Consider the following 144179-nt stretch of genomic DNA (forward strand, 5'->3'; position numbering starts at 1 on the left):
CGCCCTCTGCTGGTGAGGACACCGGCTGATCTGATCGTACCAAGTGATACAGCTTTTATTTCAATTATGGAAGATGTGCCTAATGTATTATGCAGGATCCTTTCTATTCTCCGTCTCTAGCAGTAGAACCACACTTTCTAAAAGCCTTTGTCCTCTGATTCTATTCTTCCAGCACGATCACTGGTGGAGTAACAGAAAGGGTCCTGACCTTCTGGCCCTACATCATTTTGGGGTCTAATATTTAATCATGGAAAAACTATATTTGCAAAGTAATGCAAAAGAACCTTTCGTAGTACTGTGATCTGGGAAGGTGTTATCGATCATACGCTAGTTTTTGCGAGCTTATCGTTCTTCTATACTCATTGCCCCCTCTCTACCCATCTGTGGCCCTATGCTATTTTTTTAATTAAGTGGAACTTACTAATAGCGGATTTAGCATTGGTGCTTATTTCCTCCTGGGTGGTTCATAAAGCGGGACCGTCTTTGTTTTTGCTTCATGAATTTGTCGGTTGTGTTCTTCATGGGCGGATCCTGAAAGGAGACCAACGTACCTTGGCCCTTCGTTTCACTTGAGCATAATTTGGGTATTTAGGGTCAATATTCATTGTGATTTTACAGGTTGCAGGGAACAGAAGGAGACTTAATATCTAATTTGCACTTACACAGGTATAGAGCACTTTATGATGATCACGTGTCTGCGGTAACTCACCCGAAATGTGGTTGAAATCCTCCCGGCTTATTTCTAAATTAGCCCTCTACTACTTCTAGAAGTATATATGTCTGCTCGAAAAATATAAAGAATACTGGCTCTAGCAGTGCACCGATAACAGGGGGCTCCATGTAGATTTAATTATAATAATAATTAAAAAAGATTTGCTATTAATCACCCATGGAAGCATGAAGGTCTATGAGGAAAGCAATCACCATACTGGGGTTTGAGTGCAGGAGTTGGCACCCAAATATCACATGACCACCTAGAATGGCAACTTTTCCAGTTTGAAGACAAACTAAACCTAATGAAAAATAATAAACACTTTTCCAATGGCTAAACAATATATAAACATACAAAAAATATATATTTTACCATGACATTTATACACTGGCGATCCAATCACAATAGTCGAATTTCCTATAAATATTTTACAGTAAATAGATTAAAAATATATCACCAAAGTTTTTTGGAAAGCCCACAAGTGGCTTATGATAAAAAAAATAAAAAAATCTATCAATGATAACATTTTGATTTCTTTATAGTATTACCAAAAATCCTTAAAAGAACAATTACATGTGTTAATAAAAAAGTAAAGTAGAGCGCCAGACTCATCAATAACCAGAAGGCTCCGTTTTGGCCAAGTTTGGCAATTATCTTACAGCATATGTGTTTTTGTATCACAAAGAAGATACTTTGTACAAGAAGCGCTGTCTGTGAAGCTTGTGCCAAAACCCCCCAAAAAAACAAAAAAATGTAATATATAAATAAAATAACCCAAATCTCCAGAACAGGAGGGCAGTGTCTTTCCCCCACTGTTTTTAGATGGATTCTGGCTAAAGTGCAACTCCAGTTCCCAGCTTTCCAGAAGGCTCCATCCCAGGAAACCTCGCTTGCCATTTGGTTTGCTGATTTTAATCTCCCAGGACTTGCACGCCCGCCGTCGTTCTATGCTGAACTGGCACTTGCTTCTCCAAGTGAGCTATTAAGCTTGTAGGTCAATTGCAGCACTAACAACTCTTAGGAAGCTTTCAGCTGCGGTGTACGTTTGTCGGTAAAATGAAATATTAATTCTAAGTGTTACTTTTTTTTTGTGGCTAAGAGCTTTATTCTGCCATCATCAGTCTGCAGCAATCCGAGGGAATTTGGATTTTGTTACACTTTCATTCTGCGTTCAAACAGCGAGGTGGTTTTATTTAAGATACTATTCACAGTATTCTATATTACCCAATTAAAAAAAATGTTTCCGGAGAATTTTCTGAAAAGCTTCACCACCTGCCTACGAGCTTTTAAATTAGGGTATTATTTCCGCTAAGTGCAAAGTGCATAGAAATGCAAGAAGATCTTTTTTTTCATTTATTGGAAGATTTCCCTGCACTTGGTTCTCCCTGGTAACCAAAAATGACTAGTTTGGCATCTTCATTAACCCGATTCCAAACATGGGGTCTCCTCATCTGTTAACGGAACAGTTGTGTCCACTCCTGGACATTGGTTATGATTGCAGTCAACAAAGTCCAGTAGCCAAAGATTCCATATGTCGTAGCAGATGACTCTGAGCACATACTGTGATGGGACACTGATCATCAAATCACCCCCCCCCATCTTATTTATTTATTTATTTATTTACATAGGAAGATTGTGGTTTGCTGCTATAAATCTCAATGTCTATTGGATAATGTAACTGTACATTAAATGTATGTGTTGGATAATTTATGACTGTACAGCGATAAAAAAGTGCTTTCCACATTACACTCATGTTAATTTAAGAACTTAGAAACCAAGAAATTAAAATTGGGCAATTAACGCTATATTTCTATGCCACTATATACAGTATAACATATATATATATATATATTAATGCCACAAATACTGGGGCCAAAATTCTACATATGGAAAAAAGAATTTCCCTGATTTGAAGCTGGCCGCTGATTTATTTGTACCATTTGACACTATTATTGCCATTCCTTAAATTTACGCTTAAATAAAATAATGTTAGAAATAAAATGTTAAAACAGAAATGTGATTAAATCTTTGAGTTAAATGCAAACAGGATTAGTTATTCTTCAGCCTCGTAGTACAGCAGAAGGGCAAGCAGTCTCACGTCGTCCCAAAGGAAATCCGACGAGTAGCAGCAGCCGCCAAACCAAGGAGTTCACGTCCCCATCGGGGGAACAGTTCTCCCTTGGAAAGTCTCGGAAGCTTCGACTGCTCAATATTCATTAGCGCAACAAACAATGGCACTTGAAACAATAACCGATTATTCTTTCAAGCAAACAAATAAAATAAAATATATGTTCAGCTATATAGTTAATTTACACGCGTTAATTTTAATATGGAAATGATGTTGATCTTCTTTAAAATTACTAGACAGGTTTAATAATAATATAAGGTGAGGACATCCACTCTTCATCTATAGTCACAGATATAGTTCTGGGATCTGAATCTCCCTAAACTTAGTTTATTAATATACAGAAATTGACATTTGACTTCCCCTTTTGTAAAATGACGATATGATAAGAAGGTGAGTCAATCTACTGCTAACCATTTTAAGACTAGATCTTAGCAATTCTTTCTTTTTGTAATGGGTTCTTCTGAGTGTAATAAATCCCAGGGTTTCGGGTGTGTACTGGGGGCTACTCACACTAAGGGGCATGTTGGGGCTACTATCCCTACAAGAAAAGGGGTATATTGGTTTTATCCTTGCTACCTGGGGAATTTTATTATACATGGGGGGGCTGGTCCGAAGGCTTTTGGTGACCTAAGCAAAGCTTGGTGTCCGCTCCCCATGTACTTGTTTGCCAACATAAGAGAACATGGTGGCACTAGGCAGCTGCCTAACTGGGTTATATGGTATGAAGAGCTTGTTCTATGTAGGCCTCCTTTCATCCTAGTAATGGTCCCTGGAAGGTTGCACATTGAGGTTTATGCACTTATTTATTGAGTTATATAGCACCATCATATGCCACAGTGCTGTACAATTTAATGGCTCAGGGTTTTTTTTTAGGGTATATACCTGGAAATGTTGAGCATTTAGAAATAATCCAAGCTGTTGGAGTTTTTTTTCTAAAGAAAATATTAAGGGTTGAATACTGAAATATGAGGAGGTGTCTTATACGGGAATTTACACAAAAATGCTGATCTCCAAAACACCAAAATACACTCTAACTCACGCTCATCTCTGTGACTTCTGAAGCACCCCAACATTAATATTTCAAACTATGAATATTTAAAGATTTTAAGAGGAATAATAAAAAAAAGCACGTTAAAGAAAAGCTCATTAGTCACTGGAGAGAAAGTCAGTATCAGAGCAGATCCTGTTTTCATTACCACGCTATATTCCCTGGGCAGGTACCGCTGACTAATACCCCGGTCACCAAAACCTGCACATCAACGTGTGTTTACGTGTTAGCAGAACGCTCACTTCTGCGATAGGAATCACGTTAAACTCTTCAGTACTGATATTACTTTCAAAGTAATAATAATAATAATAATAATAAATATTGTTTAAAGTGGCAAGGCTAAAACTAAATTAATGAACTAGCTAAATGATTTATAAAAAAAAATTGTTCTGGGTAGGATGAAAGTAAATCTCAAATGTTTAGAGGAAAAAATTAAGGGATGTATATGAACAGCAAAACAAAAAGTACCATAAACGAGCAAATAAATGATACTATGAAACACATGAACATAATACCTTCAGTATTAAAAGTGTTGTTCTACTTAGAAGGAAAAAGAACAAAATATGTTCTCTCTAGTATGCCAAGAAAATAAACCTTAAGAGATCAAAACAGAGACTTTTCCTGATTTTCAGCGACATATCAATGAAATGTCCCCGGAACATTTTACATGGTTAAACAATTATTTCTGGGAAGATGGCATTTACCAGTGCTAGGAATTATGGTTCTAATACTGCATTTAGTTTTAAAAAAAAAAGTAGTTTAATTGGGGGTTCGTAGAACAGCCCCTTTATGTACCAAACAAAACACATATTATATATATACAGGGTGCAGGCAGGGTCAGATTCCTAAATGGCACACCAGGTATGTACCTTTAGCCTCATCTATGACCCAAACATTATCACCCCTGTACCATCCATTTATGGCAATTGCATTTTTGTAAATAGGGCCCTGAGTAAATAAAAACTAAATATTTTTCTCTTTTTTCCTGCAGATTTTATAATAATTTAATAGCATTATTTCTCTCTAAGGACCTGTTTTCCGCTTGGTGTCCTGACCTCTCCCCGTTCGAGCTGCCCACAGCAGAAAAGATTCCCCCAGCAGGTGGGTTACAATGTGCTATGGCAAGTATTTTAGAAATGTTAACATGACATTACAAATGTTTTCTGCTCTGGTGGTTAATGTAAAGATTTTTGGGTGATAGGTGCACTTCAAAAAATGTCACTTCTCAGAGCATATAATTCTTGTAAACTTAGTATTACACGGTTACCAGAAACATTTACACTAACTTCCAGAGAATTCAGAAGGCTACTGAAATGGTGAAAGGTTTCCAGGATATAAATGATCAGCAAAGACTAAGAGATCTCAATATGTATGGTTTGGGGGAGAGAGGGAGAGGGAGAGGGAGAGAGAGAGAGGGGGAGAGAGAGGGAGAGAGAGAGAGAGAGAGAGAAAGGAGGGAGAGAGAGAAAGGAGGAAGAGAGAAAGGAGGGAGAGAGTGAGAAAGGAGGAAGAGAGAAAGGAGGGAGAGAGAGTGAGAAAGGAGGGAGAGAGGGAGAGAGAGTGAGAAAGGAGGGAGAGAGTGAGAAAGGAGGGAAAGGGTGAGAAAGGAGGGAGAGGGTGAGAAAGGAGGGAGAGAGAGAGAGAGAGAGAAAGGATGTGTTAGACATTTAAATACTTAAAGAGATTTAATTTACAGAAGGGAAGTTTATTTCAAAGGAGGATAAATGTTGGAAGAAGAGGATCAGAAGTTTAGAAGTAATGGAAGGAAGTTTTACTTTACTTTACTGAGTTGGTGGTAGATAAGTGGAACAGCCTCCCATAGGACGTGATATATGCTAATACAGTGAGGGTATTTAAACATGGGAAAGGCTCCTGCATCTAAGACAAGACCAAGGACTGATTAGGGCTGAATGGGTCTTATCTGCTGTCAAATTCTACGTTTCCATCTGAAAATCTTGATTAATGTCAGACCACATTTACAAATGAGGTGCTGATGGAGTCTTTGCATTACAATTCACAAAACACCTCAGTGATAGGAGTTGGAGTCCTAAAACAGCTGGCCCAGGCATCTACATCCATTATTGCAAGTTTATCACACAGGTGTCATCTTCTAACTGCTGGGGTCACTGAGCAATCCTTAATCTACCGGCACTTCCAACTGGCCTGTAACCATATTGGCGGGCGGCTCGGTTTAAATGGTTCACGCGGGTTTTAGATCCCAGACACGGCAGCTTCAGGAGCCGGTGGGGTCAGGAGTTTACTGGAAGAGACATCTAACAAAGTACAAAACTAGTTTGTTTAAGAAATAGTTTAGAGCGAACTGCCCAAATTGTGCACATTGTTCAAGTGACAAGAGTCACTCTAACAGCCATACGTGTTCACACCGATATAATCAATTCCATGTCAAACATTCAGAGGGACCTCAAGTTTAGCTTAAACATTAAAGAGCCAGCAAACTACATGCGCCGTCAGCGTCCATAATGAGCCTCCGGATCGGCATTGTCGGACATTGCTGGCAACTGTACCGTCAACGACCAGGTCCTTGAAGACTCTGCTGTTGGATTGTAAGAACTTCTGTAGAACTTATTGATTCTGTAGAGATTATTTATTTTTTATTTTAAAAGGCTTGCTTAATCAAGAAAAAATGACTGCCACTTTAATGTTTTAATTAAAAATAAATACTTGTGAGAAATTGAGAAGAGAGAAGAGATGGGAAGAGGGAAGAAAGAAGAGCGAAGAAAAAAAGAAAGAAAACAAAAGCGAAAAACCATAGGAACCATAGGGCTTAACACTTTGATTGTTGGGGAGTTGAATGCACTTTGCAGCACTGGCACTCAAACAGTTAAAGTACTGTGAACACTTTGGGTTGCCTCTCAATAGCAATATCTATATCTACCCCTTCACTGTTCATACATAACTTAGAAGAACCGGCTAATGTTACACCAGAAGCAAAGGGTATAGGTTAATACAAGTTTAAATTCTGACCTGTGACTTTTCTGACGCCTTCTGCCGCTCCAGAGTGACAGCTCCGCTCTACCATTCGTACTTCATCTCTAAATCACTGACTTGCTCTAATACATTCCAGCGAGTCAAAAAACACCTTCCACAATCGAGAACGTGTTACCAAAAAAAAATAACTAGTCAATAAAAAGTTGGTTGCCTACTCAGTGCCACGTGCCTTAAAAGAATGACAATACACCCCATCCTCGCGCTGGTAATCTGCTCGGCACCAGCCTGGCACATCAGGGGTTAATATTAAAACTAATCAGCAAACTCGCCGTTTTCAATCACTTTTGAATAACATACAGAGAACTGCATTGAAAAGCGGGCTTCGGGGGTTATGTATCAAAGGGCATTCTGGTGCAAAATTTTAAAAAAGCGGTCTTATCACATAGCAACTGTTGGAATGTTCCTCCTAATCAGAACGTTCCATTGGTTGCCACGGTGATAAGACCATTATTTTATTTTTTGTAATCAAAATGAGCACTTCATTATCTTTTATATATAATGTTTTTAAATGTATGTGGCTGCCCAGATACTGTTTGTATGAAGGGTACAGAGGAACCGAACTTATCAGCGATAATGTAAGTAATAATATATCTTCAATTGTTACAAGTTTTATTTTTTGTTATGCAGCTAAAACGCAAGAAATAGTACAAAATAATAGGATTTTTTAAGGAAAAGCATAAAGCGAGAAGCTCTGCTGCTGTTTTCATGCGTCATCGGGTAGGATTACACTGTATTGATCAAAAAAAGTATACGCCTTCAAACCATCGTATTCTCTAACACACTTCTGATGTGTTATATAAAAAGAAAAATGCTCAGTATTTTTGTGCTTGGATGGCGTTCTATGCAGATTAAAACAATACTAATAACGAAAAAATAATTATTTAATGATTAATGTAGCACCACCCTATTCCGCAGCGCTGTACAATGGTAGCACCGCAGAGCGTTGTTTAGAAGCGTCATTTGCGGAATTCATCATCCTCCTGTCGGTGCAAATAAAAAAAAGGCTCAAACATACAAACACGGGAGAGAAAAAAAAAAAAAAAGGATCTCTTCTGTGTATGTTTGAAACCAAACGTGAAAGTAGGTTGTTAAAACCCCTCGGGCTAACAGAGGGGACAGCAGAACGACGCGAGGCATTCCAAGGTTCGCTTCCCTGGCAAGCGAGGGGTTAAGTAACCTGAGCATCTGTTGTTATTCCAGAATAAATGTGCGTGTAGCTCCTAAGCCGGAGAGCACATGTTCTGCTGTCCTCCCATCTTTCCCAATTATCTATTAACATAGAGGGCAGCGCACACGCTCTCAGGGGCTCCTTAACAGGCTTCTAGGAGAGCCGAACAAGCGCACAGCGGGGCTCTGGGAACCGAGGGGGATACAGGGAGCCCGGCGCACATCCACCCCTCCCAGGAACACTTCACTGAGTGGCTTAGTGCTTTACAAAAAAATTAACTGTTTGATGCTGTTTTTGCAGGCGGGGAAGGGTAGCGCGGCATTAGATTGTAAGCCTGCGAGCAGAGCCCGGTTTCCGTAATGTATCGGTCCGTCTTCGTCTGTCAATTCTAGTTCTGTCAGACCCTTTGAAGGTATGGACTGTAAAAAGTGCTGCGTACATTGTTGGTGCTATATATATATAAAAAAAGAGATATTATTATTAAGATTGTTTATTATTATTGTTTATTATTATTATTATTAATAAGAATAAATAATAAACAATCTTAATAATAATACTAATAATACTACTCATAATGTTAATAATAATATTATTATTAATAAGAATAATAATAATAAGAATAAATACACAATGTTAATAATAATAATAAATATTATTATTATAATTATTAATAAAAGCACAGTTGCTGTATCCATTTTAACTTCATTGTGTCCAAGTGACCCATCTGCCTCATTAAGTTGAGGATTAAACAGGGTCATCCTACACACCCGGTCACAACCAAAATATAGGACAGGCTCCGGTTCTCGACATCATCGCCTAAAAACAAAAAGACCGCGGGAACGGAAAGCAGGCCCCCCTCCAGAGTGAGGAGTCAGACTAACGGAAGCACGTTACCGTTCTGCCCAGGCGAGCTTTAGACGATAACCAGGGGAGAACATGAAATCGTTTTTGTTTTGTTTTGGCATCGAGAAGACACCAAGAAAACCACAGCTCGGAAAGTCTTCACCGTAATCTTCATTTGATTAAAAACGTCGGGTGCGATTATTAGATCCCATTTTCACAGGTTTGATGAGCTGCAAAAAAAGACTTCTTTAGACAAAGCCACTGTTGTACACGAAAACACGAAAACGTGCGGCCCGGTTACGATTAGGATCATTCCAACGCAAATTATTATTTGTTCCGTTGGTGGATTTGGGTTCTACGACATAACAACTGCACCAACAATGGATGTCGCTGCTGGTGATTTGTCAATTTTATGAACTACTTGGCTTTAGTAGATAATGATTCTAGATAATGATTTTCCATAAATGTAATAGTCCAACCGATGCTGTTTAATGGGCTTTGTCATCCCCTGGCACTTGGGGGGCCAGAAATAAATTGGGCCAGATCCTTCTTGGATCCTACGTTCATAGAATCGTACCCGTAGCTAATATTCTGGACCAGGAGTGGCGTCACCAGATGTTAAATCATGAATCGATACTAGTAGTGATACAAAGAGATACAGGTGAATAAATGTTTGTCTCAAGCGATGCGAGTAAATGCAGGAATTAGCACATTTATCTTCTCCATTGATTACATTTAAACACCGGCCTGATTCAGAACTACGGACGGGATAATCCCGCTTTTTGGCTTGTTGCGATAACACAGCTTCACCATCTGCCATTGTTTATCATTTTTTTCCCCATAAACGGGAAAACAAGCCTATTAAATTGTTCTATTTAGATTCACTCTCTCGGGCAGGCGTAAGCGATCTTATGATGGCAGATTCCGAGCGCCATAACAAGACCGGAAGCTAACAGGATCTCCTCTGAGGTCACTGTAATGCACCTGCATAGTAGGCAGAGGACAGAATGTATCGGTGGGTGAAGGAGGTTGGTGAGGCCATGGTGTTGGGACAGTTACCAAGAGCGAACGCAGTTGGGTTTATTACAGAGGGATCGGGATCACTCTATGGTTGGTACTGGAATGAGATTTGAGAGAATAACGTCTTTGAACGGGTACGGATAGGTTTGGATATTATCAACTGAGTGTTGGCAAAGACATATTATAACCTGTTATTACCCCGTGTACAGAGACTACAATATAAACAGAATGGGAATTACTCTTGAAGAACGCCATAAAAGAGGCGCCATAGTCCTCTTGGAAAGGTTATTTCCCTCAAACATGAATATCTCCGATCCCGCTTATCCGATTTGGGCGTCCGTGTTGGGCAACAAATCAGAGTAATACAATCTCACAGCACTAAAATGAAAATGGTCCTTTTTTTGGTCCTCCAAAAGAACCCATAACATTTCTGTGAAACCTGCAGGTTCTGAAGTTATCGGCAATCTCACCTGGAATCCAAAATCCATTAGTTTACTTCAGTACTAAAGTTTAACTATAAATGCCACCATCTTGGCTTCTGTTACACATATACACACGCAACACACTATCGTTCAAAAGTTTGAGGTCATTTACCTGTTTTTATATAAAGCAAGGATATTTCTCACTGTAATATAATTACAAAAGGGTTTTTAAAGGTCCACTTGGATCAGTGAACACAAGGTGCCTTTGGAACACAGGAGTGATGGGAGTGATAAAGGAGTAATGGGAGTGATAAAGGGACTCTGTACGCCTATGAAGAGATTCCATTAAAATTCAGCCATTCCCAACTACAATAGTCATTTAGTACATTAACCCTGTTTTCTCTGGATTTCTGATCCATTTGATGTTATTTTAATGGACAAAATGTACTTTAAAAAACGAGGACATTTCTAATCGATCCCAAACTTTGAAACGATAGCCTGTGTGTAAATATATATATATATATATATATATATATATATATATAGGGTTAATAACCTAGGAGATAGGAAGACGGTGGTTCATGTACCGTGGTGTAGAAACGTTAAGCTTAACCATACACTTCAGCACAATTGACAGCCGTAGCTAAGTAAAGCACTCTAATGGAAGTTGCGGGGTTATCTGGGTCAGAACTAAAAAGCTCCACTAACGGGACAAGAAGCAGCAAAAAACACTTTCTATGTCTTCTGCAATAATACGCAGCCCAGAACGAGAGCAACAGAGTCCGAGGCGGTCGACAGAGAGATTGCCGCTTAATATGTCAAAAATACATGATGGTGTAAACAGGCGAGCGCGGTATATGTGCTTTAACACGCAATCATAGCTTTGTCTGCAGACACGTACTTTATTCCCGGGGGGGGGGGGGATATGCTATCAAGGAGAACAAGCAGACAGCAGACTGTCTAGCGGTAACGGGATTAAACATTTCAAAAGAGCGGACGTTTTAAGGAAACCTACATGTGTCTTTGTGGAATCCGTGAAGATGAATCATAATCAATAAAAGGGACTAGGGGTCACTTAATCAATTCGAAGTAGAATTCGGTGTGCCGGAATGCTGGCCAAATCAGAATCATATGCCTTTTAATTAAATACAAAGCCCATATAACGGCCACACCATCGTCTGTTATTCAGGAAAGGCCAATCGGGACGGGTGTTTATGATATGGATGTGATCTTACTGGAGGCTTTGGGTATGGCGGCAGGTTACTGCGCATACACGGCAGCCTATTTATCTCTGGGTGTTTGGGGTGGGAAGAGTTTTTAGCTCCACCCAGTGTCTCCACAGCCCGCCCACTTTCCAAAATTTCCCCCTTCTGGTTATGGCTAGCCCTGTACCCTTCAGCCTTTCCCCCTCCCGGCTCTCATTTAGAGAGGGAAGATCCAGTCTAGAGCACTGCGCCAATTGATACCCTAAATACCCCGATCATATTTTCCAAAGGTACGCGGTGAAAAAAGTTTTACGACGTGGTGCGTGTACAGGTTTGAACCTAACACCGTATTCAATGAATTGACTTAAAAATGGGCTGAAATCAGAAATATTACGCAGTTTGCTGTGTATTGAGCCACACCACAATATCAGATCTGTTCAGCTCTTTGATGTGAGCAGCATGCAGCCCCCCAATCTGCTGAAAGCAAAAAGGCATCACTTTATTCTAAGTGTTAAGTATATCCAACAACAACTTTGGGGGAAAAACATCAATGCGCTGAATCAGCCTACAGTCAAGAATGAAAGCTGTCTGGAGAAGACAGCGGCTCAAACCGGCTAAACTCAGAAGAGCTGTCAATCAGAGGGTCCTAGATATAATGTAAATAAGTTTGACTTTACTGACACGGTGGTAGATAAGTGGAACAGCCTTCCAGCATAAGCGGAAGAGGTTATAAACATGCACGGGATAGGCATATGGCTATATTGAGACCAGACGACGGACCGAATAAGTGATTTGATCGGCTGTTTCTACGACCAGATTCGCTGCAGTTTAGGAAATTAAACATTTTACTCAGCTAGTTCATCTTAAGAGAAAACCCGAGAGAAGCTACAATAAAAATCTGTAAAAGAAGATATTGTAAGCAGATATCCCCGGTTTTCCCCTGCAATATAGGATAGGTGAGGGGCAGCGGCGGCACGCTGAAGATCTCACCTGGATGAGATGTGTTGGCACCGTGATGACACACGTTGACAGGGATGTCCGGAGAAGGCCTCGCAAGGCGTACAGAAACCGTGTCAGGCTGTGAAGGTTTCGGGGACACTCATTACAGCAAATGTCATCACCCCACAGCACAGAGCCCAGGGACTGGAGGCCGATGCGGAGGATGTTTTTCTGTCGTTTCTGGGGAAAAAAGAAAAAAAAAAAAAGAAAAAGGTGCTTTAAGATCCATCACGGTGATGTAAGAAGAGACATACGGTGCGTTCCATAAAGAAGAATACAATACAATAAATGAATTCTTTTTCCTGTTAAAAAAAAAAAAAGTCTGTACACCTATAGCTGGGGGCTTCAAATACTTAGGAGCCGTTAACGATCCATCACAAAGATTCTATTAGGGTGACAACCGAATGAACCTGATAACAGTTCTCTATGAAAACCAAGAGGTATAAAAATTAAGTCACCTACATTCAAGCAGGGACTTCCGCTGCGAGAAAACAATCAACTGGAATGTACAGATTTTGATAAACCAGAGTAGAACTTGAATTAGTGTGTAAGTATGTGACCTTGAGATTGCAGGGGGGAAAAGAAGCTGTGATCAAAGTCCTGAATTTTCAGGATTTAAGACAAATTTTGGCATGCCCTATTTTCCAAAACTCCCACAATAAATAAAAGAATATCTTAGAGATGCCCATAGACCCATAGATTGATAACTAAGTAGTTCTGTAAAGTGATTTTACCCAAAAAATAAAGCAGGGACTTGGCACAAAGGCAGCAAATACCCCCTGCAAAAGGTATTTAAAACACAAATCTCAGGTATAGAAATCAGGGATCCCGTCAAACTGAAAAGCCACATATTGCTAAGTCCGCCACCGTCAAAGTACCCCAACCCAATCACAATACATCGCTTTCCAACCCACCGAGACTCTCCTACAATGCTTACCCCTCTCTGGACACCATTAATGAGGGTCTCAATGGGTTAAAAGCAATGCCGTCCCATGCAGCCTAACTTACCTACAGACTAGACACTTCATGTCTGCAAGGATCTGCCACAGGGGCAAAAAAAAAAAAGTCCTGAAAGTGTTGACTTTCGCAGTCCTGAGTCACGGTGGGGAAAAGGAATGTAAGATTTCAGAATTCCCCAAAGCTGACTGTTTAATCAAAAAAAAAAAAGGTGAAAAGTTTGTCTTTACAGAACATGAGCCATTAACTGACAGGTGTGGGATTACTCTCGTCTGAGGGATGACGGACAGAAACTGATCGTATCGCACCTTTCACTGGGTGTCCTGGTGTCACATAGCCAAGAGATTGTGCCAAAGGGCCTACAGTGATGAGCGTTAGGATGCAACATCCCATTGACCCAACGGTGACAATGTAAGCTAATCCGTGGCCCTAAGCAAGAGCGCACTCATCTCCATAAACAAGAACGGCATACTTCTCCGGGTCAAAAGGTTGACGAAAATGCAATATTTAATTATGCAGCGTCTCTGCCTTCACTCCACGCCTGCCCTACCTTATTTCACATGCAAGTCAATCTCCTGTGGCTAATGCCGGTCTGTCTGTGTAGTTTTTGTTACGCAGCAAGAAGTTATATATGTCCAGCCATGACAGACGTGCTTTAACTCTCATGATGTGTATAGCATACCATGCTACGCGACGCGAGAGAAGGGTACAGGCGATCTGGATGGGGAAGACCATCGGCTCCGCTGAGTTCCAACCCAGTCAAGTGGATACAGACTAATGTATAGATGTGTGATTTCAGCTCAAAGGGAATAGTGGTTCCTATATGTTTACGTGTAGCAGGCTAATGGCCTTTTGTGATATATTTGATGGATCCTATCTCCCTAGTTTGCCATAGTGCTTTACTAGAGTTTTCCAGTCCTCTAGAACAGACATGGTTACTTCTTGGATTTACGGAGAACTCAGCGATCACAGGCTACGTGTAGATTCTAGATATGATCCATATTCGTCTGCGCCAAAAACGAAAAAAAAAAAAAAGGTTTTAAACCCACTTCTTTGGGACATCACCATCCATGCCCATCGCCTCTGCGTGTGATGCCACCAGTGTATGCCATTCCCTCCCGATACATTTGTTTGCAGTTTTGCTGGTCCAATGTAGAGCTTCAGACATACACAACCATTCATTCATTTTACTTCACTGAGAAGTGGGGTAGATAAGTGGTAGAGGCTAATACAGCGAGGGGATTTAAACATCCATGGGGCAGGCATATGGCTCCTGAATCTAAGACAAGACCAGGACCGATTAGGGTCTCTACATCAGGAAAAACAGGCAGACCCAGATGGGACGTACGTTCGTATAGAGTAAAAACGGAATTTTGTAGCCCACTGTTCTGTTCAAACGGGGGAACAGAGTTTTATGCTCTTTTTTATTAGATTTTTTAGGATTTTTTTTTTGGGGGGGGTTGCTTGCACCTGAGGCTCATTAAGGATCTTTGCAAAAATCAGACAGTTCTGCTGAGCTGTGGGATGAGGAAGCCCCTGCACGGAGGTTGTAAAATAATAAATGGAAAGAAATGGAAAGGGTGCAGATGGAAAGGGAGGTCCTGGGAGACGAAAAGAAGCCAGGAAAAAAGCAAGCAACCTGAGTCGTCAGAGAGAGCTCTGTGTGAGTCTGGCATCGGTCGGAGACAGAGGCAGAGCGGGGAGAGCTGGGTGTCCGCTCTTGAAATCACTGTTTGGAGACTGTGTAGAAACACCAGAATCAGCCAGAAAAAGGGATGGATAGATCCTGTCCCGTCTCCTTTTTTCTCCTGGTCTTCTAACTAATAGAACATTTTCTTTTCTCTACCTCTCTGCTTGACTCCGTATAGTCCCCATACCCTCCAGAATAAAAAATAAGAACTCCTCACCTATAGATCACTTGGGGACATTGTGCCCCGTGCCTTTCCTTCACTCTTCCCACAACTTATGCCTCCATTCAACCGTTATCACCTCTTTTACCCCCCCCCCTTTCACACAGCCATCTCTACATCACCCTTTAATGAAGTGGAGAAGGGCAAATGGTGATCCAATGTCAAGGTGTTCATCTGTATGCCTCCATCAACCAGCCCCAGGCACTGCAAATGTTTTTCTGGGATTGTAAAATCTGGGGTTTCCTACATTATCTGCGAGAGGGGGCATTAATAGCGGAGGTTTTATTCACTAAAATAACATTTCACCTCTAACTAATGCATTACGAAGGGAAGTCGATTGTGTAATATGTAATATTTCTTTAATGTAATCCTCTAGATTTCATTAAGACAGCTTGGCCCTTCCTGCAGAAGAAAGTTACCTAGGGGCTGGTGAGCCACTACTGGCTTAGTAGATAAACCCCAGAGAGCAGAACTTGGTAACCTGTAGTCTTGCAGTTGCTGATGGCTCCCATCATTCTTAGCCAGCAGAAGGCTGGAGGGGCTGTGCACTGCCTAACGGTGTTCTCTTTGGTGTACATAAAAGTCATATTTTTGGTTACACAGCAGCATGCAGATCTACCCGGCAGGAGGACTAATTCAGAACGTTCTCGACTTTTGACTTGTGAGTTTTGTCACATTTGACCCACACATTGGAATTAACAGAAACGCCATGACGCTTCCGCCTTACACTGGCCTCATCTGAAGACCCTCACGAGACCAAAGTCCCCCCTTACTGGATTCGCATTGTCTAGGAAAGGCTGGCTCTATGCTGGCATCATTCGATCCGGTTTATCAGTGAACCTGCCAGCCATCGTGAGGTGCGCACCTTGGAGAAGCCGCACCGGACGATGGGCGCACCCGGCCAGCTGTATTCGCCGGCGCAAGACAAGCTGTCATCACGCTGGAAAGCAGCTATACTGTGGCGAGTGTTATGACATGCCTGTTACTATAGTTACCGCAGCACGCGGGGAGAGCATCCTGTCAGGGACCAATTTACTTCTCCGGAGGGGCACCGCCGCCAAAGGAAAGGCATGATCTGCCTGCGAGTCTCTGCAGACTGAAACCCGATTAGAGAAGTAAATGAGCACACCGACATCCCACAAAGCTCGTGGTACGGGGAAAAACAGGCTTCATTAACTATTAAACTACTGACATGACAAAAAGATCCATGACCCAGATTCCACGCATCCTTTCGGACCATTTAACACTTTCAGCGTCAACGTCACACCAATTTCAGTGCACAGCGACACGTTCCTCTCTGGCACTGATGAGGTTAAAGACCTGCGCGTTCCCTTCCGGGACATCGAGAGCGGGCCACCTACAGCCCACCGCGCGGACTCCCATTCTCAGCGGGGATCTGGGGAGACATGGATGGGAAAGATGGCTGTTTTGAGCCAAGGTTGCTATCTTCTCCAGAGATAGTAAACCGCACGAGGCAAAATGTGTCTTAGTTGCCCATCTTGTCCTGAATGGGTTAAAAAGAGTAGGCAAATCTATCTGCCCTCTGAAGGGCCTGACATTGCTAGCTCGCCCCGCACAGGGACCTGGGAAGTAAGAGGTCCAGCTACCGATCCTTTCATTTATTTATTCATAACATCTAGAGAAGCAAACGGCGAGCTAGACCCATAATTCGGCTCCGTCTCCTAACCGCATTCTCTCTAACCAAACAGTCCGGCAGGTAAAGGGTCGGACGCGGCGCGGGCGAAGCACCCGAAGGTATCGGATTAATGCCAACTGCTACTCGCTGGAAATAAAAAACGCAAATCGTGCAAATCACAGCGGCTACGGAAGATTCGATGTGCGGCCTCTTCCATGTGGCTCTGAAAGCAGCTTTTCTGCTCTCCGCAGACGCCATGTGCAGCTAATCAGCCATTAGCAGAAATATTGAGGATAAGCATATTTACGAGTACGGCTGAGTGCGTTCGCTCGGTCTCGTCGCACCCACCGAGTACGTATTAACATTTGAACTTCCCCCAAATCCCTCCCCGCGTGTTTATTTCGCCGGGGTTACAGAACAGCTTGTTCGCTGCTCGTTTCTGGCTGCACCCCAGACGGAGCTCCCAACAAAACGGGTTCCTTGACTGTACCTGGGGACTGGATCCATCGTAGCCTCCCTCGTGAATCACCTGCTGGATAGACTTGAGAAGCTGGAGGTAGTCACAGGTCATCGCATGATCTGAGCTGGAAGAGAAGGCATTTAGTATCATTACAGTGCTCTAAGATACACGTATGAACATATTCCCGTGCACACGTACATACACACACACTCTCCAGGTTCTGATGGCTGCCACTGCGAGTGAACCCCGATAACACTTATTCAGCCCGTCCAGTCGGCTTCGCCCTGCTTTAGAGACTCAAACCTTAATCAGTCGTTGGTCTCATGTACAAGTCTCCCACACTTCTGCTGGAAGGCTGTTCCCTTTATCTACCACCCTTTCAGTAAAGTAAAACTTCCTTCCATTTCTTCTAAGCCTCTGATGACCTCCTGTTCTAACATTTCTTCTCCTTTGCCATAAACTTCCCTCCTGTACTTTGTGAGACCACTTTAAGTATTTTTTTTTTTTTTTTAATCGCTGAATATTTATTGAGATCAGACATAAAAGAGAACACAGATAGCATCCGCGTAATATGAGGAAAACAGAAAAAAAGAAAAATAACAAATGCGCATTACAGTCGGACATCACAGTAAATATACCCCCGTACAGTGTGTAAAGACAAAAGCCGTAATCAACACATCGGTATAATGTACATACAATATGCCATACAGATCTCAGTATTTTTTTTTATTTTTTTTTTTAAACCAGGAAGGGGGAGGGATGGGGAAAGAGAAGAGGAAAAAAAAGGGGGGGGGACAAGAAATAGAAAGAAGTAGAAAGAAGCAGGAGGGAGAGAAGAAGCCGAAAGTCAATCAGGTTGCTAGAGTCGCCTTCCGATACCAAATGGTCCGCAAATCTTTCAGGATAAAACCGCTAGGCATAGGACAGAATGTAGCAGTATAGTACTCGTCCCAGGCAGCACAGGTATCATGGAAAATATGTGGAGTATTAGAGGCTGAATGCGCCATCTGTTCGTAAGTATGGGTTGTGGTAAGCGCATAAAAGACGTCTTGAATCGTGGGAGGGAGTGGGTCTTTCCACTTGCGCGCAATGCAAACCTTGGCTGCGATCAAGACATGTCCCAGCAGCTTCCTTAGTGGGGAGGCTAGTGATTGAGGAAACATATCTAACAAAGCTATTTCCACTTCAGCTACGATAGGAATATGCAGCAATTCCACTATGAGATGGAAAACTGCTGTCCAATAGGGTTTGAGCTTCGGGCAGCCCCACCATACGTGAAGCATGGTACCCACTTCCCCACACTATCTCCAACACAGGTAGGAGGAGAAGGGGAACATTTTAGCGAATCTGGAGGGAACATAATACCACCGAAAGAGAACCTTCCGGTTGGTTTCGAAGCGAGTAACGTTTTTAGAGACCCCTTGAAACGAGGAGAGGGCATGATACCAAGTTTGAACGTCATATTCCTTACCAAGTTCCCGTTCCCATTGTAACATAAATGGAAGTTTGTCATCAGACCCATGACCCAACAGAGCCGCATAGCAGACCGAGATAGCTCCTGGAACACAAGGAGCAGTCAGGCAGAGCCGGACGATCGGGGTAGTAGGGCAGGAGGAAGGAAGGTCCTTCAGAGGGCGCGAAAGGGCGTGACGAATTTGGAGATATTTAAAGAAATCTTGACTAGGCAGGGAGAAAGTACGCTGCAGTTCTTGAAAAGAACGTAGGGACCACAGGAGAGTAATTGGGAAACAGAGGTAATACCACTATGTATCCAATTATCTAAATGGACATGAGGGATGAGAGGTTTCAGAGAGATAATGGGGCGTGCTCAATGAGATGGGTAGGAAACCGCAACGTGGATTTATGTTTGTCCCACAAAGCCAACGAGAGTGATGTCGTGGGCAGTACGTTTGGTAGGGGAGGTCTACAAGTCTTAGGAAGCCACAGAAGATCTCCTAACGTAAATGGAGAGGTAAACAAGGATTCATGGGTCTGAAAAGAGAAGAAGGGTCTGGGCAAAGTTAGAAGCTAGATAGTAAAGTTTGAGATTTGGAATACCCAAACCTCCAAGTAGTTTAGAGCGTTGCAAAACACGGTATGGAAGGCGGGGCCTTTTGTGGAGCCAAAAAAATGTAAACACTCTGGTTTGCATCTTGCGAAAAAATCCAGAAGGCAAAGCTATGGGCAGAGTCCGATAAAGATATAGCAATTTAGGGAGCGAATTCATTTTGAAGGAAACAATACGGCCAAGCCAAGAAATCTCCATTTTTGACCATCTGTTCAAGTCGTCGCAGATTTTATTCCAGGGTGGTAGGAAGTTGGACTTAAATAAGGAACCAGCCGATTTACTAATGCGGACCCCCAAATACGTAATAAAGTCTGTACGCCAGGAATAGTGAACGTTACCGGACAGGGCATCGATCACGGAGGTCTCGTAGCCCATGTTAAGAGCCTGTGTTTTGTGCCAGTTGACTTTATAATACGAGAGATTGCCAAAGGAAGTCAATAGCGCATGTAAGTTCGGGAGAGAGATTGCCGGGTTAGTGAGTGTCAAGAGGACATCGTCCGCATACAGACAAATCTTAGAGTCAACTGCGCATATAGGAAAGCCCTTAATGTCCGGGTGATCTCTGATGGCGATCGCCAGGTACAGACTCGTGCTTGGGGCTGGTCGTAGAGGACAGCGACTGCGTCAACAAATTTGTCAGGTAAGCCAAAAGCCTTCAACGTAGAGAGTAGGTACCCCCAATGAAGGCGGTCGAATGCTTTCTCCGCATCCAAAGAAAGCATCACACATGGTTTATTATCTGACTTTGCAAGATGGGTTATATAAATGATGCGCTTCGACGGTTGACGACCCAGGATAAAACCCACTTGATCGTTTCGGATCAGAGCAGGAAGCATGGTGTTCAGATGATTAGCAAGTAATTTGGAGTAAAGTTTAATGTCTAAATTCAACAGGGATATAGGTCTATAATTTACACAATCCGAAGGGGATTTTCCAGGCTTAGGAACGGTGACTACCTAGGTCTCTGACATTTCCCCAGGGAGGGGGGTAGAGTCCAAAAAACCGGAAAAAAGATCACTTAAGCGGGGAGCTAAGATAGATTTAAATTTTTGATAATAAAGATTGGAAAAGCCGTCTGGACCCGGGGCTTTGTGAGATTTTAAGCTGGCAATAGTACGCTCTACTTCATCAGGCGATGGTGGTGCCACCAAAGCCTCCCATTGATCTACTGGAAGCCGAGGGATTGAAAAAAATTCAGCAATCTCCGCAGCACTTGGTTGCGGTAAATCCGTCTGTAGTCGGAGGTTATATAAAGAGGCATAATATTTTGCGAACGTGTCAGCGATCTCTTTCGGATTATACACCCTCACACCTTGAGGAGTCTGTAAGTAGTTGGTAGTACAAGAAGACGTCTGGAGTCGGAGCTTACGTGCCAACAAGGAATCAGCTCGATTCCCTTTCGCATAATACTGCAGATGAAGCCGACGCAACGCGAGTTCTGTGTAATGGAGCTGTAATTTGTGTAGTTCGGCTTTAATCTCTCGTATCTGATCCTGAGTATCTTTGGACCAAGAAGCTTTATTGGAAAGCTCCAAGGACACTAGGCGGTCAGTAAGCTCTGAAATCGGCGTAATCTCTGCTTCTTTTGGGCAGACGCAATTTTAATGAGATGACCCCTTATGACTGCTTTATGGGCAAGCCATAGGGTGGAGGGTGAAATCTCTGGAGTGGCATTGGTTTGAAAATACTCGGTGAGGGCGTCTGCAACGTCCACACAGACTTCCGTCTGTTGCAGGAGACTTTCGTTAACCGGGCTGACGGTGACGAGGTGGGACCATTGACCAGGGAAATCCACACAGGAGCGTGGTCCGACCACGATATATGTCCTATCTGTTTAAAGAATTGCAGGACCTCCCCATCTACAAGGAGCATGTCAATTCTAGAGTAGCTCGAATGAACTACTCATTCGAGTAGAAAGAAAAGGCCCTACCCAAAGGGTGTAATACTCGCCATGCATCAAAAAGGGAGCTACTGATGAAGTAAATCTTGGAACCTTTTCCCCTGGTCTGTCACCGTCTTCAAATATTTAGAAGACAATCATGCCGAGGAATCCAAGGAAGGAGTAGAAATAAGATTAAAATCCCCTCCAACAATCACTTTACCTTGTCACAGCCGGTGAAGTTTAGTGAATACATAGTCACAAAAAGCGGTCTGGCCGTTGTTAGGGGCATAAAGATTAAGGATAGTATAAGGCGTACCGTCAATGCAACCACGGACAATAAGGTAGCGGCCCTTCGGGTCACAGGTCTGAGACATCAACTGAAATTGAACTTGTCTACTAATAAATATAGCCACTCCCATAGTCTTGTTGGCGGCCCGTGCATGATATTCAAGGGGATAGTACTTGGACGCCAATAAACGTGCATGGGATTTAGCTAGGTGGGTTTCCTGAATCATCACTACCGTAGCCTTACGCGTTTTAAGCTCCTGAAATAGCATCCTACGTTTGTGTGGGGTATTTAATCCCCGAGCATTAACAGAGAGGAAGGTAATTTGCATCTTGGTAGAATAGCAGTAGCAACTGGACAGTGACCGTCTGACCGAATCGACCCAAGAGAGAGAGAGAATTAGAAAAAAGAAAAGAAGAAAGAAGAAGAGAAAAGAAGAGAAGAGAAGAGGAAAAAAAAAAAGGGGGGGGGCAAGAAGGGGGGAATAACAAGGGAATTAATGAGAGTTGCAAAAGCACTTCAAGAAACACACAATCTGTGCATAACACCAATGGTTATACAGAACGACGTGTTCAAGAAATAGATTGAACCGTATGGGGGGACAAAGAAACCATCAGTTGCTAGGACTTGCTGGGACACAGGCGAGACAAATATGGTGAAACTGAAAAATCCCCGGACACAGGGAAGATAGTGCAGTGAAATCAGTTAGAAACCCCGAGTAACAATAGCCACAAAAGCAAAAACAATGTAAACGCATTTATGAATCTCATATGAAGATGAGTAGGCACAAAACATAGCACTGAGGAAGAGCTTGCATATTAACAACACATAATCATGTAATGCAATCCCATAACATCAGAGTAGTTAGTTGCGTTTGACATGCACTTCCAATAAAAAGAAAAGTGAACGTGTGTATACAGTACACAATCGTCGCAGATATATACCTATCGTAGGACAAATAGTAAAGCCCACACGGTGCAGGCAGGGCAATATGTATGAGGGGGGGGTGGGGAATGTAAATAAAATATTGTGATAGCTGGGAATAGAACAGACAGTAGAATCAAATGCGTACATAGCGATATCCCAGTGCCCCACACAGAGTATATTAGATATAGGAAACCATCTGTAAATGTGAACGTGTGTATGCAGTGCATAATCGTCGCAGAGGTGAACCTTTTGTGGGACAAACACTAAGTATTTTAATGTCCCATTACTTCTCCCATGTCTCTTTTGCCTCCAAACCGTATATATAGAATTCCTAATCAGATTCCTGACACTTGGCAGCTCACAATGAACTCAGCCCTAGGCCTAGCAGGGCGTAAGCTCCCACCCGTCATAATTACACGGAAATCATAGAACCCGACGGCAAATAAGGACAAGTTCGGCCCACCAAGTCTGCTGCAAAAACCTTACTTGGTCCTTAGTCTCGCCTTAGATACAGGACGTCCTTCTGCCTAACCCATGCATGCTTTAATTCCCTCATTGTATTAACCTCTATCACTTCTGCTGGGAGGCCGTTCCACTTATCTACCACTTACATCTAAGGCTCTGACTCTCCCTTACATACATAAACGGCCACACATACACAATCACATTACAAATTAAGTAGTTAAAAAGCGTATACATATAGTTTGTGTATATTTTATACATCATTTATTGATTTATATAGCGCCATCATGGATAAATGGTTAAAATTTGTATATCTCTGACACGGAAATCTTTTTTTAAGGCCGTTTTTGGAATTTTGCAGAACAGGAGGTTGTAGGTTAAGGCATCAGCAACCAGGTAACGCTTAATTACAACGGGCCTGACGATGGAGTACGCTGCGAATCCGCCGTTTGCATTTAAATAGTAATCACAGATAATTAACACATCGTTAATGAGCTGCTACACCAAGTACACCTGATCATTATACCTCTGAGCCCACCGTGGGCCACCGCGGAGAGCTCAATCCAAATACACTGTGGAACACGGGGCTGCGTGTTTACCGGCCCGCTGACATATTCAAACGTGTATTTTGGGGCAATCGTTACACTAAAACACGGCGCAAGCAAACGCGAAGATATAAAAAACATTATACGGTAACATTCTATTTATTTATGGTTTTATATGGCGCCATCATACTCTGCAGTGCTGTATTAGCATAATAATAATAGAATATATCCTCGGATACATTGTATTTCTATTTATTATCGGAGGTGCGTGTATCTAGGTGGCTGCGGTAGTGGCGTGGTTGGTATATTTTTAGTTTCTTATAGAGAAAAGCCAATAGACAATTTTTTGGTTGAGTTAAAGGGCCAAAGAGAAATTTTTGGGAGCCTGGAATGAATAAGGATGAGTATAAGAGAGTTGGGTGCCTGGGGTATGATAAAGGGTTAACGACTAGCTGGCTCCTTGGATTTCAGCCCTGACTTTAACTCCTTTGCATCCCAACAGACACAGAACTTAATGTCATTGAGCGAGCGCCGCGTCTGCGCAGGCACCGCTATCGGCTGATTTCCGGGGCCGGGGGCCAGTGCAGACCCTGGGCACCGACTCAGATCAACTCTTCCTTAACCCTGCCATGAGCCACCCCATACATTAAATTTTATCCCGGGGAATAATTACCTGATCACATTATATTATTGCAATCAGTGCACTTTTTTTTGTCTATTTTGTGCTTTATTTATTTATTTTTAAATCTTCATTTTTTTAACAATGGGTCGAATATCTAAATATGGATCTGGGGGGAAAAATGGGTGCTTTAAATAATGAACAGGGCGCTTAATTGTTAAACATTAAGGATATGTTCTGTGGGGTTGTAAAAAAATAAATAAACTACTTTCAAAGAAAAATAATAGGAAAAAAAATAACATATAGCAACAATATTGGTTTCAATTAAAATCCTCCAAATCTATATATTTATATATATATATATATATATATATATATATATATATATATATATATATACACACACTATCTTTAATGATTTAAGTGACTTATAGAAAATATTGTGTTACATTAACATGATCTTAATGTGTTTAATGTTTACTTAAAAGTAAGTCCTAAACGCAACAGGACTTAAATAAACCGGAAACAAGCTAAGCGAGTGTGCCGGGATCGTTACTGTTTTGGGGCATAAAATGAAAATAAATAATACAATTTTTTAAAAAAAAAATAAGATAAAATATACGAGCCGTGCAGCGCTAACATAAACCGTGATCTATTTCGGAGAGATCCAGACCGCGTCTCGACCAACCTCTGCCCACTCTTTGGAGGCGTAGAAAAGCAAATAAAGGGCTTTGTGTGTTTTTCCCCCATTTGCAGTGGCTTGTTAAGGCCACTTTGTTACCAAACATCACCTTATTTTAACAATGGCTTTAAGCTAATTAACTTTTATCCTTTAAGGCCAGCATTCTAGTAACTGATAAAACAGGAGTTGGTAAGGGGGGTATCCCGGCTACAGGCGAGTCCCCGACTTCCTTATTGATACAGTTTCTAAGCATTCGCTAACGGCTAGTTTATCAAAGATACGGCAAACAGGCTTATTATCTGAAAGTAGACTCCATTAGGAAATATTGCTTAAGCCGCTTTCGACAAATGTATCAGGAAACCCGAGCACTAAAGAAATTATTAAGTACATATAGTGTGTTTATGACCTTTTTTTATTTTTTTTTTGGAGGAAGGGGGTTGGTTAAGAGTATTTACTCTTCGCAAAGAGGAGAGTACAGTCTGGATTAATTACTTCTCTAAAAACAGATGCAGCTTGATGGATTGTTGGCGTTTATCGTCAAGCCCTATGATGAGAGCTTATTATGACCTGCTTCCACCTTAACCCCTTGTGCACCACACGCATGGTGGGATGGGGTAAAAGGTGATTAAGTTGAGGTTGGCCATGGCCTGTCCATAGTAAGTATCAGAGATCCATGTAAACTGACTGCAGGTAAACACAAGAGAAGAAGCCCTCGCTTGATCATCTCTCTGGACTGGTGGAATCTTGATCCATCTCAGGCTGTGATATAATCTAGAGCTCTTCGAGACACAATACGGTTCTTAAAATACACTAATGTAAAGGTCACCTTGAGAAGCAATGTTCAGACTAACTAGGAGAAGCATAAAGTTGCTTAAAGATCTTCTGGCTTGCAACCACTTGTATTGTCTCCGGTGGCCTTCTGGAGGAGAAGGGACAGAGCAGTGTCTTCATTACCTCTTTTATTGCTGTTGGGTTTCTCAATGAGCTCATGATTAAGAGGAGCTTGTCATTATGTCACTATATGGTGGCGTGTCATAAGATCAGTTGTGCTAATTTTCGTAGGCACTTTTCAGATACCATCGCTTAAAAAATAAAATAAAAAGCAACGTGAATAAATGCTCGCCTTGGGGGCAAACAAATGCCACTATGAAAATCAGTTGGTCGGAAGAATTTTCCTCTTGTTAATTCCTCGGTTGAAGTTTACCTTGTCTTACCTGAAGCTTCTTTTGTGTTCAAAGTTCATAGGTCAAAAAGCAGCACCTATGCTATTAAACCCGTCACTTAAACATACTTGTTCCCTTACCTATGCACTGGGTTTAAATATCTGGGGCAAAGTGGGCAATCACTGGTGCAATCACCATAGCAACTAATCTTCCTGCCCTTGATTTGTGGAAAAGTAAAACAATAATAATAAAAATAATAATAATAAATAGAAAAAATTCAAAACAAGGACATTTGTTGCGGTTGTTTTTGCCCAGGTTATTTTCGTTACACGCGTGTCCTGTGTGTGACACATACATGATACATGCGAGGTTAGTTGTAGGCTTTTGCCAAAGGTAAAACAAACAACTTTCGAGCTAAGTGTGTGTCTTTTCCTTCTGTAAACGCAAACAGTGAGGGACGTCGTGTTTGGTGACACTAGAATCAGCAGAACACGGACAAAGGTCACAGCAATTTGGTTCAGACAGTCTGTTAGATCTATTCTAGTTGGCAAATAAAGCAATCTGCGCTCCGCTGGGAGAGGGAGAAGGTTTTAAAGGGTTTTATTTTAATAGTAAATAACATTAAGCCTGTTAACCGCACTCACGGCTAAACTTACTGTTCCTATCCCGGCGGGACCGCCACTTTATTTACATAAATCATAAACTGACATCCCCTCTATAAGCGCTAAGCAAGCACATGAGCTATTATCCCTCGGAACCGTAGGCTGATAGCCTAGCGTGATGGGTTCTAGCTCGCGTGTGTACAACTCTTCCCATCCGGAATAATTATTTTATTTATTTTTTACTACTACATTTTTTTATTTTATTTGCTTAAAACTAAAATGTATTTAGAAGAAAACATCAACATAACATTTATATGAAACTGAAAAATGTATATAACTGGTGTAAGACAGGAGAACATATCTTTTTAAAGTGGAGATGGGAAAGCCACATGATTGATAAGCGGCATTTGGCAAACACGTGTCTGGCATACACAGTACACAATCGCACACGCTATAACACGTGGACAACGTTCTGAGCTTGCAGAATGACTACGTGACCCAGCAGTTTGGGGCAATTAAGATTTATGGACAGTAGAAATGAGAAAGAGGGGTAAAACGAGGAGAAAAGGTAAACTGATCTTCCATGTGTAAAAAAAGCGGTCATTTTACACCGAAATTGGCTGGATGTTTATTGAGTGCAATGCGGTATTATATATGCTTTTATAAGCTCAGAGGTTTACATCTATTGAAGGGACCTCCGAGTTCCTCAAAGCATACCTGTGTCTCAATCTTCATTTATCAACGCTTCTAAAAGAGGTCCCAAAGGTCTTTATCTTAGATTATCTGTGATTAACGTGTTAATATCCATATTTTACAACTTGTAATTGCTCTGTCGGGTTTATATGCATAGATTTGTATCATTGGCTGTGAATTCAGTTACTTTTATAATTCCTTCTTTGTTCCGATGGATGGAAGATTTGATGCCCCTGAACGGTCATCTGTAAACTCGGTTCCATGATGTCCAACAACCATACATAAGAGAGTTTTAGTCCCCCCACCTGTACGACCCTACTTATGATAGAGCACATAATATGAAAAATGGATGTATAGAAGAAGATGTAAAGCTACAGCGCTATAGAATATGATGCCGCTACATAAAAACAATAAATAATAACAACATTGGTTTTTTGGACCGAATTTGTCTCTTCTTGGGATGACAGCGAAGAGACCTCTCCTACCTAATCCGAGCTGCCATAAATTCTGGAACACCTTTTATTTTTAAACATGTTCTGAGGCTCGGGATCATTCCCTGTATCAAAATAACACACATTTAACTATAAATATTTATTTTCATGGACACTTACCACATGCTCTCGTCCCCGTCCAAAGACGTTACATTTGGAAGGTAGAACGTGTGGGTTCTCACTGCTTTAAGCAATTCAGGAGGCATTGTATCTGAGACATCGTAATAGTGGCCAAATCTCGATGAGGATATGGGTAATGACTGAAAAAAGGACAAAAAAAAAAAGGGATCAATCCATGAAGAAAAAGAAAAGTGCAGTTATAATTCTATGAAGCTTGGGAATTTCATGCTAATTGGCCAAGAACATTCACCATGTCGGTACGGAATATTCTCTCTCGCCTTTATTAACGGGTTGCCATTTGATGTTTTGTTTACTGATAACGTACACAGCTTTAACATTGTTTCTTTCTTTGTTAACGGGACTTTGGGAACATGTAATTAAAACAAGCCTCTTGCCACAAAGCATCTCTTCTCCTTTCTAATCATCTCCGGAAATTGGGCTTACAGGTAAATCGAGGCCTTGCCTAAAACCCATGAACAGCTTTAGGCAAAACAAAGAGGTAGAAATATCAAAAACCTCATTGCAACACCAGAAGAAATACTTTGAGGTAGGATTAATAGTCTTTTGGAGACTTTTAAGGAGGTCAGGATTAGGACCTTTTAAATTCCCTGTATTTTCTCTGGTTACCACCAAATCTACTTCACACCCTGGACGTAGCCTTCAGGCACGCTACACATACGAGTATGGAGGTTCGTTTTCTTAAGAACATAGAACGGCAACAACGCTTAATTTCACACTTTCCTACTAACATATGAAACTGTTCAAAAGTTTGGGGTCACTTAGAAATGTCCTTGTTTTTGTAAGAAAAGCAAACTTTGTCCGTTAAAATGACATGAAATGGATCAGAAATACAGCGCAGACGGGGTTAATGTTGTAAATGGCTATTGTAGCTGGAAACTGATTTTTAATGGAATATCTTCATAGGCGTACAGAGGACCTTTATCACTCCCATCACTCCTGTGTCCCAACGGCCCGTTGTGTCCAAGTTTAGGTTTAGAAGGCTGACTGATCATTAGGAAACCCCTTTGCAGCTAAGTGACCCCAAAAGTTTGAACAGCAGTGTATATACTGAGTCTTTTATTCCATGCATACTAAGGCTTGGGTGTCATAGCAAAACTTTCAAGTGAGCACTTATTTGTTAATTCACACATTGTGTAACCCATATATTTGTTTAGACTATAATAAACTCTAGAATAAGTACTGCTTCTTTGAGCTATTTTGGTTAACTAAGATGAACGATAAATCAACCGGAAGTACTAGAAGAACTATTGTATTTTTCAAAAATATATCCACCAAAAAGACCAACTAATACCTAATTCATTAACTCAACCAAATAGAAAAGCTTCAACACCTTTATTGATTAAACACAATTTGATGGAAACCTCAGATGAAAATTCTTGAGTCCCAGATATTCGTACAGACCTAACATACTATATTTAAATATATTTAAATCAATTGTGGAACACAGTTTTAATGTCACATTTGAATTTCCGTATATTTAAGATACATCTATGTAAATTTTGAAATCAATATTAGGAAGTAAATAAATAACACCCTCTTCTATTTGCTGATTTCTACCAAAGATGTTACCAAGATGTAAAAGTAAGCGTCCAAAAGGGTTTTTAGGTAGTTGAGCGCATGATGGGAATAGAGAGAAAATGTAGTCAATATTGGTAATTTAATATTTTTATTTTTTTTTTTTAATTTTACATTTTTCCAATTTTTCTTTTTTTTCTTCTACAAAAAAAATGTTCAAAATGTTCTTGCCAGTAAAAAAAAATAAAAAAAAATTTAAAACCAATTTAAAAAGTGTCTGTTTTTGGTCTCTAATCTATCTTTTATCCGGATTACCGATCACAATGTTTTTATTGCAATCATTGGAAGAGATCATCTTTTTATTGTGTCAGTTCAAACCCCCCTTTATGTTTCATAAGAGCCTTGACAAACTGAACTTTGATCTGATGTCTTCATTGAGGAAAACTCCAGGGCTGCTTATTTCAGATGCTAATCCACAGCAAAGTCCAAGAGAAGTTAGTGAAGATACTAAAAAAAAGAAGAAAACAAGTATTTTTTTTCTTTCCTGGATCTTCTTTTTGGAATCCTGAGGCACATTGCAGGGTTTAATCCATGCTGCCCTATGGATTAAGGTAGGTGATAACTTCTTTTGATTAAAGAGAAAGACCAGGGTGCTTACAAACTGGGTGGAGACAAGGATTTAACCGGAATGAAAACCACCATGCAATAAAAGCATGGTCTATGTTAGATGTGTCTGAATAGACCCTCAATGTAGTCAATTCCCAGGCCTGGCAGGGAAGCCTGCTAAGACCTACCTGAATCAAATAAGCATTCATAATCTGTCTTAACAAGACCATCATGGAGAGAGAAAGACGCGACGATGGAGACTTAACTCTGGTCGGCCCTGGTCGTCTTCGAATTCCTACGAGCCAATGTGCAGAAATGCATCGAATTGGCAGCGCTTGTTGGATACCTTTCAATGCAAAGCCGCTGGTCTCAATGCCGGTTTAGATATGGGGCTATAGTGCTTTTTAAGCCATTCCCTAACAGATAAGGTCTCAGACAATCGAGTATTAACCTATTGAGAACCAAAAGGGATGGCAAAGTAGAAGTTTCTTTTCTTTTTTTCGTATGGACAGCTCAGCAGAAACTTTGTTATCTTGATTTACCCTCCATCTGGCATTCAATGCAATGGTTCCAACTGGCACAATTTTGACATTAGACAAGTTGATGGGTTTTCAATATTTACCTTCTGTGCCCTCATCAATCAATATCATAAAATGAAAAGACGCAAACTTTTCTATTTAGCCATTCCTGGGTCATTAGGAAGACTGAAATTGGCATGACAGCAATCAGAATGCTCACAAACTTATTTCTGTACAGAGCTGTATTGGTCTGTGCTTCACTAACGGGTCGAAGATAGCACTTTTTCTAGTTGTTCCAAATGAAAGGTTGTGAGAGAAGGGGTACACTGCTGTACTCCAACTCTCAGTACCTTCAATAGTACCTCATGACAGATCAAGAGGAAAAACGGGAATTGAGGACATGTAGCCTTTTCTTGGTCTATGTTACAGTCTCATACTGCAATCCAAAACACAACGCTTTGGAGTCTTCCATGAGGTTGGCTTGGAAATGATGAGAAATGTCCTTATTTTGCAGTCGAGAGTAATAGGGTCGGGTAGCCCAATAAAAACCAGAGGATTGCTTGTTAAAAGCCTTGTTTTCCTGCAGGCAATCAGAGTAGCGGCCCAGTGGGGTGTAATCAGCAATTACTAATTGGCTGCCATGAGCTAACAATACTTGCTTCGCAACATCACTTTAACACCAACAGCATTATTGGGACCCCTGTGAAGAAGTAACCAACACAATGCAGTCTACAATTGCATTTATAGGTAAATTAGCTACTCTAGACTTTCTGAACAAATTTCTTCAAGCAACTGGTAAAACACGAAGTTTTATCCCTTTAAAACTAGTAACAGACATTCTTACTCGCAGGATTTTAACGATTGGGGGGGTGTAGATTATATTATCGGTTGGTCCTTACTCTGTCATTAGATAGACAATCACACACTTAGGAAGTGACAGCGCTGATAAATCTGGATTGACCGGGTTTAGGAGCTGACTGCTGGACCTGAAGAAGGATTCCCGGTTCCTGGAGTGGTTGGTAGTGGTATGTAGGTCTGCTCACGCTATAACCTGTTCTGACCTTGTCCTACTAATGTCTACTCATTCTTATTCTGCTTTCCTCGGCACACAACTTAGAATAAAATATTTGCAGAAGGGGTAACACTCTGATCCATCAATACTACAAGGTAAGATGAATACAGCGTACAATGCCGACAGCAGCGCACGTACCTAGTCATGTCTGTATGGCAGCGACCATGCAAATGCCCCATGACCAGTCAACCTAAATCAATCCTTAAGGAAGGATATCTTGGTAATGATAGTCTTTGCCATTACCATTCCCCCACACCGAAGTATGACAAGGGGCAGTTTGTGTCGGTACAGTTTTAAGTAACCTTGCCCAGAACCAGTGTTGTATCCATGTGCTTCAGCGCTCTGGACGCATTACCTATTGCACAACTCAAATGACAGGTAACACAGCCTTTCAGCTCTATTCACTATTCATTATAATTAACTCATCATTTCTGTTTAAGGCGGTGAATGAAGATCTCCACCTGCTCTCTTGTAAACATGGTTAAGTTTGACGCTTAACCATGACAATAGCAAAAGCTTCCTTTTCCAGGGTACAGGGTGTGTTGAGGACAGTTCTGCCCCCAAGCTTGAAGCAAATGTTATTACACCTTCTGACAAATATTTCTTTTCTCTCTGACAGTCGGACCTGTCCTGAAAAAAGCTGCAGAAATCACAGCCACCCGTCACATTAGAGCGACTCAACAAGGACGTTTTCAGTAACAGATCTAGTTTCCTGAGGTTCTCTAACAAGAGCATCCCACTTTTCCACAAAGCAACGGCTATCCCCCGGTGCTATCACTATGGCAACATTAAGAACAATTAAGAAAACCAAGAATCTGGATGTTCAGTTCTATACCTCACCTACATCCTAGCTTCCATAAGAACAATTTATTCAGGGAGAAAGTCCCTATCCAGATGATCTCCAATTCTAATTCTTACGTATATATTAATCATCTTTTACTTCGAGTATATTCATAAAAGATCTTCTGCTAATGCTATACGTGGGAGTCTCTCATCTTGACGCTTCCAAGTCTTCCTGTAGTGTCTCTTTACTAAGATTTGTTATAATGGTTTTCTACATAATCTGTACAGCTAAAGAGTCTCTAGCAGGGAAGAGTCTCTAGCATGAAAGGCTCACCATATTTAATATAAAAACAATACAAGTACCGTCATATCCAAAATAAACTACAATAAATTATCAAAGAAAGCCTTGTTTTCCATGTGTTTCATGCATGTGATAGACAGTGTAGAGATAGCTCAGTATGGCTCACATTAATAAAAGTGATGGGATTAAACGATCGGCCTCGAGGCTGTTTGGGTTGGCATGCCAGCATATATATATACGCATCTTTTAATACCGACACATTTTCAGGTCTGCACAATCCCACTGAGAACCAAACATGCCAAACCTTGTCTTGGCCCTGCCCGATTCTAGGTGAACCTTCCTGTAATCAGAATACTCAGAAAGGAAAGGGTTTGGTGGAATGTGAAAGATATTACAGCACGATCTAAAGCTCCGATAAGATCACATATGGTGAAGGTGCGTGGTAAACAATGGGCAAATCACGTGGACCAAGCAGCTTCTAGTCTGTGGTCATCTTCTGGGCTTCTGGATTAACCGAAAAATACCTATCCCAAGAAGATGCGACACTACCAGTTGGAAAAAAAGTTGAGCTCTCTCGGTGATTAGCTTCTAGTGATAGGGATGCTGATACAATCTCAAGTATTCCGTTCCCTTATCATGCACACAGCTAAGCAAGTCAACAGCGTGCTTCAGTACTTTCACTAGAGGGATTTAATGAGTACGGCTCGCTCGACCTTTCAGACTCTCCCCGGAAGGCTGGGCGAACAAATATAGTCAGAATAAATGCAGATATTGGGTGGCTGTTTTAATTCTCTGCGGTAGGGATAAATCACTTATCTGAGGAGCTCTTGGCACTGATGGAATTAATAAAACGACTAGTGATTACTGCGGTGACATCATGGCAGTCTGCGCAACAATCCTACCCGAGGGGCTGTATCTGTTACGTGTAACACTGTCTGATAAGTAACATCTTCAAAGGTTGACAGTAGACATGTTTTAATTGTGAGCAGGTTGATGTAGGTAGAAAATCACCGTAGCAACAAATGGAATGGTAGTGTAAACTTGACCATTTTGTTTATTGCCATGGTGATAACACCGCTTTTCAACCCAACACCGAAATCACTTCTTATACATAAAAGTTAAGATAATATTTTCCATCTTAACTTCCTGAAAGACTGAAATTAGTACTTCTGCATTCGAATTAAAAGTTACCTAGTTAATGAGGTGAAAAAAAACCCACCTCCATGCCATCCACATCCATATTTGTATTGTTTGCAGTGACGTAACCATAATAAACATTTTCATTACGGATTCCCAAGCGTAAGAAAACCCCCTCAATGTCCCTTTGAACGTAATTCTCACCTCTACTTTCGGCAGGTTCTGGTAACGCCAGGCTATCTTCATCTCCCGAGTATCCTCTTCAGATACGGGGACCTTCTTTTCCTCTTTACGGTCATCTTGCTTTGGTATCTCATCTATTAGGGGTGCTGGGAGGTCCTGCGGTAACAGATATGATACGAAAACTCAGAGTTTTAGTAAAGTGCTCACATATAACCCACAAACAACAGAAGTACTGGGGAGATAAACTAGGATGGATTACGATTACGTTTGCTCTACATCATATATATAACTGATCTCAGGGAAATAATAACACACTACTACAGTTAAGTATAACAATTTACCTGATGACAACATAGTCTTACAACCTTAGAAACAAATGGAATGGTCCATTCAACAGGAATATTATTTTGGTTGTTATTGTGATAACACCATTTTTTACCCTTTGCACCAGGGCCACTTATTCTACCCCAAAAAACAGCTACGCTCAATGTCAAAGGTGAATAGTAACCCACTGTATCAGTTTGCAGGTATCTATTGCTGGAGAATACAAATGAAAACATACGGAATTATATGAATATGAACTGTACTTTCTGGAGAACGAGATACAGTCGTTTGCAGTCATAAGGGATCCATGATTGGTGTCTCCTCAAATTAGTTTCCTATGGTCCCTCATTATCTCTTCTGAACCTTAGGAACAGACGTGTCATCATATGATGTCACGTCTCAGTCCTCCACATCTCAAAGCCCAGTAGAGGTTTCAAAAGATTAAAGTACAGAAGACCCCCAGCTTGTTTACACTAGCAAATTTACAAAATTATTCTACATTTTAAAGACAGCTGCAGCGTGGGCTGACCTGAGAAGATGCCCCCTTCATCACCCTATTGATTGTTAGTATCATCACACACTGCCTGCCAGATGACATTGCCGGCTCAAACTATTGACAAAGGTATGGTGGCACCCAATGGAAACACCTAATCATGAGGGCTGTACAGATAAGAACGGTAAATCCAATCATTACACTACAGAAGGCTGGTGATAGTATCGCGTTATCTTCACACCTTGTAACGCGTTAGGAGGTATGGACACATGGGGGCGCTGGAGAGGAACTTTCATAGTTATGTGCAAACTCTGGTGCAAACTGGTAAACCGAGAAGTACAAGCTGGAGCAAGCTCAGACTTCTCCACCCATTAGTTATGGACTCAGCTCGACCACCTCTAGTAATCAGAAGGAACATTCTTTGTGTTGCTATGACAACTGCACCAGAATGTCTCTTGATACGTAACTCCCAACTGAAAAAAGAATTGCATTCTCTAGGAAGCAAATAATTCTTAGCAGATATGTAATTGAATTATTTCCTCTGAATTGTTTGGGAAACTTTAGCAGTTTCTATGGCAACAGACTATCCGTGTCTCCTTTTGCATCACATGACAATTGTGTGTTTCCCAGCAAAAAGAATGAATGGGGCAGATTTGTTTTTTTGCACAATTAAAGAATTCTATCTTTGGTCATTAACCAGTATTAGGAATTGTGCTTCTACCAATGAATTTACTCGATTATAAGACGAGGTTTTTTTCAGAGCAAATGCTCTGACCTCAATTAGGTCTGACTATGAGACGACTAAGATCCAGATCCGCCGCAGCTGCAGGGGACCTGGATCCTCCTGTCTGTCTCTCTCTCTCCCCCGCCCCACTTACTGGTACTTCTGAGTCCCCGGTGTGCAGCCGGGGCAGTGTGTAGCACCCGGAAGGAGGTGTGGCTAGCAGCGGGGGTTGTCTGCGTCCATCGCGCAGACCTTCCCCGACTGTCAGAGATCAGAGTTCCGAGCACCGGTGCTGGGAACTCTGATCTCTGACAGTCGAGGAAGGTCTGCGCGATGGACGCAGACAGCCCCTGCTGCTAGCCACGCCTCCTTCCGGGTGCAGCATAAGTGCGTGGGATCTACACGCTGCCCCAGCTACATGACAGGGAAGCCAGAAGCACCGGTAAGTTTGGAGGGAGGGAGGGAGATGGGGGAGTGTTAAATGGGGGGCATAAGGCATTTCTGAAGGCAGAGTGTTCTGTGAAATGCCTTTTAACCCCCTTAATGCCACTCTGCCTCCAGAAATGCCTGTTTAACCCTCTATACGCCACTCTGCCTCCTGAATGCCTTAAACCTCCCTAGATGCCACTCTTCCCCATAATATGCCTTTTAACCCCCTAAATGACAGAGTGGCATATAGGGGTATAAGGCATTTCTGGAGGCAGAGTGGCACATAGGTGGTCAAAAGGCATATCATGGGGCACAGTGGCATTTAGAGGGTTAAAAGGCATATCATGGGGCACAGTGGCATTTAGAGGGTTAAAAGGCATATCATGGGGCACAGTGGCATATAGGGGGTATAAGGCATTTCTGGGGCAGATGTGCATAACTGGGGGGCAGGTTGGAAAATAGAAGGAAATAAAACCAAAATATTTTTTTCAATCATAGCTTTTATTAAAAAAAATAGTTTAGATGAATTAACATTTACTGGTAAAACTTTCTTCCTATAGGGTCGTCTTATATTCAGGCTTTTTCTTTTTTTCTTAAATTAATATTCAGATTTGGGGGGTCGTCTTCTAATCGAGCAAATACGGTAGTTACAAAAAAAAGTTACAGTCAGCAAAGTAGGTGGAACGGCACCTTTAATGTGATTTAATCGGAATTAACGGGACTACGGATTTGTGTTTCCTCTAGCATACATAATACAGAGATACCGCAACCTGAAGATTATACACAAACACCGATATTACCCTAAAGAACACAAAACAAACCTAATAGTCTGCGTGTGAATTACAGCACGGCGAGAGCGCAGGAGATGCGGGTGAATGATAAGGGGAAATCCTTTGTATTTGTCTTTTATAATTAAATGCCTTGAAAGCCCTAAATAGTTATAAATGTCTCGTTTGAATACCCGGGCTCCTATTTGGATGAATGTATAACCATTTTCAAAACAGATGAGCAGAAATTTATGGTATTTAAGCTTTCAAAAATTACCCAAGCAGTAACAATCATAAAAGTGGCACCCAGGCAATAGAAAAATGCAGCTGAAAAAGATAGTATTAAGGAAATCTATTATTTTAAAGAGGGAGGAATCTTAATTATGGGGGTAGGATGTTGTTTTCCTTTCTTTAGAGAAAATAAATGCAGAAAAATAAGATTTTTTTTTTTTAGTTCAAATATGAAAATTTTGCAGTTCTGTATAGCGAATATAAGCGTGAAACGGTGAACGTGGATTAAAAACCCGTAGATAAAGTACCGCAAAGCCCATCAGAGCAGCCATTTTTCCTTCCGGTTTTATGGACCTTTAAGTTATTCCACCCCTTTGGTAGACACTATAACAGTAATACGAGAGAAGCTTTTTCTGAAGGATACATTAAAAACATTTCCAAAATTTGAGAAGAAAAACAACGTTTTCAAAATACAAGTGGATTGGATTTAAATTTTTTTTTTTTTTGTAAAGATTTCTAGGACAACCTATCAGTGCTGGGTTTCATGTCACATGACACTTTAGTGTGTCCCGCAAGAAATTAAAGAGGCAAAATCTGTAATATTCAATTTTTTAGGCTGTTTGTAAGGCTACATTTTGTTATGAATGTGTTACGATCAGGGGCGTAACTAGACGCCTCAGGGCCCGGGTGCGAGAATCTGTTAAGGGCCCCCCCACCCCCTCACCCCCCCCAAAAAACATGAGTTTTACCCAACAATTTTTTTTCAACTAATTCAACAAATTCAATTTACATATTGAATCATAATCAAAGAAAAAGGGGCGCATGTACAAAGGGCATAATCCAGGGGTGTCCAAGTTTTTTCTGCAGTGGGCCACTTCATCAGAATTGTATACGTGCGCGGGCCGCACTCATTTTTCACTGTGACAAAAAATATGGCCTTTAATAAAATATGCAGATTAAAATAAAGTAAAATGACACAAAACCTTTACTCTTCCTCTCACTGATTTCTGGGCCTTGAAAGTTTTGCGACTACAAATTCAGGATTCCCTAGATTTATTCTAGGGATGAACTAAAATGAAAATTCTGGACCAAAACATTCAGGGTTCACTTAGCCAAAACCGAAAATGACCCCCACCTTTAAAAATAATAATAAAAACTCACATATTTAATAAAAGTAGGTAACACACAATAGGACAAAATTAGCAATATGACTTGGCATGATAGGAGTGTGATTGCTGTTAGCCTAGGCAACCAGTAAATGCTGGTACCTAGGCATGATGGGACTGTGCTCGCTGTGATTGCTGTTAGCAATCACACTCCTATCATGCCAAGTCAGCCAGTACATGCTGGTACAGGGTGGCTGTAAGTGATGTGCAGACCCCATACTGCTGGCAGCATCACTACACGAGGGGGGCAGCTAGCTAGGTTTCAGCATGTACTAGCTGACTTGGCATGATAGGAGTGTGATTGCTAACAGTAGTCACAGTCCCATCATGCCTAGGTTCCAGCACTTACACATCCATCCAGTAAATGCTGGAACCTAGGCATGATGGGACTCTGATTGCTGTTGGCAATCACACTCCTATCATGCCAAGTCAGCCAATACACGCTGGTACAGGATGGCTGTAAGTGATGTGCAGACCCCATACTGCTGGCAGCATCAATACACAAGGGGGGCAGCTAGCCAGGTTTCAGCATGTACTGGCTGACTTGGCATGATAGGAGTGTGATTGCTAACAGCAATCACAGTCCCATCATGCCTAGGTTCCAGCACTTACACATCCATCCAGTAAATGCTGGAACCTAGGCATTATGGGACTGTGATTGCTGTTAGCAATCACACTCCTATCATGCCAAGTCAGCCAGTACATGCTGGTACAGGGTGGCTGTAAGTGCAGACCCCATACTGCTGGCAGCATCACTACACAAGGGGGGCAGCTGGCCAGGTTTCAGCATGTACTGGCTGACTTGGCATGATAGGAGTGTGATTGCTAACAGCAATCACAGTCCCATCATGCCTAGGTTCCAGCACTTACACATCCATGCTATCTCACACACACACACACACACACACACACACACACACACACATATAATCATTAATTCACAGATTCATTCCCTCAATCACACACACTCATTCAAACACCCTCCCCACCCCCTTACCTGTACTGCAGCTCCCTCGATGCCGCTCACAGACTTCAACAGGGGGCGCGGCCTCCCTCTGCCTTCTCTGCTAAAGCACAGAGGAAGTAGGAAGTCACGTGAACTCCGCTTCCTCCGTGCTGTCCAGAAGACCCTCCCACAAGTAAGTAGCAGGGCTTGAGGTGCGGCTCGTGTAAGATCGGTTGTCCTGGCTGCCGATCTTACGCGGGCCGCACCTCGAGGTCTCGCGGGCCGCATTTTGGACGCCCCTGCCTTATTTAAAAAAAAAAAAAAACAAAAACGTAAAAAAAAAAGATTTCGGGCGGCCCCTTGGCTTGGGCCCCCCTGCCGCCGGGCCCGGTCGCAGTCGCGACCCCTGCGACCCCGGTAGATCCGCCACTGGTTACGATCAGGAGGGTAGGTAGAACAGCTCGTTTAACTACAGGTATCTTTTTTTATTAAATTCTGCTGCTCCAATACCAGGTTTTAAAGAAAAAAAAAAACGCCAGCAAAGTTCTACGATAAAGAATAATGATAGTTATCTTCAAATTAAATGTGGTTTTTAAACACCTTATTAATGTAATTAAGTAATGTTTCAATTATTAGCTTTTTTTGTGATACAAAAGATATATCTCCATTTCCATAGCTCTATTTAATTCTAACCTTGTCTGGTAATTATTGTTCCTTCCCTTTTATGCGTTCGAGGAATGCGGCAATTAGTGTGAATCGGGCAAGAAAGAAGAAAGTCTGGTTCTACAGTTTACCTATACGTGGGCCAATTTCATTAAAAACAAAGACTATATTCTATCATGTGGTTTGCAAGGATTCATTTCATGGCACCTTGGCCGAGACCTAACCTTGAGTGCGCCGGCGTCTGGTATCCCCCCCCCCCAACCATCTTTCAGTCAGAACTAGAGAAAATTCCCACTTTCATAAGTTAGGAGAGACCAGCTGAACGTATGTATGAATAACGGTCACAATGTCCACTCGATGAAAAGCCAAGCAGGCACTAAACACAGATGGGTGGAAGGTTTCGTAAACCGGGCAGATTGGTTTCATGTTGAATCAGGTTTCTCTAGCCGAGTACCTATTATCATTAACGCCAAGTGATTGCTTATGATGTCATGATGTAGGTGACCTTTTAGGAAGGGTCTTGTGTCACACAAGACAAGATCTTCCAGCAAAGATGCAAGGAAATATTAGTATCAATAATAATAAATTAATAGAAGCATTTAAAGCTTTTATTAACAAGTGATTCCCTTACTTGATATATAATTTTTTTAATTATTAAAATCAATTTGATTATATATATATATATATATATATATATATATATATATATATAGGCTTTAAAGTTTTGTTTTCAACCCTTTGATTTGCCAAATTGGCTAACACTACTTGAATCATCTGCTGCGAGGAATGACTCCTGACGACGATATGGGTATAAAGCCTATTTTCCTTTAACGTAATTACACATTCCTAAAGATAAAACAAATTAATTTCCCAGGTGTGGGTTTCTTCATCAGCAAATAATCCATTGTCCTCCGACAACACCTGTACCGCATTGTTAGTGCATATCTGTTTATCTCTGTTACACAATGCAGGTGATCGGCGCTCACAGATGATCATTACGACTGATCCCAGCTAAGCACTTGTCTTAGTCCCAAAGCTGGTCACTGTTTGAAGTTCTTCTTGCGCTGCAATCAGGGGCACACCTGTTGCTGTCACCTCACGCCATACCATCCCCGCTTAAAGTCTTGTCATTTGCACATTCAGAGTCCCGGGAGGGGATTAACTATTTCACACCAGTCAACTTTAATGTTGCAAGCCAAGCGAAACACGCAGACTGTTCCCCGAACACAGGTACCTGTTTGGAAGGCTCTTATTCAATCAACAGATGCTCATTTCAATCTGTAAATGTGTGTTTTGATTTGACTACTCATCTGTAAGAGCAGAGTTTCCTACAAGCTTGTTTTACACTTTACCAATACCTGGAATCATGTAACTTATATTAACAATGCAGGAATAGAAACATTTCAGTCTTGTACTGAAATATTATTGGGGTTCAAAAGACTTCAGGAGCACCAAGTCTAATTACCCCCAAGAGCCAGGTAAGAACAGGTATGAAAACATTACTGCTGGTGACCGGCTATAAAATACTACATGGTTTTGCTTATCCATGTAAGTATGTTTCTATATACATACACACACATAAGCACATATGCCAGTCACTCAAACGCTATTCAGTGGTAGCTAAAGAGCTACCAGTTGTCCATGAGGTACCTGTTGGTGATCCCTGCTATAGCACCAGTTGGTGCTACCAAATTTTATTTTAACTGAATAATCATATTTGATGTTTATCTTCTACTCAACTACCCGATATCCAATATCTTACTAAATCCCACTGTATATGAATGAGAGGAACATGTCAATATGTTCTTTCTTTCTCAGAATCCACCCGCCCTACCATCAATACTACTGCCCGCTAGTATCCGTCTCACACCATTCTCCTTTCTATAATTCTTTGTGAATACCAGCATCAGACTCGTTGCCAACCGTTACCCGAGTGCCATTAACAAAACCCCCTAAAATAACACATCAGAAGAAAAGCATTAACAAGTGTTTCCTTACACAACCCTGTGGCCTACAAAGCTTCAAAGTCCCACTTCTAGTAGGACATTTGTCACTCTGTGCCTGCTTTGTGGACTTTTTTTGCTTCTTCCAGTTCCTCACCAACCTTCCCTGGCTAAACAAGTAGTTCTAGAACTCATCTGTTTCAGATTTAAAAAAAGTTAAAGTACAAACCCATCAGTATTAAGAGAGACTCAAGAATTATTTTACCTTGGTAGAGCCATGCTACTAGCATGAGCGCAATTACCCTCTGGATCAACACAGTAGGGACACAATATGTATATAGGTTGAACTTGATGGACTTTGGTCTTTTTTCAACCTTATGAACTATGTTACTATGTTACTCAATTAAATTATTGTCTAATTCGCCTCATCTTCTAAGTCCCCCAGAACCAATAAAGTTCCAACAAAGTGGAAGGGCAACGCAATGTAGAAGAATAATTATGCCAAGGTTTTGACAAATAATTAAGATGGCTGCTCTTATACACATGCACACACACAAGTACGAGCACACACATACACACACACACACACACATTTTTTATCTTTTTGTCTTATCTTTTTTAGATAAGACATATATATTAAACATACTAAATGAGAAGTAATATTTTATCTACAAGATCTTTTCGGTCATTCTATAGATTAAACACTTTACCTGTAGAATATACATCCCAAAGTTTACCATCTATCTCTTTAAAAAAAATAACTTTTTTTTAACAGAATAAAATGTTTGTTTAATACAAACAAGAAGCTGGTTATGCAAATGCATTAGCAAATTTCCTTCCAACGATGTTCCGGGAATGTCATAAGTGAAGTAAGAAGGATCCCGTAACCGGGTCCTTGTCGAATCTCCTTCCTTGGATAACTTTTCATTAAACTCACACATAATCCCAGTTAAGCAGAGATGAAGTTTCAGATATTAAAATCTACGCTTGATACTGTCTGCTTCAAAGAACATTTTTCTGCTTCAGAGCTTCCTAAAGTCCCAAACAGTTTCGGAACAGATTTCCAGCACACTCTGCCGTCCTTTGGTTTATCTAGAGGCTTAGAAATCTCTCAATAACTGACGAGAGCTCTTAATCCCCGGTGTAAGCCACCAAAGGAGCAGTGGCTAAAGGCTACGAAATCCTTGTCTAATTACAAATAAAAAGTGATGTAAGTATATACATGACTGATAGGTGAGACGTAAATGACAAATAACCTTCCGAAAGCCAGTGTCTTTAAATATATTCCCGTCAGACTACCTGTACATTGCGTGAATCAATACAAGTGCAAATGGAAATGTATTATATCTTTTATTATATTATTAGGAAAAAGTGGTGCATAAATAGGAGAAGAGACATTTAAAATGTACTTTTTATTTATTTTATTTTTTTTTTAAAGGTGGCAAAATTATTGTAAAAATGCTTGTAGAAATTGTGTATTATTATTGCTTGAAATGCATTGAAAACAGAGTGGGTTAAATTTCTTCATAAAACATCAATGACTTATAATAAAAGATAACGTGCTCGAGAAAACGTTGCGTTTTATGATTCTAAATATCCTTCCAAATGCTTTTAAATGACCAAATCCTTTGCGGAAATAACTCTTTAATCATGTAACATTATGTCGCATTCAGAATTTTGTAAAAGTGTAGACGAGTCTAGTCCTCAAAATTGTATTTTCATTTTTCATTACATGTTGGCGTGGATTTTGCCCGGAGGCTAATTGGTGGATGAATTCTTTAGTTATTAGAGTTACAAGACTCTATTAACTTCTCCCCCTGGCTGCCTCTGCTGTACCCAGGAGGCATTCGTACATATACTTCTTGCACACGCTATGTTGTGTTCCCACTGAAATCAGCAGCTACAGCCAATCGCATGTATGACAGCAAAACATCGGTGTTTAGATTGGACAGACGTGATTGGCTGCTGCTGCTCCTATTGACTAGGATGGGAGTTCTACTGAGCATGTGCAAGGAGTGTACTGGAACATGCTTCCTGCTTCCAGTAGAGGCAGCTGGGGGAGGAGCTAAATGAGAGAAGAAATTAATTCTCTATCTCCAATAACTAAAGAATGTCTGCACCGATTTGCATGCAATTAGGGCTGAAACAACGAATCGATAAAATCGATAATAATCGATAACGGAAATCGTTGTCGACGATTTCCGTTATCGATTAATCGAGTGATCGATTCGTTGTTGGCTCCTTTTACTTACCTCCGCGAGCGTTCCCTGCTTCCGCTACACGCTCTGCACTGCGTGACGGATGTGACGCGTTCCGGAGGTAAGTATTCTTTATGTCTGTGCGAATCGCTCTGTGCGAGTGGCTCCGTTCGCACAGAGCGATTCGCGGGGGTGGGGGTGGGGTTTCAGGGGATGCAGGGCAGAGTGGGGGTGGGGGTGCAGGGCAGAGTGGGGTTGGGGGTGGGGATGCAGGACAGGGTGTGAGTGTGGGGGCAGGGCAGGAGACTGGGTGCAGGGCAGAGTGGGGGTGGGGGTGCAGGGCAGAGTGGGAGACTGGGTGCAGGGCAGAGTGGGGGTGTGGATGCAGGGCAGGGTGGGAGTGTGGGTGCAGGGCAGAGTGGGTGCAGGGTGTGAGTGTGGGGGCAGGGTGTGAGTGTGGGGGCAGGGCAGAGTGTGGGGGCAGGGCAGAGTTGGAGACTGGGTGCAGGGGCACAGTGCAAAGTGCTGGGTGCAAAGTGCCAGGGCTGGGTGCAAAGTTCTGGGTGCAAAGTGCCAGGGCTGGGTGCAAAGTGCTGAGTGCAAAGTGCTGGGTGCAAAGTGCCAGGGCTGGGGCAAAGTGCTGAGTGCTGGGTGCAAAGTGCCAGGGCTGGGTGCAAAGTGCCAGGGGTGGGGCAAAGTGCTCAGTGCTGGGTGCAAAGTGCCAGGGCTGGGTGCAAAGTGCCGGGTGCAAAGTGCCGGGTGCAAAGTGCTGGGTGCAAAGTGCCAGGGCTGGGTGCAAAGTGCTGGGTGCAAAGTGCTGGGTGCAAAGTGCCAGGGCTGGGTGCAAAGTGCAAAGTGCTGGGTGCAAAGTACCAGGGCTGGGGCAAAGTTTCTTGAACAGTAATAGTCCACCTCTTTTCAGAATGTTTGGGGTTATTTTGTTTCATAAATATTGTGTTTGGGTTTTTGTACTTTGAAAATATTGTTTTTTTATTACATCATAACAAAATAAGAATGTTAATGTAAATTTTAAGTTGTTTTTTAACATCCAGTTCATTAAATTATTTTAAATAAACAAAAAAATTGCATATTGTTTTTTTTTATCCGATTAATCGATTAATCGAAAAAATAATCGGCCAACTAATCGATTATTAAAATAATCGTTAGTTGCAGCCCTACATGCAATAAAGTAGGGACGGCGCGTCGATACATCGGGAATAATGAGGAAACCTGATGGGCCGAATGATTCTTATCCGACGTCACATTCTACGTTTCCATGAGTGCTCCTTTAATTCGCATGTAATAAAAAGCAGGCTGTTGCCTAGAAGCTTCTTAAACGACTCAATATTTAGAGCAAAGAATAAAAGGACAAATCTGCTAAGGTTTAACGTTCTAAATTATTATTATCTAAGTGGAACAGCACCTTTAACATCTGTTTAACAAAAATGTAACTAACCAATTAGTTGTTTTCCAGGAAGGTCTCTAATGGATATTTGAAGGCCAGTCAATCGTCCCTGAGGACTGATATAACTGTAAGTAGACAGCGGGCCGTTGGCTTAATTACCCCTGTGGTGATGGAGGTGGCTTAAAGATACCACCAGATGCTTCGCTGACTCAGTTAAAGGTGCTGTTCCAGTTAGTCAAAAATGTAATAGGTTTTCTAGCTTATTTAGCAAAAAAAAAAAAGTACACCTTGGTTTTTTTCTCCCCCTAAAGGTTTCTTTAGTCACATAATGAACATATTGTACTAAAAGCATGACAATCCCTGAAAAATCTGAAGAAAGCAACATGAAGATGGCGAAATTATTTCAGGGAAGGGATTGCGGCATTTAACAGTACTAGCAATGATGCTTCTAACGGTGCATTAAGATCCCATCAGGTTTTATAAAGTCTTAGCGTGGCATTCGCTGTGACAGTGGCCACCAATGCATTGTGTCCCTGATGCAAAGTGCTTTAAGAAAACCAAGTAGAGCTGGGACATGGCATACCCATACCTAAAAACCCTCCGGAGTCTCCGGGTGAAGTGCTGCAACCCGGATCTCCGGCTCACTCTTCTCTTTCTCCGTGGGAGAGGATCAGTGCTTAGACATGCCCTCTGCCCGTCCAATCCCTCGACTCATTTCAAATCTATTTTGATACAAGCTGCATTCTCCTAATCCTAGCAGATTTTACACATTATTTGAACACCCCTTTTTTTGCTCTTACAGAAGTTCCTGTAAATCTCATCCATTGAAACATCAATGAAACACTTAATGGGGTGGTGAAGGAATGAGATTATGTCACACCTGGTGGATTACGGCACGTGCTCTTTACCTTGTAATCCCATCACAAACATTTTTTTCAGCATGACTTGTGTTTATCCAACAGCACAACTGGGGTTAAACCATTGTTTTACAACTAATGATATTGGGGTACAATGGGTCCGAATCACAATTTGCCTTTTCTAATGAAATTCATGTTGTTAGGACATGATGTCACACCCAACGTCTTCATTAACGCAACTAATCAGATTTACGCATTTGTGAATTACTGCAACATTCTATTTTAGTGCTATCTCGTCAGTCCCGAGAGTGTTAATCACATGCTAACTAAGGGAGAACATGTAGGTGAATACGGAACACCAACCGTTATTGTGAAGATATTGCTAGGCAAGGCCAGGTGGATCAAATTGACTTAACTGAGACGCTGAGAGCATATTGTAAGCGTGTAAGAGCTGTGCCATCCTCTACTTCTTTACCAGTATGTCTTATGTGTGTTTATGATATTGTTACTTTCACATTATGATGTCTGGATATTGTTAGTTTCAATGTTATCAACATGGTAACATAGTAATAAAGGCTAAAAAAATATACAAGTCCATCAAGCTCAACATTATTGTTTGTTCTTAACCCAGAGGGAGGCTTTGATGAGACTCCAAATGGTGCTTCAAAAGAGGGAAAAATGTCTTCAAGATCCCACAATGGAAACCCGAATGAACAAACAACAAAAGGACAATAAAGCAATAATGCGCACTTTATGGCAGTAATGGCCGAGTGTCCCCTTTAAGTTATCTTTTCTTTGCCCTTGCAAATGCATGGAGGGATTCAACGTTTGTCCTCTTTTCCTACCCTCAACTTCATTGGCTTGCAGGCGATGCATTGGGCTGAATATATGCATGCGCGTTTTACTCATCACCAGCCAGTTCCAAAGAGTAAAGCATTCTGTAAAAGCTCTATGTAATCTGGAGCTCTGTAATATGATATATATATATAAATATATATATATATCATATATATATATATATATAACAACAATAATAATATTCTGTCCATATATTCTTAATTCAATTTTACTTAATCCCAGTGTTTTGAAGAACTCTATCTGCATACCAGATTTACATTAAAGACCACATGCTAAATATTTATATTACAAATTTATAGGTGATCAATATTTATTATTTCAACAAATCCAAAAAATTATACTTTATAGGTAAAAAAGGGACACCCCTTGAATAAAATAAACACAAAGCAAGTATTTACCCATTTGAGATCAAGGCTTAGTAAATGTACCACTATGTGAGAATATCAGATATGGGGCATATCTAGGGAGATCTAGCGAAGGGTTAAACAGAATAATGACAGTACCCACAGGCTGAAACAAGAAACGTGTTTACCAATGTCTTGCCTTAGTGTAAATTCTAAACTTTCATGTCACTTTCTTGCAAAAGAAAGAAACATTAATTGCTCAAAGCATCACATGCCCTTTTGGCGTTCGAGAAGCAGAGACAGCAGGAAGAAAGGAAGGCAAAAAAAAAAGAAATTTAGTAACGAAAAGAAAAAAAAGTATTTTATAAAATTATATTTAATTTTCTTTTGTTAAATGTAAAGTTAGAGATAACGTAAATGAAGCCAATAATTTATATCATAATATACACATATATATATATATATATAAAACGAATTGTGTCTATAACAAGCCCTACATGCACATTGTTACGACAGATCTATCCAATTTAACCCTCTCAGTACAATTTCCCCTTCCTTCTCATTCACTCGATGTTTAAATATTCACAGTGGATGAGATGTTTGTCACACTTTAACATCAGTGCATTACCTTGATATAAAGTGACGTTAATGTTGTGACACCCCCTCCTGCACTATTCATATTAAGAAGCAGCTACAGTTTGACAGCGAAGACAGAGGATCTGTATAAGAGCACAAATACTGCATTCACCCTGTAGCCTCATTCAGTCTTGAAGAAGAAGAAGAAAAAAAAAGCGTGAAGCAATGCAGTTTTTCTTTTTTTTCCCCTTTCTAGAGTGGGTTTTCATTGTGTTTCATCGCTGATTTTCTGAGGACGCTTGGAGTACAAAAGGCATGAAGATGTTTTCAAAGGATGATGGATAAATTGCTGGGTGGTATATAATATACCCAACGTTGTTGATGGGGCTTTTTATCTTTTACTTGTCTCTTTTAGTTACACACATTTTTTAACATAATTATGGTCTGAAAGAATGCCTTTTCCCATTCCAAGTATCAGCAATATTTGTCTTGCTTATAGGTTTTAAGAGCCTCCCAATTATTTATCATAAAATTAAAAGGAGGACAATTATAGCGTTTCCCCGAAGATGTTCTTGACCACCATTGTTTTGGCCACTTGTATGTTCTCAGAGCTGATAGGCGTACATGATCTAAGTGGGACGCGTAATCTCACACAGCTGGACGAAATGACAGAAGGTTTCTCTGTTCTCTTCGCAGCTTCCATATTATCTTCGTTGGTTTCAGTAACGTAAAGATTTTCTAATAAATGTATTACGTCATACTTTATTATACAAATAAAAAGGAGAAGCCCAATGGAAACCAATTACTACAATTATCATTTAGTAGGGTATTATTACTAAAAACAGGTTCTAGAAATCCCAAAGCTTGTTTAAATTTAAAGTTTCTTAACCAGTTACAAGCTTTGGCAAGGGTATTATTGAGGCAGTATTGTGGTGGTGGCAGGATAACTAGGACTCATCGTAACTGAACTAAGACGATAATAGAATCAAAGCAATTGGAACCAAAAGATTAAACGTACCTTCAAGATATCGTTGGGATCGTCATCAGAAGACGCAACATATAATTCATGTCCATTAACCACGCCTTCAGCCAGAAAATACTTGAGGATGATGTTGGAGTAAGTGGAAAACGTGTCCTCTTCTGTAGAGATTAAGAAATGGGTGTCAGTAACACACTTCCACAAGTTAGGTATCAAACGAGGACACATTCACCGACTGTGGTGTTAACCCAAAATCACATAACTTAAAATAAGAAATTCCTGCTTCCTTCTGGGTTCAACCAGATTTCAGTGAATTTGTCCCAAACGGTCTTAGACTGCATCTTATTACTCACAAATGCTCATGGACACTTAATTAAAATTATGAATTCCTGGGTCAAGTGAAACCAGATAAGTAAATTTAAGACTTCTTCTACGAGTTTGTTTATAAAAATCTTCATTATTTATTTTCTACCACATTTCAGCAAATTTCTCCCGAATGGGCTTGGACCGGCTTATTAAGTTGGGATAAAATTTACTACACACAAAAGATTTACCTAAAAGTTATGAAATCTCGGGGGTACTCGGGTTACCTGAAACCAAACACATTTTACAGCGTCTCTTATAAAGTCTTTTGATACAATTCAATTACACAGAGAAACAAAGTAACCGGTAGAATTAGTCCATCTTTGCAGTGCAACGTTAACAAGCAATTTACAGACAATTTGTTTGCAAAGCAGCTGTCAACAACATTAATGTATGCTAAAAGTGTTGCCCGTATCTCTAAATGCAATTATATGTGTAAAATATAATAAACTATCTGTAGGGTAGAGGTGTTACTTGTAGCTTGAAGGTTAGCTTTACCTTGAAAAAAAAAATTTGTAGGTGGTTTTCATGTAATTTAAAGGATCGGAGCGGCAAAAACGTAGCAATATATATACACAAATCTCCATAAATATAATATTTAATTTTATTTGCATGAATAATTAAGACTCTGATCCCGGAAGGAAGGGCGGTATCAGCATATGGATACCTTTCCATGTTTTTATTAATGTAATCATGATTATAAAGGTTCATTTATCTTTTAGATTTAGTACTGGAATACGTAGGCTAACAGTAACAGTACTTATGAGTACCTCACCATCCCAAGCCCTTATACAAAGCCATGGTTCCTAATCTTTGTATTGGTGCCACTCGACTCGTGGTCCTACACAGATAATGTTGATGCATCACTTAACATTAGGGAGGATATATGTGTTAAGTCATCACAGTTTTTAGCATAATTATTTTTATTGATCAAAAGCTTGAGCTTTTTGGTTTTGAAATCAGTGTAATATTTTTGGAGATTTGGGGGTCAATGTTAATGGACTACTGTACCTCAGGAAAGCTAATTATTGTGGCAAACCATGATATTGGAATATCCTGCTTTCTAAAATGTATCATTTGGAAAAGTAATAGGTCCACTTTAAATGAAGATGGGTTGTATTTTTTATACTTGGTTTGGGTTTCTCTAAACAAGCTTGAAGATCCTTCCTTGACGAGTTAATTATTTCATTATCTAAATAGTGTGTGTTCATTACAGTAAACAACTGATTTATCCAAAGAAGTTTCAACAAAAGACTCTGAATATCCATTGAATACTGTAGGATGTAATTGGTTAATACCTACACAGTCCAATCCAGCTACAAAAGAACCCCTAAAAATGAGGACTCTACTACCTTTCCATTATAAAGGTATAAGGGGACAGCTGTTGCTGGCTTTAGCTGGTCTACTAGTGATAGTTGAAGGTATTTAACACACTGGTCTCATTAAGTCTGTAGCCACTTTTGAAGCACTGCTGGACATCTGTATAGGAAGAAGGATAAGAACTTCTATAGTGCGTGTAGAAGACGTCTTTGTACACGTAAACAGCTGGTCAATATGGCTGTGCTTACCCATCGAGGACAACCTTGCAAGACTATCCCTGTTGTTAACGTGCTACTGCTGTGACTACCCACTGCTACTCAAAAGCCTTTAATCCTACAAAGAGAAGCCCTGCTGTTTACTCTGCTGTGTTGATATGAACTGTTGTAACAGGGCTTGGACTTACATTTTATGTGGCCGCAATAAGCTGTTCTGTAGAAAAAGTTAAGCCCGGACTGTATCTAGACATAATTAGCTGTAACTAGCATCTGCCTCTACTTAGAACATGTCGGAATCTGGTGTACGACATCTCAATTATCCACAGAACCATTTTACAAAGGAGAACATCAATAAAACCATCACGAATGGGAACAACTAATTACGTCAACAAAACCATATGAAAGAAAGACCAATACATAACATTTATTTCAACAAAAACATGTCTGATATATTTTATTCTCGTTTAGCAGGCACTTGGTTCTTCCCTTGGTAGGCTCTCCAACCATGCTCCTAACCACCAACATCACCAGCTCCCTCCTCTCCACTGAAGTTAAGCTTTAAGGTAGAGCTGAACGAAGCAAGAATTCAGCGTACAGCCAGGAAATACAATTCGAAAAACACCCAAATCATAAATATTGGGGATTGCGTCACACTATGTTTCTATATATTGCTTAGCCCGCCGCTACGTCAAAGCACCCCACGTTTGGTGAATTCACAGCAGCCTTATTTATAGTGTCCTGAGAAGGCTCAAAATTGATTGAGTCTCGTTTGGGTTAAAATGTGGTGCAGTGCCACTGATTCAGCTCCTTGGTAAGCAATATAGCCATGAAAAATTAGATTTGCCAAACTTTGGGTACTTTGACGTAGCGGTGGGCTAAGCAATATATGGCCAAATAGTGTTTCGGAATCCCCAATATTTATGCCGCAGATAGGTGTTTTATTTTGAATGGTATTCACTGGGTGTACGCTGAATTCTTGCTTTGTTTTTGTACTTTTTGCACATTACTATTCTAGCAGGAACCCAGGAATCTGAAAGGGAGCTCCATATAAGCAGCAGTATTTAGGTTAGGACCCACCTACATTGGAGTACTTTGGCGTAGTGGTGGGCTTAGCATAATATGGCCATATAATGTGACTAAAACTCCAATTTTGTCATCTTAGAAAGGTGTTTTTAAGTAGTTTTAACTACAGTCATGAGAGTTTATAATCTATTTGATGTGTGTGTGCTGATTTAGAGATTGTGTATGATTTTGGTCTTCAGCAGCACCCCCTTATATTTAATGCTAGTTCAGGTGAGTGCTTTCTTTTTTGTATTTGTAAGCATTTAAGAATGACATAAAACTGTATCAAAGACCGTACATCCAATACGAGAAATATGCCAATTGAGCCACGAATAAATCCAGAGGATAGTCGGGTATTGTCATACCCCAGCAGTTTTACCTCTGCATAAGACGAGTCAGATAGTTGCCCGCACTGGAAACCTATGGGGTCCACTGCCTATTATTGCTGGGCTGGTGGTCAGCCTGTCCCCAGGTGAGGGCAGTAGTCAGTTGAAAACAAAAATGAACAGGAGTGGGGCTAACGTCGTGTGACCCTTTAAAACGGTCTGTCCGTTTTACTGCAAAGTATTACTCACCTCCTTGGCATGTGGAGCAAGAACGGGTCATAAAATTACCTGGTCCCCAAAGAACGATAATGGATACATCACTTTCAGAGCATGGATACGACACCCTATTAAGCGGCATCATGTTGTTACATTGTAGTATTCTCACTTAAGACTCTCAAGAGCAACTGCATTTTTTTCAATATCAACACTTCTGAAACCCTAATTACCACATTTTAGCAGCAGCTAACTTTATGCAAGGTGATTATCAGCCACAGAGCCAGGTTTTATCTCATCCTCGCTACCGAGGCTCCTTGGCAGGCGGTTTGACTTGTTTTCGTTGCTTGGAGCAAAAGAACCGAGTCGTTCAGCCATAAGGTAAGAGAGCGAAGTCAAATCAGGATCAGCAAGCATGGCTGCTAGTATCACAGCAAACTCACTAATTCACATTGTTATTTTTAGTATGTTTGAGTAAGCATGCATGTAACATTGTCACGTAAATCTATCACGGGAAGACAAACACATGTAGAAACCTTTGATACCTTTTACTGGACCAACTTGTACAGCATAAACTTTCAAAGCTTAGAGGTTAAAGGAGGGACATCTGATGTCTTAAGCGCTTATGTGATTATATTTTACTCTAAACACGGGTATCGCAAATTGTACTACAATAAGACAATAGAGCGTAAGCTTGCAAAGGGGGTCCTCTTTACCGAACATATCGGTTTGTCTTAGTCTGTCAATTCTAGTTTTGTCACATCCTTTGAGCATATCTATTGTAAGAAGCACTGTGCACATTGCTGGTGCTGTCTAAAAATAAAATACAAATAATATGCAATTGTTGTATTTTAGGAGCCTACAATATCTTATGAGCAAGCTTGAGTTGTGGCCAGAAATGGACGTATGAAGATCAATCTGAAATAGTGGGATAAAGAAGACTGCCTTAAATATTAGGAACCACCAGCCTTTCACCACCACCGAGTAGGCAAGAGTTTGTCTCTGCGATTACATAGGGTAGCCTACATATCAATACACATACAGCTGTCATGTATAGTTTTCCATCTGCGTCCTGAAAGCATATTGGGTGATTTTAATCAAAGTTACCCGTGTATATACAAGTCTCAGCGAGCGATAGATAATGAAATGTCAGAAAACGGACTGAACACCTTCTCCCAGCCTCCGCTCCTGTACTTGGAGGATTAGACGTGTCCCCCGAAAGCATTACAAACAATGCATCTTAGATTGTTAAAGTCAATGCATCTGCAGGAATCCCTCAGTTCTTCAATTTGTCACACGGAGAATAGCTTTTTATTGATTCATTTCTAGGTCAGTAAACTTTTCTTGTCTTCAAAAGATCTAAAGTGCAGACATATGGGGCCTCTCTGTTACCAGGCATTGTATCTCCGCTTCAATAGTGCGCTGCCATTCAAAGCAAGCGTAACGCGGGGATGATAATAAAACTATGATATTGAAGGGAGGGCAAGGAGAACTTGCGAGAAAGATCAGCATTAACCCGTTTGTTACAAGGCACAACCGCGCTGACAGAAAGAAAGGAATTGTGTTTTGTGCTATATTTGTTGCTAGACGAACGGATATACTCATCAAGGATTTGCCCAGGGCTGGTGTGGCCCAAGGGACTACCTAGAAAAAAGCCCAAGGGGACTAATACAAATGTTATGGGGGAGGTGCTCCAAAATCCTAGATGGTTTGGACCGCTAAAGGATCCCTGCGCTGGACTGGATCTCCTGGCCGCCTTATTAGCAGTAAATTAGACACGCACCCAAATCGCCAGTAAAGTTACAGCATCGCTCTGTATGGAGTACTCCAGAAATCTTTAACAGTAGCATAGTATGGGTATTTCAGAATACTATTCTCTGGGAGGATCTTCCCTAATCACATGCCTGCCATTCAGATCCATCAGACCCATTTCTGTATACAGATCTAAGGATAAAGAATTGAAGATCATTTGGACTCTGAAATTGCCCCTTAACCAGGGGCGGGCTGGGCCGGGGGGCAATTGCCCCCCAGGCCGCCCTGAATCTACATTAAACGGCCACGCGGCCGCCCATTTAAGTGGACGATTCGGCCACGCCAGGGCTGTCTTTAATGCCCGCAGCATCCGCGGTGACAGCTAGAAGAGCACGTTGGAGGACAGCAGCAGTTAAGGATGGCAGCAAAAACGTAAGTATTAAAAAAAATAAAAAAAATAGTTGGGGTAATAGGCGGAAGGGGAGTCATATTCAAATGGGGGCTGCATTGGGACAACAATTAAATGCAAGATGGGGGTGGCTAGGGGGTATAAGTACACAACAGGGTGGTTGGGGCACCACATACATCAATACATCAATGTCCTGGTGTCTGTGTGTTTGGCTGTCTGTGTGGCAGAGCCTGTCCTGGTGTGTGTGCGTGTGTGTGTGTGTGTGTGTGTGTGTGTGTTTGGGTGTCGGTGTGGCAGAGCCTGTCCTGGTGTGTGTTTGGGTGTTGATGTGGCAGAGCCTGTCCTGGTGTGTGTGTGTGTTTGGGTGTCGGTGTGGCAGAGCCTGTCCTGGTGTGTGTTTGGGTGTTGATGTGGCAGAGCCTGTCCTGGTGTGTGTTTGGGTGTTGATGTGGCAGAGCCTGTCCTGGTGTGTGGGTGTGTGTGTTTGGCTGTCTGTGTGGCAGGGCCTGTCATGGTGTGTGTGTGTTTGGGTATCAGTGTGGCAGAGCCTTTCCTGGTGGGTGAGTGTTTGGGTGTCGGTGTTATGCTATGTTTCCATACATTATTTATGTATACCTGCAAATACAGGCTTTGTATTTCTTATTCAGTTGATCTATACATTCACATGCTGTTTACATGTGTTGTTTATTTGATCTATACCTGAACTACAGGGAGTAAGTAAAACAGAGGTGTGGCTTAGTGAATGAGGGACAAAGGGACTCTGGGGATAATTACAGGCAGGGGCCCAAGGAAATGCCTAGGGTCCAATTTTTCCATATTTCAATTTTATTTTGTTACAAAGATTAGCTGTATTTTAATGTATTAAACATAATGTTTTTTACTCCCAGTCCCATCACATTACATCAATATGCGTTAGAAAATCAGGAAAAGATAGCATGGATGGTGTGCTGATTCGGTGGCGCAACGGGCCACTTGACTAGACTTGCCCCCCAGGCCTTAGGCTGCCAGCCCTCCCCTGCCCTTAACTTCATTTAATTGCAAAACACAAATAAGGCAGAGCACTGGATCTGTTCTGAAACTGTCAGAAAAAATTTCAACATATAATATATCCTGATTATTAACACAAGTCGCAAGTATATCATTATTCGTTTCTTCATCGGTCAACTTTAACCAAATAATGTCTAAAATAGTTAACAATAGTCCATTGCACAGCACTGCAGAATATGATAGTGTTGTACAAAATAATAAAATATAATAAAAACATAAAAATAATAATATTACTTTAATGATAACGGCTCTAAAAAGTCTGGTCCATGCCTGTCCTATGTATATGTTATGGTCTAGGATAAAACCATAGATAATCCAGCGTGTCCTGCGACAGGCAGCATATGTTTCTGCAGTTCTGTATTACATTAGAAATGATATAAAAACAAACTGTCCCAAATTATTTATGTCCCTCGGTTCCCAGCCTGTACTGCATCCAGAATCACCTTCTTAGTGGTGCCGCCTGCAGTGGTAGGACTGGCATTTAAGCCTCTTCTGCGCAGTTAATGCCCCTGGCTTTTAAAGCCAGACCACAAATCTCTATATTTAGCTTGCATTCGGGAACAGTGGGTTTTTTCCCCCCTCTTTCCCATTTCTCTGCCAACAGCTGTATTCATAATGGCATGTTACCTCTGGCTGGTACAACAGACAGACAGAGAACATCCCTACAGATCCACACTGACTAGATGATTATCTCGGACGCTGCACACGCCAAGCGAGTACCACCTAACTTAACAGTAAATTGTTCTACGAGACAACCATACCCCAACCCCAAGCTAACCCTTTCTACTGTATCCATCATTGCTTTTATTTTAAAAATCGCATTTTGCGTTACTTAAAACTCACACAATTTACAGTTGAAATGAGGACTTGGGATCAAGTGCTAAAAAAAAAAAATTCTACAAGAATAATATGTGAAAAACACATTCATAACACATTAGTTTCGGTTTTAAAAATGAAAAAACAATTTTCTGCCATTTTGTCTCAACGTCGTCTCTGGTTCAGTCACTTCCACACACCACACAAATTGGTGAACAAACTGGTGAACAGGTACACACGGTTTGCCTATCCCTTATTGTCTCAAGCATCCTAACATCAGAACCTTCTGTCCATCTTCTGTGGTCCTGTGGGAGGTTTTGCATGTAAGTATAAATACTATGTAGATATGTAAGTATGTAAATTGGGATTTTTTCCTTAAAAAGTTATATGTAGGCAGCAGAATAAAGTAGCCTAGGCTGACTAGGGGGACCCTCCTCCACTAAATCAGGTCCCCTGGTCCCCGGATGCACAGTAGGCCGGTCATAAAGCAGATCTCTGGAAAACCCATCATCTTTAAGAGACAGATTGCCAGGCTATGACATCATAACCCGGCGGGCGTGGAGAGCGTGGCTGGAGGTGCTGCCCTGGCTCAATTCTAGGGCAATGCTCAAGATAAGAACCATCACTAAGAGAAGGAATGTTATGGACGCTTCCAAGGAGAAATAATAACCAGGGCTAGAAAACTCAATGCAGTTACTGCCCTCAGTACGGGATGCCTGGCTTTTTTTAGATCTTGGAAGTAAATTGGTTATTTTTTTAACATTTTGTTTGCCCTTGAAACTTGAAAAAGTTACCCCAAAGGTACCCTGCCGTGTGTATCTAATGGAAATCCTCGGAGGGCGACATGCTGGAACATGCACAGAAGACCAGAATCAGGAAGCCTCTACTGGGAAAGTAACAAGATGTGTTTGTCAGTGAAACGTCACTTATTTAATTAAAAGGATCAGTGAATTAGTCTACTTTAGTGATATTTAAAAAAAAGGCAGGACTGCTCCTTTAATTATTAAAAAAAATGCTTAAGACACGCCAAGTATTTGGAATTCCGCAATGAGTTATTTCACACGTCCATGACCACAAGGCTTGGGGATGCATCCTGTGTGTCAGTTGCGTTTAACATGCACACGACAACACAATTTGGCAAACATATATGTTACTGAATTTGGCAACGGGCCATTTAGCAGGAAGGTGAATTTTGACAACTCTCTCTTTATATAATTACATTTGGCAAATCACTGTTTTGTAGCTCGGTGGAGATTACCCTTCTAAACTTATACAAGGTGATAAAGTCAATTACATTGACATGTGAAAAGAAACCCAAACAGTCAGGTTAAATTACATACCTAAAGGAGATCGTGTCTGCTAATTAAAATAGCTGCCGCCATTACGAGGATGGGCTTGCACAAGTACAGTCCTGTCTATAGAGAAAAAGGTGTCTGTGTGTGTGGATGTATGTGTGTATGCGTGTGTGTGAATGTGTGTGCGTGTGTGTGAATGTGTGTGCATGTGTGTGTATATGTGTGCATGTTGTGCGCATGTGTGTGTGAATGTGTGTATGTGTATGCATTTGTGTGTGTGTATGTGTGCATTTGTGTGTGTGTGTATGTATGTAAATGTGTGTGCGTGTGTGTGCGCATGTATGTGTGTGTGCGCGCGCATGTGTGTATTTGTGTGTGTGAAGGTGTGTGTATGTGTATGGTTGTGTGTGTAGATGTCTATGCCTACAGAGCCATTCTAGTGCAAAGTGCTAAAAGGAAAGCAATCTGAATATTCCAATGGTTGCTACGGCAACTGCACCATGATTGCCACATCTACAAGGGAAGAACCCTTTGGTGCATGTATATTATGCAAAAACCTTGTTCTTTGGCTCCACCTTTACATATAGTCCACGATACAGCGGTTTCTTTTACTTTAGAATAGTTCTAATACATTAATACCTAAGGAGTTCATCACATTACCTCCTTGAGTCCGACACAGGTTTAACCCCCCAAAAAACTACAGAAAATCAGGGAAAATTAAGCTGCGTTCTGAATGAAAGGCTGATAACAGAAGAATGAGAGCATCTTTTATGTGAATAATGCTAAACTGTTCTTTATGCTCTGCTGATTAATGTGAAATTAATTTTACACGATGGATCCGTTTTATAGTTGTGTCGGTCTGATCCTGCCTACGTAAAAATAGAATACTTTCATCCGAATCTGTTGAACGAGTTCAAATGCCCTTAACGAGGAGTGACCGAGGGCATGCGTTTCTTGCAAGGTGTACAGTGTTAAAAGCGGCTAAGTATATAAAACCGTACCGCGTGCACATAATAGACGTAGGTGCGCTCATTAAGGCACAAAACTACTGAACTGTGCTAATCTACTGCCGCGATAAACACGACATTTTGGATATGCGAGCCGGCAGTTGCCATAACAATGCCAATTACAGCCTTGTTTAAGTGTCTATATTCCAAATCCAAACATCAAAACAAAACCGCAATTTAAAAAATAAAAGCGTTCTGGATTGCGTTCAATAATCATGAACTAACCTCGCTGTATTATTGCAGCAGCAGAGAACGTGTACAATTTAAACAGAATTAAACTCAGAATCTGCTATTAAGTGGTTAAATTAACCAGGATAATGTGTGTCAAATAACAAAGATGAACATTTCATTTTCAAAAGGAGCTAATCTTAGTGTAATGCAATTTATTACGACTTAAGAGCAGAAGGAGAATCCTCCTCTTTGTAGCCTTGGACTCATCACATCGGAAGATTTTCCTAAGCGGTTTAAAACAGACAACACTGATCCCAAGGCATGCGCGGCTCATCAGGACTAATCTCAGGACTAAAAAAAAAAAAAAATCACAAATACCTATACTCATCATTAAACTGAGACAAGACAAGCATGAATTATTCCGCATTGACTGTTAATGAATGAATCCCCTCGATAATAGTGCCGACCTACCATGACTTGTACTTGTGGGCAGCCCATGGGCTTTGATATGCCAGCCCATGAAGATTAGGATATGCAAAGATATTTGTCAGGAACCAATTTTTCGCTGCCTGAACCATGGGTTTTTTATACCTGTGGTGTTTACATCTGCAACCACTAGTGGCCACTCTCCACCCTCTGGAGCACTCAGAACTCAGGTGTGCCTTGTTACCTGGGTTGAGCCCTAGTCTACATCCAGCTGGGCCTTGTTACCTGGATTGCCCTGCCTTTATGAACCTGCCCTGCCCTTCAGTCAGGGCCTTTGTATTGAAGTCTATGGACCTTCCTGCTGTGGCTCTGCACCTGTACTGTTCCTGGTTATTATTATTATTATTATCCTTTATTTATATAGCGCCAACAGTTTACGCAGCGCTTAATACAATACATAAATTCAAGGGATATGACAAGACAAGAATTGACAGACTAAGACAAACCGATACATTTGGTGGAGAGAGCCCTGCTCGCAAGCTTGGTTCCCTGCTTTGTGTCCTGATCAAGTGGACTCCCTGCTTTGTGTCCTTCCAAGTGGACTCCCTGCTTTGTGGACTCCCTGCTTTGTGTCCTTCCATGTGGACTCCCTGCTTTGTGTCCTTCCAAGTGGACTCCCTGCTTTGTGTCCTTCCAAACGGGCTGTGTGCCTTTCGTACCCTTCCAAGCGGGCTGTGTGCCTTTCGTACCCTTCCAAGCGGGCTCTCTGTCTGTCGTGCCCTTCCAAGCGGGCTCTCTGTCTGTTGTGCCCTTCCAAGCGGGCTCCCTGCCAAAAGACTTATTACCTGTATTTTATTTTGCCATACATCCGGTTACTTGCTTAGACTATATTACGCTTATTTGCTGGTCCTGTTATATACATGAAATACACTGCATTACCTGGATTTCTGTTTGTGGTGTCTTTGTTTGCATAATCATGCACCGTGGGTTACATACTGAATCCCAAGTATCCCCTGCGCATGGGCTCCTACCTGACCTGATCGCCCGAGTCCTGACAATATTTAAACTTTTACCCATGTGTATTTCTTTTGTTGAGTTTAATTTCCTTGTTGGATGTATCAGTGTCCCGAGTTAGTACTCCTTGCTTTTATTGCCTTAATCTTATCGACAGCCACCCTTCACAAAGCAGGTCTGTCCTTTTCCCAAAATAAGCATCACGCATGCTTTAGAAAACCCTCTTGTGTGTCTACCGTGGGAGGAGGTTTCTTCATTAACCTCCTGTTCTCATGATCTGCATGGGTTACCCATCCTTTATTACGCTTCTGACAAATGTTGTTTATTGGTTTAGGAAGCCTTTGTAAGGATGAGCCCAAGAAATTTTGGCGCTGCCACTAGATATCGGCTGTGATTGAAACAGTCCCCCTAACCACAATTGTATCGGTTGAATTATTTCAAGCTTCAACACATTGCATTTTAACTTTTTGTTAAAATGAAGAAATACTACGTTTCATGGACATCTACACTCATTGGCCACTTTATTAGGTACACCTTTCTAGTACCGGGTCGGACCCCCTTTTGCCTTCACAACTGCCTTCATTCTTCATGGCATACTTTCTACAAGGTGCTGGAAACATCGCTCAAAGATTTTGGTCCATATGGACATCATGGCATCAGATGCTGCACATTCATGATGCGAATCTCCCGTTGCACCGCATCCCAAAGGTGCTCTATTGGAGTGAGATCTGGTGACTGTGGAGGCCATTGGCGTTCAGTGAACTCATTGTCATGTTCATGAAACCAGCTTGAGATTATAAGAGCTTTGTGACATGGTGCATTATCCTGCTGGAAGTAGCCATCACAAGATGGGTACACTGTGGTCATAAAGGGATGGACATGGTCAGCAACAATACTCAGGTAGGCTATCACATTCAAATGATGCTCAATTGGTACCAAGGGGCACAAAGTGTGCCAAAAAAGTCCCCCATACCACTAGCACCAGCCTGAACTATTGATACAAGGCAGGATGGATCCATGCTTTCATGTTGTTTACACCAAAGCCTGACCCTGCCATCTGAATGTCGCAGCTGGAATTGAGATTTATCAGACCAGGCAACGTTCTTCCAGTCTTTCATTGTCCAATTTTGGTGAGATGGTGCAAATTGTAGCCTCAGTTTCCTGTTCTTAGCTGACAGGAGCGGCACCCGGTGGGGTCTTCTGCTACTGTAGCCCATCTGCTTCAAGGTTCCATACCTTGGTTGTAACAAGTGGTAATTTGAGTTATTCTTGCCGTTCTGTCATCTCGGCATTTCCGCCCACACAACTGCCACTCACTGGATATTTTCTCTTTTTCGGACTGTTTTCTGTAAAACCTTGAGATGGTTTGCGTTAAAATCCCAGTAGATCAGCAGTTTCTGAAATACTCAGACCAGCCCGTCTGGCACCAACCGCCATGCCACGTTCAAAGTCACTTAAATCCATTTTTCCCCATTCCGATGCTCTGGTTGAACAGCAAGTTGTCTTGACCACATCTACATGCCTGAATGCATTGAGTTGCTGCCATGTGATTGGCTGATAAGCTATTTGTGTTAACAAGCAATTGAACAGGTGTACCTAATAAAGTGGCCAGTGAGTGTATGTGTTTATGACATGTTGGAATCCATCACATGTTGGACAATGCCTTTCTACTTATTCTATCTGCTTGAGGAGCTCAAACGCTACAATCGGTGCGAGGGAGGTAAGCGCGACACCTTGATGGCGCAATGATTAGAATGGGTCACTTGCACCATAGATGATGTATGTCTCCTCACACCTATTCCAGTACAACAGAATGGTCTAATTGGAGGTGGTTCTCATCTTTAAATCTTGTTCCTCTTGCCTGAAATAGACACCTGGCTTTTTCCACTGATGCATGTAGGGTGGTTTGCCAGGTGCAGGAGCCAATCAAGGGCTTGTAGGTGTGTGCGTCTGAAATCTTAATTTATATGTAAAGGATGTACTTGGATATATAAAAAGACATTCGGGGTAGATAAGCATCTGTAATGGGGACTAAATCACATAACAATAAATTATCAATTGCTAACATGAATGTATAGATTTGTTTATAATACTAAATAAGATATTTTTTACTAGATAAAGTCTGTGATACCGCAGTCACAGCAGACGGGATGATAATCTAACCTCTGGAGAGAATCCACAGTGCAGGGGCTCGGAACTCATAACCTGAGGACCGAATTTAATGGAGAGCCAGATATTAAGGAATGAGAATACAGCTTAGTCAAACAACCCAGGTTCATACACAGAGTCATAGAAAAGCGGAGTCCAAATCAAGCCGAGGTCCAGGTCACAGGGAAGCCAGGGGTAAAAACACAGGGATACTCAGAATAAATCACACAAAGCACAGAGAGACTGCAAAGAGACTCTATAGCAGGAAAGGAATGTACCTATTAGCTGATTTAAATAGCCCTTGCTCAGAAAACCCCGTCCTCCAGGTGATTGGAGAGGCAGAGAAAAGGGAGGGGGTATATTTCTTTAATTGGTGGTCCACTGAACATGCTGGGTAGCCACGATGGATACGGCTGGGCTCCGGGAAGATGGCCATCCATATTTACAGCCAGGAGGTGCCGCATGTAGTCTCTCCGGTGTCCTCGGCATGGAAGGAAGCTTGTGAGTTCTGTTTGCTAAGCCTTGTTCAGAATTTAACTTTCTGAGCAACTTTATTATTGCATCAACTTCAAACATAATTTATGCAGAGGCATGCCTGAAGGCGTCAACGTCGAGATGGTATCTAGGCTTCGGTAAACAACAGCGTTAGCTTCTAGCCTATGAGGTTATTTTCGATTACCTTTAGCGTATCATAGTATTGCACGGTCCGAGAACAGCAGTGCATCTTCAGGCGTAAACGAGGTGCCAAAGATTTCCTCTACCAAACATCCATTAGAAATGGAATTCTCTGGGATTATCTAACTTTATTATCTAACTTTAATAGCCAAGGTGCAAGCTATTTGTTGGAAGTACCTCCAAGCTTTACTGCACTCCAAACTGTTCAACAGATGAAACCCGGTTCCATGTTAAATATTGCCATTACTTTAGCTTTAAAAAGTCAATGAGGTCTTCCATTTGAAAAGAAAAAAAAACCCGATAATATACTGCATTACCCACCTAGTTACCCTAGTCTATCTTACTATAGAGATTTTTGTGCTCTCGAACCTTTGCCAAAATGGGGGTGGGAATAACTTTTTTCTTAGTGAATAAATGATGGTATTTTAAAAGTATTTTTGTCAAACTGTGTTTTTTTGTGCGAAATCTCTAAGCTACCAGAGATGCTTAGCAGGATTATAGGATACTAATAGGTTTCAAATGGACATCTTCAATGCTAAGTTATAGAGAGTTCACTACATGCCTTAAGCCAATGGCCCGTGATGTTTGTCACTTAGATTCAACAAGAAACCATAAAACAAATGTCATTACACTTTAAAGCATTTTTGGGAAGATCATTTGCGCGCCTTTAATAATAAAGACACATTTCTCTCATTTGGTGATCGTTTTAGAAATGTCTTTTGTGCTAAATGTTTCGGAAGTAAAGTCACTTCGTGAAACCCTGTGACACGATACGGTAGGAATTTTAAACATATGAAAAAATAGTAAGAAATATATTTTTAAAAATTACATATAAAAAAAAATATTTCAAGAACTAGACTTTAATTGCTTAATTAAATAATGTACATATAAGAGGTGTATAAGTGGTATTTTTATTTAAATTCCATTTATATATATATTTTTTTTTCTTTAAATACATGATCCTCTTCTAAAGAATTATAGATATCGGGTTACAAGTGTGAAGTTAGCAAATTGACTGCAACATTAGCAAATGATGAGGAAAAAAAGAATTTATGAATGCAAATACATGTACGTATTCCGCATACGCTTTATTGGATCGACCAGACAAGTCATATCGATCGATTTAAAAGAAGAATTCATGCAGTAGTTACACTTGTCTGAAGCACTGAATGAGCTTTTTGCTTGATGGTCCTGCAGTGACATATAATGTCACGGAGCTCAATCTGACTTACAAAGTGGATATGTGCGCAAAACGCACCCTTACTCAGTCCCTAATGCCAAGATGCAACCGTCACAAGATTATACCGTTTTATCGCATATTAGGTAAGGACAATGTTCTCCCGTGTAAGGATGTCTACTTCCTATATCACTGCGCAGTTATCGTGGGCTCTAGACATAAGGTGTTTCTTGCTAGTTCTGTAAATATTCAAAGTAATTTCTGCTTTATATATATAAAAAAATATTCTTTATTATTAACAGCTTATGTGCCTGTTGTTGAAGCGAGGGGCACAGATGTTTTTTCATTGTCTGGCTTTTCACCTTTCTTCCTTGTCTCTAGCCCCTCCTTCCTTTTCTTTCTTCTTCTCCATCTCTTCTCTTCTCCGTCCTTTTTTCTTCCTCACTGCCACATCCTCTCTCTCCTCCTTCCCTTATGTTCTCAGCATCTTCTACTCTCTCTCTCTTTTGTCCTACTCTTATTCACTTCTATCCCTATCCTTTTCTTCTTCTTCCACGTTGCTCCTCTTTCTCTCATCTGCATTATCCAGTAACACTATCCACCTTTCACTCCACCAGTCATACTAGTCATGGACGGGGGGGACAGCAAAGGTCCAATTATGGTGTGTGTGTAATATACATATACAAGATTGATATTAAAGATCGGCACCAAAACACCGAACAAAGGTATGACTTATTGGACTCCTGTGATCGCGTCAGGGATCATTTTCCCTACAGTGTGGAAATTGGTCGCGTGTATATATATATATATATATATATATATATATATATATATATATATACACACACATTCATGTCTCTGGTACTGAAAAAGAGGTTGGTTTGGACTCTGTAGTGATTCTGTATAAAGATCAATCAAATCTTTGGGCTTGACCTGGGGAACAGAACAACCCCTCTTGCAATTAAACCAAACTGAGCGGATGACTAGCACTCAGAAAACACAGCTCAACTAAACATAATTCCTGCTTGCCACGAAGCCTTCCAAGGGGCCTTTAATGAAACTATGTAATGTTTAAATGATTTTTTTTTTAAATCTATCTAAACTTTCTGTTCTCATAATTGCCCTTTATGAAGATCGAGCTGATGAAAATTCCTCTTTAATTTTACATAACTGTTCAAAATGCAGCTCCAACAACCAGACATATGTCTTGGACAGTATTTTGGGCAAATTCAGTGCATGTGCTAAAAAGGGACCACATGAGTAGTCCTTGCTGTGATGTCACACATTTGTCTATTTATTGTGCCAGGCTTGAGTGTGACATAACATGTTGTTGGCTGTTCCTTTGACGGGACTGTTGGTTAGTATGGTCCATATCTACTAGTAATAACAATATCTTTAAAGAGGTCTTAAACAAATTGGAAGTACTGACCAATCAGAAGAAGTGTCCCAACTGCTAAACCACCACCTAGGGGGGGAAAAAAGGTAGAAAATTTTAAAATACATAAAGAAAGGAGACGATTTGTATTCTGCATCTGCAAAAGAAGCATTGGTAGCACTGACAGCTACACAAGCTGGTAACGATATAGACTAGACTCAAACCCAATGTCCATAGATAAACAATGCCTCTTGCCTTTAATTTTTTTGCCCTGTCTCGGGTCTCGTTGCCCACAGACTTGAGAAGGAGGTCCTGGTTCTAGCTTGGCTAGTGGGCTTATCACAAGAGAAGCCAATTATTATTTATATTATGTATCCAGCCATTGGCCGTTGGCTTCTAAACGCCAGCGATGCCCTGTCACGGCCGGTCCGGCACTGGCGGCAGACATGCTAGCGGACGCAGCGTCCCCATTAACGTACCTCCCGACACGTAAAAGGACAGAGAGGATCATCATCGCCTCCGGGGGGGATGTTAGAGATGCTGACAGCTATTTATTTTATACTTTATTTACACAATTCCATTTACAAACACATTTCCTGCTTTCTGTTAAGGAATTATTGTGACTTTGAGGGCTGTAGAACCTTGTGATACCCTCACTCCCAGCAAAGGTTTTGGCATCAGTGGAGGAAAAAGGGGTAAAAAGATATGGACAATAAGGATAGATGCTAACCGCACATTAACAAGCTGATGGGACAAAGGAGCAGAAAAGTTTGGATCCCAAACAGGGGCTGTCCCCACAGAAGAAGGGTACCCAGCAGGTATGTTTTTAGGATCACAGCATCATCGAGGACAGATGGCAGTAAGAAGATGCCGAGTTCAGTCAGCATTCACACACCTAAGACGTGATCCAGGGAGGGCACCCCAGAGGAAATCAGCAGCTGCCCATTTTGCACGGAAGGCCGACATCCTGGGATAGCCGGAAATTTCCCGCGGACTTTCCTCCGAAAACTTGTTTCAAGCCCAGCTGACAGATCGCTGCCACTCACGCCTCGTTTACCGGGCGCAGCCATCTTGCTTCACCCGTTCTAAGCGCAATGCATTGTGGGAGGCGAGGCGGTGACTGCTAACCAATCAGAACGCGCGAGAAGGCAATTGGGCCAATCAGGAATCGCTTTGCTCAAGGTCAGTGGCATGATCTACCCTTAGCAGCCCGGCGTCAAAACATTCGTGACATTTGTGAGGTGAGTGTTACACACGGAGTTTTATGCATTTCTATCGTGTTACAAATACATGGAGTCTGAGGAAATTATAGCTGCTAACATATCTATATGTAACAATATATATAAATAACAGTATGTAACAATATCTATAACAATATGTAATAATATATATAACAATATGTAACAATATATATATAAATAACAGTATGTAACAATATATATAACAATATGTAACAATAGATATATCTCAATTCAAAATATTTTCATGGCAGGGTTACATTTGGAGCATTTGGTTACATTATTATTTTTTCTTTATTATTAAGGGTAATGTTTAGTTTAATATGGTATAATATATTCGGAAATGTTAATACTCAATACAATGGACAGTATCATTGTGTGTGTATATAAAATAATAATAATATATCTATATATATATATATATATATATCATATATGTGTGAGTATATGGTATTGCGGGGCATATTGATTCATCTTTATGTCTGTTTTCTAGTGAGCTCATTACCTTTAAATCATGTTTTTTTCCCCCAGTGGTTGATACAGAAATAAATAGCCATACAATCCTCCCTATGATTTATGTCCGTAGGAAAAGCCCGTTTAATGGTTCTTTTTGCTGGGGAGTTGGACAGAGCGGCGCCGGGTTTTTCGCTCTGTATCTGTCCACCATGTGCAACGTGCGCGTTTACCAGCCACACTCTCCTCGCTGGCTAGGTGCATTTTAAAGAGGTGTTAGACTTTAAGGTCTATGGGACAGGGGCCCCCTTTCCTAATTAATTTATCTTTTAAATATATGGCACCAACAATATATGCAGAGCTTCTTACAGTCCGTTCATTCAAAATTAGAACTGACAGACTAAGGCGAACCGATAGATCAGGGAAAGAGAGCCCGCCACGTATAGCACAATCTACAGTATAGCACATCCCTTGCACAGTAGTACATTTCACCAGTGCGGGATACTCACAAGGGGGTCTAGTGACACCCCACATGTTTCTGAGCGCCATCATGCCCATGATTGGATTTTTTAAGCAAGTTCACTGAGCAACTCTGTCCAGCTCTGGTACAAACATACCTGCCAGGCATCCCTCTTTTGTATGGACAGTCCCTTATTGGGATTTAAATTAGTCTGCTCTTTTTTAATCACATTGGGGTTCCTTTTTTTTTTTTTTTTTTTTTTTTTTTAATTAGTGAAACTCTGCAGAATTGGGTTCAGGGCTACGGAATTTGATGGCGCTATATAAAACCATAAATAATAATAATATGTAGAGTGTTCTTGCCTTCTCCATTCCCCCATGTAGGAGTATTTTTACCTTTGGGACAGCGCCCCCGGTCGCCATCATATCAGAGCGCCGTACACAGCGCGCCTTTAATGAAGTCTATGGAGGCTGTGCTAGCGTAAATAGGTTGGTTAGTTTTGTAACCGGCCCGTTGTTCAGAGGGACACTGGAGGGCATGATCGCTTGAGAGGGCCATCTGCCCCCCGTTCTGTATGTGGAGGACTGCCGCTGCCTAAGACCTGGGCCTAGTTGGCGTAGGACGGGGTAGGTCGCGGTTGAAACCTCCTACGTGTTACGCACTTGGGCATCGCAGGAACAATTTTGGTGCAAAATGCTAAGTCAGCGGACACACTAGGCGGGTTTCTGCAATGATTGCTCTATAAACTACTGAACTTCTTTATGGCTGTAACTGTTTGCGTCCCACCTTATGCGCTAAATTTACTTAAGAAAAAAAAAAATCTCGTTCCTTTTAGCACGGTCAGGTGTTACCTAAATGTATTCTAGTTTCTCCATACCAGGTGTGAGAAATGTAATCTAACTCTGTGAATTAAGACAACTCAATGCTTACCTCATTTTATATATATTTTGTGTATTCCTGGGATTTTAATTTACAACAGTTTGTCTTGTGTGAGTTGCTGGGCCGATAATATAATCAAAAACAAACTCGTTGCAGGTTAAGTATGTTTGTTACAAGCTGCTGTTTGTTATTTTGGCAAAAAAACACAAAGTAAAAGGGAAATATATTTTCTACTTTGATACAAACCAGACGCACTAACGTGTATCTGTTCTGTGTTCCGCTGCGAGAACGACGCAAAAGCGACACGTCACCCGCATCTGAACATCACGTTCCATTCCTCTTTCTTCACCCCGGTCGCTTGTCCATTAGTCCGTAGGTAATCCTATGTTAATATGTTTCTCATTATCAAAGACCACTAGTTTATTATTAACTGACTTCACACAGACCCCCCCGAGCTGACTCCCCAATTATTTCGGGGGGATGCTGTCAGAACCTCTACAGCGGTCAAATTTCTCAGTGTTTTGGCCCAGTGGATTCAATTATTCCCACTCAAGGCCTTTTTGAGTCAATCGCCTTGGTGGGTTCTAAGATTTCTGCCAAATACGCCTGCTGAGATTGCGTACTTTTAACAGATAAAAATATAGCCATATTAATTTTGCTACTATTTTGGGCTGGTGGTGTCAGAAAAACTATGTTTTCATTCACGTCAATAGTTTTGAAACCTAATTTTCTTACAAACTAGTTTTCTCCTCTATTATCCCCCTAGAAAGTAATTGGTGCTGATTGTTGTGATTTAAAAAAAAAAAAAATTCTCCCTGTTTGAATTAAAAAATGAGGATTTTTATCCCCCAATGTAGCTTAAATTCCTTCATCAGACTGGCCCGCCTGCTGGTGTATATGCATTTTTAATCCTCCCCAATTCTAGTGCCAGCATTTCAGTCCGTTCCGTATAACAAGCAGGATTTGGACAGCTCTATCACAGTCGAGTAGTTTAAACAGCAGCGTTATTGGTACTAGACAGAGCTCCGTTCAAGGTGAGATATTATTAAACCCGAGAAGGTTTTTGCATACGCTCATCTGCGGTGTTATCGCACGGAATCATCACACCGCCTCTTTCTGCAGTTCCTTGAAAATCCCGATATGAAGAATTTACATAAAACACGACCTGGGATGACTATTTCTGCTGTATGTTTTTATAAAGCATACGACACATTTTAGGGATAAAATAACACGGTGTAGTGAATCTTAATCTGAAATGACATTGGGCTGCGAGAGCGAGACTGCTGAGCTTGCAGTATAAACACCCCTGTGATGGGTTTTCTACCGAAATCCTTTTTCCCCTTCTATTTAAAGGAACAATAATGGTAAAAATGTTTTTTTAAATTATTTTTAATACTTAATAATTTTCCCCAAGTGTCTGTTTTTCAACTCCCCCGCCTCAAAAAAAAAAAAATCTTGTATTTCTGTTTAGCTAATTTTGAAGAATCATGAATTTTAAAATTTCTGAAATATCAGAAAACATACAAAGAACATTTTATAGCGTCATTTATCCTAAGTTTAAGCTTGGTTATTAATTTTGTTTTGCGTAGGCTTCCTTTAGTAAGAATACTGGGAAGAAGGGCATTGCACTTTTTTATTTTTGGCTCATGGTAAGGCAGACTGTTCCGGTGACTGGTTTCATTTGTCGTAAAATCTCCCGACGGTTTTCTTTTTTTAAAGTATTATGTGTTATCATAAATGTAGTCCATCCCTTTCTTGGTTCCAGCGTATCTTTTGTAAACACAATTGGAAAACTGCCGGGTCATCAATGGCATTCATGTTCCTAATCTTCTTACTGGCGTCTGCCATTCTCCTCTCTCAAAGCCCCTTCCCTCATCAATTCTGGAATGCGGTGGCATTCGGTTCTGCCAATTAACCCATTCGCAGGCGGGCTTCTACAACGCTGCCTCTTTCAAACCCGTTGTCCTTTAACAGGTTAATAGTCTATAGTCAACAAATCAGATTAGCCGTGGCGTCACGTGACTTGCTAGGCCTGGCAGTCATATGACTTGGGCTTCCTGCTGTGGTCCATGCTGTGCATCGAAACAAGGTATTTGGGTCTTGAAGAGTTTGCAGCCGTAATTCCAGATTCATGCTGTTTCGTACTTACAAAGAAGATGACTTCATTTTCCTTTATACGCCTAAGAATAAGATGAGAATCCAGATCTTCTTATACCAGCGGGGATGGCTTTCATAATCTTGCAAGTAAAGAGGTAGAAGTTTGTAATTTTTTTTTTTTTTTTCGCCCTGGAGAGCGGAACCTCGGAAGCCGGTTCCTATTTTTCCATACGGTAAATATCTATGTTTTGCAGTATTAACAAAATAACAGTAATATACAGTTCTTCATGAGATTTTGGATTTATTTCAACAATACTCTCTAGTAGGCTGGCCTGTTCTGGGCCTAAAATGGAATTAATAAACCAGTTTTGCATTAGGAGGTATTTTCCGGAAGCGCTGTGTAGGCACCAGAAGCCTTGTGTGAATATCTGAGATGAAATGGTCTGCTTGATAATCACAGAATTCATATAAGCTCTTGGCAGATCCTTCAATGTCCCACATTTTTAGGGAAAAGGTGGATTTGTTGCAATTTCTGTGACAGTTCTTATCGCTGTAACTGAAACAGCTACAAAGTTAATCAGGTTGCTCAGACGATAAAGGATTGTACGTGCTAGATGTAATTGTGGCTACTTTTCAACATCACAATTCTCTTTAAAAGCCTGCAGGGTATTGAGTTGGCACTGTCCGCCATACTTTCCTTCTGCACAGCGCTTCCTTTAAAAAGTGGAGCACAGGGATGTGACATCATATCCCAAATAGACGGGTCAGAGGAGTGCTGAAGGTAAATACGCCACTGCTTACCATAACTATGATATATACTCCAGTACAAAATCCCAGCACTAGGCGATGACGCAGCGCTGAGACCAGTTTGTTGTTATTCGGTAGGCTAGATCAGGGCTCGACAAACCCTGACTCGAGACCAGGGCTTGCCTAGAAACCACTTCCTGGTGCCCAGGGTTTTGTAGGGCTGCCATCATGAATCCGGCACCCTATGCTTTCCTGTGGGGGTGTAGTGTAGCGGGTGTCATGAGGGGGATCGTGTAATACACGGCACTAGCCTTGTGGCGCCCCTACAGGAAAGCATAGGGTGCTGGGTTCACGGCAGAAGATAGGCAGTGGGGTGGCCGGTAGTGTATGTGGGTGGGTGTTGTGTAATGTGCAATTTTATATATGTATAGTGTTAGCGTGTGTGTTAATGAGTGCGGTGCTAGCGTGTATGGTGTTTGTGTTACAGTATGGCATTATCATAAGTTTATATGTCAGAATATAGTTTGTGTATTAGTGTATGGTTTTAGCATGTGTGTACATGAGCGTGGAATGTTAGTGTGTGTCTGTTACTGTATGGTGTTAGAGTGTGTAAATGTATGTTACTGTATGGCAAAGCTCAAGAAGCCCTGGGCACCAGGAAAATAAAAACATGATTGGCTGGCTCCTAAATTCTCTAGCACCTAGGTCTAAACCAAACTTGTGGACCTCTGGGCTAGAGATCAAGTTAAAAAGCAATAGTCCATGCATATGTATTTTTTTTTTATTTTTTTTATTTGTTTGAAGGATTTTGAGGAATTATAAAGTTGCCGAGTTAATTGATATGTGCAGAATGAGCGTAGCAGCAGAATGAGCGTAGCAGCATGTTGAGTTCACGACAGATCTTATCACTTTTATATTCTCTAAAAGATTAGTAGCACAAATGGAATAATCAACATATTTGGCTGTCATCTGCTGAGCAGAAAGGGGAGATCACAAGGTTTATGCTGTGGCGTTGGTCTTTTTTTGTTCCAGGCCCCCATCTGGGAAAGCCATCGTGTGTTCTCAGATGGAACTGTGGCTTGTTGTAATCTGCTTAGCTGCACCGCAGTTAAAATCTTTATTCCGTGTTTGTGTAATTTATAATTTTAATGAGGCCGGCGCTCTTGCGGGCTCTGAAATTTATTAAAACCTCTTCTGTGCGTATGCTTTTGTTCCTAGTTGATGGACTCGCCACGTTCAAAAGTGATGAATTTTATTTGTGGGCCTAACGACGACTGTATATCACCTTACTGCTCAATTGATATTTAGATGTATTTTTAATGACTAGGGCTCCCTTTTTTTCCCCCTGAATTGTAAGAAGATGTTGAAATGTCTCCAGAGTAAGAAATGTGAATTTATAACATCATTACGCTTTTTGTGTTTGATTCATTTTTATCCAATGTTAGCGTCTGTGTCAATAACAATATATTGTAGCGTCCTCTTCAACGTGTGTTGGATACTGGTAGAATTTCAAACACTTATTTTTTCTTTTGCTGGAAAGGAATGAATATATCTCCTGTACTGGAATAGTTAAAAGTACAGTACCAAGTAGCATAGGTGACCGAGACATCGAGGTTTAACAATTTCTTCTGAAGATGAATCAGTTCACTGTCTCTTCCACCTCTGTTTGAAAGTCTAATTTCTAGACGGAAAATGAAGGGCAATGTATCTCACGACCTCCAGTACTCTACATAGAAAACAAGAAGTAGGCGAATGAACTATGGGATAGCACCTTCTCAACAAAGTGGGATCACCAGACCATTTTGTATAGGTTTTTCCTTAAAGGAACAGGGACTTTTGTTTATATGAATGCTCCTTTATGGCATTTCTAACAATCGCCATAACAACCCCGCGCTCTGCGGAAGATTGCTTTAACTGCTCTTCATAGCCACTTGGCTCATTGCGTTTTGCCTGTTTGGCAGACATGGATGCCGCTGTGTCGAGGGAAATCGGACAGGACTCGCTGATCTCTGGCCTACAACCAACAAGGTGGACCAAAACCACCGTGAAACGAAATAGTTTACCCATCTAAAGACTTGGTCAGATGGTTAAAGGGCGTCAGTGGGGCAAACTATGTCCAGCTCACTAATGACTGTGGGGGAAAAAAGTGTGCATTTCTGCCCCTTTAACACAAATATCTTAACTATCCTAATGTGCTAAATGAGATAGGAGCTTTACTTCCATACTTAATAAAAATCTATGTATGTAAAATGTACTGGCCTGCATGGTTTGGTTGATTAAAGTACCCGCTGGTCTTAGAATAATTCATGGGGTAAATATTGCTTTTTTGTTTCCTTACGGAAACCTTACCCCAGAAACAAGTAATAACTCCGCAAAAAGAGTTTTTCTTGCTCATATTGGTTAACAAATATATATATATTACAGTTTTACATTCTCTTCAGATTTGTTATATTTATATTCTATTATTCTTTGGTTGAATGGACAGGCCCCTAAAATGTTTGTCGTTTAACGGCTAAACTGCTTTTGCCCAGTGACCCCCAACCACAGCATTTGCGACCAGTCTTCATATATTGGGACATACACAAACACTCGAAGGTAACTGGATCTCATTACGGTAACCGTTTCCGAGGACTCGCTTGGTTCCGTGGACTATTCAGCGTCTTTCCCACAGTGTCACCGAATGCTCCGTAAAGTCTAAATCCTCGCATTGATTCCTTAATTTTATTATGTTCCCCGTTGTAATCCGAGATCACAACAGACAATGTGCTATTTTCCCCCGGACTTAATTTCCTCCATCTCGTTTGGGCCACATTATGTGCAGGAAAGGAGTACAATTCTCAGGGGGGCCGTCGGTGATGGATGTAATAGGGGGGATTTATTAGGACTAATTTATGTGAATGTATTTTGTCGTAGCCAGAAAGGGCATGTAGTGTTTCATCTGCATCACATATTGTGTGTTGCAGGCAGTCTATAGAAGACAAGGCAATTGCATATGGATATTCTCTTGATATCATTCAGTTGCTGTGTAATCTTATTATGCAAAGTTCTAATCTTCACCTAGAGTGAATGCCTCTGGGTCAGAATATAGTCATATTACGGCTTTAGAGGTCATGTTTTGTGATCCTTGTCTTATTCCTCTAAGTAGATCTGGGATTTAAAGCGTATTCCCCAGACAGTCCGATAGACGGCAAAGCCTGCTGCCTGTTTTTTTTTTTTTTTTTGTTTTGTTTTTTTTGGAAGACGAGACCAATATGAGGTCCCTGGTAGGATTAAACTTGATTTGTAGCTGTTGGATTTCTTAACAGATGTATTATTGGACAGGGAATAGGGGGCCACCAGCGCGGTGAGATTGGAACACGATTGGCATTATCGGGAAGTCGTCTGGCTGCTAAAACAGCTGCATGTGGATTCGACTTCTTTCAGGTGAAGCTCCTTCCAGTCATTTGGAAAGGATAAGATGAAAAGAAACCTCGGCGATAATTTTGATGTCTGCAAGATTTAGTACCAGTGTAATGGGATTAGCGGTAACACCTTCGACGCGGGGAAAGCCACCTGGCGCTTTAACTGGCAGCAACCGAGAGCAAATCCGTTCCCGTCTCTTGGATGTCATTCATGGGGCTCGGAGCGATTGCTACCCTGCGTGCTGTGTTTAATTTCATAAGAACAAATCAGGTGACGGAGGCAGCGAACGTATTCACATCGCTATACGGTCAGCGTCTGGGCCAGCAGCGTGTAATAACGGCTCTGTTTCTGCATACTGCTACATACGTGTCCCAAATAGGCTTCGTCTTTTATCCGCCTGCGTTCTCCGGTCGCGGTGGGCATGAGGGGCGCTCGGCCGTCGGGCTTGTGCTGGTCAACGTTTCAGCTTTTATTTTAATCGGTGCTGAATATGTTTCACATTCTTCAAATCTACCCAAGACTTCATTGTAGCAGCTTTATCCCTACAGCATTATAGGGAACTTGGTGGGCCTAAAGATGAGCTGGCCAAGGGTTAAATATGTATATACATTTTTTTTATTATTTTTTATTTTAAAAATATAATTAAAACATTTATATCAATTACCAAAAAGCGGGTATATTGAGTGTTTTTGTTCTGCAGGGAATTGCATCATTTTGGTATTTTGTTAATTTAGACAGGATTACCTGGGTGTTTGAGAGCCGTAGTAATCGGATTGTCATGTTAATCTTTACCCAAACCCATTTTCTTGCTGGAGGGGCTTCCAGCAATCTGAACAATGTCTTGGTGGGATATTACTGGCAGAAAGGGGATTATTATTAAGTGTATTTTTTATTTTTTCCCCCACTTCCGGACTTCATTAGTACTAGATATTGCTCTTTAACTGCAGTTGAGAGCTTTAGTGAAACAGTCTGACGATTCCTTTTCAGGTAGCCCGTGCTATTGCCATTATGCGATTCGGAACATGTCCTGTATGTGTATCTATCTATTTAAAATACGTTCATACCTTTATTTTGTGATTCCTAATGTTTTTCCAATTTTCCCTATCCTTTTCACATTGCTATTAAATATAAATGTTAATTTTAATAGAACTATTTTTAATTTAAAGTATTAAGTAACCATTATAAAATAATTATGCGGGTATATCAAATGTAATCTTCCTCTGGAATTCAATTTATTCACATATTTATTTAAAACATATATTACAATAATATCAAGTTATTCATAAGTTTCTTCCATCCCATCCCGTTAGAGATCCATGCCCAGAGACCCCTATATATTTTATTTTCTTATAAGCATACTAAAAATTTTTTTTGATTTTTCTCCAGGGCTGCATCTTCTAAGTACAACGTAACCATGCTGAGAAGGGCAGTTGGAAAAACCTTGGGCTTCCTCGGGTACGCTGTTCAGTACGGCTGTATAGCTCATTGTACGTTCGAGTATATTGGAGAAATAGTAATAGTAAGTATCACACAGGCTAAACTTCTAGTATCTATTGACTATGCTCATTTAAAAACATTTAAATACTTAAATACAGCATTAGAAACAAATGTCCAAACCGCTCCTAGAAATAATTATTTAATTTGTGTAAAAATTGCCTTCATAATGTTTTCAGGGAAATGTTTCTTTGTTGTGATTAAACTTTCAAAGGAAAGAATAATTTTTATTTTTTTTTATAATTTTTTTTTTAGCACCAGTTTATTGGGGGTAATAAGGTATCGACACGTTTGATTTCACTGTTACATTCTTTTTTTTTTTTTTTGTCTTGTAGTGTTCTGGACCTTCAATGGAGCCAACTATAAAGAATTACGATGTTTTAGTATGTGATAACTTAAGTCGCCACTTATTTTCAATTAACAAGTAAGTAAGCACAAGTATAAATAGCTACATGAAAGAAACATTTCACGCCAGCTGTGTACCCCTTATATCAATTATCCAACACAAATAAAATAATGGGAATAATCATTTTACGTTGGTGAACATAAAATAGCATGTGCTCCACTTTATTACATCACATATTTTACCAAAAAGCAAAGAGCTGAATCAGTCTAATGTGATATTGCGGGCACAATTTTCAGTTTGCACAGCTCTGGAATACCTTTTTTGTTACATTTTAACTTTCAGTGCTTCTAGTGCAAGACATTAAAATGTAAGAAGAGTTAAAAAGGGTCTTCCGTTTCAGGGGGACGCCATGTTTATAGAGAGATATACTGTTACTTGGCCAATTCCCATTTCTCTAGCAGTTTCCTAATGACCACGGTGACATTACACCAATAGCCAGATACTGACCGGTGGATGTTTGCTGCCAACACGAGCCGCTACTAGACACAAAAGATGAATAACTCTATACCAAGGGGGATCCCTGGCTTCAGGCAGATGCCTCGATACGCTCTGCTGGATAAGATGCATAGCGGTGCCAGAGAAGTGTGCATCGATCTTCTAACCTACACAGCACTATTTGCTTTCCTCATCTATGTTTCTGAATCAGTGATATGTATGCCAAATGGGCGGCTTCAGAGCCTTCTACAACTCTATTAATCGTATTAAGAAATTACTTTTAATAGAGTAAAGGAAGCATAGTTTAAATGGACGTTTTAATGCACATAATAGCTGTGCGGTCACTTTGTTCGTGGTGTCCCTGTTATAAATGTATGAGGGGATGCAGAAGAATCCCCCCATACGCGTTTGCACCCTCTATCTATTTTCCATTTACAAGTTCTGATTGGCTGAACACATCTCCATGTGCTCGATGTACTTACCTCTAGACAGCTCCAGCACCGGCTTGGGGAACGCTTTACATAGGGGGCAGCACATGCGCTCAAAGCACTCCCATTGATTTCAATAGGAGCGCTTTCCTGCCACTGATTGGCTGCTTGAAACAGCCAATTAGTTTCAAGAACAAGAAGAGGACAACAGCAGCTGGAGTTTCTACCTAATGTAACTTTTGTTAAACAAGGATGTTAAACTTGGGCCCTTTAAGACTTTGTGTAACCAAATCATTGAGCGATTGGGGAATCTCCACGTTTTTAAAGCCCAATATTCAGCCCCCTTCTCTGGGCGACATTCTTATTGATGCTTGTGAAGCAGAACCGTTTCCTGGTACGTTTCTAATGAAGGTCTTCTTTACTTTCCCCCACCTCCCTTAATCTTCATCTGTCGGTGGCAGCTGTTACTCCGTCTCTGGCTAGTAATATGGGGAGGGTAGAGTCCCGGCAGAGCTGACATTGTTACCGTAGCCTTTCTCTCTCTCTCTTTCTCCCCGCTTCGCTGGCGCAGCGCTAGCTCTGGTCCAGGCTTTGGCATGTTATCAGAGTACCAGGTGCAGATCTCCCCTTTACGCGTGCTTTAAATTTATATTTGTTCATATATCTCTCCCCTTTAGAATTCTAGAATAACGGTCTGTACCTAATGGTTTTTGGATGATGTTATAATTCTTGTTTTTTGTTTTTTTTTTCCCTCCAATTACATAGGGGGGATGTTATAATTGCAAAAAGCCCAAACAAACCAAGTATTAACATCTGCAAGAGGGTAATTGGATTGGAAGGCGACAAAGTATGTACCAGCAGCCCGTCAGACCTCATCAAGAGACACACTTATGTAAGTACTACGCAATGTGCACCGGTCCATGTGCACTACACTTTGTTAATTTAATTCAGATTCCCGGCCCTCTGCCGCGGGAATATCCTTGCTCTCTGGGAATCGGATCTCGTCTGAGACATACAAGTTTTGAAGAAAGCATCGGAACGCTTTTTGTTTCTTCTGATAAAGAAAACATCGACGTATTAATAGATGACTTCTGCTTCTCTTTAGGAATCCCTTTTAAGATGCTGTACTATTTACCACCTAATGCACCAACCATTCCTAGAAATAATTATTTCATCATACATTGCCTCATTCGTAGTTTTGCCAGGAAGGATTGTCATGTGACTCAAAAGCAGGCGCTGTTATGTTTTTCAGTTACTATGTTAACCTATTATGTGAATAAACCTTCAGAGGAAAAAATAAAATTACACATCTGCTGCGGTTTATTTGCACAGTGTGAACACAGAGTGTGATTTAAAGCTTTGCTTAAGTGGAACAGCACCTTTAATTATGCTCTTATGTCTACAGTGCTTTGAAATATATATACTTGTATTGTTAGAACACATATATATTAATAATATAATATCATGTATCGTTATCATTAATAGTAGTAGTATTACTCTAAATGGGCATGATTTTCTAAACTAGAGGTTCATCTTGGGTCTTTGTGTAGGTTCCAAATCTGTTAACCATTTGCTGTAACTTGATGAGATCCCTCCGGTCTGCCGACAAACGTAATTCTGAAGATAAATAGGTCCCCTTTTCTAGTATTTAAATGTTGGAAACTGGCTTTCCTATTGCAATTGCTACTGAAGAATAGCCTAAAGGGGGAACTGTAAAAGCGTGCAAACCTCATTGTGTTGAACTGACAAAGTGGAACTAATGGATTTTGTTCATAACTACATTTGGGGACATTCATACAAGCCTTGGCAAGCATGCCTGAAAACGGAAATGTTATGCAGGCTTTTTAGCCACGAAGGATAGCGTTAAACGTACTCCAAATGACTTTTTATTACTTGCGTCCCGCACCTCTATAAACTTATGCTCGGCATGAGGATCACGTGGCTGCTCTGCCAGAAGAAGCCATTTGTATCGAACTTTCCCCATTGATTCTCAAAGGTGAAAAAACCCCAACTATCGTCGTGCTTTTAAGTCTTGTGACTTTGTAAATGACATGCTGTGAACCCAATCAAACTGGTACTATTCACTACAACTTAGTATCTGTCATCTGATACTGTCAACTCTTTGATCATATTTCATTTTAATCAAGAAAGGTAACACCTGCGGTTTATTCACAAAGGCGGCTTTTGCAAAACGAGCACCCGCAGGCGATGAAGCAATTACATTTGTTGCCTGTTCCAATGTGGTAAGCATTTAAATAGACCTCAGTAGAGATAGCTGAGAAGGAAAGATTTACTTCTATTATCTCGGCCTGAGATTTTGGGTTCTCGCATAAGCCTCTCGTTACCTGTTTCCCCTTCTCAAAAAAAAAAAAAAAAAAAGGAATAAAGAAACTTTCGCACATGATTTAAATGGAAGTGGTATCCAAATTTCAATCCAAAAGATACAAAGGTACTACTGCAAAGATAAGGAACGAAAGTTCTGTTGGTGGGAATTCTAGGACAGTTGGATAGAATATAGACGATCTCCTACTTATGGAAAAGAGCTATCGTGACTACATCAGTTGGTTCATTAAAGGGGTAGCAGAGGGTCCAGTTTCACAGGAATCGAAAGAGAGGAAAAGCGCTCAGGAAGTCCTCGCTGGGCTGTATTGCTGTAAATAATCGATCTCTCTCAAATATTTAGTGTGGTTGAGTCCCCCATTAACTCACCTGATACCTGCGTGCAAGCTCGACAGAGACCAGACTCTTCTTTTACAAGAGAAGACAATTAACATTACTATCCCACAAGTAGAGAAAGTGAGGTCCTGGCCATCTAGGCTCAACTTCCAGCCCTACTATATATATTGCAATCTTTAAAGGGTAAGGTTGTTGGCCTAAAAAAGCAATTGCACAGTTTTACATAAAAATATTTTATTTACACTTGTTTTTACAAGTTATTATTGCTTTTAGTCACATGAGATTTACATTTGACATTATGAATTCTATCTTTTTCAAGTTTGTCTTACTCTTCTTTGAAAGAAAACTTTACTGAAAACGATTACTATTTCGGTCTTTATCATTCGTACAGTAATATTTGTATGACATATTAATGTGTAAATGGGTTGCCTAGTTTAATTTGGACTTTACCTCCCATCGGCATTAACTTCAGGCTGCCGGTTCCGGGAGTTTAAGTCCAGTGATCGCTGGGTGATTGCAGGTTACCCTGCCCTGTCCTAAGGTCATACTCATTAGCACATATAGGGAGATCTCTCCTTCCTGATGGACACGATGGCAGTGTGTACATAGACTGAACTGTGATCTTAATTAGAACTTTGACAAGCCCACTCCGATAAAATGATGAGATTATGTGTAATTGGTGTCACAATCAATTACCATTTAGCTCATCAGGAGCCTACTAACAGGTCTGGCCTTGGTTACGGCCTCGGGATGTTGATGAGTGTCTGCCCTCTTCATGCTGTTACTGTGACAGGAGGGCTGAATTTCAGTCAACATCCTAATGACCTCTTTTGAAGTCTAATAAATTAACGACCCAACCATCCTACTCTAACCTCCTTATCGTTGTCCTGGTGTGTGTTCAGAACAAATAATAAAATGGATTAATTTATTTCTCGTTTGGTTATATATGTAATAGGGACAGGCTCAAATGCGCTCTTGGGGTAGTGACCTATTTTAAGGTGCAATATCCTAGAAACTTTTCTCATTGGCTAAAACAGTTTGCTTTCTTTCTCCAAATGTTTTTTTTCCCAATCAAAGTATTTTTTATTATTATTATTTTTTTATGTTTCTGTCGTGGATTTTGAGAAGTGGTTTTATCACCATTGACAACTAATTTAATTTACCCATGAGCGGGGTAGACTAGATTCTGTGCTTCAACAGCCATGGCCATTCATCCTCAGGCCGACTATCCTCACATCATCTTATATCGTACCGATCAGGGATAACATGTTTTTTTTTCCCCCTTTTCGTTATAGGTTCCAAAAGGCCACGTTTGGCTAGAAGGTGACAATTTAGAAAATTCCACAGATTCCAGAAGTTATGGACCCGTCCCATATGCTCTGATAAGGGGCCGGATTTGTCTTCGGGTAAATAGTCACTTTAACTGCTCGGCTGTGCATGTTCTTTTTTGTATAATATACTTTTAAAATGTCATTGGCTTGACTTTCCCTTCCCCTATTGCTTCTTTATATAATTTTTTTTTTAATAAGGAACCACAAAATCCTTTTTGGAAATTTTAAATATAAAATAACTTTTGTACAGATGGCCAAATTGAGTACCTGAGTTTCCAGTTAGTCCTCTGATAACATCCATTGCAGTATCTTTTGTTTAGAACCAGAAAAATTGACCACTTGCAGTTTTGTGCCAATAGGGAAGGGCTAGGTTAAAGCGCACTTGCTTTTGGGTATTGCTGTATTGGTCCTAGAGAAGATAGTCTAAAGACTATCCCTTATAGTAGACCAATGTTCATTGAGTAGGTTGTGGAGTCATAAAAGCATCAAAGACCTCAGAATTTCACCAAAACACCGGTAAGTGTCTCGTCCTCCGTTCACACCAGAGGTTCGCGGTCTGAACTTGGCCCATTAAGCCCGTTTCTCTGGGACACAGTTGGTGGAGCGGCTGCCCAGCAGTCCTGCCTGTCTGGAGAAGGTGGCCTGTGCTACTGAGCTTCCTTTAAGAGCCAGAGATTGATTAATTTTATGCGGCCCCTGTGCAGTGTGTTGGGATGAAAACAGACCCCCTCTGCTGACAGACAGGATTCAAGGGCATCGCATCCAGCTGCTGTGAGAGGTAATGAAGCCTGGAGGATAGGAAATGGATGTGATTGTAAGTATTGTGTGTAAGAGTATGGCTGCCCACCTTCAATTGTTGAGTAGTAAATGTCTGCCTGTATGTCTGTGATCGCTGTGAGTGAACAGTGCGTGTTTGTGAATCTTAGGCTAATAATGTATTTTTATGTATTTATTTTATGGCGTACTGAGTGCATTTACATATGTGTGGTACCTATAGGTTCAAGCTGGCCCTCTCCCAACTAAACCATGAACGCTTATTTTCGTCTCTGGTCTGTACATGCTGTTAAAATGAATATTGTCCCGCATTGTATGCATGGCCAGCCGCTACTGGGCCAGCAATGAGATGGAGCCCAACTCCTGGCTTTACTAAGCCCATCACAATGAGATGAGTGCTTCTCCTTAACCGTTTGTTGCTCCTCACATGCACTATTTCAAGGGCAAGTCTGGCACAGATCCATGATTCAAACCCAGGGTCTGCACCTATATGTGGGTGAGTTTACTTACCTCATACCTTCAAGCGTTACGGGCTACCAAATATCCAGATATACTGCCATGCCTTGCACCATCTTGTTAATATTATTCTACCCTTCAGGCTCCACCATGGTCATAGCACAAGACACTTTGCAAAGAGCCCCAATTAAACGGCATTCTGCGTATTTTCTGTTACAGATATGGCCTGTTCATTCATTCGGCGTGCTGGAGGACAGTCCCACGGGGCGCATCGTGCAAGATAACTGACGCTAACATTTCCGCGTTAGTATTTTAATGTCTTCTAAAGAAGATTCTAATTATTTATATCAATGACTTTTTAGATTTACAATAAATGTCTTTTTACTTTAGGTGTTGTATCATCCTGCTTTATTTTGGGGTATTTCAAGTAACACTCAAGCGCTGCTTTAAAGTAGCGGAATGTCTGGGTTCAGCTCACATACGTGTTATTGGCTCCCATTGTTCCCGTTGTGAATACTACAGAGCATGTGCTTAGAGAAAAAGCCCCAACACCCCAGCCCACAGAGAAGACGTTGACCTCCCTGACCTTTAGAAGACCAATATCGGTCTTGGCTGAAAGACTCACACAAGGACTACAAGTTAAAAAAACCAAAAACATGAAGTTATGTTTTATTTACATATTAATAATGTCCTCATCATCCTTTTAAGATTTCTGTAATCAATGAACACGAGTCACAATTAACCAAGATAGTTTGGTCCAGATCACTTTCACAGAGTATGTATCGGCCTCCGCATCGGCATGGGAAAGAATAATTCTCTTCATCTGGAAACAAACCAAACATTATTGTCTCGGATCTATGTGTGAGATTTAAAAGCAGAGCGTCAGAGAAGGTGGCAGACAGGAAACATCATTAGGGTTTTTAGGGAATCCTAAATATATATATTATATTATACTCCGATATAAGCCATCAACCATTTTGGTTTTGTCATTTCCACAATCATTTCCCACATTTTTATTTTTCACACAAATTCCTCCTCAATTCAACGGATCCTTCCGTACTGCACCTTTTACCATGACAAGACTGAACGCATCGATGGATCCAACAGCGCGAGGTGTGAAAATACAAGTGCAGGTGATAAAACACAATGCGGTAAATAAACATAAACACTGCTCTCTCCGGCCTTCAGCTATATCAAAAACATCGACTGCACTAGGGTGGTAAATGGGCACAGAAGCACAAGGAGAAATGTATAGAAATGAATGGGCACATATGGAACAGATGAAATGCACAAATTACCCCCCCAATCTGGAACTCGATCAGTGCAAAGAGCCAGATTCATGATTCAAATGAATACTTTGTTTTGAAGGTAGAAGCATCGATGGACATAAACCTGTATGGTTCTCTTGGTGGGTTAATATAAAATCCGATTACTGATGTGAACGGGGAGTCCGAGGTTCTGTTGCTTTTCGGTTCCCTAATGCGGTACTTTGAAAATAGACTCTACTTCTGCCACCTCACGTGACATCCAATTAAAATATAAGCATTGGTGGCATTAGTTAAGTAAATACTGAAAAATGGGAGATATGGGGCACATCTCACACCCATGTACACTTCTGGAAGAACATCTGGTTAGTCAATGTACAGTCTGACAGACTCACACACACATTGCACATCCATGCTTACATATATAAATACAAAAACATATACATACATCCCCCCTCCTGCCCGCTCCCGCTTACCTCTCACTGCTCCAGCAGCTCTCCCTCCGGCTACTCGCACACGGTGTGGGCAGCCTCGGTTTCACCGCAGGGTCACGCGACGTAACAATCCCGATACGCTCCCCGTGCCGGTTCAACACAGTTTAGAAAGTGCTCTTCCGACATGGATTGGTGCGGTCCCAGTCGGAAGGGCCCTTTCCAAGCAATTTTGAACTGGTATGAAAAGACAGAAAGAAGGGGTCGCACCGGGCCCCCTAGAGGCACGGGCCCCGTCACAGCCGTCACCCCTGCAGTTGTGCCAGTGGTAGAACCGTTGCGGGAATATACCAATGACGTGTTCACTGCCAAGCAATCCTCCTCATTTATCGCTTCAATGCAATTACTAGGAAGGGTCCGGGAGGCTCTCACAGAAACAGTAGACATGTCTAGCCAATTTATATAAATAACCTCTGACTCTTCTCCTCCATATGTTTAACCTACTGTCCTACTTGCAACCACCCAATAGATTGTACGCTGGCAAGAGTAGGACGCCCGTCTCCTTCCGTACCACTATGTGTTACCATGTTAAAGTTACTGTCAATTGTTTAATTGTCATGGTTACACAGCCTTTCTTTTCAGGTGTGTAAGAATTTGCATACATACCGATGCTCCATGACATCTCCTCCAGGTGAATCTGAGCGTCGACAGGCCACATCCGGGTTAGCTCGGATTCTAATAGAACCATACAAAAAAAAAAAGTAGAATTTCATATTTTATAAAAATAAAACTTTCAATATTTAAATTGTCGCTGAATTCTAACCATTAAGCGGTTTCTACGTCGTAAGACAGTTAAGAACACTTTCCTTTTTGCTTTCTTTTTTTTTTAGTTTATGCTTTGACAGGCCCAAACTATTCTTTAACGACACAATTACATTGCATCTAATTTTATTCCTTCAAACATATCTTTTTAACAGTAACTTTACATTCCCAGGGTTGAAATTAAGTTTTCACACTGGTGCACCATCTGCATCCAGTGAATGAATTCCTAATCTGAAGACAAAGTAAGATTGTGGGAGCACCAATTAAAGCAGCAGGACACATCATATAATGCCTTACCGAGCTCCAAAATTCCCATTCATGAATAAAACCCTTTTGTGTTTTGATTTAGGAAGTACATTTATTTTACCGAGTAAATCTGCTCACATTAAAAAACAGAATCTGTCGTATATATTTGTATTGAATATAAAAGGAGATGTATACTGCAGTATAAGCCTTGATCTACAGGGCTTCTAGTACATAGTGTACTGCTGTACAAGTGAGATGAGACCACATTCAAACAAAATACAAACAATATTAAAGTTTTAGCTATAAATAAGCAAGCTAAGGTTTTTCCAACATCTTGGGCATTGCCGACGGACTGGCCGAAGACACGATGTTGATAATTTTAATCAAAAGTTGACTACTTTTAAAGAACATACTATCAGCAAACATATTAAATATTGGAAAAAGGATTAGTGGAATGCTATAAAATAAAACCTGAAGATGACTATTGGTATGACGTGTAGCTGTATGCTTTGGTGGATGGTTTAATGGTCGTATCTAAAGGGTTCATTTGTTGGATCAGGTTAACCAACAGGCAGCTCACAATTTGGTTTAAAACAATCACTCTAAAGACCTCCAGCTTGCCAAATACCGTGGACGTCACATAAGTCAATGTTCATCAACAGCTGGAAGGTTACCTGTTGGTTTTTTCCACGCTAACCATGGTTGGAAAAAGTTGTTTAAAATGTTTTTTAACTTCTTGATCTGTCGGACACCCAGCAATTATAGCACAGTCACCATCGTGCCTTAGAAATTGTATTACTAGGCAGCGAGTCAAGTGAATTTTCCTACATAGTAGTACAAAACTGAACAGAGGGGGCAAACTCTATGAAATATCATATTCTATTAAGTAGGACAGTTGTGATCGTCAACAAATCTGCTTAAGTCATTTTAGGCCTATATGCACCAATTAGGACATAAATATTTAACTAAAAGCAGTTTTATTATAACATCAAAGTTTCAAAACAAAGACCCATACATGATCATTGTTTAGGAATTACAGATGGGCCATTTTATTGCTTTTAGCCATTACCCAGATTAGTGTCAGTCTAGTTAATTTAAATCTGATTTTTTTATGGAGTGCTTCCCAACACCTGCATCGGAGTCTGGCAGATGAGGTTCATCATACACAGGTGTGAGATAAAACAAGATATAAAAACCCAAGAGCATTCTCTAAACTATGAGCTTAACTATGAAGGGCAATTATGTGAAAAATTGGGGTTTAAATGGTTAAATTCACATACAGGATGCAGAAATAAGTAAACACGTAGACCTTAGTTTAAATGACCAGTGGGTATGGTGGGAAACTAACGTACTATGGTGGGTAGCTATGAATCTTTCCTTAAAGGGACACTCCGGCCATCATATGCACTTGATAGGCGAGTGGTCCCTTTACATTTTTATGCAAAAGCACGGGGGGGGGGGATTCCGCAGGAGATGCATTGGGGTCTGCGTGCATGCAGGGGTCTTTTTAGACTTACAGAGTACGTTAATATACATTCTTCTATAGTAAAGGTGTCGGGGCATTAAGACTGTCCCTTTCATTTGTGTTGAAGGGAAATTAAGGGAAATTGATATATTCTCGGTGGAATGTTATATTTTCATTTTCTGTACAATTCTGTGCGTTCAAAAATTATTCTCGAAACGATCCACGAATTTAGTGGCCGTAACAAGTCAAATATTGGGTGCTTCACTATGAATAATCACCACGGGCAAATGAAACACCTTATTTAACTGCCCTTAAGTACTGGTAAAAAATGTAATTAACACTTTAAAAAAAAAAGACCATTTTTTTTACCCATGCGATTCATTAATTAACAACATATTATGCTGCGTAGAATGGGTACATTATTTTATATCTTTTTTAATGCATTCTCACGTTTTACTGTAGGTCTAAACTATGGATCTCCAGGGAACTCGGTATCTTGTGCAAATCTGATTAATGTAATTAAGGCAGATCAGCGAGCTTAAAAAATGACAGGATCAATAAAGCCATTCTTAATAGATCTTAAACACCTACAGTACATTAAATATGTAGCGCATAGTTACAAAAAATGGAACTGGTTCTTACACCCCTTGTTATAGTAGCTCCTGAAGGACTGTAACATCTGACTAATTTCACAAATGAAAGGTGAAACATAATTATAAACCTTTCTTTAGAAAATCTAAAAAAAATATACATTTCATAGATAGAAAGTGCAAGATGATGAGGGGAGGGGGGTATTTTATTGTAACTCCTTGATGTATGATGGGGCTATTCAGTCCAAGGGAATTCCAAAGTTACGGACTGGACACCCTTGTTTATAAGATACCATGTGGGCACCTTGGATGAGAAACATTATTATTATCTATTTATAAAACGCCAACAATCTACGCAGCGTTTAATACAATCCATATATTCAAGGGGTCCGACAAGACGAGAATTAACAGACTAAGATAAACCGATACATTAGGTGGAGACAGCCCGGCTCGCAAGCTTACAGTCTTGAGGAACATCTTCTCTGATACAATTTCACATGAAACATTCTACAAATCAAACATTAACCGTGGGCTTTTTATTATTCCAGTATCTGATTATCCCATGCCTGCTATCACAGGCCAATATTACGAAGAGGAATATACTGTCACAACGGCAGCGCTTTGCCAACTGCCACCGAAAGCAAGGCTCTTCATTTACAGGTGTTTATTTAAAACTAGCTCAATGACACATGTGCGTTCCCCTTTGGCCTATTTGCAATTCCCTCTCTTGGATTACCCTTATACAAAGGCTTTTATCCAACATGATCAGGAACCAATTACTATCCTAGCTACCTGGCGTAAAGATCAAAACAGAAGCCAGTAGTCCTAGATACACAGTTTGCACTCATACACCAGGCAACATTTTACACGTAACCAAGTATGGCACCCCAGCGATCGGCATAGGCAGAGCCGGCCTTAGGTGTTCTGGCGCCCTGTGCGGACTACTCCTCTGGCGCCCCCCCATCCCAAAAAAAGAAAGGAATAAAAACTTGTAACAAAACCCCAATCACTATATACTACGCCAAACATTGATGTGGTCTAGGCCTACCACTTAATTGTCTGGCTTAGTAGTAGGGATGCACCGAAACGAATTCTGGACTGAAACCGAAAGTGCAGCATTTACCTGGCCAAAACCGAATATGACCCCCCCAACACCATAAAAAATCTAACACTTTTATTTAAAGTAACACACCAAAATAGGAGAAAACAATTAAATAATATTATATATATATATATATATATATATATATATATATATATATAAGTCCAAAAATAGTTACCGGCACTCCAGGGACTTTCCAAATAACCACACAAACAACTTCGGTTTTCAAGTCTATATATATCATATATATATATATATATGATTAACAGCAATCACATTCCCATCATGCCCAGGCATACCCAGATTCCAGGATTTACTCGCAGACTTGGCATGATAGGAGCATGATTGCCCTATCTACCCCTTCTCACTCTCTTCTGCCGTATCTACCCCTTCTCACTCCCTTCTCCCTATCTACCCCCTTTCCCCTGTCTCACTCCCTTCTCCCTATATACGCCCTCCTATCTACCCTTTCCCTCTTTGAAGTTCACTTACCTTTCAGGAGTCCTGCGGTGGGGGTGCAAGGCCTCTGCCTCCCAGCTCTGCCACTGTATGGAACAGTATAGAGTGATGGGAGTTATGATGTACTTTTAGAGCATAATTAGATCATGAAAAAGACATTGGAAATGGTACAGCATAACACCCATCACTCTCACACACTTACCAATCCACACATATACTAATCCACACGCATACCAATCCACACGCATACCAATCCACACACATACCAATCCAGACGTATACCAATCCACACATATATACCAATCCAGACGTATACCAATCCACACATATATACCAATCCAGACGTATACCAATCCACACATATATACCAATCCACACATATATACCAATCCACACTTACCAATCCACACACATACCAATCCAGACGTATACCAATCCACACGTATACACCAATCCACACGTATACACTAATCCACACATATATACACTAATCCACACACATACCAATCCACTCTCACTGAATGCTTTCCTACCTTTCCTCTTTTCTCCTTACAGCTCCTTTTCCTCCTCTTCGTTCTTCTTCTTCAGTTCTTCTGTCTTCTTCCGGGTCAGAGGGCACGGACAGCGGTGGGCGCGGCTTCAGTGTTGTGCGCCGGGATCTGACAACAAACCCCGGCGCACAGAAGCTGTTGCCGCGCGGATCACAAGGGAGCGGTATCGGAGGTCTTTAACAGACCTCCGGCTCCCTTGAGTGATGTTAAGCCGGGTTCAAGGGAGATCCTTGAACCGGCTTAAAATCACTCAAGGGAGCCGGAGGTCTGTTAAAGACCTCCGATACCGCTCCCTTGCGAGCCTGCTCCTCCAGTGGCGGACATTACTGTCCGTCTCTGGAGGGGTGCCGGGTGCCGCTCGCCCCCCCCCCCCGCCGCTAGGTACGCTACGGTGGCAGCGGCGCCCCCTGGAGTGTGGCGCCCTGTGCAGTCGCACAGGTCGCACACCCCAAAGGCCGGCCCTGGGCATAGGTCAGCAACGTCTCTAAACAAGTCACCCAATAGACCCAATATACTTATTGCCAAACATATGCTCTATATCCGAGAATGAGGAGACTAGCCCAAAGACTTTTAAAGAGGCATTTTCCCTGAAGTAACAGTAATTTAGGTTGAAAAAAGACAAGTCGACCAAAATTTTAATCCTCATGTTCATCTAGCAGAAGACAAAAAAAAAACACTGAAGCAATTTCCGGTTATGCCTTTAAAATTGGAAAACATTCTTTCTTGACTCCGAAATAGCTACTGAAACTAAACTGTTTCTTTTTCTTCAAAATTAGGGTAATTGGTCAATGCCACCTGGGGGTAATAATGTCTGCCAGTCACCTACACCTGCATTGAGAAACATCAAAATATCACATCAGATTCATTCAACTTTTTCCTATGAGTTGAACCATCTGATTTTAATTTCAGAAACAGTAACTTGTAATTAGAGACTCTTCATACTTTTATTCTCTGGTTTATTTTAGCTATACACGTATAAGGAATCATTTATTTATAACAATAGCTATGGCATTACTGCTACTGGTAATACGTAAAAGATGGCGCTAGCGATGGGGAAAATACAGTTCAGAAGGGATGTTGGACCCTGGTCCTTTTGGATGAGTCTTATGTCGAGTTTTTTGTTTAACACACAAGAAGTATGGGAATCAGAAATACAAAAAGTGCAATTAATGAATTAAATAATGCGCATACACTTTTTACTTGTCCACCCAGAAAAGTACCTTCTGTTTTCTGTAGCTGGGAAGAACCCGTTGGTGGTATACTAGTAACCTCTAACACCTAGAATTTTAGGGCTAGTGCCTTCTTACAAAAAAATATTGAAAGCACTGTAAGTCTACCTTATAAACCAAACAACCCAACCTACCAGCCCCGAGAGGAAAGAGTGAAAGGACCCTACTGCTTGAAAAATAGGATCAAATAAGAAGCTTGCAGGCTCTTTAAGCCCTACAGCTCAGAGAGATCTAAAGGGATTCTTTCAGGGTAATAAAATTAAATAACGATGAGTGTCCAGGCTCAATACGAGACAACACTCTATGGAACATCCACAGTCTAAATTTAACATTCTAAAAAGGGTGATGACATCAGAGTTATTTGCTAATAGCACTCTTCTGATTATTATTTGATTAGTTATTTTTTGTATTATTCATAAGGTTGTATCTCTTGCGTATCATGGTAAATTCAGCGGTCCATAAGGAAGTCCCTCTGATCCAGACCGTTACCTGGAGCTTCAACAGTGACACGCGTCAAATGCTTGTGGGGTAACCGAGTTTCTTTGGTTATTTTTGAGTATCTGTGCCTTCAATACAATGTCTACTTATCTAGCTCTGCTGACAAAGCGCGAGCGTCCCATAACGTTCGGCCAGTGTGTTAGGAGCGGGGGATCGACAAGGTAGGTATGAGTTAAGAAATCAAACAATGCAGCTGAGGCAGTTTGCTTTTAGCAGATGTACCGAAGACTGATGTGGCTGCGTATGAAAGATAAGCCAGAGTGTGTTACTGCAATGTTCCACTGAGTGTTTTCCCCATAGGCAATCCACTATTATTGACTACCCCTCCCATTAGCGAGGAGGGTGGGTGTACATTTATTAAAGGTTCTAATGGAAGGCTGAGGGACTCCTGCCCCCAAGCTGAAGCAGAAAGACAGGCTATCACATCATGTAACAGGAGCCCGTGTGTGACAGATCTGACCTACATTCCCCCTTTCTTGCTCACAACAGCCTGTCGCTGATTTAAGAAGCTATTCTCCCAGATACACGCGGCACGAAAATGTGTGCCAATGTGATCCGCGGATTTATATATATATATTTGGTATCAAACTCATTTTCCACTGCCCAACGTGCACATGCAATGTATGTTACACATGGAGCTTGATGGGGAACATCAGATACTATTCCACAGGGAACTAGACTACAGAATTTGTTTACTGTTTTATGTGGATTCCAGTAGAACCACAGAAATGCATATGCCTCTTCTGTTGAAACAGGTTCACCCCCCCCTTTTCAAATCGTGAACACATTGGAACCAAGGCAATCCAGCACATACACACATATTAATCAAAAGCACTGGATATGCCCACTTTTACCCATTATAGAAGAATCTATACGATCTATAAGGAGGTCAGGTATAAGGGCTAAGATGTCCACATTTGGTAATTCCCACACACGTGTATCTCCATAAACTTCTTAAAATATGATTTGGAACAAATCAGGGATACTTCAGTCGAACCTCACAAATGCTAGGAGGGTCATATCGCTGTAGTACGAAACAAGTTAACATGTAGAATCGTATGAAGAAGACAGCTATAACTGACCACAAACATTAACCTTAACAACAAACAGTCCTAAATCGAGCGTCTTCCATAATTCACGTTGCTAAGACACTCAAGCACACAATAGAAATGGCTGATAGGAATTCATGTATAGCCTGGAATGAAAGAGTCTTCCCGTGAAGACCTACCACGCAACAGCACGTCATATTCTTTTTTTGTTTCTTCATTCCCGAGGATTTTCCACGCCTGATTAATGTCGATGAATCTCTGGGCTCCATCCTCTACTTGTTTTCCTGTTGTGTTCCTGCTCTGTTTATCCGGGTGGTACTGCAGGAAGCAAAAGGACATTCAGAGAAAGAAATATATAATAGATACAAATACAATAACAACGCGGGCAAATAATAAAGTATCATTGTTACTTGACTTCATGGAGGTTGGTTGCTGCTGCATGGCCAGAAGATCCATGTCCTCCATGTCTCTAAATTAATCTAGGACACTCTCTTCATACATAGTAACAAATGATTGCTCCATCCACGTGTCCAAAATAAAAATAAAATCAAGTTTCACCTTAGTATTCTGCAGCAGATTCGGTTTCTAGAGCCATTTTACCAGCTGAGATTTTACAATAATAATAAATACGAATACGAATGAAAATTCCATGTGTGATCTTGGGATGTTCTTTCACATTTCTATGTGAAGGTAATTATTATAAACCTATGGCATAAAGTAGGCCGCAAAGGGTACTTTCCACGGGTCATGACCTTAGAGGAGATAACCTACAATGGCCAACCATCGACGCTGCAGTCAGAGGTTCAGTGAGTTGGTCAAAGCAATGGAAACAAATAGTGCTGGATAGTTTAGACGCGGGGTTAACCGGTTTTATCCACAACTGAACAGCAACCCAATGTTGGCTATACCCTTGATGCAGAGCATTTATAACGGGAAAGGAAAAAGTTGAGATACCCCAAAGTTTAGATACTAAGAAAACAAAAGCATGTGATTCCCCACAGAGAAGATGGAACTGGTTTATTCTTTGAGTATGTAGAACAGCGGCGCTTGTTTACAATAATCTGAGAACATAAATGAGTTACCAGTTTTTAAACGGCTCATTCATGTCCAGTTTTTTTTAATAAGTGGTCTGTACTAACGTCAAATGTCTAATCTGCACGGAACAAACCTCTCCCTTAGTTGTACATTACCACCTCTTTTTATCAATCAATCTTCTATCTTTAGAACGTTAGCAACATCATTAATAATTATTAAGTTATGTTAATTGAAGGTGCTGTTCCACGTGCTCTGCTGAAATTAACACTTTTATGACTAAATGTAGCATTGGAAACGTTCCTGATACAAAAAACAGGAGTTGATCGTTTTATTGCCATAGAAAGTAACACATAAAAAAGCTACTTAAAGGCTTTTGTGTGGTTTTCATGTGATCAAAACCTATATTTTTTTTTTTAATATAAAACATTCTTTGCCGACACACTCACAGTGAAAATAAAAGAAAATTATATTTTAACAATATTGGAAATCCCAATGGTCCATGGGAAAGAACTTGGCAGAAGAGGGCTCAATACCCCTGAGCAAATGCCCTCTTTAAACACCTTGTTAAACCGTTCAGGAACGCTACAGAAGGGAGCTGCTGATCAAATAATAGCCCCAGGGCTCCCCAAAACAGCCCTGCGTCTCTTCAGTATACATAAGCACTCCTAATTCATCACAACAGGTTTGAAGGACCCATGACTTGTTGCACTACAGGCACCCAACAGCACCAATATATCAAGAGACGCACTAGTCTGACTTAATGTTAGCATCTTACTGTTATGTAAAGAGGTTTTGTGGACGCGGCTAGCCCGGAGCTATGGGGTTTTCCTTTGTGGACGGCAAGGTTCATCAGCTCACTAATTGGGGAGCATGTTCTGTCAACGCTTTCATGCTTTTTGTATATTAATTGAGCTTTCTGCCTAGCTAACGGTACCAAAGCACTTACTCCCAATAGTACTACAAATGGGATACTGCGACTTAAAAAGAAAGGGAAAAAAAGCTCATTAATTAAAAAAGACCACGGTTAGAAAACAAGATACAAGCAAATTTACCAAAAATATGAATCTATATGTAGACAAAAAATACATATATATTTTTGTTGTTGAGAGGAAAAAAAATATTGTTGCTACAATCTATATTTTATCCAGATACCAGGGATGTGGATCTTATTCACAAACACAGAGGGTTAATGAGCCTGACAATGCGGAGAATTGCTTGTGTTAACAATACCCGATACACATACTTCCCGCGTATCTGAATTCAAGTAACAGAAATTAAATGTTAGGATTGAATATTTGTGCATTTAAAGGAAAATATTTTATTTAGTTTATCAGCTGCATCCATTTAAACATCTTTAATCAACAAGCAAATACATCCAATAGCAATATAATCTGGTTAGTTAGTAAAATGTATTGGTATACGTCATCATTCTAAAGAAAAGAGTCAACATTATTTATTTTGTAATATCTTAATATCTGGGTATTACATAACAATTAATCAGCTCCTTATGGATGCATAAAAAGAACGCAAGGGAAAGGTGACGGTCATAATAAATAACCCTCTAACTAGAACTAGGAATCAACCGTTTTCTTAGAAAGAAGTCAGCTCCATGTAATTGCATATAAACTACTCCAGTTAGGTGCCAGTAGAAGCACTTTTGAGGGTCACGGCTCTGTCATGTTTCTGGGGGTTTTCATACCCCCCCCCGATCCAAGCCGAGTTCCCAGTTATCCTACAATAGCGACGATGTGGATTTGCTGCGTCTACGCGTGGATAATACTGTCCCACTCGAAACTACGTAAAAAGTTTTCTTGAAGGAACGTTATTTCCATGTTGTGGTCATGATGTGTTCTTCCACCCAACTGCAATTCATCTGATGTGTGTGGCGAGTCCATTCAGTGGATCTCGTCAGTAAGAGATCCCGTCTCTCAGTTGACGTATCTGTGTTAATCGGTTACATGTGTAATTAAGCAGACACGTCTTCGTTTTATAGACACTGTATTCACCCCTCCACACAATAAGAGAAGTCTTGCTGCAACTTTAACTGTTCACGAAAGAACACAACGGAACGTTTGCTCAATGAAACTCCACATCTTCACTTTTCTCCCAACACTTAAAAGCACGTTAACTGGAGTTCAGCACCGGCTGCCACGATTCGTCTAGCACCAGCCTGCAAGCCAAAATACAATTAATGTACAAATTATTATATTGCCCCCTGTTTTCGCAGAAAAGAGAATGGTTGCGGCTTTCTAATTATCTTTTGTCTAATAGCGAAAGAAATTAACCCGGTGAGCGACAAGCGCAATTAACAGTACACTGTCACCTTCTCCAGAACCTTCGAGGTGGAATCCGCATTAACAAGTTAAAGAAGATGCTTAGCATTTGAGCCTCAGGCCAGTGGAAAGTCAACATAGATCAGGCGGTGCCTACAAACACCCAACACCGGATTGTTTTTTTTCTCACTGTATTGGAAATAATTGAGTCAGAGTCAAAGGAGACAAACAAATTCCTACGAACTATAAGCTCCCAGTGCAGATCAGGGAAGTAGGGAACGCCAAGGAATACGTGGGATAAATTATGGATGTGGCTCTGAGAGTGCTCCAACGTGTTTGTGTAACATAGCATGTTACTGCCGTGGCTTCAGAAGAAAATACAAACTTGCGGGGAGACGGCAAAGTACAACACGCTACTGCCACCTAATGCATGTCACAAGATAGCCCGGGATACATTCGGAAAGCCGTCCATGTATTGTGACCGTTCCGTGTCAGCGCTACTGACCAACGATTGACAAGCTCAATTAGTCAATTTTACAACAAAAAAACAAATCTGTCTAGTTTGGCTGTCAAAGGACTCAAAGTTGCCTCATATTGTTCTCCGGGGCCCTGGGACTTCCAAAGACCTGATTAATAACTTAGCCTTTTTGTTGCTTTTAAAAGGACACTGTGTGTGTAAACATTACAGCACATTATTCTCCTCATCTTTCTTATGACATGAATACAAATTGTAGCAAGTTAAAACAAAATATGTATGCAAGCGATTAAAAAAAAACACACATTTATTTAATCGATGTAGTCCTTACACAAAAGGCAGATGAGCGGATAACGACTTGTTAAAGGTGCTGTTCCACCAGCCGACTCGAAACATCATTCATTGCATTATTGTCCAAACCTTTTCCAGGGATATTTAATCATGTAAACGTTTCATTCACTTATTTTATACCAGTCATGTGACACAAAAGCAGGCACCGATAGGTTGATTTCATAAAACGGAAAAGGATTCCGTATTAATAAGAATAACAAAATGGCCAATCTTGTAAGCTTAATTTCCTCAATATACTAGAGAAGACGATCAAAGTTTTCAGGAATCTTTATTCTCAGTGCCAAAATAAACTGCATTGCCCCTAAATTCTACAAAACATTGTCTATTTCATCATTAATACACACATCAGATAAATGGAAATATGTGAAATAATATGTGAAAGAATACGAGGACAGAAAAATCAATTTGAGATGGAACCATGTAAAAAAAATGAAATAAGTAAATGTCAATAATTAGACAAACCACTGCTCCTATCCAGCATTCTATCACAAAGACGTCAGTTTCACATGAATATTTATATTCAGCACCCAATGATGCGATATAACTAGTTGTAATCACATGATGTGTTAATATCATACATGTGAACTTTCCAGGGTAGGCTACGCAGAAGCTCCTCCTCTTCTAGGGGAGTGGCTTTACATAGGGCTGGGCAAGCCGAAGCTGGGGTGGGCTTAGCCCCAGAGAGCCTTTAGTGGGAGGGGGCTGGGCGTGGCCACACACTGCTCACCTGTGATAGATACCAGACATGCTGTTATACATACGAGACGCAGGTATGCGTTTTATTTCCCATCCCCCAACATTCACATACTGAGTTTAGCCAAATGATGTTAATATTAAATTATCAATGCAATCATCAATAACATGTTCAAGAAATCTCTGTCTTCCGCTAAAGTCTAAACTCTTCATGATCAGTCAGGAATTCCCACGCTGCCGCTACATAGTACCAGCTTCACAAAGCTGCAACAGACCTTACGAGGTCAAAGATAGTTTCTGACACAGGCCAAGAAGCTGACCAAAGGAGCCAATCATTACCCAGAGGCGGCACGTATCAGCTCGGACTAGTAGGGAATTGCCCCCTTTTCTAAGACAACACCTAACACCTAGTATTTATATAGCGCCTTCCTCTCAGTGGGACTCGAAAACAGTTCAAAATGTCTATGTGAATGTTTAGGGGCCATACCATCATAACTATTCTCTGCCCCCAATGTGAATGTTTAGGGGCCATACCATCACAACTATTCTCTGCCCCCAATGTGAATGTTGAGGGGCCATACCATCATAACTATTCTCTGCCCCCAATGTGAATGTTTAGGGGCCATGCCATCATAATTATTCTCCTCCACCAATGTGAATGTTTAGGGGCCATACCATCATAACTATTCTCTGCCCCCAATGTGAATGTTTAGGGGCCATACCATCATAACTATTCTCTGCCCCCAATGTGAATGTTGAGGGGCCATACCATCATAACTATTCTCTGCCCCCAATGTGAATGTTTAGGGGCCATGCCATCATAATTATTCTCCTCCACCAATGTGAATGTTTAGGGGCCATGCCATCATAATTATTCCCTGCACCCAATGCCAATATATTTAGGGGCCATGCCATCATAACCATTGTCCATATAAAAGCATGTGGCGGTTTACATATATTCAGTAGGCATTTGGCACATTTCTAACACAAAAGCATGACTAATATTTTTGTCATAATTATGTCTCTGCATTTGCAAGAAAATAAGAATGTTAAAATATCAGCAAAAAAAAAAAAAAAAAAAAAAAAGGAAACAAAGGCATTTTTTTCCATATATTTTGAGGTCTCGTCCCTGTAAACAGCAATTTCCATATACACAACAGCTGCAAGCCAATTCCGAGTCTAATCGGCACTGACCCAAAAATTCAAGCAAATATAAAATGGGCGAACAAAAATTCATAGTGATGGCGTCGGACAATGGGATTGAATTAGTTTCATAGTTTTATTGTCTCAGCAACAATTGTCTGCGCATTCATTGCTACAATGATGTAAATTCATATCCTTTTTCTAACAACACAAGCGCTTCATTTCCATAGATACTTGGCCAAATGCCATCACCCCCCACCCCTATTTACATCTAATTTATATCTCCTCTTCTTAGCCTAAACAGAGTCTCACCGAAGACTGTTTACAGCACAGCTTCGTCAAAACTCGGGTCATTTCTAGGACTGATAACTTTCAGCAGCACGTTTTAAAGGGATTATTCACAACATAAAACCATCAGGTTAAACAGGGGTGATTGTGATTTTTGTTGGCCAGATGACCAACAATGATGATAGGGAATGGACTCTACCCAATCACACGGTGCTATTTTCATCCGTTAGGTAATTTAGCTGCAAAATGAATCATGCGCATTGTGTGTTAAGGAGAAATGGAGAAGTAATATTTATTATCATTCATTTACTTTGAGCGTTATAACAGAACTATAAGGAATACACATTTAGAAGCGTGAAACGTAGGAATTTGATTGGATGTCCTGACCATGGACGCTGTTGGTGGACATTGAGGATCAGGGATGAGAAACTCTTCTAAAGGATGGAGGCTGGAGCTTCTAAATCTTTTCTTGTTGGACCCATGGAGAGAAAGTGCCAGCTGTCTGCGCTTGGATGATCCAACGAGTGGCCACATGTCATTATCAGTGGGGTGATGCAATGAGGGACGTCAAGGTAAAGACACTTATATAATAAACTGTGTATTAAACACCAAAGTGTTACCCTCTCACTTTGTTATGGCGCGAAGGGTCTTAATAGTGGGGTGAAAAACTTGTTTAATTTTAATCACAAGTATTTTGGAGTGTCTGGCACGGTCTCGGAGTTGTGGATAACATGCCAACACCAATCAAATAAAATCTTGGAGGTGGAATTTGACAGGAATCAGGCGGTGGCTGGGTTCTCATCTAATTATCAGTGGGAGATAAAACATAAAACTTGATTTGCATACCCACATTCGGCATCCTGGAGTCAAGCCATTCTTCACTGATTTTCCACACATGTCAAATGTTAGAGAGGCATACAGTGTATCTGTTCAACTTTGCCAGAACACCATTGAAGAATTGATGGATTTACTGGTATGTCAGACAAGATCATTCCGCAGACCAGTAAGCGAGGCCTGTGCTGTTATAAAGAGGTTGCCATCATTAATGTTAAGTGTCGGTTTACATAGTCCGGATTAGAATTCCGAAAAGACTATAATTCAGACCTCATGGGGCCATGTGGCTTGTTCCATAAAAAGCCATGGAAGGCCTTGATATTAGAACAATATCTCTTATATTTAAGGGACTATGGATGCTCATTTTCAAGGAAGTCCCATCTCGCAAGCTAGTTAACCTTTTCAGGCCCAGAGAAGGTCATATTAATTCACAGACAATTTTAACGTGAACATATCTTCTTCAAAACAAACATCTCACATGTTAGAAAACAATATTTTTTCCAATATAAATCTGCATACTTGTGTTGGACTTCATTGTATTAATGACATGGATGTATAGCCCTCGCTCAGCTATAAAGAAATATAAGAAACTGAGAAATACACAAAATAAAGCGATAAGAGACATGTGACATGCTTGTAAGTATAATGCATGGGGAGAATAGAACTGAAAATAGAGTCAGATGTGTATTAGAGAAACCCTGCAAAGCATTCTAGGATTTTTTTAAAACATGGGATAAGGAAATACTAGGGACTCTCACACATGAAGTCCGTGAACAAAGGCTTAAAAACCATAATATTTTGTGGTCTAGTCACTTCAGAGGAAGTTTGCAGAACATCTTCATATTTCAACTCCCTGATATCACTATACATCAAGCCATACCCCAGTGTGGTTCTTCTACAAAAATGCAGCGTAATACATTGGTCTGGGGTCAACAAATCTGGTTTGGATCCAGGAGCCACCCAAAAGTTAGTTTTATTCTTGCCTAATTATGGTTTTATTGTCATATATTACCCAACCTGGTTTGTCGATCCTTGCGATACACTAACATATATATAACAAATATGTAACAGACACACGCTGACATCTGATGCTCAAAACACACACACACTGCCGCTCATGTACACATGCTGGAACCATATACTAACACACACTCTAACACTAAATGCTGGCATACTCATCCATGCTAATCCCATACTGTAACATAAACACCACTATACATGCTACCACCAGGCTCTTATACACAGGGACACACACACTGGCTAACACTATACATATAGAAAAATAGACATTCTAAAACCGAATGTGGCATTACAAACAGTACACATACTGACTCTGGCACTATACATATAGCACACACACATATACACTGATACTACAGTAAGCAAACAGAGATGGACACAGACTTACTCAAGCACTATATATACATATATACACACACATACACACTAACTCTGACACTGTAGTACACATACACATCTTCCCCTCTCACCTGCCACAACACTGCCCATCTTCTGCCACTGAGAGTTTGACACACAATGCTTTTCTGCGGGTGCCCAGAGAACTGATGTGAGGCACCCATCAGGGTCACGTGGCATGCATTTTGTCACCCAGGTGGGTGCCCACATGGCACTCACAACACCAGATTCATGATTGCAAAACACTGTGCACTAGGACATGGTTTCTTTTCGCAATTGCAACTAGCCACCCTGGGTTTGTCGAACTCTGGTATTGGTAATGTAGAAGATTTCTCTGATTGTTTTAGCTATACATTACACAGGGCCAGCTCAGCCCTTCCTGCAGAGGGCACCAATTATGTATAGTGATTACCAGGGAGCTGAAATGTTCAACTCTCCTGCATATTGATTCTTTTGCCCATTTGTATGTATTTTTTGCACTAGACAATGCTGTAACATCTATAAAACACTGAAGGTTAAGTCATACTCACTAATAAAGCAAGCTTCTGATACTTCTGTTTCAGCTCGGCCTGGCTGTCACTGCGATTAGCGCCAAGTACAGCATACCAGTCCGTGTGAAGAGATTTAGAAGCCATCATATATATTTTACATGTTGAGGAACCTACAAAAAGAATAATATTAAAACATATTTCATTATTTTTATTCACTAAACACCCTTGACTACTACCTAGCCCCACTGGGCTTGATGAAGACGATATAGAAAGGTGCATATTGATAACTGGCGCTGCTTGCAGACGGGATCTGGTGACAGGTGATCACTCACATCTCTTACAGCGAGCAACACAATTTTCCCCAAGCGCAATCTTAACTAGATCCCCACGTTACTTAGTCGATGCCCGTTCTTGGTGAGCAGCCCATCAGCTGTCAATCAGACAGCTACTGAAAACAAGATGTATCTCAGCAGTTGAACCTCATTTATTGAGAATTCCAAGGCAAGATAAAAGTAATTTTGGCTTCTAAAAGAAAATTAGTTATTTCAATAGTTTATGGGCCTTTAACAACACTACTCTGTTACTTCCCGACAGCTTTCTGATACCCGGGGTTTATTTATTGTTAGTGATCACGCCTGGTCCTTCCCGTGAAACCAGCAGAACGCTCTACACTCAGGAGAGACAATTGTTAGGCACAGATACAGGCATCAGCAAATAGCGCAGGAACCACGGCTCTTCTTTCGCTGTGTCCAAATTATTTTTGCTTAAATCTTCAAATATTTCTTACTGTATTTACAGGATTTAGAGAAATGAGAAGAACACTTCACAGCTGGATGGTGGACATTTGTATAGAACGTGCAAAAGGTGAAACCAAATGTCCGAAAAAGTAAGAAAAGAATAAAGTACTTTCCTTTCTTTTGGATCGGGTTTATAGCTGCAACCCTATTAACACTCTCCACCGAGTGTTGAAAAGGTATACCAAAATTGACTTCCGTCTAGGGGCGCTTGAAAACACACGATCGCAAATCTCTCAAAAATAAAAAATAAATAAAGAACAAAAAGAAAAAAGTAGTGTAATACAGTAAAAAAATGTTCCTGGAGTTTTTAACACAAGACTTCAATGGTTGCACTCACAATATTCATCAATCTTTAGCGAGTATATTTAACCACCCTTCAGTATGTATGTTGGTTCCTTGACCTCAGGTGCATGGAAGACAAGAAATATCCAAATAGGGTAATATCTTTAAAACCAGTGTTTACGCAATAAAGTAATGCACTCACATTTGGATGAAGAATATCAAGCGCATCGGATTAGTTGTCCTGAAGCGGTCTTGGTTTCCAAAACGAAGTTCCTGGTGTGGTCGTACTGGACCCCAGGGTCCAACGAAGATGTTTCTTTAATGTTCCAGTATAGATGTTTTTTTAAAAGTGCAAGTGCCCATGTAAATTGATTAAATTATATGAAATGTGATAAATGGTGTATGTTCAGTAATTGTAAATTGATCAGTATGAGAAACAGTGGATAAATGCAAGAAATAAAATAAATAATTTAATTTGGGGCTATGCCCTTACAATTCAATAATCGGCAAACTACACTATATAAGTGTTTAACAAAGTCTGTCCGAGATGAATTAAAAGAATAAAAAATGTTCAGATAAAAAGTCATAAAAAATATCGAGTAAAGTCCAAGGTAAACAGTCCTCTACGCGTTTCGCCGATCAAGGGCTTCCTCAGGAGGTATATATAGGAATATACCTCCTGAGGAAGCTCTTGATCGGCGAAACGCGTAGAGGACTGTTTACCTTGGACTTTACTCGATATTTTTTCAAAATAGTTTTAAAGATATTACCCTATTTGGATATTTCTTGTCTTCCATGCACCTGAGGTCAAGGAACCAACATACATACTGAAGGGTGGTTAAATATACGCGCTAAAGATTGATGAATATTGTGAGTGCAACCATTGAAGTCTTGTGTTAAAAATTCCAGGAACATTTTTTACTGTATTACACTATTTTTTTCTTTTTGTTTTTTATTTTTTATTTTTGAGAGATTTGCTTTTCAAGCGCCTCTAGACGGAAGTCAATTTTGGTGGACATTTGTAACTGAACTAATTTAAAAATAATAGATTTAACGCAAATTTCAGGCATCCTAATGATTGTTATTATTATTGCAAAAAGCTAAAAAATAATTAAAAAAAATAAACCGGTACTTTTTTTTTTAAGTTTTAAATTAATATTTTTATTTAGCTCAATTTCCAGGCCTGAATATCAGAAGAAAATATATGTTTTGTATACTGAATGATAAAGATGGCACGTGAAGTTAGGTAATCATTCAATACTGTTTTCCACTATGTTACTTTTAGAGCCCCGGCAGATTCCAATCACATTAAAACTGACAATATACATAATTAACAATAATATAAAAAACTGCCCTGACATACAGGAGAAGACTGCCCAGCTTTTGTGTGCCGACAATCTATCAAAATAATTTTAAACTGTCCAAAATGATTTTCCAAGTCATCGTGTATAATATATATATATATATACACACACACACACACACATACATACACACACACACACACAATTTAATAATTGCCTTATAATTAAATATCTAATAGCACATGACACAACAAAAACCATGTTTCAAGACCAGTATGGGCATGATGATGTCACCTAATCCCTGCGTGACATCATGAGTCTATATCCTCTAGATTTCCCAATGATGTATCAGTTCGTATCTGTAAGAAGTGCTGCAGAAATTGTTACTGCTATATATTATTTATTATCATCAATAATAATAAACAACATCCAGCATAGAGCAGTAGCAAAGTAACTATAGCATTAGACAAACACACACACATATATATATATATATATATATATATATATATATATACACACACAGATTTATTACAATAAACCTAGACATTTCAGGTAACTGTAATACCTACTTTATAAGAATGGCATGTTTCGTTATATAGCATTATTCCTCAGCTGAGGGGTTAAATACAGTATAGGCCCAGGTAGCAACAATAAATAACACACAGAGCAGGACCCAAGTCCGCTTCCTGTAATTAAACACACGGTCACATCGCTTAACCTAGAATAACCCCTCAACCCACAAAAACCCGTTCCCTACCAACCCACCGTACGGCACACACTACACTGGGACGTCCGCCTCATGAGCAGGCGCAAGAGAACCACACATCCCAGCATGCTCTGCGGATCAGCACTTGCTCAATTCGAACCATCCCAACTTTATTGACACTGCTTTTCACAATGTTGATAGGTTCGGCTTAGAGATGGACGCTGTCACCATGGAAACCAATAGATCCTGAGGCCCGAAAAGCCGGTACCGTCTTCTGAAAAGTGAGTTACTTTTATTCATTTATTGACGATAGTTTTATTAACGGTAAACGGAAGTAAAGTTTATTTAAACATGTAATGGAGAGCAAATAGCTGCCGTGGTAGAAATATTACATATAAATGTGTGCGTATTGAACGTCATTGTTCCTACTGTGTGAATTTTGCAAAGTGTTAGAATTATTTGCTATATGAAAATAATAGTGTAATTAGCATAGTACTCGTATGAGGCTTCATCATTCTATATACTGGGTGCCCCCCGTTCTGCATATTACAGGACATTGATTAAAAAATGGAATTGTAAGTAAAAAACAATTTGTTGTGCAGTTTTGACGTCATTATGGTCCAGTTTGAAGCCAGTTTGCATTAAAAATAAGTTTTTCTCTCTTGTTTCTCTGTGTTTTTTTTGCTTGTAATGGTTTTTGGACTAGTTGGAGAGGATTAGATAATTCCTGGTTACTCTCTGTATATACATAATTTAAATGTAATGTATATTAATGGACACACAGTACAGGAGCGGGGATTATTTCGGAGGATATAGGTTAGCGTACGAGTATCTAAAAGTAGAGGGTCAGTGTCTTAGATGTAACGTAAGGAAGTTTTACTTTACTATTGGGATACTAGTTTGAATTGGAATTTATGTTTGTACAACTATAAACCATGATGTACAATAATAATAATAATGTTACATATAATGGAAATTAGTTTCTGTGATTTCACAAAGACGGTTATTAAAGAGTCTCTTTAGATATGGATGGAATTATTATGATCCACGATCCAATAGAATCATTTTTCTTAACAACATATGTTAAATGCATTGAATGTATGGAAGCGCTGCATACAATATGTAAATAATAATAATAATAAAATAATAAAACTATACATCAGATGGAATGTTATTATGTGCATTGCATATAATCTCATCAGCTCCTATAGTCCTTAAGTGTTACTTATTATTGTTATTATTATTATTGTTATTATTACTCCTGACTCCCATAATTGTTTATGTAACTAAGGTATCAAGAAGAAGAGCAGTGTATTTTTATTTATTCATTTTTGCTTTTTGAGCCCATTTTGTGCTGTATCATAGCTTTTAGGGCTGCTTAGCACTGTGATACACTCTGGGGCCAGATGAGGGACTGTCCCTCCTAAAGAGGGACACTAGGAAGGAATTCTATAGTCCATAGTCTTATATTTTTGAATACTGTATATTGTTGCTATAAAGCTAATTATTGTGAAAATAAAGAGCTGAGTAGGAGTGACATTATGTAGTGTTTTGTTGGGTATATTTTCTATATTTATTTATGGAAAAGTGGTTCTTTTTTGAGGACTTGAATTCAGAAATGGTAATCTGTGAAGATGTGTTGTGCCAAAGCACTAATTTGGGTTTTTCGGAAATAATGTGATTTTTTAGTGACCCGTCGCTTGTAAGGATCTGCTGTGATTGGGTGATGCCTCTTCATGCCTTTTTCTTGTTCAGCCAATGCAGTTGGTACACAAATTGCCCGTCTACCTATTTAGCAACTCCATATATCCTTAATGGTATTATTATTATTATTATTTATTTATATGTTATGTTCTATATTAGAGGTTAAACAGTTAAAAAGAAAAAGGTTAGGAGGACCTTTCTCAAACAAGACCAAATCTGGAGGACTTTCAATAAGTGAAAGTATAAACGTTTTAGGCTGACCATCAACAGAACTGTATCTCAATGAGCATAGATTAAGTAAATGATATTACCAGACCTTCGCTATGGACTGTCTGAAGAGTAAGATGTCACCCGACAGCAGACTGACTCTAGAAAGATGAAGTAGTGGTAGGCAGGGCCGGAATGGGAATGAAAAGCAGCCCTGGAAATATTTAGTCACCAGCCCCATGTATTGTATCGCCTGGTTGAGCTCTTGTGCCCACACGCCTCGCCCCTTATACACGCCTATCTGAGCCACACTATTTACCATCCAAATACCTATAAATCATTCTTTTAAAAACTATATTAAATTGTTCCTTTACGATAACAGAATACCACATTATCATACCTGGGAACTCTGACCCGCAGATTGCCGGGTGAAGGACCGCTTCTCTGGGTCAAGACCCGAATCCTCTGGGTCGCGCGAGCCTTGTCTTGACGCACCCCGCTCCCTGCCCCCCGCCCATTTTTCCTTTAAATGGGGGTTTTCCCGCTGCCATCAGCGGGAACGCCCCGACGTCAGCGGGACCTCCCACTGACATCACAGGACTTCCCTCTGACGTCAGTGGGCAGTCCTGGCCGCGTCTCATAAGGGAAGGCTCCGGGTAGCCGGAGCCCAGAAGATCCCAGGTATCCACGAGCACCTGGGAATGGACAGAATCTTAACTCCTCGCCATCCGGATATTCTGGATAAAGAGGACATCAGAGCTCGGCAGATGTATGAGATAGAATCTTATGTAATGGTATTGGGAGTATATCAGTACATTAAAAAAGTCATGATACACCTGAAGCCACAATTTAGTACCACTCATCCTTTTTAATACAATATGCCGATTAAGATAGAGTAAATAACACACAACCTTTACTTTTTCTCTTATTTATTGGTTTACTAATCTACACAATCAAATCTAAACATTGCTGACATGTTTCTCTCCCGTAAGGAGATGGCCCAGATGTGGTGGATTCTTTGATTTCTGGAGTGCCCTAGAATTAATGGTTCTACTTGCGAGCTTTGGCAAGTTTTTTGGCTAGTTTTGGCCAGATTTTTTTAATGGCCTTCATCTTCTTCATCTTCCGAGATTTAGATGCAGGTTTAATTTCGTCGCTGATGTGTTCTAAGATCCACTCGAGGTAGAACTGGGTCGAGGTGTAAACTCCAGGGTTTTTCTTCTGGGCACAGCCGGAGCCCCGGCTGGTTACGCCGACCACCATGTAGAACTTGGTTTTGTGTCTTTTGCACATCAGAGGCCCTCCACTGTCACCCTGCGTGATTCAAAGAAAAGAAAACATTCCTTAACAAAGACTTTCAATAATTACCATTACTTCAACTGTTCCTCGGCACAGTTTTATAAAATAAGTACTGTCCAGGATGTTGAAAACATTAACAATGTATCGTTACTGAGTAAAAAGGAAATGCAGCAAAAGATCTGCTTACCTCGCAGGTATTGATACCTCCCTGTTCATGTCCTGCACAGAGGTTGTAGTCACCCAAAGATCCGTTATACCAGGTAGGGCTGTTGCAGCTTTTTACTGGAATCAGATTCACAGGAGCCTCCTGCAGCATGTCCGACGATTCAATGGCTGAAGAGAAGAAAAATTATTAAATGCAGGGCTAGACTACTGTAGTGGGTCCACTACAAACCTTAAAATGTTCCCCCTGCCCCGTCCCACTCCATGTGTCTCCTACCACTCTTATAATGGGGCCACCAAGCCTTAAAGCTTGCAGTTGAGCCAACCAAAGCCCACAGGACAATTCTGGGATACGGAGGAAGTCTATACATATGTACAAAATCTGCAGATAAAGTTGTACTTACTTATTTCTTCGCGGATGCCCCATCCTGCGATGAAGCAGTCGTCCATTTTACTCAGAATGGCTTTTTTGGGAGGGAGACACGCTGGCTGAGTGTATTCATCAAATACGATGGGCTTGTTCAGCTTAAGCAAGGCGATGTCATTGCTCTCCGTTTCAGGATCGTAGTTCTTATGCTGAATCTTTTCTATTATAGTCCGGATATGAGCATTTTTCCCCATCTGTGTTGGTTCGTTGGCGCCAAACACAAGTCTCCATGAAAGATATTCACTGAATAAATCAAAATAAATTTTATTAGCTATCTTACTTTCTCTGTCATTAATAAATACCATATTAACCAGAACACATAGAATGTAATTTTGTTGTTGTTATGTCATAAAGGAACGAGCCCCCATTAGCTCAATTAATGTTAAATGTTTGTATTAAAAGATCCCAATTAGTTGTAATATAAAATTACTTACTTGCTGCGATTCTTAAAGCAATGGGCAGCTGTCAGAACCCACAAAGGATTCAGGAGGACGCCTCCGCATAGATGGAAATACCCGATGACGGTGTTCTCCTGGATGCTCACTGTCCAGGGCCATTCACCGGGCTCCGCATCCTTTCCCCCAACCACGGGGGAGCCACGGAAATCCTCCTCTAGGGGTCTGTCTCCACAGACTGAAATAGAAATAAAAAGACATTGGAGAAACAGGAGGTTTTGGTTTAAATAAAAAAAACACAAACATAAAAGAAAGATATTCACAGAATAAAATAAATTTGAATTTTATTGGAATATGAATAATCCAGGATACACATTTTTATAAATAATTTAGCTTTTAAAACGATTTGAAAGTTGTAAACATTAACCTTATTTTAATTTGTAAGGGGAGTAAATAGTTACATTAATAGAATAAGCTGTAAAACTTTAAATATCCATCATTTATAATGTTAATGGTAACAATCTTTTCTCTATATCTTCCCTAAAGCAACTGTCAATTTTTTTAAAAAATAACTGCTAAACTCACCTCCATATTCAGAGCTTTCAGAAGCACTGAAAACAATCCAAATAATAAAACCGATCAGAAATAGCTTCATCCTCCTCTCTCCTTCACATTAGAAAGCTATCTGCTTGTGCAACGGAATGTGCAGCAGATGTTTACAGTAGGAGGTTATGACATCATGAAAGCACAATGAATTGAGGTCACAAAATAGTGAAAGTGTGAAACACAGGAAAATGCTGAGGCAGGGAAAAATAAATAAATATATAAATAAAAAAACAAATCATATATGCTCAAAATGTATGTACAAAACCATATTAATTCACTGTTTCTCCAGTGTATTTATTAAAAAAAGTATTAATGTGTTTATTTTATTTGAAAAGTGTTCATTAAAGTAAAACATTTAAACAAGAAAATGTAACTCGACTTGTCTTACATTATTTAACACAAAAGTAATTAATATAGAAAAATCCTGCTTTACCTTTCGAAGGACACCCAACACTGTTCATTTACCCTTTCATCTTGGTTAATAGCCTCTAGAGACTTGCTTTGCGCAGGACAGTCCTGATGTTGCCTCTCTTTGCCCCACCATGTTCTCCCTCTGTTCCCCTTTAGTGAGAGAGGTAAAGCTCACTGGGACATCTCGATTCAGGACTATAATCCCGCTGTCCTGTTTTTATTCTCCAGTGCCTGGGACACCGGAGAATGCATGCAACGCTTGCACAGAATTGTGCGCATGCACAGTAGCGATGCTAGTTTGAGTGACCCCAACCTCGGCCCCACCGGCGTCCCCTAAAAAGATTATTATTGTTGCCACCTTTGGAATAGTGCAATTATGACCTGTAATCAAAGTGTTAATTGACTCAGCTAACTTTTGTTTTCTACCAAGAAGTGCAGGAATCTGTAACGGGGAGATAAGGTGCCAGGATGGGAGTGAGAAGTGAGAAGGTGGACTCCTAACCAAGGGGGGTTATGTTTGCATGTATTAATTAAATGCAATATAAGAGATATTTCTTAAGATTTACCAGCTAAAAAAGTTGATTGCCAGGGAATTACAGTTACAACTCCATCTGGTGTGGAAATATATATATATATATCTATCTTAGGGTACTTTGACGTAGTGGCGAGCTAAGTAATGTATGCTCATAAAATGTGTTGAATCCCCTATATTTATACTTAACAAAGGTGCTTTTAAAAAGTATTTGCCTGGTGTCAGTTGATTTCTTGTTGTGCTGAATGTATATATTAATCATTTCTGCAGCACCCAGGAACTGTACTTTATATATACACACACACCAGTCAGCCATAACATCATGACCGCTGATAAGTAAGCTGATAAATAATCTTGTTATCATGGCAGCTGGTGGGATATATTAGGCAGCAAGTGAACATTTTCACTTTCTTCTTGCTCAAGTAGCTGGAAAAAAGTGCAAGGATCTGAGTGACTTTGACAAGAGCCAAATTGTGATGGCCAGACGACCGGGTCAGAGCATCTCCAAAACTGCAGCTTTTGTGGGGTGTTCCTGATCTGCAGGGGTCAATACCAAAAGTGGTCCAAGGAAGGAAAATGTGGTGAACCAGCGACAGGGTCATGGGTGGCCAAGGCTCATTCATGCACGTGGGGTGAGAAGGCTGGCCTGTGTGGTGAAATCCAACAGATGAGCTACTGTAGCGCAAATTGCTGAAAAAGTTACTGCTGTTCTGGTAGAAAGGTGTCAAAACGCACAGTGCATCGCAGTCTTATGTGTCTGGGGCTGCATAGTAATGGGCCCATGAGCGTAAGAACTGAACCACCGAGCAATGGAAGAAGGTGGCCTTGTCTATTACATCTCATGGATGACGTGTGTGCATCACTTACCTGGAGAACTTCTTGAAAACATTAACATTTCAAGTTTTAACATAATTGCAAAACGATTTGCCAATGATCAATCAGCCTTTTAAACGTAATCTTGGCCTCTGTACGCCTACTGTATGAAGATATTGAATTAAAAATCAGTAATTTCCAGCTACATTAGTAATTTACAACATTGACAACGTCTGTGCTGTATTTCTCACCCATTTTTTATTTTTTTAATGGACAAAATATGCTTTTCTTTCAAAACTCATAGGTTGGCAGAGACCCAGGCTATCAGCATCTCACCTAGAGACTCTCCATCAAACGTGCAGCGTTCCCAGGTAAAATAATGCTTATTCATATTGATGTTAAAAAATCTATAGAATTTGGTGGCTGATGTCTCTTTTGTTGCTGTTGATAGCCTTATGCATTATGCCGACCGCATACATTTCCTTTGCACAAACTAATGTGCTGCTTTCTGGTGATTGGTATTTGTCTTATATTAGACTTTAACCTATATTAAGCATTGTTTCTAGCATTTGGATTGTTTTTATTGGGCCAACACAATTTAAAGTTCAGATGAAAAAGAGACAGACAAATGTTGTGAAAGCTAGCATACTTGCCAAGTGTACCGATTGTGGTGGGTCAGTCCTGATTTTTGAGCCACTTTCCAGGCAGGAGTACCTGCATAAGTGTCTTTTGCGTCCTTTCACTGAGCTGCTAAGACTCAGTACAGTTTGTGGGAGGGCCGCCACCACTGAAGAGATCGAGGGCAACCCTCCGACAAGCTTCTCTCAGTCTCCACTGCTCAGTGAAGCTGCATGGGCACCTTCTTTCTCCTGGCCATCCTTTCCAGAGTGTTTCCTCAAAGGGGCGAAGCCTCGGTGAACAACATCTTTTGCCCTTTTGAGGAATTGCTTCATAAGGCCTTGGTCAGCAGAACTGGTATTAAGGAGAAAAGGACAGAAGAGAAAAGTCATAAAAGTGAAGACAAAAGAAGAAGAGGCAAGTGAAGATCATAGCTGCAGCCAAGAAGACAACAACTTGGAAGTAGTCGGCAGAGAAGGTATGGAGACATTGAGAGAAAAAGTATCTGAGAGAGAGTGTAAGAGCAGAAGTGAGCCAGAGAGCGTGAGAAAGCGTACGAGAGCATGATTAAGAGCATAAGTAAGAGTGTGACAGAGCATGAGTTAACTTACCGTATTGGCTCGATTATAGGCCACACCCGATTAAAGGCTGCACCCTAAAAGTATGGTGCTGGTTTAACCCCTTAATGACAATTGCCGGTCCTGGCACGGCACGGAATAGCATGTGCTTTACGACAATTGACGTGCCAGGACCGGCACGTCTTTAAACGGGTGCAGAAAGCGATCTACTATCGCTTTCTGCACCCAAAAAGCGTTGCTGAATGCCTCGACCTCGAGGCATTCAGCAACGCCGCGATCGGCACGAAGGGGCCATCTCTGGCCCCTCCACGGGGCGTCCACATCCGCCATACTTTGTATGGCGGCGGACGCCCGTTTTAAAAGCGTTTATCGTCGATCGCCTCCTAAACTTAAATGGTGTCGCTGGAATGCCTCGATCAGGAGGCATCCAGCGACACCAAACACTAACCTTTTGATGGGCTGTGACCGCTCCGGAGAGCGGTCACAGCCGCAGCTGCCGGCAATCTTCGCCATCAAGGAAGATGGCCGCCGTCCTGTAACAGGAACCACAAATTTTAAAAGTTCGCTAGATGGTCCAGACCATCTAGAGAACTTTGGCTCCACTTGCAGGTTGAATACAGGTACTGCATTCACCATGCAAGTCAATGGAGCCCAGCTTTCTAATCACAGTGTGATTAGTAAAAATAAATTAAAAAATAAAATAAAATTAATAATAATTAGAAAAAAATAGTAAAAAAACAGTAAAATGTAAAAATCATTTCCCACTGATGTCACTATCAGGGGAACCTCCAAGTTGAAAAAAAATGTTATTTTTTTTTAAAAAAAATAATAAAAAAAAAAAATATATATATATAAAAAATATATTTTTGTGAGCAAGTCCTAAAATTAGCATATTAGCTTAAAACAATTCTCGCATGGAAAGAGTTAAAATACTGGCATATTAAATGCCCGTGGGGTGTCTACTTTTAAAAAATGTATGATTTGATGGGGTAAATTGAATGGGCCAGGTTCAACAACGTCCCAATTAACACGGGGGGAAGGATGGCCACACATCTAATTTCCAATTAGAAAAATGCACACGTACCAAATGTGCCCTTTTAGTTCCCCCAAAAAATGACACACCCATGCATGTGGGGTATCACTGCACTCAGGAGATGTTGCTGAACACATTATGGGGTGTCGTGTGACAGCGGCATATACCAGGAGCTGTAAATTCATACATAAAGTAGGTGTGTGTGGGAAAAATACACACACAAAAATATTACTGCAAACTTTGAAAAAATGCTGGTGGTAAAATATGTGCATGCAAAGAGTTAAAATACCAGCATTTAAAATACCCTGTGGTGTCTAGTTTTGAAAAATATATGGTTTTGTTGGGCATACTGAAATGGCCTGGCTCAAAGATGTACCAAATAGGGCATGGGCAGTGGATCCCAAATGCCAAAGTTCAACATTGAAAAAAGCGCATGCCCCAAATGTGGCCCTTTTGCCCCAAAACAGCCAGGCAAAATCATTCATGTGAGGTATCGCTGTACTCAGGAGATGTTGCTGAACACATATTGGGGTGTTTTGTGATAGTGAGATATACGAGAACATTTAAATTCATACCTGAATTAAAATGTGTGTGGAAAACCAAATGCAAAAAAATGACTACCACAAAGTTTGACAAAGACTGGTGGTAGATATGGTGCATGGAAAGAGTTAAAATACTAGCATTTGAAATACCCTGGGGTGTCTAGTTTTCAAAAATATATGGGTTTATTGGGCACACTGAAATGGCCCGGCTCAAAGATGTACCAAATAGGGCATGGGCAGTGGATCCCCAAATGCCAAAGTTCAACATTGAAAAATGCGCATGCCCCAAATGTGGCCCTTTTGCCACCAAACAGCCAGGCAAAATCATTCATGTGGGGTATCGCTGTACTCAGGAGATGTTGCTGAACACATATTGGGGTGTTTTGTGATAGTGACATAAACTAGAACATTTTAATTCATACCTGAAGTAAAATGTGTATGACAAAACAAATGCAAAAAAATGACTACCATAAAGTTTGACAAAGACTGGTGGTAGATATGGTGCATGGAAAGAGTTAAAATACTAGCATTTGGAATACCCTGGGCTGTCTAGTTTTCAAAAATATATGACTTGATGGGGTAAATTGCATTGGCCGGGTTCAAAGATACCCGAAATGGCACATGGGGGGAAGAATTACCAGATTTGGAAAAAATGGCTTTGAAATAGCAAAACGCTACCTGTACTTATTGCCCCATAATGGGTAGAAAAAAGCAAAAAAACATAAAAACATTGGGTATTTCTAAACTCAGGACAAATAGTAGAATCTATTTAGCAGGTTTTTTCATTACCTTTTATAGATGAGTAAAAGATTTTTCAACTAAAAGTTAGAAACAGTCATTTTTTTCTAAATTTTTCACCATATTTTATAATTTTTTTAATAGTAAATAATATGATACAATCAAAACAATGTCATCTAAAGAAAGCCCTTCTTGTCCTGAAAAAAACAATATCTAATGTGTGTGGGTTCAGTAAACAGGAAAGAAGAAAATTACAGCTAAACACAAGCAGCGCAGAAATGTTAAAAAGGCCATTGTCACAAAGGGTACAAAAGTAAAATCAGCCTTTGTCTCGAAGGGGTTAAAGAACTTTCAATAAGTGAAAGTATAAACGTTTTAGGCTGACCATCAACAGAACTGTATCTCAATGAGCATAGATTAAGTAAATGATATTACCAGACCTTCGCTATGGACTGTCTGAAGAGTAAGATGTCACCCGACAGCAGACTGACTCTAGAAAGATGAAGTAGTGGTAGGCAGGGCCGGAATGGGAATGAAAAGCAGCCCTGGAAATATTTGGTCACCAGCCCCATGTATTGTATCGCCTGGTTGAGCTCTTGTGCCCACACGCCTCGCCCCTTATACACGCCTATCTGAGCCACACTATTTACCATCCAAATACCTATAAATCATTCTTTTAAAAACTATATTAAATTGTTCCTTTACGATAACAGAATACCACATTATCATACCTGGGAACTCTGACGCGCAGATTGCCGGGTGAAGGACCGCTTCTCTGGGTCAAGACCCGAATCCTCTGGGTCGCGCGAGCCTTGTCTTGACGCACCCCGCTCCCTGCCCCCCGCCCATTTTTCCTTTAAATGGGGGTTTTCCCGCTGCCATCAGCGGGAACGCCCCGACGTCAGCGGGACCTCCCACTGACATCACAGGACTTCCCTCTGACGTCAGTGGGCAGTCCTGGCCGCGTCTCATAAGGGAAGGCTCCGGGTAGCCGGAGCCCAGAAGATCCCAGGTATCCACGAGCACCTGGGAATGGACAGAATCTTAACTCCTCGCCATCCGGATATTCTGGATAAAGAGGACATCAGAGCTCGGCAGATGTATGAGATAGAATCTTATGTAATGGTATTGGGAGTATATCAGTACATTAAAAAAGTCATGATACACCTGAAGCCACAATTTAGTGCCACTCATCCTTTTTAATACAATATGCCGATTAAGATAGAGTAAATAACACACAACCTTTACTTTTTCTCTTATTTATTGGTTTACTAATCTACACAATCAAATCTAAACATTGCTGACATGTTTCTCTCCCGTAAGGAGATGGCCCAGATGTGGTGGATTCTTTGATTTCTGGAGTGCCCTAGAATTAATGGTTCTACTTGCGAGCTTTGGCAAGTTTTTTGGCTAGTTTTGGCCAGATTTTTTTAATGGCCTTCATCTTCTTCATCTTCCGAGATTTAGATGCAGGTTTAATTTCGTCGCTGATGTGTTCTAAGATCCACTCGAGGTAGAACTGGGTTGAGGTGTAAACTCCAGGGTTTTTCTTCTGGGCACAGCCGGAGCCCCGGCTGGTTACGCCGACCACCATGTAGAACTTGGTTTTGTGTCTTTTGCACATCAGAGGCCCTCCACTGTCACCCTGCGTGATTCAAAGAAAAGAAAACATTCCTTAATAAAGACTTTCAATAATTACCATTACTTCAGCTGTTCCTCGGCACAGTTTTATAAAATAAGTACTGTCCAGGATGTTGAAAACATTAACAATGTATCGTTACTGAGTAAAAAGGAAATGCAGCAAAAGATCTGCTTACCTCGCAGGTATTGATACCTCCCTGTTCATGTCCTGCACAGAGGTTGTAGTCACCCAAAGATCCGTTATACCAGGTAGGGCTGTTGCAGCTTTTTACTGGAATCAGATTCACAGGAGCCTCCTGCAGCATGTCCGACGATTCAATGGCTGAAGAGAAGAAAAATTATTAAATGCAGGTCCACTACAAACCTTAAAATGTTCCCCCTGCCCCGTCCCACTCCATGTGTCTCCTACCACTCTTACAATGGGGCCACCAAGCCTTAAAGCTTGCAGTTGAGCCAACCAAAGCCCACAGGACAATTCTGGGATACGGAGGAAGTCTATACATATGTACAAAATCTGCAGATAAAGTTGTACTTACTTATTTCTTCGCGGATGCCCCATCCTGCGATGAAGCAGTCGTCCATTTTACTTAGAATGGCTTTTTTGGGAGGGAGACACGCTGGCTGAGTGTATTCATCAAATACGATGGGCTTGTTCAGCTTAAGCAAGGCGATGTCATTGCTCTCCGTTTCAGGATCGTAGTTCTTATGCTGAATCTTTTCTATTATAGTCCGGATATGAGCATTTTTCCCCATCTGTGTTAGTTCGTTGGCGCCAAACACAAGTCTCCATGAAAGATATTCACTGAATAAATCAAAATACATTTTATTAGCTATCTTACTTTCTATGTCATTAATAAATACCATATTAACCAGAACACATAGAATGTAATTTTTTTGTTGTTATGTTATAAAGGAACGAGCCCCCATTAGCTCAATTAATGTTAAATGTTTGTATTAAAAGATCCCAATTAGTTGTAATATAAAATTACTTACTTGCTGCGATTCTTAAAGCAATGGGCAGCTGTCAGAACCCACAAAGGATTCAGGAGGACGCCTCCGCATAGATGGAAATACCCGATGACGGTGTTCTCCTGGATGCTCACTGTCCAGGGCCATTCACCGGGCTCCGCATCCTTTCCCCCAACCACGGGGGAGCCACGGAAATCCTCCTCTAGGGGTCTGTCTCTACAGACTGAAATAGAAATAAAAAGACATTGGAGAAACAGGAGGTTTTGGTTTAAATTAAAAAAACACAAACATAAAAAAAAGATATTCACAGAATAAAATAAGTTATAATTTTATTGGAATATGAATAATCCAGGATACACATTTTTATAAATAATTTAGCTTTTAAAACGATTTGAAAGTTGTAAACATTAACCTTATTTTAATTTGTAAGGGGAGTAAATAGTTACATTAATAGAATAAGCTGTAAAACTTTAAATATCCATCATTTATAATGTTAATGGTAACAATCTTTTCTCTATATCTTCCCTAAAGCAACTGTCAATTTTTTTTAAAAATAACTGCTAAACTCACCTCCATATTCAGAGCTTTCAGAAGCACTGAAAACAATCCAAATAATAAAACCGATCAGAAATAGTTTCATCCTCCTCTCTCCTTCACATTAGAAAGCTATCTGCTTGTTTGCATGTATTAATTAAATGCAATATAAGAGATATTTCTTAAGATTTACCAGCTAAAAAAGTTGATTGCCAGGGAATTACAGTTCCAACTCCATCTGGTGTGGAAATATATATATATATATCTACCTTAGGGTACTTTGACGTAGTGGCGAGCTAAGTAATGTATGGTCATAAAATGTGTTGAATCCCCTATATTTATACTTAAGAAAGGTGCTTTTAAAAAGTATTTGCCTCGTGTCAGTTGATTTCTTGTTGTGCTGAATGTATATATTAATCATTTCTGCAGCACCCAGGAACTGTACTTTATATATACACACACACCAATCAGCCATAACATCATGACCGCTGATAAGTAAGCTGATAAATAATCTTGTTATCATGGCAGCTGGTGGGATATATTAGGCAGCAAGTGAACATTTTCACTTTCTTCTTGCTCAAGTAGCTGGAAAAAAGTGCAAGGATCTGAGTGACTTTGACAAGAGCCAAATTGTGATGGCCAGACGACCGGGTCAGAGCATCTCCAAAACTGCAGCTTTTGTGGGGTGTTCCTGATCTGCAGGGGTCAATACCAAAAGTGGTCCAAGGAAGGAAAATGTGGTGAACCAGCGACAGGGTCATGGGTGGCCAAGGCTCATTCATGCACGTGGGGTGAGAAGGCTGGCCTGTGTGGTGAAATCCAACAGATGAGCTACTGTAGCGCAAATTGCTGAAAAAGTTACTGCTGTTCTGGTAGAAAGGTGTCAAAACGCACAGTGCATCGCAGTCTTATGTGTCTGGGGCTGCATAGTAATGGGCCCATGAGCGTAAGAACTGAACCACGGAGCAATGGAAGAAGGTGGCCTTGTCTATTACATCTCATGGATGACGTGTGTGCGTCACTTACCTGGAGAACTTCTTGAAAACATTAACATTTCAAGTTTTAACATAATTGCAAAACGATTTGCCAATGATCAATCAGGCTTTTAAAAGTTATCTTGGCCTCTGTACGCCTACTGTATGAAGATATTGAATTAAAAATCAGTAATTTCCAGCTACATTAGTAATTTACAACATTGACAACGTCTGTGCTGTATTTCTCACCCATTTTTTATTTTTTTAATGGACAAAATATGCTTTTCTTTCAAAACTCATAGGTTGGCAGAGACCCAGGCTATCAGCATCTCACCTAGAGACTCTCCATCAAACGTGCAGCGTTCCCAGGTAAAATAATGCTTATTCATATTGATGTTAAAAAATCTATAGAATTTGGTGGCTGATGTCTCTTTTGTTGCTGTTGATAGCCTTATGCATTATGCCGACCGCATACATTTCCTTTGCACAAACTAATGTGCTGCTTTCTGGTGATTGGTATTTGTCTTATATTAGACTTTAACCTATATTAAGCATTGTTTCTAGCATTTGGATTATTTTTATTGGGCCAACACAATTTAAAGTTCAGATGAAAAAGAGACAGACAAATGTTGTGAAAGCTAGCATACTTGCCAAGTGTACCGATTGTGGTGGGTCAGTCCTGATTTTTGAGCCACTTTCCAGGCAGGAGTACCTGCATAAGTGTCTTTTGCGTCCTTTCACTGAGCTGCTAAGACTCAGTACAGTTTGTGGGAGGGCCGCCACCACTGAAGAGATCGAGGGCAACCCTCCGACAAGCTTCTCTCAGTCTCCACTGCTCAGTGAAGCTGCATGGGCACCTTCTTTCTCCTGGCCATCCTTTCCAGAGTGTTTCCTCAAAGGGGCGAAGCCTCGGTGAACAACATCTTTTGCCCTTTTGAGGAATTGCTTCATAAGGCCTTGGTCAGCAGAACTGGTATTAAGAAGAAAAGGACAGAAGAAAAAAGTCATAAAAGTGAAGACAAAAGAAGAAGAGGCAAGTGAAGATCAAAGCTACAGCCAAGAAGACAACAACTTGGAAGTAGTCGGCAGAGAAGGTATGGAGACATTGAGAGAAAAAGTATCTGAGAGAGAGTGTAAGAGCAGAAGTGAGCCAGAGAGCGTGAGAAAGCGTACGAGAGCATGATTAAGAGCATAAGTAAGAGTGTGACAAAGCATGAGTTAACTTACCGTATTGGCTCGATTATAGGCCACACCCGATTAAAGGCTGCACCCTAAAAGTATGGTGCTGGTTTAAAGAACTTTCAATAAGTGAAAGTATAAACGTTTTAGGCTGACCATCAACAGAACTGTATCTCAATGAGCATAGATTAAGTAAATGATATTACCAGACCTTCGCTATGGACTGTCTGAAGAGTAAGATGTCACCCGACAGCAGACTGACTCTAGAAAGATGAAGTAGTGGTAGGCAGGGCCGGAATGGGAATGAAAAGCAGCCCTGGAAATATTTGGTCACCAGCCCCATGTATTGTATCGCCTGGTTGAGCTCTTGTGCCCACACGCCTCGCCCCTTATACACGCCTATCTGAGCCACACTATTTACCATCCAAATACCTATAAATCATTCTTTTAAAAACTATATTAAATTGTTCCTTTACGATAACAGAATACCACATTATCATACCTGGGAACTCTGACCCGCAGATTGCCGGGTGAAGGACCGCTTCTCTGGGTCAAGACCCGAATCCTCTGGGTCGCGCGAGCCTTGTCTTGACGCACCCCGCTCCCTGCCCCCCGCCCATTTTTCCTTTAAATGGGGGTTTTCCCGCTGCCATCAGCGGGAACGCCCCGACGTCAGCGGGACCTCCCACTGACATCACAGGACTTCCCTCTGACATCAGTGGGCAGTCCTGGCCGCGTCTCATAAGGGAAGGCTCCGGGTAGCCGGAGCCCAGAAGATCCCAGGTATCCACAAGCACCTGGGAATGGACAGAATCTTAACTCCTTGCCATCCGGATATTCTGGATAAAGAGGACATCAGAGCTCGGCAGATGTATGAGATAGAATCTTATGTAATGGTATTGGGAGTATATCAGTACATTAAAAAAGTCATGATACACCTGAAGCCACAATTTAGTGCCACTCATCCTTTTTAATACAATATGCCGATTAAGATAGAGTAAATAACACACAACCTTTACTTTTTCTCTTATTTATTGGTTTACTAATCTACACAATCAAATCTAAACATTGCTGACATGTTTCACTCCCGTACGGAGATGGCCCAGATGTGGTGGATTCTTTGATTTCTGGAGTGCCCTAGAATTAATGGTTCTACTTGCGAGCTTTGGCAAGTTTTTTGGCTAGTTTTGGCCAGATTTTTTTAATGGCCTTCATCTTCTTCATCTTCCGAGATTTAGATGCAGGTTTAATTTCGTCGCTGATGTGTTCTAAGATCCACTCGAGGTAGAACTGGGTCGAGGTGTAAACTCCAGGGTTTTTCTTCTGGGCACAGCCGGAGCCCCGGCTGGTTACGCCGACCACCATGTAGAACTTGGTTTTGTGTCTTTTGCACATCAGAGGCCCTCCACTGTCACCCTGCGTGATTCAAAGAAAAGAAAACATTCCTTAATAAAGACTTTCAATAATTACCATTACTTCAGCTGTTCCTCGGCACAGTTTTATAAAATAAGTACTGTCCAGGATGTTGAAAACATTAACAATGTATCGTTACTGAGTAAAAAGGAAATGCAGCAAAAGATCTGCTTACCTCGCAGGTATTGATACCTTCCTGTTCATGTCCTGCACAGAGGTTGTAGTCACCCAAAGATCCGTTATACCAGGTAGGGCTGTTGCAGCTTTTTACTGGAATCAGATTCACAGGAGCCTCCTGCAGCATGTCCGACGATTCAATGGCTGAAGAGAAGAAAAATTATTAAATGCAGGTCCACTACAAACCTTAAAATGTTCCCCCTGCCCCGTCCCACTCCATGTGTCTCCTACCACTCTTACAATGGGGCCACCAAGCCTTAAAGCTTGCAGTTGAGCCAACCAAAGCCCACAGGACAATTCTGGGATACGGAGGAAGTCTATACATATGTACAAAATCTGCAGATAAAGTTGTACTTACTTATTTCTTCGCGGATGCCCCATCCTGCGATGAAGCAGTCGTCCATTTTACTTAGAATGGCTTTTTTGGGAGGGAGACACGCTGGCTGAGTGTATTCATCAAATACGATGGGCTTGTTCAGCTTAAGCAAGGCGATGTCATTGCTCTCCGTTTCAGGATCGTAGTTCTTATGCTGAATCTTTTCTATTATAGTCCGGATATGAGCATTTTTCCCCATCTGTGTTAGTTCGTTGGCGCCAAACACAAGTCTCCATGAAAGATATTCACTGAATAAATCAAAATACATTTTATTAGCTATCTTACTTTCTCTGTCATTAATAAATACCATATTAACCAGAACACATAGAATGTAATTTTTTTGTTGTTATGTTATAAAGGAACGAGCCCCCATTAGCTCAATTAATGTTAAATGTTTGTATTAAAAGATCCCAATTAGTTGTAATATAAAATTACTTACTTGCTGCGATTCTTAAAGCAATGGGCAGCTGTCAGAACCCACAAAGGATTCAGGAGGACGCCTCCGCATAGATGGAAATACCCGATGACGGTGTTCTCCTGGATGCTCACTGTCCAGGGCCATTCACCGGGCTCCGCATCCTTTCCCCCAACCACGGGGGAGCCACGGAAATCCTCCTCTAGGGGTCTGTCTCCACAGACTGAAATAGAAATAAAAAGACATTGGAGAAACAGGAGGTTTTGGTTTAAATTAAAAAAACACAAACATAAAAAAAAGATATTCACAGAATAAAATAAGTTTGAATTTTATTGGAATATGAATAATCCAGGATACACATTTTTAAAATTATTTAGCTTTTAAAACGATTTGAAAGTTGTAAACATTAACCTTATTTTAATTTGTAAGGGGAGTAAATAGTTACATTAATAGAATAAGCTGTAAAACTTTAAATATCCATCATTTATAATGTTAATGGTAACAATCTTTTCTCTATATCTTCCCTAAAGCAACTGTCAATTTTTTTTAAAAATAACTGCTAAACTCACCTCCATATTCAGAGCTTTCAGAAGCACTGAAAACAATCCAAATAATAAAACCGATCAGAAATAGCTTCATCCTCCTCTCTCCTTCACATTAGAAAGCTATCTGCTTGTGCAACGGAATGTGCAGCAGATGTTTACAGTAGGAGGTTATGACATCATGAAAGCACAATGAATTGAGGTCACAAAATAGTGAAAGTGTGAAACACAGGAAAATGCTGAGGCAGGGAAAAATAAATAAATATATAAATAAAAAAACAAATCATATATGCTCAAAATGTATGTACAAAACCATATTAATTCACTGTTTCTCCAGTGTATTTATTAAAAAAAGTATTAATGTGTTTATTTTATTTGAAAAGTGTTCATTAAAGTAAAACATTTAAACAAGAAAATGTAACTCGACTTGTCTTACATTATTTAACACAAAAGTAATTAATATAGAAAAATCCTGCTTTACCTTTCGAAGGACACCCAACACTGTTCATTTACCCTTTCATCTTGGTTAATAGCCTCTAGAGACTTGCTTTGCGCAGGACAGTCCTGATGTTGCCTCTCTTTGCCCCACCATGTTCTCCCTCTGTTCCCCTTTAGTGAGAGAGGTAAAGCTCACTGGGACATCTCGATTCAGGACTATAATCCCGCTGTCCTGTTTTTATTCTCCAGTGCCTGGGACACCGGAGAATGCATGCAACGCTTGCACAGAATTGTGCGCATGAAAGGAGCCACAAGAACTATGAACTTTAGGAGGGCAAAGTTTGATCAACTAAGAGAAGCCCTTAACACTGTAAATTGGGAAAATGTCCTCAAAAACAAGAGTACAGACACTCAATGGGAGATTTTTAAGAATATCTTAAATTCTCACTGTGAAAGGTACATACCGTATGGGAATAAAAGAGTCAGGAACAAGAGAAAACCAATGTGGATAAATAAAAATGTAAAGGGGGCAATAAATGGCAAAAAAAAGGCATTTAAGCTACTAAAACAGGAAGGCAGTGAGGAAGCACTAAAAAGCTATCGGGAAAAAAATAAAATATGTAAAAATCAGATAAAAGCAGCAAAATTGGAGACAGAAAGACTCATTGCCAAAGAGAGTAAAACAAACCCCAAAATGTTCTTTAACTATATAAATAGTAAAAAGGTTAAAAATGAAAGCGTTGGCCCCTTAAAAAGTAATGAGGGAGAAGTTATAGATGGGGATCAGGAAAAAGCTAATCTATTAAATATATTCTTCTCTGCTGTATTCACAGAGGAAAATGAAATGCCAGGTAATATACAGCAGGATGAGATAAATGCCCCAGTACATGTCGCCTGTCTAACGCAGGAAGAAGTGCAGTGCCGCCTAAAAAAAATCAAAATAGACAAATCACCAGGTCCAGATGGCATTCACCCCCGCGTTCTAAGGGAGTTAAGTAATGTAATAGACAGACCCCTATTTCTAATATTCAAGGACTCTATAGTGACAGGGTCTGTTCCCCAGGACTGGCGCATAGCAAATGTTGTGCCAATATTAAAAAAGGGGACAAAAAGTGACCCGGGGAATTATAGGCCTGTTAGTTTAACTTCTGTTGTGTGTAAACTGTTTGAGGGTTTCCTAAGAGATGCTATTTTGGAGTATCTCAATGAAAATAAATGTATGACTCCATATCAGCATGGGTTTACAAGGGATCGGTCCTGTCAAACTAACCTGATCAGCTTTTATGAGGAGGTGAGCTCAAGACTGGATCGGGGTGAATCGCTGGATGTCGTATATCTTGATTTTTCCAAAGCATTTGATACGGTGCCACATAAAAAGCTGGTACATAAAATGAGAATGCTAGGGCTGGGGGAGAATGTGTGTATGTGGGTAAGTAACTGGCTCAGTGATAGGAAACAGAGGGTGGTTATTAATGGTACATACTCTGAGTGGGTGACTGTTGCTAGTGGGGTACCACAGGGGTCAGTTTTGGGTCCTATTCTTTTTAATATATTTATTAATGACCTTGTAGAGGGATTGCATAGTAAAGTATCAATCTTTGCAGACGATACTAAGCTCTGTAACGTGGTTAACACAATAGAGGACAGCGCACGATTACAAATGGATCTGCATAGGTTGGAGGCTTGGGCTGGGATGTGGCAGATGAGGTTCAACACAGATAAATGTAAGGTTATGCACATGGGGAAGAAAAATCCAGGCTGGGAATATGTATTAAATGGGAAAACACTGGGGACGACTGACATGGAAAAGGACTTAGGAGTTTTAGTTAACAGTAAATTTACCTGTAGCGACCAGTGTCAGGCAGCTGCTGCTAAGGCAAATAAAATCATGGGGTGCATCAAAAGGGGCATAGATGCCCACGACAAGGAAATAATTCTACCACTGTACAAGTCACTAGTCAGACCACACATGGAATACTGTGTACAGTACTGGGCACCAGTGTACAAGAAAGATATAGTGGAGCTGGAGAGGGTTCAAAGACGGGCAACCAGAGTAATAAGGGGAATGGGAGGACTACAGTACCCAGAAAGATTATCAGAATTGGGGTTATTTAGTTTGGAAAAAAGACGGCTTAGGGGGGACTTAATAACTATGTATAAATATATAAGGGGGCAGTACAGAGATCACTCCCAGGACCTATTTATACCCAGGACTGTATCTATAACAAGGGGACATCCTCTACGGCTGGAGGAAAGAAGGTTTCTACACCAGCACAGACGGGGGTTCTTTACAGTAAGAGCGGTGAGGTTATGGAACTCTCTGCCAGAGGAAGTGGTGATGGTAAACTCAATAAAAGAGTTCAAACGGAGCCTGGACGTGTTTCTTGAAAGCAATAATATTACAAGTTATGGATATTAGATTAATAGGGACAGAACGTTGATCCAGGGATTTATTCTGATTGCCATATTTGGAGTCGGGAAGGAATTTTCCCCCTGGTATGGGGCAATTGGCATCTGCTTCATAAGGGTTTTTTGCCTTCCTCTGGATCAACACAGTAGGGACACAATATGTATATAGGTTGAACTTGATGGACTTTGGTCTTTTTTCAACCTTATGAATTATGAACTATGTTACAGTAGCGCTGCTAGTTTGAGTGACCCCAACCTCGGCCCCACCGGCGTCCCCTAAAAAGATTATTATTGTTGCCGCCTTTGGAATAGTGCAATTATGACCTGTAATCAAAGTGTTAATTGACTCAGCTAACTTTTGTTTTCTACCAAGAAGTGCAGGAATCTGTAACGGGGAGATAAGGTGCCAGGATGGGAGTGAGAAGTGAGAAGGTGGACTCCTAACCAAGGGGGGTTATGTTTGCATGTATTAATTAAATGCAATATAAGAGATATTTCTTAAGATTTACCAGCTAAAAAAGTTGATTGCCAGGGAATTACAGTTCCAACTCCATCTGGTGTGGAAATATATATATATATATCTACCTTAGGGTACTTTGACGTAGTGGCGAGCTAAGTAATTTATGGTCATAAAATGTGTTGAATCCCCTATATTTATACTTAACAAAGGTGCTTTTAAAAAGTATTTGCCTGGTGTCAGTTGATTTCTTGTTGTGCTGAATGTATATATTAATCATTTCTGCAGCACCCAGGAACTGTACTTTATATATACACACACACCAGTCAGCCATAACATCATGACCGCTGATAAGTAAGCTGATAAATAATCTTGTTATCATGGCAGCTGGTGGGATATATTAGGCAGCAAGTGAACATTTTCACTTTCTTCTTGCTCAAGTAGCTGGAAAAAAGTGCAAGGATCTGAGTGACTTTGACAAGAGCCAAATTGTGATGGCCAGACGACCGGGTCAGAGCATCTCCAAAACTGCAGCTTTTGTGGGGTGTTCCTGATCTGCAGGGGTCAATACCAAAAGTGGTCCAAGGAAGGAAAATGTGGTGAACCAGCGACAGGGTCATGGGTGGCCAAGGCTCATTCATGCACGTGGGGTGAGAAGGCTGGCCTGTGTGGTGAAATCCAACAGATGAGCTACTGTAGCGCAAATTGCTGAAAAAGTTACTGCTGTTCTGGTAGAAAGGTGTCAAAACGCACAGTGCATCGCAGTCTTATGTGTCTGGGGCTGCATAGTAATGGGCCCATGAGCGTAAGAACTGAACCACGGAGCAATGGAAGAAGGTGGCCTTGTCTATTACATCTCATGGATGACGTGTGTGCGTCACTTACCTGGAGAACTTCTTGAAAACATTAACATTTCAAGTTTTAACATAATTGCAAAACGATTTGCCAATGATCAATCAGCCTTTTAAACGTAATCTTGGCCTCTGTACGCCTACTGTATGAAGATATTGAATTAAAAATCAGTAATTTCCAGCTACATTAGTAATTTACAACATTGACAACGTCTGTGCTGTATTTCTCACCCATTTTTTATTTTTTTAATGGACAAAATATGCTTTTCTTTCAAAACTCATAGGTTGGCAGAGACCCAGGCTATCAGCATCTCACCTAGAGACTCTCCATCAAACGTGCAGCGTTCCCAGGTAAAATAATGCTTATTCATATTGATGTTAAAAAATCTATAGAATTTGGTGGCTGATGTCTCTTTTGTTGCTGTTGATAGCCTTATGCATTATGCCGACCGCATACATTTCCTTTGCACAAACTAATGTGCTGCTTTCTGGTGATTGGTATTTGTCTTATATTAGACTTTAACCTATATTAAGCATTGTTTCTAGCATTTGGATTATTTTTATTGGGCCAACACAATTTAAAGTTCAGATGAAAAAGAGACAGACAAATGTTGTGAAAGCTAGCATACTTGCCAAGTGTACCGATTGTGGTGGGTCAGTCCTGATTTTTGAGCCACTTTCCAGGCAGGAGTACCTGCATAAGTGTCTTTTGCGTCCTTTCACTGAGCTGCTAAGACTCAGTACAGTTTGTGGGAGGGCCGCCACCACTGAAGAGATCGAGGGCAACCCTCCGACAAGCTTCTCTCAGTCTCCACTGCTCAGTGAAGCTGCATGGGTACCTTCTTTCTCCTGGCCATCCTTTCCAGAGTGTTTCCTCAAAGGGGCGAAGCCTCGGTGAACAACATCTTTTGCCCTTTTGAGGAATTGCTTCATAAGGCCTTGGTCAGCAGAACTGGTATTAAGGAGAAAAGGACAGAAGAAAAAAGTCATAAAAGTGAAGACAAAAGAAGAAGAGGCAAGTGAAGATCATAGCTGCAGCCAAGAAGACAACAACTTGGAAGTAGTCGGCAGAGAAGGTATGGAGACATTGAGAGAAAAAGTATCTGAGAGAGAGTGTAAGAGCAGAAGTGAGCCAGAGAGCGTGAGAAAGCGTACGAGAGCATGATTAAGAGCATAAGTAAGAGTGTGACAGAGCATGAGTTAACTTACCGTATTGGCTCGATTATAGGCCACACCCGATTAAAGGCTGCACCCTAAAAGTATGGTGCTGGTTTAAAGAACTTTCAATAAGTGAAAGTATAAACGTTTTAGGCTGACCATCAACAGAACTGTATCTCAATGAGCATAGATTAAGTAAATGATATTACCAGACCTTCGCTATGGACTGTCTGAAGAGTAAGATGTCACCCGACAGCAGACTGACTCTAGAAAGATGAAGTAGTGGTAGGCAGGGCCGGAATGGGAATGAAAAGCAGCCCTGGAAATATTTGGTCACCAGCCCCATGTATTGTATCGCCTGGTTGAGCTCTTGTGCCCACACGCCTCGCCCCTTATACACGCCTATCTGAGCCACACTATTTACCATCCAAATACCTATAAATCATTCTTTTAAAAACTATATTAAATTGTTCCTTTACGATAACAGAATACCACATTATCATACCTGGGAACGCTGACCCGCAGATTGCCGGGTGAAGGACCGCTTCTCTGGGTCAAGACCCGAATCCTCTGGGTCGCGCGAGCCTTGTCTTGACGCACCCCGCTCCCTGCCCCCCGCCCATTTTTCCTTTAAATGGGGGTTTTCCCGCTGCCATCAGCGGGAACGCCCCGACGTCAGCGGGACCTCCCACTGACATCACAGGACTTCCCTCTGACGTCAGTGGGCAGTCCTGGCCGCGTCTCATAAGGGAAGGCTCCGGGTAGCCGGAGCCCAGAAGATCCCAGGTATCCACGAGCACCTGGGAATGGACAGAATCTTAACTCCTCGCCATCCGGATATTCTGGATAAAGAGGACATCAGAGCTCGGCAGATGTATGAGATAGAATCTTATGTAATGGTATTGGGAGTATATCAGTACATTAAAAAAGTCATGATACACCTGAAGCCACAATTTAGTGCCACTCATCCTTTTTAATACAATATGCCGATTAAGATAGAGTAAATAACACACAACCTTTACTTTTTCTCTTATTTATTGGTTTACTAATCTACACAATCAAATCTAAACATTGCTGACATGTTTCACTCCCGTAAGGAGATGGCCCAGATGTGGTGGATTCTTTGATTTCTGGAGTGCCCTAGAATTAATGGTTCTACTTGCGAGCTTTGGCAAGTTTTTTGGCTAGTTTTGGCCAGATTTTTTTAATGGCCTTCATCTTCTTCATCTTCCGAGATTTAGATGCAGGTTTAATTTCGTCGCTGATGTGTTCTAAGATCCACTCGAGGTAGAACTGGGTCGAGGTGTAAACTCCAGGGTTTTTCTTCTGGGCACAGCCGGAGCCCCGGCTGGTTACGCCGACCACCATGTAGAACTTGGTTTTGTGTCTTTTGCACATCAGAGGCCCTCCACTGTCACCCTGCGTGATTCAAAGAAAAGAAAACATTCCTTAATAAAGACTTTCAATAATTACCATTACTTCAGCTGTTCCTCGGCACAGTTTTATAAAATAAGTACTGTCCAGGATGTTGAAAACATTAACAATGTATCGTTACTGAGTAAAAAGGAAATGCAGTAAAAGATCTGCTTACCTCGCAGGTATTGATACCTCCCTGTTCATGTCCTGCACAGAGGTTGTAGTCACCCAAAGATCCGTTATACCAGGTAGGGCTGTTGCAGCTTTTTACTGGAATCAGATTCACAGGAGCCTCCTGCAGCATGTCCGACGATTCAATGGCTGAAGAGAAGAAAAAATATTAAATGCAGGGCTAGACTACTGTAGTGGGTCCACTACAAACCTTAAAATGTTCCCCCTGCCCCGTCCCACTCCATGTGTCTCCTACCACTCTTACAATGGGGCCACCAAGCCTTAAAGCTTGCAGTTGAGCCAACCAAAGCCCACAGGACAATTCTGGGATACGGAGGAAGTCTATACATATGTACAAAATCTGCAGATAAAGTTGTACTTACTTATTTCTTCGCGGATGCCCCATCCTGCGATGAAGCAGTCGTCCATTTTACTCAGAATGGCTTTTTTGGGAGGGAGACACGCTGGCTGAGTGTATTCATCAAATACGATGGGCTTGTTCAGCTTAAGCAAGGCGATGTCATTGCTCTCCGTTTCAGGATCGTAGTTCTTATGCTGAATCTTTTCTATTATAGTCCGGATATGAGCATTTTTCCCCATCTGTGTTAGTTCGTTGGCGCCAAACACAAGTCTCCATGAAAGATATTCACTGAATAAATCAAAATACATTTTATTAGCTATCTTACTTTCTCTGTCATTAATAAATATCATATTAACCAGAACACATAGAATGTAATTTTTTTGTTGTTATGTTATAAAGGAACGAGCCCCCATTAGCTCAATTAATGTTAAATGTTTGTATTAAAAGATCCCAATTAGTTGTAATATAAAATTACTTACTTGCTGCGATTCTTAAAGCAATGGGCAGCTGTCAGAACCCACAAAGGATTCAGGAGGACACCTCCGCATAGATGGAAATACCCGATGACGGTGTTCTCCTGGATGCTCACTGTCCAGGGCCATTCACCGGGCTCCGCATCCTTTCCCCCAACCACGGGGGAGCCACGGAAATCCTCCTCTAGGGGTCTGTCTCCACAGACTGAAATAGAAAGAAAAAGACATTGGAGAAACAGGAGGTTTTGGTTTAAATTAAAAAAACACAAACATAAAAAAAAGATATTCACAGAATAAAATAAATTTGAATTTTATTGGAATATGAATAATCCAGGATACACATTTTTATAAATAATTTAGCTTTTAAAACGATTTGAAAGTTGTAAACATTAACCTTATTTTAATTTGTAAGGGGAGTAAATAGTTACATTAATAGAATAAGCTGTAAAACTTTAAATATCCATCATTTATAATGTTAATGGTAACAATCTTTTCTCTATATCTTCCCTAAAGCAACTGTCAATTTTTTTTAAAAATAACTGCTAAACTCACCTCCATATTCAGAGCTTTCAGAAGCACTGAAAACAATCCAAATAATAAAACCGATCAGAAATAGCTTCATCCTCCTCTCTCCTTCACATTAGAAAGCTATCTGCTTGTGCAACGGAATGTGCAGCAGATGTTTACAGTAGGAGGTTATGACATCATGAAAGCACAATGAATTGAGGTCACAAAATAGTGAAAGTGTGAAACACAGGAAAATGCTGAGGCAGGGAAAAATAAATAAATATATAAATAAAAAAACAAATCATATATGCTCAAAATGTATGTACAAAACCATATTAATTCACTGTTTCTCCAGTGTATTTATTAAAAAAAGTATTAATGTGTTTATTTTATTTGAAAAGTGTTCATTAAAGTAAAACATTTAAACAAGAAAATGTAACTCGACTTGTCTTACATTATTTAACACAAAAGTAATTAATATAGAAAAATCCTGCTTTACCTTTCGAAGGACACCCAACACTGTTCATTTACCCTTTCATCTTGGTTAATAGCCTCTAGAGACTTGCTTTGCGCAGGACAGTCCTGATGTTGCCTCTCTTTGCCCCACCATGTTCTCACTGGGACATCTCGATTCAGGACTATAATCCCGCTGTCCTGTTTTTATTCTCCAGTGCCTGGGACACCGGAGAATGCATGCAACGCTTGCACAGAATTGTGCGCATGCACAGTAGCGCTGCTAGTTTGAGTGACCCCAACCTCGGCCCCACTGGCGTCCCCTAAAAAGATTATTATTGTTGCCGCCTTTGGAATAGTGCAATTATGACCTGTAATCAAAGTGTTAATTGACTCAGCTAACTTTTGTTTTCTACCAAGAAGTGCAGGAATCTGTAACGGGGAGATAAGGTGCCAGGATGGGAGTGAGAAGTGAGAAGGTGGACTCCTAACCAAGGGGGGTTATGTTTGCATGTATTAATTAAATGCAATATAAGAGATATTTCTTAAGATTTACCAGCTAAAAAAGTTGATTGCCAGGGAATTACAGTTCCAACTCCATCTGGTGTGGAAATATATATATATATATCTATCTTAGGGTACTTTGACGTAGTGGCGAGCTAAGTAATGTATGGTCATAAAATGTGTTGAATCCCCTATATTTATACTTAACAAAGGTGCTTTTAAAAAGTATTTGCCTGGTGTCAGTTGATTTCTTGTTGTGCTGAATGTATATATTAATCATTTCTGCAGCACCCAGGAACTGTACTTTATATATACACACACACCAATCAGCCATAACATCATGACCGCTGATAAGTAAGCTGATAAATAATCTTGTTATCATGGCAGCTGGTGGGATATATTAGGCAGCAAGTGAACATTTTCACTTTCTTCTTGCTCAAGTAGCTGGAAAAAAGTGCAAGGATCTGAGTGACTTTGACAAGAGCCAAATTGTGATGGCCAGACGACCGGGTCAGAGCATCTCCAAAACTGCAGCTTTTGTGGGGTGTTCCTGATCTGCAGGGGTCAATACCAAAAGTGGTCCAAGGAAGGAAAATGTGGTGAACCAGCGACAGGGTCATGGGTGGCCAAGGCTCATTCATGCACGTGGGGTGAGAAGGCTGGCCTGTGTGGTGAAATCCAACAGATGAGCTACTGTAGCGCAAATTGCTGAAAAAGTTACTGCTGTTCTGGTAGAAAGGTGTCAAAACGCACAGTGCATCGCAGTCTTATGTGTCTGGGGCTGCATAGTAATGGGCCCATGAGCGTAAGAACTGAACCACGGAGCAATGGAAGAAGGTGGCCTTGTCTATTACATCTCATGGATGACGTGTGTGCGTCACTTACCTGGAGAACTTCTTGAAAACATTAACATTTCAAGTTTTAACATAATTGCAAAACGATTTGCCAATGATCAATCAGCCTTTTAAACGTAATCTTGGCCTCTGTACGCCTACTGTATGAAGATATTGAATTAAAAATCAGTAATTTCCAGCTACATTAGTAATTTACAACATTGACAACGTCTGTGCTGTATTTCTCACCCATTTTTTATTTTTTTAATGGACAAAATATGCTTTTCTTTCAAAACTCATAGGTTGGCAGAGACCCAGGCTATCAGCATCTCACCTAGAGACTCTCCATCAAACGTGCAGCGTTCCCAGGTAAAATAATGCTTATTCATATTGATGTTAAAAAATCTATAGAATTTGGTGGCTGATGTCTCTTTTGTTGCTGTTGATAGCCTTATGCATTATGCCGACCGCATACATTTCCTTTGCACAAACTAATGTGCTGCTTTCTGGTGATTGGTATTTGTCTTATATTAGACTTTAACCTATATTAAGCATTGTTTCTAGCATTTGGATTATTTTTATTGGGCCAACACAATTTAAAGTTCAGATGAAAAAGAGACAGACAAATGTTGTGAAAGCTAGCATACTTGCCAAGTGTACCGATTGTGGTGGGTCAGTCCTGATTTTTGAGCCACTTTCCAGGCAGGAGTACCTGCATAAGTGTCTTTTGCGTCCTTTCACTGAGCTGCTAAGACTCAGTACAGTTTGTGGGAGGGCCGCCACCACTGAAGAGATCGAGGGCAACCCTCCGACAAGCTTCTCTCAGTCTCCACTGCTCAGTGAAGCTGCATGGGCACCTTCTTTCTCCTGGCCATCCTTTCCAGAGTGTTTCCTCAAAGGGGCGAAGCCTCGGTGAACAACATCTTTTGCCCTTTTGAGGAATTGCTTCATAAGGCCTTGGTCAGCAGAACTGGTATTAAGGAGAAAAGGACAGAAGAAAAAAGTCATAAAAGTGAAGACAAAAGAAGAAGAGGCAAGTGAAGATCATAGCTGCAGCCAAGAAGACAACAACTTGGAAGTAGTCGGCAGAGAAGGTATGGAGACATTGAGAGAAAAAGTATCTGAGAGAGAGTGTAAGAGCAGAAGTGAGCCAGAGAGCGTGAGAAAGCGTACGAGAGCATGATTAAGAGCATAAGTAAGAGTGTGACAGAGCATGAGTTAACTTACCGTATTGGCTCGATTATAGGCCACACCCGATTAAAGGCTGCACCCTAAAAGTATGGTGCTGGTTTAAAGAACTTTCAATAAGTGAAAGTATAAACGTTTTAGGCTGACCATCAACAGAACTGTATCTCAATGAGCATAGATTAAGTAAATGATATTACCAGACCTTCGCTATGGACTGTCTGAAGATTAAGATGTCACCCGACAGCAGACTGACTCTAGAAAGATGAAGTAGTGGTAGGCAGGGCCGGAATGGGAATGAAAAGCAGCCCTGGAAATATTTGGTCACCAGCCCCATGTATTGTATCGCCTGGTTGAGCTCTTGTGCCCACACGCCTCGCCCCTTATACACGCCTATCTGAGCCACACTATTTACCATCCAAATGCCGCTTCTCTGAGTCAAGACCCGAATCTTTTTTTTTCCTTTAAATTGGGGTGTTTCCCGCTGCCATCAGCGGGACCTCCCACTGACATCACGGGACTTCCCTCTGACGTCAGTGGGTAGTCCTGGCCGTGTCTCATAAGGGAAGGCTCCGGGTAGCCGGAGCCCAGAAGATCCCAGGTATCCACGAGCACCTGGGAATGGACAGAATCTTAACTCCTTGCCATCCGGATATTCTGGATAAAGAGGACATCAGAGCTCGGCAGATGTATGAGATAGAATCTTATGTAATGGTATTGGGAGTATATCAGTACATTAAAAAAGTCATGATACACCTGAAGCCACAATTTAGTGCCACTCATCCTTTTTAATACAATATGCCGATTAAGATAGAGTAAATAACACACAATCTTTACTTTTTCTCTTATTTATTGGTTTACTAATCTACACAATCAAATCTAAACATTGCTGACATGTTTCATTCCCGTAAGGAGATGGCCCAGATGTGGTGGATTCTTTGATTTCTGGAGTGCCCTAGAATTAATGGTTCTACTTGCGAGCTTTGGCAAGTTTTTTGGCTAGTTTTGGCCAGATTTTTTTAATGGCCTTCATCTTCTTCATCTTCCGAGATTTAGATGCAGGTTTAATTTCGTCGCTGATGTGTTCTAAGATCCACTCGAGGTAGAACTGGGTCGAGGTGTAAACTCCAGGGTTTTTCTTCTGGGCACAGCCGGAGCCCCGGCTGGTTACGCCGACCACCATGTAGAACTTGGTTTTGTGTCTTTTGCACATCAGAGGCCCTCCACTGTCACCCTGCGTGATTCAAAGAAAAGAAAACATTCCTTAATAAAGACTTTCAATAATTACCATTACTTCAGCTGTTCCTCGGCACAGTTTTATAAAACAAGTACTGTCCAGGATGTTGAAAACATTAACAATGTATCGTTACTGAGTAAAAAGGAAATGCAGTAAAAGATCTGCTTACCTCGCAGGTATTGATACCTTCCTGTTCATGTCCTGCACAGAGGTTGTAGTCACCCAAAGATCCGTTATACCAGGTAGGGCTGTTGCAGCTTTTTACTGGAATCAGATTCACAGTAGCCTCCTGCAGCATGTCCGACGATTCAATGGCTGAAGAGAAGAAAAAATATTAAATGCAGGGCTAGACTACTGTAGTGGGTCCACTACAAACCTTAAAATGTTCCCCCTGCCCCGTCCCACTCCATGTGTCTCCTACCACTCTTACAATGGGGCCACCAAGCCTTAAAGCTTGCAGTTGAGCCAACCAAAGCCCACAGGACAATTCTGGGATACGGAGGAAGTCTATACATATGTACAAAATCTGCAGATAAAGTTGTACTTACTTATTTCTTCGCGGATGCCCCATCCTGCGATGAAGCAGTCGTCCATTTTACTCAGAATGGCTTTTTTGGGAGGGAGACACGCTGGCTGAGTGTATTCATCAAATGCGATGGGCTTGTTCAGCTTAAGCAAGGCGATGTCATTGCTCTCCGTTTCAGGATCGTAGTTCTTATGCTGAATCTTTTCTATTATAGTCCGGATATGAGCATTTTTCCCCATCTGTGTTAGTTCGTTGGCGCCAAACACAAGTCTCCATGAAAGATATTCACTGAATAAATCAAAATACATTTTATTAGCTATCTTACTTTCTCTGTCATTAATAAATACCATATTAACCAGAACACAGAGAATGTAATTTTTTTGTTGTTATGTCATAAAGGAACGAGCCCCCATTAGCTCAATTAATGTTAAATGTTTGTATTAGAAGATCCCAATTAGTTGTAATATAAAATTACTTACTTGCTGCGATTCTTAAAGCAATGGGCAGCTGTCAGAACCCACAAAGGATTCAGGAGGACGCCTCCGCATAGATGGAAATACCCGATGACGGTGTTCTCCTGGATGCTCACTGTCCAGGGCCATTCACCGGGCTCCGCATCCTTTCCCCCAACCACGGGGGAGCCACGGAAATCCTCCTCTAGGGGTCTGTCTCCACAGACTGAAATAGAAATAAAAAGACATTGGAGAAACAGGAGGTTTATGTTTAAATTAAAAAAACACAAACATAAAAAAAGATATTCACAGAATAAAATAATAGAATAAAATAAGTTTGAATTTTATTGGAATATGAATAATCCAGGATACACATTTTTATAAATAATTTAGCTTTTAAAACGATTTGAAAGTTGTAAACATTAACCTTATTTTAATTTGTAAGGGGAGTAAATAGTTACATTAATAGAATAAGCTGTAAAACTTTAAATATCCATCATTTATAATGTTAATGGTAACAATCTTTTCTCTATATCTTCCCTAAAGCAACTGTCAATTTTTTTTAAAAATAACTGCTAAACTCACCTCCATATTCAGAGCTTTCAGAAGCACTGAAAACAATCCAAATAATAAAACCGATCAGAAATAGCTTCATCCTCCTCTCTCCTTCACATTAGAAAGCTATCTGCTTGTGCAACGGAATGTGCAGCAGATGTTTACAGTAGGAGGTTATGACATCATGAAAGCACAATGAATTGAGGTCACAAAATAGTGAAAGTGTGAAACACAGGAAAATGCTGAGGCAGGGAAAAATAAATAAATATATAAATAAAAAAACAAATCATATATGCTCAAAATGTATGTACAAAACCATATTAATTCACTGTTTCTCCAGTGTATTTATTAAAAAAAGTATTAATGTGTTTATTTTATTTGAAAAGTGTTCATTAAAGTAAAACATTTAAACAAGAAAATGTAACTCGACTTGTCTTACATTATTTAACACAAAAGTAATTAATATAGAAAAATCCTGCTTTACCTTTCGAAGGACACCCAACACTGTTCATTTACCCTTTCATCTTGGTTAATAGCCTCTAGAGACTTGCTTTGCGCAGGACAGTCCTGATTTTGCCTCTCTTTGCCCCACCATGTTCTCCCTCTGTTCCCCTTTAGTGAGAGAGGTAAAGCTCACTGGGACATCTCGATTCAGGACTATAATCACGCTGTCCTGTTTTTATTCTCCAGTGCCTGGAACACCGGAGAATGCATGCAACGCTTGCACAGAATTGTGCGCATGCACAGTAGCGCTGCTAGTTTGAGCGACCCCAACCTCGGCCCCACCGGCGTCCCCTAAAAAGATTATTATTGTTGCCACCTTTGGAATAGTGCAATTATGACCTGTAATCAAAGTGTTAATTGACTCAGCTAACTTTTGTTTTCTACCAAGAAGTGCAGGAATCTGTAACGGGGAGATAAGGTGCCAGGATGGGAGTGAGAAGTGAGAAGGTGGACTCCTAACCAAGGGGGGTTATGTTTGCATGTATTAATTAAATGCAATATAAGAGATATTTCTTAAGATTTACCAGCTAAAAAAGTTGATTGCCAGGGAATTACAGTTCCAACTCCATCTGGTGTGGAAATATATATATATATATATCTACCTTAGGGTACTTTGACGTAGTGGCGAGCTAAGTAATGTATGGTCATAAAATGTGTTGAATCCCCTATATTTATACTTAACAAAGGTGCTTTTAAAAAGTATTTGCCTGGTGTCAGTTGATTTCTTGTTGTGCTGAATGTATATATTAATCATTTCTGCAGCACCCAGGAACTGTACTTTATATATACACACACACCAGTCAGCCATAACATCATGACCGCTGATAAGTAAGCTGATAAATAATCTTGTTATCATGGCAGCTGGTGGGATATATTAGGCAGCAAGTGAACATTTTCACTTTCTTCTTGCTCAAGTAGCTGGAAAAAAGTGCAAGGATCTGAGTGACTTTGACAAGAGCCAAATTGTGATGGCCAGACGACCGGGTCAGAGCATCTCCAAAACTGCAGCTTTTGTGGGGTGTTCCTGATCTGCAGGGGTCAATACCAAAAGTGGTCCAAGGAAGGAAAATGTGGTGAACCAGCGACAGGGTCATGGGTGGCCAAGGCTCATTCATGCACGTGGGGTGAGAAGGCTGGCCTGTGTGGTGAAATCCAACAGATGAGCTACTGTAGCGCAAATTGCTGAAAAAGTTACTGCTGTTCTGGTAGAAAGGTGTCAAAACGCACAGTGCATCGCAGTCTTATGTGTCTGGGGCTGCATAGTAATGGGCCCATGAGCGTAAGAACTGAACCACCGAGCAATGGAAGAAGGTGGCCTTGTCTATTACATCTCATGGATGACGTGTGTGCATCACTTACCTGGAGAACTTCTTGAAAACATTAACATTTCAAGTTTTAACATAATTGCAAAACGATTTGCCAATGATCAATCAGCCTTTTAAACGTAATCTTGGCCTCTGTACGCCTACTGTATGAAGATATTGAATTAAAAATCAGTAATTTCCAGCTACATTAGTAATTTACAACATTGACAACGTCTGTGCTGTATTTCTCACCCATTTTTTATTTTTTTAATGGACAAAATATGCTTTTCTTTCAAAACTCATAGGTTGGCAGAGACCCAGGCTATCAGCATCTCACCTAGAGACTCTCCATCAAACGTGCAGCGTTCCCAGGTAAAATAATGCTTATTCATATTGATGTTAAAAAATCTATAGAATTTGGTGGCTGATGTCTCTTTTGTTGCTGTTGATAGCCTTATGCATTATGCCGACCGCATACATTTCCTTTGCACAAACTAATGTGCTGCTTTCTGGTGATTGGTATTTGTCTTATATTAGACTTTAACCTATATTAAGCATTGTTTCTAGCATTTGGATTGTTTTTATTGGGCCAACACAATTTAAAGTTCAGATGAAAAAGAGACAGACAAATGTTGTGAAAGCTAGCATACTTGCCAAGTGTACCGATTGTGGTGGGTCAGTCCTGATTTTTGAGCCACTTTCCAGGCAGGAGTACCTGCATAAGTGTCTTTTGCGTCCTTTCACTGAGCTGCTAAGACTCAGTACAGTTTGTGGGAGGGCCGCCACCACTGAAGAGATCGAGGGCAACCCTCCGACAAGCTTCTCTCAGTCTCCACTGCTCAGTGAAGCTGCATGGGCACCTTCTTTCTCCTGGCCATCCTTTCCAGAGTGTTTCCTCAAAGGGGCGAAGCCTCGGTGAACAACATCTTTTGCCCTTTTGAGGAATTGCTTCATAAGGCCTTGGTCAGCAGAACTGGTATTAAGGAGAAAAGGACAGAAGAGAAAAGTCATAAAAGTGAAGACAAAAGAAGAAGAGGCAAGTGAAGATCATAGCTGCAGCCAAGAAGACAACAACTTGGAAGTAGTCGGCAGAGAAGGTATGGAGACATTGAGAGAAAAAGTATCTGAGAGAGAGTGTAAGAGCAGAAGTGAGCCAGAGAGCGTGAGAAAGCGTACGAGAGCATGATTAAGAGCATAAGTAAGAGTGTGACAGAGCATGAGTTAACTTACCGTATTGGCTCGATTATAGGCCACACCCGATTAAAGGCTGCACCCTAAAAGTATGGTGCTGGTTTAAAGAACTTTCAATAAGTGAAAGTATAAACGTTTTAGGCTGACCATCAACAGAACTGTATCTCAATGAGCATAGATTAAGTAAATGATATTACCAGACCTTCGCTATGGACTGTCTGAAGAGTAAGATGTCACCCGACAGCAGACTGACTCTAGAAAGATGAAGTAGTGGTAGGCAGGGCCGGAATGGGAATGAAAAGCAGCCCTGGAAATATTTGGTCACCAGCCCCATGTATTGTATCGCCTGGTTGAGCTCTTGTGCCCACACGCCTCGCCCCTTATACACGCCTATCTGAGCCACACTATTTACCATCCAAATACCTATAAATCATTCTTTTAAAAACTATATTAAATTGTTCCTTTACGATAACAGAATACCACATTATCATACCTGGGAACGCTGACCCGCAGATTGCCGGGTGAAGGACCGCTTCTCTGGGTCAAGACCCGAATCCTCTGGGTCGCGCGAGCCTTGTCTTGACGCACCCCGCTCCCTGCCCCCCGCCCATTTTTCCTTTAAATGGGGGTTTTCCCGCTGCCATCAGCGGGAACGCCCCGACGTCAGCGGGACCTCCCACTGACATCACAGGACTTCCCTCTGACATCAGTGGGCAGTCCTGGCCGCGTCTCATAAGGGAAGGCTCCGGGTAGCCGGAGCCCAGAAGATCCCAGGTATCCACGAGCACCTGGGAATGGACAGAATCTTAACTCCTTGCCATCCGGATATTCTGGATAAAGAGGACATCAGAGCTCGGCAGATGTATGAGATAGAATCTTATGTAATGGTATTGGGAGTATATCAGTACATTAAAAAAGTCATGATACACCTGAAGCCACAATTTAGTGCCACTCATCCTTTTTAATACAATATGCCGATTAAGATAGAGTAAATAACACACAACCTTTACTTTTTCTCTTATTTATTGGTTTACTAATCTACACAATCAAATCTAAACATTGCTGACATGTTTCACTCCCGTAAGGAGATGGCCCAGATGTGGTGGATTCTTTGATTTCTGGAGTGCCCTAGAATTAATGGTTCTACTTGCGAGCTTTGGCAAGTTTTTTGGCTAGTTTTGGCCAGATTTTTTTAATGGCCTTCATCTTCTTCATCTTCCGAGATTTAGATGCAGGTTTAATTTCGTCGCTGATGTGTTCTAAGATCCACTCGAGGTAGAACTGGGTCGAGGTGTAAACTCCAGGGTTTTTCTTCTGGGCACAGCCGGAGCCCCGGCTGGTTACGCCGACCACCATGTAGAACTTGGTTTTGTGTCTTTTGCACATCAGAGGCCCTCCGCTGTCACCCTGCGTGATTCAAAGAAAAGAAAACATTCCTTAATAAAGACTTTCAATAATTACCATTACTTCAGCTGTTCCTCGGCACAGTTTTATAAAATAAGTACTGTCCAGGATGTTGAAAACATTAACAATGTATCGTTACTGAGTAAAAAGGAAATGCAGCAAAAGATCTGCTTACCTCGCAGGTATTGATACCTCCCTGTTCATGTCCTGCACAGAGGTTGTAGTCACCCAAAGATCCGTTATACCAGGTAGGGCTGTTGCAGCTTTTTACTGGAATCAGATTCACAGGAGCCTCCTGCAGCATGTCCGACGATTCAATGGCTGAAGAGAAGAAAAATTATTAAATGCAGGGCTAGACTACTGTAGTGGGTCCACTACAAACCTTAAAATGTTCCCCCTGCCCCGTCCCACTCCATGTGTCTCCTACCACTCTTACAATGGGGCCACCAAGCCTTAAAGCTTGCAGTTGAGCCAACCAAAGCCCACAGGACAATTCTGGGATACGGAGGAAGTCTATACATATGTACAAAATCTGCAGATAAAGTTGTACTTACTTATTTCTTCGCGGATGCCCCATCCTGCGATGAAGCAGTCGTCCATTTTACTCAGAATGGCTTTTTTGGGAGGGAGACACGCTGGCTGAGTGTATTCATCAAATGCGATGGGCTTGTTCAGCTTAAGCAAGGCGATGTCATTGCTCTCCGTTTCAGGATCGTAGTTCTTATGCTGAATCTTTTCTATTATAGTCCGGATATGAGCATTTTTCCCCATCTGTGTTAGTTCGTTGGCGCCAAACACAAGTCTCCATGAAAGATATTCACTGAATAAATCAAAATACATTTTATTAGCTATTTTACTTTCTCTGTCATTAATAAATACCATATTAACCAGAACACATAGAATGTAATTTTGTTGTTGTTATGTCATAAAGGAACGAGCCCCCATTAGCTCAATTAATGTTAAATGTTTGTATTAAAAGATCCCAATTAGTTGTAATATAAAATTACTTACTTGCTGCGATTCTTAAAGCAATGGGCAGCTGTCAGAACCCACAAAGGATTCAGGAGGACGCCTCCGCATAGATGGAAATACCCGATGACGGTGTTCTCCTGGATGCTCACTGTCCAGGGCCATTCACCGGGCTCCGCATCCTTTCCCCCAACCACGGGGGAGCCACGGAAATCCTCCTCTAGGGGTCTGTCTCCACAGACTGAAATAGAAATAAAAAGACATTGGAGAAACAGGAGGTTTTGGTTTAAATTAAAAAAACACAAACATAAAAAAAGATATTCACAGAATAAAATAATAGAATAAAATAAGTTTGAATTTTATTGGAATATGAATAATCCAGGATACACATTTTTATAAATAATTTAGCTTTTAAAACGATTTGAAAGTTGTAAACATTAACCTTATTTTAATTTGAAAGGGGAGTAAATAGTTACATTAATAGAATAAGCTGTAAAACTTTAAATATCCATCATTTATAATGTTAATGGTAACAATCTTTTCTCTATATCTTCCCTAAAGCAACTGTCAATTTTTTTAAAAAATAACTGCTAAACTCACCTCCATATTCAGAGCTTTCAGAAGCACTGAAAACAATCCAAATAATAAAACCGATCAGAAATAGCTTCATCCTCCTCTCTCCTTCACATTAGAAAGCTATCTGCTTGTGCAACGGAATGTGCAGCAGATGTTTACAGTAGGAGGTTATGACATCGACTTGTCTTACATTATTTAACACAAAAGTAATTAATATAGAAAAATCCTGCTTTACCTTTCGAAGGACACCCAACACTGTTCATTTACCCTTTCATCTTGGTTAATAGCCTCTAGAGACTTGCTTTGCGCAGGACAGTCCTGATTTTGCCTCTCTTTGCCCCACCATGTTCTCCCTCTGTTCCCCTTTAGTGAGAGAGGTAAAGCTCACTGGGACATCTCGATTCAGGACTATAATCCCGCTGTCCTGTTTTTATTCTCCAGTGCCTGGGACACCGGAGAATGCATGCAACGCTTGCACAGAATTGTGCGCATGCACAGTAGCGCTGCTAGTTTGAGTGACCCCAACCTCGGCCCCACCGGCGTCCCCTAAAAAGATTATTATTGTTGCCACCTTTGGAATAGTGCAATTATGACCTGTAATCAAAGTGTTAATTGACTCAGCTAACTTTTGTTTTCTACCAAGAAGTGCAGGAATCTGTAACGGGGAGATAAGGTGCCAGGATGGGAGTGAGAAGTGAGAAGGTGGACTCCTAACCAAGGGGGGTTATGTTTGCATGTATTAATTAAATGCAATATAAGAGATATTTCTTAAGATTTACCAGCTAAAAAAGTTGATTGCCAGGGAATTACAGTTCCAACTCCATCTGGTGTGGAAATATATATATATATATATCTACCTTAGGGTACTTTGACGTAGTGGCGAGCTAAGTAATGTATGGTCATAAAATGTGTTGAATCCCCTATATTTATACTTAACAAAGGTGCTTTTAAAAAGTATTTGCCTGGTGTCAGTTGATTT

General features: G+C 40.7%; 3 protein-coding genes across 3 annotated transcripts; 1 reads left to right on the forward strand and 2 right to left on the reverse strand.

Moving 5' to 3' along the window:
* Window positions 1-11849: 11849 nt before the first annotated feature.
* Window positions 11850-66977, reverse strand: LOC149277642 (elongator complex protein 4-like; the record flags this gene model as incomplete). The annotated part of the gene is made up of 8 exons (XM_089502644.1): window positions 66803-66977; window positions 65962-65997; window positions 49136-49257; window positions 34215-34349; window positions 28061-28197; window positions 17548-17641; window positions 12532-12734; window positions 11850-11957 (listed from the first exon to the last, which is right to left on the reverse strand). Coding segments are annotated over exons 1-8 (1010 nt in total), but the record flags the coding sequence as incomplete, so codon positions are not given.
* Window positions 66978-76597: 9620 nt separating this feature from the next.
* On the forward strand, window positions 76598-83471 carry LOC149277643 (mitochondrial inner membrane protease subunit 1). Its single transcript, XM_089502625.1, has 5 exons — window positions 76598-76702; window positions 77013-77101; window positions 78712-78838; window positions 81918-82028; window positions 83403-83471. Exons 1-5 carry the CDS (start codon window positions 76598-76600, stop codon window positions 83469-83471), a joined length of 501 nt encoding a protein of 166 aa, XP_089358751.1.
* A 407-nt stretch (window positions 83472-83878) lies between these two features.
* LOC149277644 (dnaJ homolog subfamily C member 24-like) lies at window positions 83879-102033 on the reverse strand. Its single transcript, XM_089502626.1, has 4 exons — window positions 101929-102033; window positions 93070-93208; window positions 85546-85614; window positions 83879-84006 (listed from the first exon to the last, which is right to left on the reverse strand). The coding sequence occupies exons 1-4, from the start codon at window positions 102031-102033 to the stop codon at window positions 83879-83881; spliced, it is 441 nt and encodes a 146-aa protein (XP_089358752.1).
* Window positions 102034-144179: the final 42146 nt, after the last annotated feature.

Source organism: Sceloporus occidentalis, unplaced genomic scaffold (assembly GCF_023333645.1).
Source record: "Sceloporus occidentalis isolate IW3139 unplaced genomic scaffold, rSceOcc1.0.p SCAF_207, whole genome shotgun sequence".
NCBI lineage: Eukaryota > Metazoa > Chordata > Lepidosauria > Squamata > Phrynosomatidae > Sceloporus > Sceloporus occidentalis.

Bases quoted from the DNA above. Each gene is read 5' to 3' on its own strand.
- LOC149277643 (XM_089502625.1), top strand. From the start codon at position 76,598: ATGCTGAGAAGGGCAGTTGGAAAAACCTTGGGCTTCCTCGGGTACGCT. The intron at 76,703-77,012 runs GTAAGTATCACA...TTTGTCTTGTAG, and splicing joins ATATTGGAGAAATAGTAATA to TGTTCTGGACCTTCAATGGA. The intron at 77,102-78,711 runs GTAAGTAAGCAC...CCAATTACATAG, and splicing joins CACTTATTTTCAATTAACAA to GGGGGATGTTATAATTGCAA.
- LOC149277644 (XM_089502626.1), bottom strand. From the start codon at position 102,033: ATGGCTTCTAAATCTCTTCACACGGACTGGTATGCTGTACTTGGCGCT. The intron at 85,615-93,069 runs GTAGGTCTTCAC...TGGTTCTATTAG, and splicing joins ATATGACGTGCTGTTGCGTG to AATCCGAGCTAACCCGGATG. The intron at 84,007-85,545 runs GTATGTATGCAA...GTTTGTTTCCAG, and splicing joins GGAGATGTCATGGAGCATCG to ATGAAGAGAATTATTCTTTC.